Genomic DNA, 143,696 nt, shown 5'->3' on the forward strand with positions numbered 1-143,696 from the left:
ACAGACTCCTTTGGCAAGGTCAGATGCAATTGCAGTGAAGTCAGGATTTTCATTTTGTTCACATGTCATAAGGGAGAGTAAACTTTCCCCATGGTAGGATAGAGACTGCCTCAACAAGTCTCTGTCCATGGTCAACCAGCTTTCCCTGTGGCTGATCTAAACATATTCTGCGAGAGACATAAGCACCAAGTGACGATAACAGTTAACGTTAACACAATAAGCAACCAGGTGAAGGCACGAGCAGTGCATCGGACAGCGTGTAACGTTAACTGTAAACGTGTTTACTCTTGCTGCTGGTTAGTTCAACATAGCTTCTCTAAAGACTAGCTAACGTAGTTACTTCTCAGCTAAACTGCTTCTGTAATCATATACATATATATCAGTGGTATGAGATTAGTTATTAAAACACCTGGCCATATCAATCTACGTAATTAATGACGCTAGGTCTACGTCCCACAGAACTTCCCATATAGCTAGCCAACCTTGCTAGCTACCCTGCAAACGTTGCATACGTCGCTTGGTAGTATGCTCTTTATACAAAAAAGGTGACCACAAACATGAAATTAGATAAGTAAAATGCTAATTATTTGTGTTTCGAGCGTATTCGGTTTTGCTGAATTGCTTACAGGTTCAAATCCGTTCTTAATACACCTACGTTACAGATTTAGATCTTGGATTTTTGCCGTCGCGGTGTGGCGGAAGTAGTATGAAACCAGCGTTACAGTTTTTTGGGTTCTGAAGGAAACATGGAAAAACAATCCAAAAGGTCATTCAACCACCAATTTATTTTTTTGGAGTGAATGGCATTCCATGCAAGTTTAGGGAATTTACTGAATGATCTTTAATGGAACCAATGCTACTTCTCAGCTTTTGAAAGATTGTTGGCTTTTCCATCGACAGAGGTCTGTGTGACATATGAACGGATGAACTTGACATATCCGATACGCCTCAAATTTAAGCTAGCCAACTTGAAAGCTACTGCAGGTTCTGTAGTCAAAAGCCAAAATGGAAAGGGATATCTGAAGATGTTGAAAATAAAATGTTGAAACCATGGATGTGAAGGGCTGGAGCCAACAGTAAATATTATCTCTGATGTAATCATGCAGAATGATCGATTAGCATACCGTCTCATTACAATGAGGGTACTCTGGAGCCCTGGAAGTAGTAAAACTGGAAATTGTTGTCAAGTTCAAGTATTTAGTTGTCAGACGCACAGAAAAACAGAGTCAGACTGGGCACTGAAATTCTTAGGACAAGACACCGCACAACAAACTACCATAGCATAACATAAATAACATAACATAACATATAAGTACTGCGAACATAGATTACACATATAATAAACATATAATAAATCTACAAAATAAATATACATATGTCTTAACTTCATTGAGCGTTACAGGACATATTATTTCATAACACATAACAACAATAACCCATGCTGTCTATGAAATGTTCTATTTTGTCAGAAGAAATGCAGACCAACTTTTTCTAATAATGAATTCTTGAATATGGCCTGGAGGATACTGACCTTCTAAACACTGCCAACTAAGCAGACCTGTTTACCACAGTGGATATTGTGTTTTGACATTATTTCAGAAACTGGACTAAGACTGTAATGAGTGTAATCCATTTATGAATTATGGAAAGGACCGATAAAAGGCACTGGGAGCATGTCTAAGGGGGAAAACTATTATTTTGGCGTGTTTAAATATCTTAAACTTAAGTTTGTCTTAAAATTGTAATTTGTAATGGTGATTAAACCTGACTGGTACTATCAGCAACAATTAATAGTAACAAAAACCTTTGAGCCAATCAGAACGGACATTCCACTAACATGATAAATGTAAGAATGAATAGTTGATGCTGTCTATACTTTTCAAGATCAGTCTAAACACTTCACTTCCCTGTAGGAAGTCTTGTCAGGAGGTAAGAAGAGAGATAATAAGAATTAGTTGTGTTTGGATACAATTTCAGAGATCATGAATGAGGTGATTTGGACCAGAAGCACTGGGCTTGTTATCCTTCCCTTCACAATAGATCTCTTATAGTCACACAGACTTGTGTCTTTGGTTTTCTGTCTCATCTCATCCAGACCATTGTGTTGAATCTTGGGCTGCTGGAAATATGCTCCAGTCTCTACCATGTGATGAATTCCAACAATTCCAATAATTCCACACGTTATGCTTTTGTCAAGATAGCTTTTTAAAAAAAATGACCTTTAAGCTAATTTACAGGTGAATTAATCACTTCACTTGAAAGATATAGATCTGTCATATAACCTGCTCTGTAGCATTCTGTTGCATTTTATGTTTTAAAGCAGAATTCACCAACATTGTACTGTAACACCTCCTCACAAAGGCAGGTTATGAGTGTTTCGAGTACTGAGAACCAGGTATAAACATCAGCAGCAGAATGACTCATCTGATGTTTCTGGTCTACTTGTTCACATCAAGTGCTTCATTCTGTAAGTGATACAAACTAGAACTTTTTATGGTTATATAATTGCACTGTTTTACATTTAATAGATCTGTCATTATTGGGCAGCATTCAAACATTGTTTAGGACTACATTGTGTCTGTGTCTTGTATATGGTCGACATAGTGTCAGCTAATTAAGACATCTTCATTTTATTGATCAGCATTTGCTTGTAATTTTTTCATTAAGCTAGTTCATAGTTTTTTTTATACCTGAGCAAAAAGCATGTGTGTGTTATCTCAAGTGAATCTTGAAGAGGTATCTGAAAAATATTGGATTGTCTCAGTATCTTGGTATTATGAATTACTTTATTGCTGTTAATGTTCATCTTACAAAGTATCAAAATTCTGTATTGGCTTTAGCACAAAATAAAAACCAAGGTATGTTTGCATATTTCAAGGTATGTAGTGCATTAGGCCTATGTTTCTTCCTCAGTTGTTGAGGCACAATCCCTTGCTAACACATTCTAAAATTAGCCAGCTTGTTAAAACCCCCAGACCATCTAGTTACATGTTCATACCATAACAGCAATTATTTTGTGCAAATTACAAATGCTTACTCATGCAAAAGTTGCATGTGTTGTTGATCAAAAAGTATTAAATTGCTTCTTTGTTTAATAGTTTAATCCCATAACATAGGGATCTAGTCACTGTGACATGACATGTAAAATGGTTGAACCAGTCATGATAATTTGACAAACGTACTATATGTTTCAGTGACATGGTATTTTTTTTATGCTCTGCCAAATTGATAAACTACCAGGAGTACTCAATTAGAAACCCAAAAGGTTCACTCGCCAAATTTCCATACAGTCCAGGGTCCGGAACAGTGACGGTCAAAATCCAAAAACATAGCTCCAACAAAAATGTTCGAAATATGCACAAAAGGTGATGGTCTGGCCTTATTTGTGTGAAAGGTGACACCTTTTTTGTGCTTTAAACGACAGCAATTAAAATATTTTGTCCGAACCCCACCCGAGCCCCACTGAGTCAATGTCTCAACTGTTCATACTACTGACACATTTACGTACGTTTTTTATGAATAGCCTGCCTTTATTAAACTCGAGCATCAACAGATAAATGCACAGATAAATGCACTCGCTCACACAAACAAGCTCCGTTAAACGCACAAGCGCGCACAAGAGGGAGATAACCATATTGAAAATAAATTATTCACATTGCAAGAACGGAATAAAATAGCCTACACATTACACACGCTAGGCATCTGCTATGCCTAAATAAAACTCACGTTATATGCTTCACCAGAAGAGGCACAACAAACAAGTCTTACCATTGAAGATCATTTTTTTTCTTGAAAACTTTAAGTGCATGGCAACGTTCGTTATAAAACTATCTACATAGTCCAACCATCAATGTTTAATTCATGTTGTTGTGGAGAAAGAGGATGGCATCAATCATATTTCATTAAAGCTTCACTCTTCTTACATTGAACATATCAAACAGCCTCATTAGAATCCGCATCGACTATGATACCATCCAACAGAAATATCTCCATACAGTAAATATCCCCTCGTTAAGTATCGTTTTAAACTCTCCAGATGACAGTTTCTTTAAAAAAAAAAAAAAAACTTTAAGTGCACGGCAACGTTTGTTATAAAACTATCGAGGTTTAATCCATAGAATCCGCATTGACTACTAAGCAGAAATATCTCCATACAGATTTCCCCCTCGTTTCGTATTGTTTTAAACTCTCCAGATGACAGTTTCTTTTTAACTTCTTCCATGATGCCAGTTTTCCGCCTGTAATCGCGTTCTCACAGCTAGGACATAAACAAATTCCCGCACACAGGAAGAAGGCTGTTATCCTAAATGTTATTTATTTTATTCTCAAACACGAACTTCTGCATCATGTTAAGCAGACACGTTGACTTCACTACTTATTAAGATATTCAAATATGGAATGTTCAATTCCTTATCGCGCTGATGTGTCTGATCCCGACGCGAGCCCGAGTATAATTTCGAAATGTTTGGCCGAACCCGACTGGCAGCCAATGATGAGCTATTTGACCAGGCAAAACGTCTGTTCGACCACTACAACTGGGACATAGGAATAACGTTTGGTGCACAACTCCTATTTTCAGGGCCTGCTTTAGAGCAGAGATTGCTCAGGAGTCCGCAGTCTCTCAATTTTCCAAGATGCTGATTATGCTGATTAGCGACCCTTTTCCAAATTGAAACTCATTATGACCTTCCTGAGGAGCAGGAGAGGCTGAATGGTCTGGCTATCCTGTCCATTGAAAAAGCAAATCATGCATCACCACTTTTATGTTTGAAAGGCATCGTTTCGGCTTGCAGGTGTGCTGTGCTTTGCCTCTGGCTGTGCTCAGTCAGCTTGTCGGTCTTGACGTTCAGATGTTGTGCCTAAACTAGCTACATCATATTGTCTCGTCACATGATCAAATAGAGACTTGATATCGGACAACAACATACATATTACCCAGCAATCATCATTGTAAATAAGAACGTATTCATTTTATTGAATCGTTTTTTAATAGTTTCTATAGTTACATTTACATTTAGTCATTTAGCAGACGCTTTTATCCAAAGCGACTTACATATGTGCAACTTACAATGTATACCCATTTTACATTTACACTGATGGCACACTGCACATCAGGAGCAATTAGGGGTTCAGTGTCTTGCTCAAGGACGCTTCGACAGGGAATCGAACTAGCAACCTTCTGATTACTAAACGACTTCTCTACCTCCTGTACCACTGTACATAGTGTATGTAAGATAAGCATATCATTTTGTTCTAGATTGCTACTATTTTTCCCACAAATAATACCTACCATGATGGAGATAAGTTTGCATTTTCAAGTGCATATATAGCACTAGACACTCTCTATTATGTAATGCTACGTGCCTCTTAGACCCACAGGCCCAGGTGCGACTGCACCTCCTGCACCCCCTATAAGTACGTGTCTGGCTAGTGACAGCTGGGAGGAGGTAAATAAACAATTGACGACTTCTACACACAAAGATGTCGTGGGGTAGGTTTCTCTAAGCTTGTCTTCGACAAAAAAACGTTGCACCGCCTACTGTTCTGGCGGTGAATTGTTTTCAGCACCTTCAGAGAACCATAAACGAAAAAGAGTCTATCGTATCCGTCCGCCCGCCCAGTCCCCACAGGCAGCACAAATGCATACTTGTCAATCCACTCTTTCTTAAATTCTCGATTTTTGGAATCAACTTTTCGTTTAGAGCAAGCCATGATTTTTCGTTTGCTGAGAAACAGATACCGTTCACAAATCGATCTGCCCGCGTTGTTGCCATTGACACACACAACCTGCGTGACCCACAGAGCTCGCGGCAACATTGAGTGAGTGAGTTGTCATAGTGATGTTGTTATTACAGCTCCTGATTGGACCTCTGGATTGGACACGGAAGATAGAAACCACATCGAGTAGGAAAAAAATATATAACGCAAAATCACGCAGCAATGAAAACTTGTTTGGATCATGATTAAATTAGAATGTTGATTTTGACTTCGGTCCAAATTTGATTGCGTCTGGGTCCGGATCTGGACCGGAGTCCGCCTATTGAGTAGGCCCTACCCCTGAGCTAGACCATTGGATGCCTTTATGGACTCACAGCAGAATCTACTAAGTAATGAATATGACATGCTAGAGTTTCCATTGTGTATCCACAAGTTGTACATGCGGATCCCGTCCAGTGTCTTCTCTGTGATTTTCAGCATACTATCACACTGAGGGCCTCATTTACTAACATTGCGACCGGGAGAGAAACAATGTAAAAGCACAAAACAATCTGATCATACATGGACTGTTCTGAGAAATGCACTTACAGTTTTAAAAATGAGTCTCCACTTTCATCGATAAGAACACCTCAATACCAAACTGCTTGACCATCTCTGTGATGTAAGCTGTGAATTCTAAGAATTAATTCCACTACATGGAGTCGTCTCCTTGATAAATTCAAGTTCAAATAGTCATCTATGGCATTCCAATGCATGGTTACTCATAAATAATAGCATTAGAGTTTTTCCTGATAATTCTCCTCCTTATCAGAAGCACTCAGTGGCTACACACAATTAGTCAGAACGACTACTGATGAAAAGTCAATCCACAGGTTAGTGGTGTAATTTCACTCAGGAATGAAGATGAAATGTGGCCTTGGGGTTCAAATATTATTTTAGCTATATGTCAGCCTACTGGGAATGTATGGGGGAATGTAAGGGTGTGTTTCTGGGTTGCGGTGTTTAGCGTGCGGTGACATTTATTGATTGTGGTGGCATTTATGTGTTTGCTGTGATCTTGCATGTTCACTACATATTGCATGATCTTTTGTGCACCGTGTGAGTGGCATGGACTACCGTTTCCCACATAGACTTCCCATGAGCTGGCAAATCACCTAATCACTTCCACCTGGACTAATTACCTGGACTAATGATGAACTACCAATGAACGGGATCGAGGGGCAAGAGACGACTATAAAAGGAGGGAGCTGCAACCACACGGGGTGCCCGGCGGGGACCACGAGTCAACGGACGAACGGGTCAACGGACGAACGGGTCAACGGACGAACGGACGAACGGGTCAACAGACGAACGGGTCAACAACGAACCAACGAACGAACAAGCGAACAAGCTGCAACGTAGAAGCAGACGAGAGCACGCCATCATACCGGAGAACTCCGGTTGTTGGGTGATCCACGCTCATAAATCTCTGAGCGAAGGGACGTAAGCTTTTCTTTTATCTTGATACATATTCCATGGTTACTGTGTACGTGGCCTGCGGAGTGCTGATCCCTTGCCCTGGTTATCCGAGGTCTGCCGTTTGCCGTTTCCGGAACCGACGAAAACTACACTGCTGAACCATTGGAACCACGAGAAGCCAACGTTGTAGACAACTCAACGTTCACGATATCCGGCGCAAAGGAAAGTAAAACTTTCCCTCCCGATTCTATTACGTTGGATATTGTACTAATAGAGTTCTGATTACTTGTTGTACTGTGTTGTATGTGGAGGCCGCGACTGACGTCACTGGGGGAGTCCAGGGAATCCCGTCGGCTCGAGGGGGGCGTTGCCCACGACGATTACACCAAGCTATCCACATTGAACAGATCACGGCCCGGTTTTCTACAAAGGGTTCACGGTTTACGACAGCTCGCAACTGGACTATCTTGTGGAGATTGCTTGGATTTTAAGATGCTTTTAACACTTAAATTATAGTCAATGTTTTAATTCCAAATAAAGATATTTATATACGGCTCCCTTGTGGTACTTCTGTGTCCTGGGCATTCCGAAAAATCTAAAGAGGCGGCCATACGGCTGACATCTCCTTTTCTGGCGTAGTACGGCAGGATGCCCAGTGACATAGAAGACCACTCGGGCTAGCCCGATAGTTTTAATATTTTACCGAGCCGTGGGCCTCTTACTACGGCTTCACCCTTAACTAGGCCAGGGTTTTAAAGCACTCCCTGTAACAGCAAGAACGAGACAAGGCGCGTTATGGTCGGCGGGCCTGCGCACCTGACCTCCTTCCAGGTAAGCGGGTCCCATTAAGACATTCCCGACGACGATTACAAAGAACCTACGATGGCAGCGGAACCAGAACCACCACCAGGGCGAACCGCAAGCCAGAGTGGCACTGGTGCAAGCCAGAGGAGGACCTACTGGCCCCTGACCTTTTATGGATGTAGACTTGCACCTCCAAGAGAGCCCGAGCCCCCAGCAACCCCTGACGACCCTCTCTATGGGCCAGACAGCCCCGTCCAAGATGCGCCAGCCAGCGCCGATCCTGGGCTGTCCGGACCCCGGTTGCTGCCGCTCTCTAAGAGTATCAATGACTTACCACTCAGGTGATCGACCTGACCGGTATAGTCCATGCTAGTCGGGACGACTAGGTTTAAAGTGGGGGGGTAATTGTCAGCCTACTGGGAATGTATGGGGGAATGTAAGGGTGTGTTTCTGGGTTGCGGTGTTTAGCGTGCGGTGACATTTATTGATTGTGGTGGCATTTATGTGTTTGCTGTGATCTTGCATGTTCACTACATATTGCATGATCTTTTGTGCACCGTGTGAGTGGCATGGACTACCGTTTCCCACATAGACTTCCCATGAGCTGGCAAATCACCTAATCACTTCCACCTGGACTAATTACCTGGACTAATGATGAACTACCAATGAACGGGATCGAGGGGCAAGAGACGACTATAAAAGGAGGGAGCTGCAACCACACGGGGTGCCCGGCGGGGACCACGAGTCAACGGACGAACGGGTCAACGGACGAACGGGTCAACGGACGAACGGGTCAACAGACGAACGGGTCAACAACGAACCAACGAACGAACAAGCGAACAAGCTGCAACGTAGAAGCAGACGAGAGCACGCCATCATACCGGAGAACTCCGGTTGTTGGGTGATCCACGCTCATAAATCTCTGAGCGAAGGGACGTAAGCTTTTCTTTTATCTTGATACATATTCCATGGTTACTGTGTACGTGGCCTGCGGAGTGCTGATCCCTTGCCCTGGTTATCCGAGGTCTGCCGTTTGCCGTTTCCGGAACCGACGAAAACTACACTGCTGAACCATTGGAACCACGAGAAGCCAACGTTGTAGACAACTCAACGTTCACGATATCCGGCGCAAAGGAAAGTAAAACTTTCCCTCCCGATTCTATTACGTTGGATATTGTACTAATAGAGTTCTGATTACTTGTTGTACTGTGTTGTATGTGGAGGCCGCGACTGACGTCACTGGGGGAGTCCAGGGAATCCCGTCGGCTCGAGGGGGGCGTTGCCCACGACGATTACACCAAGCTATCCACATTGAACAGATCACGGCCCGGTTTTCTACAAAGGGTTCACGGTTTACGACAGCTCGCAACTGGACTATCTTGTGGAGATTGCTTGGATTTTAAGATGCTTTTAACACTTAAATTATAGTCAATGTTTTAATTCCAAATAAAGATATTTATATACGGCTCCCTTGTGGTACTTCTGTGTCCTGGGCATTCCGAAAAATCTAAAGAGGCGGCCATACGGCTGACATATACACAGAAAAAGATGTTAAATTCCTGGTGCTTTTAGTTGGGAACATCCCACAGTGGCCAAAGATCTCTCTGCCACATGCAAGTACTAAAAGTCAATAACCTACCCAAAGTAACATAATACAACACTGCAACCATCATGCCAATACTTAACAATATGTAATAACAACAGCAACGTCAAAGATAGACACTTCAAGATACACCTTGAGCATTACTGAGAGACTTCCCCAAAACAACCATGACCGAATGCCAGTCATAAAATGATACTTTAGGGTTACAATGCTTCCTGAACAACCAAAGTGGTTTTAGCAATCAGACAGTAATTCATTACCTCTTGGTTGCATTTACACCAGTTTACACTATGAGATACTGTAGCTATCCACTTTTACCTAGACCAGGACAGGACAAGTGTGAGTGAGTTTGGAGACAGCAGAGGGCATATCGGTATAACAGTAGAAATAAAAAGTTGCCTTCATCAACCATCCCAATGTTGAATCATAATAATAACCAAGAGGTCAGTTTAGCACTATTGGTACTATTATCAAATTGTTAAGCTGTCTTCCTTTGAAATACTGAGTTGCAGATATTTTAGCATCTTCCTGTTTTTCTATCTGATTTCTCATTTACTGTTTGAAAATGTTTCATCAAATATGTATGTCATGAATATTTTGATAAATAAACCTCAAAATCCAGTTGGCAAATGATATACATTTCATATTGCTGGAGTATAAAAATTCAAGACGGAGCTTTTGGCTTTGAATTTCTAACTTTATTGCTTGTCTGGTGTGCATAAATATAGATGAACACTGTTATCCCTGTTTGGTTTACTTTGTGTACTTATGTGTGAATTAAAAGAGTATTAGTTGATATTTGTTTAAAGGTAGGGACCTCTGTCATGCCCCCGTACATCAGAGTTTTCACATCTTTATCTCACAAACTACTTTTTGTTCACAGCATTCGCACAGTCAACCTCTATAACTTCTACAACCTCTATAACTTCTACGACTTCAAATATCTTTGCTATTGTTGAAGGGGAGGTTGGTTCAGGGGAGGTTGATTCAGGTGAACTTGTTGAGTCTCCAACAACTGCAAGTACACCTGAGTTAACTACTTCAACCACACGTTCAACAGCCACATCAAAAACGACTACACCAGTCACCCTTCCAGCATCAGCTGCATCAACCAGCACTGCCACCAGCATGCCTAAAACAGTTACACCAACAAATTCTCCAACAACTGGGATTACAAATGAAAGAACCACATCAACCTATCTTCCAACAAGCACAACTGAACATGCTACACCCTCAAGTATCCTTGAAACAAGTGCATCAACTCATGACCCAACCTTGAGTACAGCTATGACACCAACCAGCCCTCCTACAAGTTCAAGTACACCACATCATAGTACATCAACCAACCCCACCACCAGCGTAACTTCATTTGATCAAACCACATCAGAGCAATCTACACCAATCTACACCAGCATGCCTAAAACAGTTACACCAACACATTCTCCAACAACTGGGATTACAAATGAAAGAACCACATCAACCTATCTTCCAACAAGCACAACTGAACATGCTACAACCTCAAGTATCCTTGAAACAAGTACATCAACTTATGACCCAACCTTGAGTACAGCTATGAAACCAACCAGCCCTCCTACAAGTACACCACGTCATAGTACATCAACCAACCCCACCACCAGCGTAACTTCATTTGATCAAACCACATCAGAGCAATCTACACCAATCTACACCAGCATGCCTAAAACAGTTACACCAACACATTCTCCAACAACTGGGATTACAAATGAAAGAACCACATCAACCTATCTTCCAACAAGCACAACTGAACATGCTACAACCTCAAGTATCCTTGAAACAAGTACATCAACTTATGACCCAACCTCAAGTACAGCTATGAAACCAACAAGCCCTCCTACAAGTACACCTGAGACAACTATGTCATCAGCTGCATCAACCAGCACTGCCACCAGCATGCCTATAACAGTTACACCAACACATTCTCCAACAACTGGGATTACAAATGAAAGAACCACATCAACCTATCTTCCAACAAGCACAACTGAACATGCTACAACCTCAAGTATCCTTGAAACAAGTACATCAACTCATGACCCAACCTCAAGTACAGCTATGAAACCAACCAGCCCTCCTACAAGTACACCTGAGACAACTATGTCATCAGCTGCATCAACCAGCACTGCCACCAGCGGAACTTCATTTGATCAAACCACATCAGAGCAATCTACACCAAGAGGCCCATCCACTGCTGACCCAAATCCACCCCTTCTGAGTATGACTGCATATGCAAACAATTACTATACAGCTCATCATTTGATATAGTTCTGAAAAAGAAAAGTATTAATTTTTGTATTTTATTTCTGCTTTCAACAGATTTAACTACATTAGTCTATGGAAGTCTCATGTTGACATCTGAAGTTGAACTTAATGATGACACAGCTGTGATACTAATGAAAGAGGTGATGAATGAGCTTCAGTATTCAACTTCTATTCTATTTTTGAAGATATAATAGATTATAAATTAAAATTACTTTTGAGTTTTGTAAAATACCTGGAAATTAATGATTAAAACATTTTGATGTATACTTCTTTTTGGTATATGCCATTGGTGTAATGTGGTATGGGATCCATTTTGGAATATCTGTATAGTGTAGGCTAAGTTGTTATTGAGAGGAAAATGTTAATTTGGATAGTAAAAGTAATACATTTCTCTGTTTTTGTTTCAGTTTGAGAAGTACCTTCAAGCACAGGCGAACACCACTGTGAGGATTAAAGTGAATCGGGTGGAACAAGTTCCATGACGTACAAACTACAGCATAGCATCTTTTCTGCAACACATCTTTCTTTTACAGTGTTGAGGAGTAACTAGTTACATGTAATGTTTCGTAATTAAAGTACAGAGTAAATATAACTGTAATCTATTACATAAAATGGGTCATTAAATTACTAATCAGAATGTTGGTGTTGGTATTAAAATAGTAAATTGCTTATTACATTTTAACAGGGTAACTAGTAAACTATAACTTATTACATTTTAAAAGTAACCTTTCCAACTTTGACAGGCGGCTTAGTGAGGAAGTGTGAAGGCAAAGTGGAGCAGAGGGCTGAATGTTACCCAAGGCATATTAATTACTACATTACTGAAGTACCATGCAAACTGCCACTTCAAGTTTTAGTGTGAAATAGACACAGGATTAAATGTATTGACCACAAAGTCACTGTTTAATGTCATCATTACTAATGCTGCTTTGATGTTGCAGTTTGAAATCATATATATATTCCCAACTGTTAGCAGGGGTTTCTACATTGATTTTGTAAAATTTCTGTATCTCTTCGGTTAATACATGGGAAGAATTTTTTTTGCCTGAAAGTTAGTAACACACATCTGCCAGGCCTCTTTCTTTCACATACAATTGAGGTCTCACGCCAATTTACCTAGCTATAACAGTTAACTTAGCTTAACAGTTGGTAGTTGCTAGTGTGTGTAATATGATCTCATTTTAATATGAAGTGAATATAAACTTGTGTTAAAAGCTGCACAGGCACCCTGAGGGTTTTTACCGTTACCTTTTCCTATTATTATTTTGAGGTGACTGTAACATCAGCTACATCACTAACTATAATTTAATGCAAATTGAACCCTGCCATTTAAACAGTTTATGATTATTTAAATCTTTCCTTAGCTAGCATCGCAACTAGGCAGCCATAGCAACCAGGTGACACCATTTGCTGCCTAGCCTGAAGCAAAGTTTAATTTCTCAAAATTGGCTCACCAATAAAAGGCAGGTTAGGGTACAGAGTGATCACAACCACTTGCAGATTATGTTAAATGGCTTCACATAGACATTAAACAATACTGAGAGAAATGATAGGACATCAATGGAGCAAGGGCTTACTCTAATACCAATGCAATGAATGAAGAGGGTGAAGTCCCCTCTCTCCCTTGCCCTTCTAGAACACATTAATTCAGTGGTTGCTAGGGGATCTATTGACGATTCGACTGTAGCCTGTGTGTGTGTGCAAGGAGAGGGTGCAGCATCTTCACTTCTAATGCCCATACCTAATTCATACAACTTTTAAAAGGCTAGTAGTCCTCGCACCACAACTACAAGGCGTTTAGTTTTACACGAGAGGAAGATGTAATGTTGAATAAACTGCGGTTAATAAACTGGTGTGGCAAAAATTACATAAAATACTGTGATTCGGTATATATACAATTCAGTTAACAGTTGGGAAAATATGACACATGACAACTTTGAAGTTGAAGTCTGAAATCATATACTGTATGTAGGTTATCTTAAAAGTTAATTCAAATTACTTTAATAACAGGTTATGATGAAATATGCATTATATATTACATATACTATTTATTTTTTATTCACTGGATATTTTGTGTATAGGTTAACATAATGTCAGATTAATTTAGAGGGGGCCTTTGGAAACATGACCATGCAATTGTGTTGAGCACTGTTCGATTATTTTTTTTTAAACCAACACGTGTATAGTAATATTGCCAGAAGCGACGATCATCGGGGTTCAAGCAGAATCACAGCAAGAAATGTTTAAAAATCTAGTAATATAGACCACACAATCTGAATGCAGCCTATTTACAAAGATTTGCAGTATCACTTTAAGCACCACTTTGGTGAACATTCTATATGCCATTATGAATGAGACTTTTCAATTTCATGAAGATCAACCATTCACACTAGCCAATATGGACTGCTGAAATTTGATTGCCCATCGGCAGCCATTTTTGTTGAGTAAGTCAATTGGCACTTCAGGACATATTGTTAAATACAACCGCACAAAATTTCATATTTTTACAATGTTTCAGTTATAGCTTCCCCAATGGATGAAATTTCACAAAATTGTACGTGCTTCCAAGGAATGTGGTGGTGATTGAGTGCATCAAGTCATGACATTTTAACTTTTTCATCATAAGATATAGGGCCATGCCTATCGTGACAACTGGATGAAGTGCCTTGGATGAGTTTGTTTTCCCATCCTTTTCATTTAATTTAAATTGTGGGAAGTTTGGGGGTGGAAATTGGTGGTAATAGGCCCGTCTAATGAGCTTCGTTTTCACTGCCGTCTGTGCAAGTACGGCAATCTAGACTATTCTCATTCGTAGTTCCACGTTGGTGGAACGAGCTGCCTAGCACTACCAGAGCAAGGGCGTCTTGAAGACCCAACTCTTCAGAGAGCACCTCCCTTCCTAACTTGCACTTACATTAGTTTACATTCCTGCACTTCCTTCTATTTTTTATGTAAAATAGTATTCAGAGAGCACCTCCCTTCTACTAGTACTTAACTTGCACTTACATTAGTTACATTCCTGCACTTCCTTCTATTTCTTATGTAAAATAGTATTTATTGTTACAGTAGGTCTCTATTGCTCGTAGCTTGATCGTTCTCTCCCTTGTACGTCACTTTGGATAAAAGCGTCTGCTAAATGACTAAATGTAAATGTAAATGTAATTTGATTTGGGGAATTATAAGGACTCAGAAGAAAGAAGATGTTTTGTTCCCATGTGGTGGCCGAGATGTGAGCATTATTACAGTGCCCCCTTGTGGCTGATACACACCTGTAGCTTCTATGTGCCATTATGACTGAGCCTATAAAGTTTCGTGAAGATTGGCCATTCATACTGGCATATTGGTGAGTGTTATCCATTTATTTTTTATTGAAAGGTCCAAGAAAATGCACTGGGAGCATGAAGGGGAAAACTATTCTTTCGGGGTGTTGAAATGTCTTAAACTAATTTTTTTTAATTTATAATGATTAAACCTGACTGGTACTAGCAACAACATGTGCACAAAGCAATAGTAATACAAACCTTTGAGCAAATCAAAATGGACAATCCACAAACATGATAAAAGTAAGAATGAATAGTTGATGCTGTCTATACTTTTCAAGATCAGTCAGGAGGTAAGAAGAGAGATAATAAGAATTAGTTGTGTTTGGATACAATTTCAGAGATCATGAATGAGGTGATTTGGACCAGAAGCACTGGGCTTGTTATCCATCCCTTCACAATAGATCTCTTATAGTCACACAGACTTGTGTCTTTGGTTTTCTGTCTCATCTCATCCAGACCATTGTGTTGAATCTTGGGCTGCTGGAACTATGCTCCAGTCTCTACCATGTGATGAATTCCAACAACATACATTTCTTAGCAATGCTCAAGCTGAAAGCACTCTTTATGCTTGTGTCCAGAAAATTGTTTAAAAAAAATGACTAAAATTTCCTTTAAGATAATTTACTGCTGAATTAATCCCTTAACTTGAAAGTCTCAATCAATGGATTTTTCATTTTTCAAAAAATATGTCTTTGCTGTTTATCCTCTTGGTCTTCCACTCGAAATATTCATAAAAATCCTACCTTTTCATTGAGGTAAAATAATTGAAAGAATTTTTTTTTTTTGACATTAAATAAATATTATTCTCCAAAACATGTGTGCCACAATTATTGGCACCCCTTAATTTAATGTTTTGTGCAGCCTCCCTTTGCCAAGATAACAGCTCTGAGTCTTTTCCTATAATGCATGATGAGGTTGGTGAACACATGGCACGGGATCTGAGCCCATACATACAACTACATACAGTATCTCTCCAGATCCTTCAGATTCTGAGATCAACGCTTGTAGACTCGGCTTCAGCTCATGCCACAGATTTTCTATGGGGTTTAGGTCGGGGGACTGTGATGGCCATGGCAAAACCTTTATTATGTGTTCAGTGAACCATTTTTGTCTTGATTTTGAGGTATGCTTCGGATCATTGTCCTGCTGGAAGGTCCAACCACGGCCCATTTGAAGCTTACTGGAGGGGGCTGTTAGGTTTTCATTTAATATCTGCTGGTATTTGATGGAGTCCATGATACCATGTATCCTAACAAGATGTCGAGGGCCTTACTTCACCATACTTCACAGTGGGTATGAGGTGCTTTTCTGTATGGCTATCTTTCTGTCTACGCCAAACCCACCTTTGTTGTTTGTTGCCAAAAAGCTTTATTTTGGTCTCATCTGACCATATAACTCGGTCCCATTGAAAGTCTGACTTACATTTGGCAAACTTTAGGCGCTTTAGTTTGTTGTTGATTGACAGCAGAGGCTTTTTTCTGGCAAGCCTCCAAAACAACTGTATGTAGGTGGCGTCTGATGGTAGTTTTGGAGACTTTCTGACCCCAAGACTCAACTAATGTCTGCAATTCTCGAGCTGTGATCTCGAGTCGAACCATCCTCCTCACGGTGCGTGGGGTTAATGTACAAACACGTCCTCTTCCAGGCTGATTCTGTCGCTTTTAACTTCTTAATTATTTCCATGATAGTGAAAATGGGTATTTTCAACTGTTTAGAGATTTTCTTGTGTCCATTTCTTGATTTGTGCAGCTCAACAACTTTTCATCGCACATTGTCACTGTGTTCTTGGGTCTTTCCCATAGTGATGAATGACTAATGGAATTTGGCCTGCGTCACCTCATATTTGTACGCCAGTGGAACAGGAAGTCATGGTTGACCTCTTAAGAGTTCCTAATCAAACAGGTGAACTTAAAAATGTAAAACATGACTTGAAATATTCTTCAGTTTTTTTTCTTTCGATAATTTTACTTCAATGAAAAGGTAAGATTTTTGTGAATATTTTGAGTGAAAGACCAAGAGGATAAACAGCAAAAACAGACTTTTTCATAGCCTGTTTACTCATATTCACTGTATAACCAGTTCTTTATCATTCAATTGCACAGATCAGAACAGATAAGAAGTTTTGAGTAGAAGAAAATTCACCAACATTGAAACACTTCCTCACAAAGGCAGGTTATGAGTGTTTCGAGTAGAAGAAAACTGACTTATTCAGACGGAGACGGTGTGTGACATTAGCAGCAAAATGTTTCATCTCATGTTTCTGGTCTACTTGTTCACATCAAGTGGTTCACTCTGTAAGTGCTACAAACTGTAACTTTTTATTGTTTTAGAAGTTGCACTGTTTTACATTTAATCATTCAAGTATTGTAGAACAGCTTTGTCGGTATACAGTGTGCTCATAAGGTTACTGTTACAAGCGTAAGTTGAGTAATGGAAAACAGAAAACTATGTTGATGGTGGCAATTACGCACATTGCAGGAAATTGCTATCACAGAATATATGGTAGAATAAGTGTATGGCAGTGTGGTCGGGGTGGGTAGGGATAGGCAGAGGGTTTCTACAAGTACTGTAGATCAGGTGGAGAGACTACAGCAGCATCCCACAGAAAAGCTAGCGTAGACTATGAGGGGCATAAAGAGACAAAGTGAGTGGGTAGATTTTGGCTGCCAATACGCATATATGTACTTAATGGATATGGTGATGAAGTACAATGTTTCCACAGCCATCAGCATTTGTAGGCAGAGGTCGCGCTTTCAGAGAGAGAAAATGTGGTTAGTAAACATCAATTTGATGGATAAGGAGATACATTTAGGTAGGTAATACGGCCACTTTATCACTATCAGTATTAGCATTAGCAATAGGATACAGAAGGAGAGGGAGAGGCTGCCTAGCAAGGTGTATGGGAATTTTGTTCATGTTTGGTTTTTAAAACGTTCGGTTTAGTTATGGTTAACTGACATGGTGCTTGTGAAAACACAAGGGAATGGTGGCATGGTGGCATCAAAACAATGCTGATAATGTTCCTTCAATTCTATTCTTCATTGCTTTATCCAATTGAGAAGTCTGTGGTTATCAGTCTAAGGATTGGATGCCATTATGGACTCACAGCAGAATCGTCCAAGTAATGAATATGGCATGCTAGAGTTTCCATTGTGTATCTGTCGCCGAACTTGACGAGCCAACTCACTTTAAGCCAGGAATCCCAGGACACACCACAACAGAGACAGGGGTTTTTGGTCTAGAAAAATAATCACTTTTATTACAATTCATAAAACACCATTACTAATCAGGTTTAGCGGAGGCTACAGGCCAATAGTGGTCAGCCAATAAGGCTAGGGTCTTTGTAAGCAGGGTGAGAGGGCACACAGCCAAAAGGGCACACAGCAAAAGGCACACTGGGCATCAACGTCTAACCCACACACTAGTTTAGGAAAAGTATAGGCACTCCATAACACAAAATAGGCTACACACGAATAGCACACAGCACTTCAGTCTTCCCACGTGCACATAAGGACCACTGAGCCTGTACCAGTTACTCCTATCTGACCCGCCCCCAACGCTAACACCTGTCTAGGCAGGCAGGCACACAGACAGCATAAAAAGAATATCCGTTCGGTCGGGGTCCCTACTCACACTGCAATTGATTGTTTAAACCAACGTTCCTGTGGATACGTTTGAGAGCGCCGAACAATATATCTGTTTAGATGTCTCCCCACTTGCGCTCCCTCGGGACCCAGGCGTTGTAGTCAGTGTTGTACCAGTCTGCGGTGGCAATGGCAGTGGTGCAGGTAAAAGCCGCGGATCCTGCAGCCCGTCGCCTTGGCTCTGTCGTGGAATCCTCTATCCCGTCTCCCGCATCTCACCGCTGTAAGTCTTTTTATCCTCCTCTCAATTATCGTTCAGCCAATCTGTGCCGTGGCCAACAAACCCCACTGACTGCCTACAGCTGTGTCTTATTAGGCAATCAGCAGATCAGTCTGGCCAGGAGAGGGTAAAAGACAGGGCAGAAGAAAGCACGGACCCCGTGCTGGGTACTGTACAGTTCATAATACACAGTAAACATACAAAGCCACTCCCAACATTCCAGCACAAGTTCTGCATAAACTATAAACATATAAGACATCTTATGAAAACACAGGACCCACACGACATAATCCCCCCCTACTAAAATGGTGGTCGTCCCGAGCCACTTCACGGCTGATAACGCTGCGGACGTACCCCAAAATTAGGCCGCTGTGACCGCCTGACCAGAGGCACCGACTCCCCCTGTCTCTCCTCCCCTTCCTGGGCCTCAGTAGGAGGCTCAGGTATAGCGTCCTGGACTGGCACTGGGTCAAAAGGCGCAGCGTCCAGGTCAGGTATTGGCATCGGCACAGGAGGGTATACTCCCAGCACTGGCCATCGGGGTGGCGGGTCTCTCTCTTCCCTGGTTGGCCTGGGGGCATCACTGGGCGAGGAGGTGGGTGGCCCTTGGAGCCCAGCGGGGCAGGGACGCAGGTTGTTCCGATGGAGAGTGCGAACTGGACCCTCTTTCCCTTCGGGCCGGATACAGTAGACTGGTTGTCCAGGCCGCACCTGAGAAAGAATCACAAAAGGTGAAGGAACCCACCTGGGTTCAAGCTTTCCCCGGGCCCGTCGTCTGAATTTCCGTATGAGGACTCGCTCCCCTGGCAGCAATGGGGCAGCCCGAGCTCTCTTATTGTAGCGTGTCTGGTCCCAGGCCTGTCTCTGCTTGGTGCGTGCTTGGACCTGTTGGTAGGCTGTGGTCAGGGCCTGCTGGTGGTAAGAGACCCACCCATCTAGGGTGGCTCGCTTTTGGGGCGGCTGGGCCTCCACACACAAGTCCACGGGGAGCCTGGCGTGTCTGCCAAACACCACAAAATGAGGAGTCAGCCTGGTGGAGCTATGAATGGTGTTGTTATACACCTGCACTAGTGCAGGCATCTTAGCTGGCCACTGGGACTGCTCATCAGCATTCAGGGAGCTCAACAAGGACAACAAGGTCTGATTGAACCTTTCAACAGCCCCGTTTCCCTGCGGGTGGTACGGAGTCGTCCGGCTCTTGACACAGCCATACAGGGCACAAAACTGCTGCATGAGCTCTGACTCAAAAGCACCACCTCGATCTGACAGGATCCTCTCCTTAGTGAGGGCGGTCTGATCACGGGTCGGCACGGCTACTGCATAGCGAGAGAACAGGTCAGTAATGACCAGGATATAGGGATAAGTGTCAGCTGGTCTCCCTAACGATAAATAGTCCAATCCAACTATTTCAAAGGGATAGGTACACTGAATGGACTGTAGGGGGGCTCTCACCTCAGGGCCGGCCTTGCTGATGGCACACTCCACACAGTCCTTGGTCCAGGCGTTGCTGTCGGTGACCATGCCTGGCCAATAGAATCTCCTTCGTAGAAGGCTCAGGGTTCGCTCGCTGCTTGCATGCCCTGAGGCTCGGTGGTACTGGGCCCATAGCCCTTGGGCTTCGCCACCTGGAACCAGGACTTGATGAACATCCATCCCGGTACCTGGCTCTTTCTTCTGCCGCACCAGGACCCCATCTCGGATCTCGATCGGGGCCCAGTCGGAAAGCAGTCTCTGGACCGGTTGGGTAAGGGTAGAGCGTGCTTCCCTGGGTGGCAAGGAATTCAGCCTCTTCCAATCATACAACTGCCGCAGGTCAGGGTCGGCTTGTTGTGCATCCCTCCACTGACTAGGTGGAGTGGCAGCGAGCACGGCCTCGCTGGCCTCTGCTGCACCTAATGGGGTTTTGTCCCTGGGAGGCAGTGTTTCTGGGCCAGTCTGAACTGCAGCCACCCTGGCTTCCCCTGGGAGCCGGGAAAGGGCATCTGCATTCCCGTTCTTGGCACCTGGTCGATACTTGATAACATAGTTATAATTGGCGAGCTGGGCTACCCACCGCTGCTCTGTGGCCCCCGGGTTTGCCGTTGCCAAGTGCACCAGGGGGTTGTTGTCAGTGAATACTTCGATCTCCGCCCCCCAGAGGTAATCCTTGAACTTTTCGGTGATTGCCCACTTGAGCCCCAGTAGCTCCAGCTTGAACGAGCTATAGTTTTGGTCGTTACGCTCAGCTGGATGCAGGCTGCGGCTCGCGTAGGCAACCACCTGCTCCTGCCCATCTTGGACTTGAGACAGCACGGCACCCAACCCGCTCAGGCTTGCATCCACGTACACACGGAAGGGCAGGTTGAAGTCCGCATAGGCCAGGATTGGAGTCAGTGCAGTCAGTGCAGTCTTCAATCTGTCAAAAGCCAACTGACAGTCCCCTGTCCACTGGACGGCAGCAGACTTGGCTCCGGTAGTGCCTTCGAGCAGGCGGTGGAGAGGGATGGCTATCTTCGAAAAGCCAGGGATAAACCGCCGGTAATAGCCTGCGAAGCCCAGAAACGACCGCACCTGCTTCACCGTGCTGGGGACAGGCCATTCTTTCACTGCAGCTGTCTTCTCTGGGTCGGTGGCCACTCCACGTCCGCTGACCACGTGGCCCAGGTATCGGACCTCCCGACGGAAGAGATGGCACTTGTGGGGTTGGAGCTTAAGTCCATGAGCTTGAAGGCGCTCAAAGACCCGCTCGAGGTGGTCCAGATGACTGTCAAAACAGGAAGAGAACACAATGACATCATCCAGGTAAACCAATAAGAAGTCGTTTACCTGGTTGCCAAGGCAACGCTGCATCAGGCGCTGAAATGTGGCGGGGGCATTGCACAGGCCAAAGGGCATCCTCTCAAACTGGTACAAGCCCAAAGGCGTTGTGAACGCGGTCTTTTCTTGATCGAGAGGATCCACTTCGACCTGCCAATACCCGCTCGCCAGGTCCAGGGTGGAATACCATGCTGCCTGCTTCAGGGTCGTGAGGGACTCCTCAATCCGTGGCAGAGGATAGGCGTCCTTGTGCGTTAGTGCGTTCAATTTACGGTAATCGACGCAGAAGCGCCAAGAACCGTCTTTCTTACGCACTAGCACGACTGGGGCAGCCCAGGGACTAGCGCTCTCCCTTACGACCCCACTCTCCAGCATGCTCTGGAGGAGCGTACGCAGCTCAGAGTACAGTTTTGGGGGAATTGGACGATGCCGCTCCCGTACGGGTGGTGCACTGCCTGTCGGTATCTGGTGTAATACCGCATTGGTCCGCCCGAAATCCTCCTCATGGGCTGCAAACACCGGTGACCACTTCCGCAGCAAGGCAGTCAGTTGGTTCTGTTGTTCTTGGGTCAGGCCTTCCCCCTGTAAGGCCAGGACTGGGTGCTCATCCGTGGTCTCTGCCTGGACCGGTCGTACAGCCACTTCCACCACGGTCGGCTCTGGGTTGGTTAGCACCATTTTGCTCCGACCCTGCACATCTTCGGACGACACCTGGCTCACAGCAGCCAGTGGGCGGCCCAGAGGGAGTTGAACTGGGAAAGGGTTGGGGTTGCAAAGGCGCACAGCAACATGCCCCTGACGTAGCCAGCCGAGGGTCCTTGCCACCCGCCACTCCTGGTCGCCATCATCCAGATCTTCCACCATCACCAAGCAGTCCGGATGACCACTGCCTTGGGGGACCTTGGTCCACAGCATCACTTCCATCTCTGGAGGGAGGATGACTGGCGGCTGGGGTTCTAGTTTGGCAACCCCCTGGAGATAAGGCCCAGGCCCTGATACCAAGGCCCGCCGGCACGTAGCGAATGCGTGAGCCCAGGCTTTTCCGGCGGTTGGGTTACTGGTGGTTCGGAATGCTGCCTCTCCGGGATGGATTCCTTGGAATACCTGTTGCCAACAGTCAGAGATGACATTCCTAGTATCCCATAATCAGAACCAAGGCATGAATCCTTCACAATCACAACCCCCTTATCAAGCAGCTGGACCCCACCCACCTAAAAATCTAGAAGGATATATCCCACATAGGGGATAGTCAGACCATTTGCCGCCCTCAGAGTGAGCCAAGGGACTTCGCTAGCGTCATGAATTGTATCTGACCCAAAGTGTCTCTGAAAAAAATAATAATAAATAAGGTGACTTGTGATCCTGTGTCTAAGACACAGGGTATCTGTTTACCACGCACACTAACCTCTACTTGTGGGCAGTCTCCTACCAGCGAGGGCTTCTGATGAGCAGCAGTGGTCCCGCTTCCCTCGGTGGCTAGCCCCACCGCAACCGAGGGTTCTAAAAATCCGAGGGGTTGGGGCGCTGTCGCCGGGGACAGAATCGTTGAGTGTGGCCTGCTTCTCCGCAATCCCGGCAGATGGGCCGGCCTTGTGCATCCCACCGATATGGCTGGAATTCCCCTTGGGCTCCACGGTGCAAGTGGTTAAATTCCTGGTGCTTTTGGATGGGAACTTCCCACAGTGGCCAAAGAACTCTCTGCCACATGCAAGTACTCATAGTCAACAACCTAGCCAAAGTATCATAACACAACATTGCAACCATCATACAAATACTTAACAATATGTAATAACAACAGCAGCAACAAAGATGCCTTTATGAGCATTTCATTGGGGTTGTCAAGTGGGCACCCCCCTCAATACTCACAATAGGTTAGGACATGTGTCAATGCCAGACACAACAACAGATACACCTCATGATACACCTTGAGCATTACTGAGACACTTCCCCACAACAACCATGACCGAATGCCAGTCATAAAATGATACTTTAGGGTTACAATGCTTCCTGAACAACTGATGTGGTTTTAGCAATCAGACAGTAATTCATTACCTCTTGGTTGCATTTACACCAGTTTACACTATGAGATAATGTAGCTGTCCACTTTTACCTAGACCAGGACAGGACAAGTGTGAGTGAGTTTGGAGACACAGAGCATATCGGTATAAAAATAAATAATAAATAAAAAGGTGAGTTCATCAACCATCCCAATGTGGAAACATAATAATAACCAAGAGGTCAGTTCAGCACTATTAGTACTATTATCAAATTGTTAAGCTGTCTTCCTTTGAAACACTGAGTTGCAAATATTTTAGCATCTTCCTCGATTTTTCATCAAATATGTATGCCATGAATATTTTAATAAATAAACCTCAAACTCCAGTTGACAAATAATATTCATTTCATATTAATGGAGAATAAAAATTCAAGACGGAGCTTTTGGCTTGGAATTTGTAACTTCGTTGCTTGTCTGGTGTGCATAAATATAGGTGAACACTGTTATACCTGTTTGGTTTACCAAACCTCTTTGTGTACTTATGTGTGAATTAAAAGAGTATTGTTGATATTTGTTTAAAGGTAGGGACCTCTGTCATAACCCCTGCATCAGAGTTTCACATCTTTATCTCACAAACTACTTTTTGTTCACAGCATCCGCACAGATAACTTCTAACACTCCAGGAAGTACTGCATCTAGCATCCCATCCACACCTTCAACTATGCCAAGTATGCCAAGTGTGTCTACCACACCTGAGACAACCCTATCAAAAACGACTTCAGATATCTTTGCTATTGTTGAAGGGGAGGTTGGTTCAGGGGAGGTTGGTTCAGGTGAACTTGTTGAGTCTCCAACAACTGCAAGTACACCAGTCACCTTTTCAGCATATACATCCGAACTTACATCAACCTCCCCTTCAATAACTGAAAGTACATCTGAACAATCGACACGTTCTCCAACAACTGCAAGTACACCTGAGTTAACTACATCAACCACACCTTCAACAACCATATCAAAAACGACTACACCAGTCACCCTTCCAGCACATACAACTGAACTTACAACAACCCCCCCTTTAACAAATGTAAGTACTTCTGACCTATCAACTAGTTCTCCAAAAGATGCAACTACACCTGAGTCAACTACTTCAACCACACCTTCAACAACCACATCAAAAATGACTACACCAGTAACCTCTCCAGCACATACAACTGAACTTACAACAACCCCCCCTTCAACAACTGTAAGTACTTCTGACCATTCAACTAGTTCTCCAACAATTGCAACTACACTTGAGACAAGTGTGTCTAGCACACCTTCAACAACCCTATCAAAAACGACTTCAAATATCTTTGCTATTGTTGAAGGGGAGGTTGGTTCAGGGGATGTTGGTTCAGGTGAACTTGTTGAGTCTCCAACAACTGCAACTACATCAACCACACCTTCAACAACCATATCAACAACGACTACACCAGTCACCCTTCCAGCATCAGCTGTATCAACCAGCACTGCCACCAGCATGCCTAAAACAGTTACACCAACACATTCTCCAACAACTGGGATTACAAATGAAAGAACCACATCAACCTATCTTCCAACAAGCACAACTGAACATGCTACAACCTCAAGTATCCTGGAAACAAGTGCATCAACTCATGACCCAACCTCAAGTACAGCTATGAAACCAACCAGCCTTCCTACAAGTACAAGTACACCACGTCATAGTACATCAACCAACCGCACCACCAGCGGAACTTCATTTGATAAAACCACATCAAAGCAATCTACACCAAGAGGCCCATCCACTGCTGACCCAAATCCACCCCTTCTGAGTATGACTGCATATGCAAACAATTACTATACAGCTCATCATTTGATATAGTTCTGAAGAGAAATATTAAGTTTTTTATTTTGTTTCTGCTTTCAACAGATTTAACTACATTTCTCTATGGAAGTCTCAAGTTGGCATCTACAGTTCAAGTTAATAATGACACAGCTATGATACTAATTGAAAAGGTGATATTCAACTTTCAACAGTATTCAACTTATTTTATATTTTGTAAAATACCTGGAAATGAATGACCATTGACACACTAACAACATTTTGATTTTTTTTTGGTATATGCCATTGGTGTAATGTGGTATGGAATCCATTTTGGATTATCTGTGTAGGCTAAGTTGTCATTGAGAGGAAAATGTTCATTTGGATAGTAATAGTAATACGTTTCTCTTTTTTAATTTCAGTTTGAGAAGTATCTTCAAGCACAGGCGAACACCACTGTGAAGATTAAAGTGAAACGGGTGGAACAAGTTCCATGAAGTACAAACTACGGCATAGCATCTTTTCTGCAACACATCTATCATTTACAGTGTTGAGATGTATCTAGTTACATGTAATGTTTCGTAATTAAAGTACAGAGTAAATATAACTGTAATCTATTACAAAAAATGGGTGATTCAATTACTAATCAGAATGTTGGTGTTGGTATTAAAATAGGTAATTGCTTATTACATTTTAACAGGGTAACTAGTAAACTATAACTTATTACATTTTAAAAGTAACCTTTCCGACCTTGACAGGCGGCTTAGTGAGGAAGTGTGAAGGCAAAGTGGAGCAGAGGGCTGAATGTTACCCAAGGCATATTAATTACTACATTCCTGAAGTACCATGCAAACTGCCACTTCAAGTTTTAGTGTGAAATAGACACAGGATTAAATGTATTGACCACACTGTCACTGTTTAATGTATAAATGTATTGACCACACAGTCACTGTTTAATGTCATCACTATTAATGCTGCTTTGATGTTGCAGTTTGAAATCATATATGTATTCCCAACTGTTAGCCGTAGTTTCTACATTGATTCTGTAAAATGTATGTAGCCCTGCGGTTAATACTCGGGTGCGGTCTATACATGGGAATACATTGTTTTTGCCTGAAAGTTAGTAACACACATAGTAACTCTGCCAGGTATCTCCTTCTTTCACCAACACATTTTTATTCACACTAAGGGCCTCATTTACTAACAGGATTGCGCCCGTTTCAGGCGTAAAATAGCGGGTAAAAACCTAAAACCGTATTTACAAAGGTGGCGCACTTTAGATTACCGCTGCTGGGAGGGTATAAGGGAAAGGGGGTGTTCGTCGCAAAGAGATGGGAGGAGATGCGTAAAGTGCGCCTAATTATGTATTAGTAACGAAACAAGAGGTGTTTCAGGATGACATATCAGCTGCTAAATGAAAACTATGTGCCTGCGAGAAATTTGAAAAATACGAACATCAGAAATGTTATTTTTTTTAAATGTTTATATTTGATATATCATTTAATATAGGCATATACAAAATTGTCCCACCAGCTAGCTGTTCGGCCACGCTTTACCCAGAATCGCCGCTCATTGTATGGTTTACTTTAAACCGTATTTTCACCCATAGTTCAAGCAAACCGAACGTCTGAAAATTTCAGTTGCCCCTGCCCTGTCAACGCTACAACTCCAGTTTTCAAATGTATCTGCCTAGGGCAGCATTTTTGAAAAGCATGGTTTTCAGTGTTGGAATGCGCCGTTTTAAAGTAAGGGGTGTCGTGTATTCCTACCAGACTATTTAACGGGATGCTATGGAGCAGTTAACCTGGCTATTAACTATCCTAGCTATCTCTAGCTTAGGGAACCATATTAACAGTTTGCAGTTGCCTGTGTGTGATTAACTCATGTTAATATGCGTGTATATGAACTTGTGAACATAAACTCGTTAATATGAAGCTGCACAGGCACCCTGAAGGGTAACCATAGCAACCTAGAAACTCAATGTTCGCTGAAAAGTTTAATTTCCCAAAATCAGCTCACCAATAAAAGACAGTCTTGAATTCAAAGTGATCACAACTTTTAATGTGGACGGAAGGGCTAAACAGAGAAATATTTATGAGTTTCTATATTTACCTGGGTTAGTTTGCTGTAACCTCGTGAACCAAAAGCTCTAATTCTAATTTTAGCTCATCATCCATGGTGGAACACGCAGGCTCTTCCTTCCCTATTTCAGCAGAGCACTAAATATCACTGATGGGCGGTGTTAGGTGCAGATGATGCGACGAGGGTTCTTGTTTGATAAATAGGATGCAAAATACCGTGCGCTATATGCGGATTGGCAAAGGCGCTGATTGCGATACGGTCGCAATGTTAGTAAATGAGGCCCTAAGTCTTCAAAATGATACAGAAACAGGTGTTTGTATTCCCACCCAACTTTTGCCTACTTTAACGGATGCGACGGAGCTCAAACCTACGCGAGAGGTGTGTAAAACATGCAAGGTCTCACGCCAATTTACCTAGCTATAACAGTTAACCTAGCTTCACAGTTGGTGGATGCTAGTGTGTGTAATAAGATCTCATTTTAATATGAAGTGAATATTGTTACGACCCGGCTCTAGGGAAGCAACATAAGGAGAACGCAGACACAAAACCTTAAGTTAACCAGTATATATTTATTAAGTATAAGGGAAAAGGTAAGTGGAGAGCAAGGTGCTTGACCTGCCGCCAGGTAAGCAGTTGCAGTGTGAGAGAGAGAGTGAAAGAGGGGTGTGGCCAGTTCTTAAAGGGAGCCGACAGCTGCAGGCAATCACCCGTGATTGCAGGTGACAGCCAAGGCATCTGTAGGGAAGACAAACAGTGAACACACAACAACAACAACAACAACAACAACAACAACCACCAGGCCCGTAACAATATGAACTTGTGTTAAAAGCTGCACAGGCACCCTGAGGGTTTCTACCGTTACCTTTTCCTATTATCATTATTATTATTTTGAGGTGACTAACATCAGCTAGATCACTAGCTACAATTGAATGCAAATTAAACCCTGCCATTGAAACGGTTTATGGTTATTTAAACCTTTCCTTAGCTAGCATCGCAACTAGGCAACCATAGCAACCAGGTAACCCCATTTGCTGCCTAGCCTGAAGGTACGTTTATTTCTTAAAATCTGCTCACCAATAAAAGGCAGTCTTGGGTACAGAGTGATCACAACCACTTGCAGATAATGTTAAATGGCTTCACATAGACATTAAACAATACTGAGAGAAATGATAGGACATCAATGGAGCAAGGGCTTACTCTAATACCAATGCAGTGAATGAAGGGGGTGAAGTCCCCTCTCCTCCTTGCCCTTCTAGAACACATGAATTCAGTGGTTGCCAGGGGATCTATTAATGATTTGACTGAAACATTTAGCGTCCATTCCCATACGACACCATAACACTAAACAAACACTTAATAAATGCATGGTTTTTACTGTGAGTGGGAGCCTGTGTGTGTGTGCAAGGAGAGGGAAATGCCCATCCCTAATTCATACACTTTTAAAAGGCTAGTAGTGCTCGCACCACAACTACAAGGCGTTTAGTTTTACATGACAGGTAGATGTAATGTTGAATAAACTGTGGTTAATAAACTGGTGTGGTAAAAATTACACAAAATACTGTGATTCGGTATTTATACAATTCAGTTTACAGTTGGGAAAATATGACAGTCTGAAATCATATACTGTATGTAGGTTATGTTAATTCAAATTACTTTAATAACAGGTTATGATGATATATGCATTATATATTACTATTTAGGCTTTCTCTTATATAACATTAGTTTTTATTCACTGGATATTTTGTGTATAGGTTAACATCATTTCAGATTCATTTAGAGGGGCTATTGGAAACATGACCATGCAATTGTGCTGAGCACAGTTAGAAAAATATATCATTCATTCATCACAGATAATTAGTCTTTAAAAACTCCAAAATTATTTATAGTATTATTAGTAGGGGTGGGAATCTCTTGGCACCTCACGATTCGATTCGATTCCGATTTAGAGGTCAACGATTCGATTCTAAACCGATTCTCGATTCTAAACCGATTATCGATTATCAATTCTAAACCGATAAAACGATTATCGATGCATCTCAATTTTTAAAACATTTGAGTTTGCTACTTAGAGTCTCAAATCACTTCCTACTTTGTGTTTGATAAATCAACAGATCTATTTTTTTATTAGAGAAAAAGTTTTTCCTTGTCACAATTATGACTTTCTATGAACAATGCAATAATCGATGCAGCTTGCATTTCAACACAAAATGAATGTGTAAAAAAAAAAAATATATATTTTTTTTTAAATTTTTTTTTTATTAAAAAATCGATTATGAACTTTTCTGAATCGAGACAGAATCGTTCTAAAGAGAATCGAGAGAAATCGAAAAATCGATTTTTTCCCCCACCCCTAATTATTAGTATATGATGATATAGTATTGCCGCAAGCAACGATCATCGGGGTTCAAGCATTATCACAGCAAGACATTTTATTTACATGTAGTCATATAGACCAGTGTTTCTCAACCACTGGCCAATGGGCCGAGCAGCGCTTACTAGTGGGCGGAAATGTTTGAAGTTGAAGCTAACTCACCACGAAAAACTGATTTTTAGTTGAGAACAATATTAATGAAATGTATGATTGAAATTCGATGTTTTAAACACAATATAAAATGAATAAATAGGCATAACACAGATCATCAAATGAACAAGCTGGTGAGGAAGGCTGGCTCCGTGGTGGGAATAGAACTGGACAAACTGGAGGCAGTTGCGGAGGAGGGGACGAGGAGGAAGCTGGATGCTGGATGCTATCCCATCCCCTCTATGACGAGCTTCAGCAGATGGGGAGCACGTTCAGCCACAGACCGATCCCTCCTCGGCACACCTGGTGGTTGTTGTCACCAACAAATGGTCATCTTAAGAAGTTATTCTTTTATTCAGGGCAATGTCAAATTATATAAATTTGCACAGCTATGTGTTAGTAAAGTTAGTAATTGCAACAAAGGTACATATATATATGATATAGAGCATCGGTTCCCAAACTGGGTACGCAAAGTGGTTCCGGGGGTACGCAGGGAGAAAATTTGATTTGCGTTTTCAAAGTGAAAAAGCCCATTACATTTTCAAACGGAGCTATAAATAGACATGAAATCTTAAATAGTCCGAATAGCCAGGTCGCATTGCCAGAAATACTCATGTGTACCCATATTCAGCGAAATAATAACACTGCCAAAAATAGCTACAGGTAGGTTAGTGACCTACCCTGACAGTTTGAAGCCTGACAGTTATTGGCTGAATATGTGTGCGGGGGAGGGGGCGTGGCAGCTGCGGTTAGTGACTTACTTACCCTGACAATTTCACATTTCAAATGTGTTATATGATGAATATGTGCGTGGGGGGAGGGGGCGTGGCAGCGGTTACAAACATGGACAAAAACGGGGGGGGGGGGGGGGGGGGTACGTAGCTGGAGATTGAATGTCTGAAGGGAGTATAAAAAGTTTGGTAACCACTGATATAGAGGATCATAACATCAAATCACACTTTTTTCATGTTGCTGAATTCAGATGGTTACTCTAACATTAAGCTTACCAGAAAGTTTCCTTCTGTTTTTAGAACAACTGTCCAAACTATCATGGAAAAGCCAGCAATCGCCCTAACAGTAACAGAGGGCTGTGCAGTCTAAGGCAGCTTTTTTGCTCTTGCACTTCTTAAAGTGGCATTATGTAGGAATTGTACTTCAGGGTTAGGATTAGCAGTTTTACCTTAAAATAACAGCTTAAAAAAAATGGGGGCGCTACAATGACGCTTAATATGGAGAATCGCCTCTGTGCCATTGCCATACCAGTGTCCGTAGGCATATTACTGCGTTATGTAAGTTTGCCTGAAGCCGCCCGGTTACTACTGTCTGCCGAACTAGTAAGTAGCTTATTTGCCGTCTTGCTTTGTCTTGTGTTGCACTTGCTTGATGTTTGACTGTGTTAGGAAAGTTGTTGACTCACTAGTTTGTCATAGTGTCAAAGTAAGCACATTTCAAGAGGTTTTGTTAAGTTTAGCCGCTAGCATCTCGTTAGCGATTAGCAATTCCTCCATTGTGCTGCTTTAACACAGCCCTTCTTACATTTGCAGGAGACAAGTTCATAGCTGGACTGCCCTAAATCCTGTAGGCATGTCCAGAATGGTTCATAAGGACCCTCAGATGTGTTTGACCAGCCCCATTTACAGGGTAAAGGTAGCTCTGGTGTAGATACCAGCATCTGACCCCACAATTGGCCTCCCTGGTAGACTGCCCGCTTAACATGCTCCTTTAGGGCAGCCTTTGTTGGGGGGATTGACTGCATATTGTGCCGTTTCGCAAATAATTTCCTTTTCTCCATTTCTGTGTCCCTGAGAACTCTTTATAATTAAAGAATAAGGAAGAGTAGTTGGTTATCTTGTCCCCGAGATAAGGATCCAATTCGTTGGTGGCAAAAGCATGACTAAACCTTCCCAGCCCTTAGCAGACTTGCAGAGCTTGTGTTTCTTCCTGCTCTTCCTGTGTTTCATGCATTGACTGGCTGTGACACAGTATCAAGCTTTGCTGGGCATGGGAAAAAGACTGCATGGGCTGTGTGGGCTGTCTTTCCAGAGCTTACAAATGCCCTGTTAGAGCTATGTTCAGCCCCACATGACATTCCACAGGAGGTAATGGCCACAATAGAAAGGTTTATCATCCTGCTCTATGACTGAACCAGCACATCCACAGAAATAGACCATGCTAGAAAGAAATTATTTGCGAAACGGCACAATGTGCAGTCAATCCCCCCAACAAAGGCTGCCCTAAAGGAGCATGTTAAGCGGGCAGTCTACCAGGGAGGCCATGTGTGGGGTCAGATGCTGGTATCTACACCAGAGCTACCTTCAGCCTGCAAATGGGGCTGGTCAAACACATCTGAGGGTCCTTATGAACCATTCTGGACATACCAGATGCAGGGCAGTCCAGCTATGAACTTGTCTCCTGCAAATGTAAAAAAGGGCCGTGTTAAGAAGTGCAAGTGCAAAAAAGCTGCCTTAGACTGCACAGCCCTCTGTTACTGTGAGGGCGATTGCTGACTTTTACATGATAGACCACATTTTTGGACAGTTAATATTTTCACATATAGACCTAATTTCGTCTATATATTGCCTTATAAAACAGAAGGAAACTTTATAGTAGGCTTAATGTTAGAGTTACCATCTGAATTCAGCAACATGAAAAAAGTGTGATTTGATGTTATGATCCTCTATATCATATATATATATGTACCTTTGTTGCAATTACTAACTTTACTAACACATAGCTGTGCACATTTATATAATTTGACATTGCCCTGAATAAAAGAATAACTTCTTAAAATGACTATTTGTTGGTGACAACAACCACCAGGTTTCCACAGTAATCACAACTTCAAATGTACTAAACAAACAGAGATCATATTACCAAGCCACTGCAACTTGACATTGACTGTCCACATAGAACCAGTTCTGTAGGATTCAGTTGCACAGATCAGAACAGAACAATTCACCAACATTGTAACACCTCCTCACAAAGGCAGGTTATGAGTGTTTCGAGGAGAAGAAAACTGACTTATTCAGACGGATACGGTGTGTGAACATCAGCAGCAAAATGTTTCATCTGATGTTTCTGGTCTACTTGTTCACATCAAGTGCTTCACTCTGTAAGTGCTAACAACTAGAACTTTTTATTGTTTTAGAAGTTGCACTGTTTTACATTTAATAGATCTATAATTTTTGGGCAGCATTCCAACAATGTTTAGGAATATATTGTGTCTGTGTCTGATAAAATGTAGATGTCTTATATATCATATATATATATATATACAATCTGCTTCTAATTTTTTCAGTAAGCTAGTTTAGTGGTACAATGTCATATTTTTCTCAGTATCAAGAAATTAGCAAAAAGCATGTATGTGTTACCATAGGTGAATCTTGAAGAGGTATCTGCAAAATGGTGGATTGTCTCAGTATCAGGTTCAGGTTATGAATCGCTTAATTGTTCATGTTCATCTTACAAAATATCAAAATTCAGTATTGGCTTCAGCACAATGTAATACAGTGCATTAGGCCTATGTTTTTTTCTCAGCACAATTTCTTGCTAACACATTCTAAAATGAGTCAGCTTGTTAAAACCCCCAGACCATCATACAACAGCAATTATTTTGTGCAAATTACAAATGCTGAGAGGAACTCATGCAAAAGGGTATTCACAATTGTCTAGTTGCATGTGATGTTGATCAAAAAGTATTAAGTATTAAGTTGTTTAGTCACTGTCTCATGATGAACCAGTCATGATAATTTGACAAACGTACTGTATGTTTCAGTGACATGGTATTTTTTACAATAATCTGCCAAATTGATAAACTTCTCCATGGTTCACTTACGATGCTTCAGTCTAGTCAAATGCAGGAGATGTATCCACAATACCACAGGTCACCTCTGGTCATTAGGTCATTGTACATTTTTATCAGCCAAAAAGGGGAGAGAAGAATCAGGAACATGGCAGATGAAATCATACACGTATCAGGATGAAAATGCTAGCATACATATTGTAAATGTACACAGCATGGTAAATATACACAATACATACAAACATAAGATGGTATATACATGATACATACTAAAGTATTAAAGTAGCCTACAGTGTGCTCGTAAGGTTAACAGAAAACAGAAAACTATGTTGATGGTGGCAATTACTCACATTGCAGGAAATTGCTAGCACAGAATATGGGGTAGAATAAGTGTATGACAGTGTGGTGGTTTCTACAAGTAGATCAGGTGGAGAGACTACAGCAGCATCCCACAGAAAAGCTAGCGTAGACTAGGGGGGGCATAAAGAGACAAACTGAGTGGGTAGAATTTGGCTGCCAATACGCGTATATGTACTTAATGGATATGGTGATTAAGTACAATGTTTCCACAACCATCAGCATTTGCAGGCAGAGGTCACGCTTTCAGAGAGAGAACATTTGGTTAGTAGACATCAATTTGATGGATACATTTAAGTAGGTAATATGGCCACTTTATCAGTATCAGTATTAGCATTAGCAATACGATCCAGAAGGAGAGGGAGAGGCTGCCTGGCAAGGTGTATGGGAATTTTGTTCATGTTTAGTTTTGATAACGTTCTGTTTAGTTATGGTTGGCTGACATGGTGCTTGTGAAAACACAAGGGAATGGTGGCATGGTGGCATTTACATTTAGTCATTTAGCAGACGCTTTTGTCCAAAGCGACGTACAAGGGAGAGAACAGTCAAGCTACGAGCAATAGAAACCTGGTGTAACAATAAATACTACTTTACATAAGAATTAGAAAAAAACGAAATAGAAAAGAAGTGCAGGAATGTAACTGCAGTGCCAGTTAGGAAGGGAGTGCCAGCAACTCTGAAGAGTTGGGTCTTCAAAAGCTTCTTGAAGGTAGAGAGGGACGCCCCTGCTCTGGTAGTGCTAGGCAGTTCGTTCCACCAACGTGGAACTACAAATGAAAATAGTCTGGCTTGCCGTACTTGCACAGACTGCAGAGCCAGACGATGCTCACTAGACGAGCGCAGCATCCTGGGTGTAACATTTGCCCTTACAAGAGCATTTAGGTAGGTGGGAGCAGAACCAGCAATCACTCTATAGGCAAGCATAAGTGACTTAAACTTAATGCGAGCAGCTACAGGCAGCCAGTGAAGCTCAATGAGTAGCGGGGTGACGTGTGCCCTCTTCGGTTGGTTGAACACCAGACGCCCCGCCGCTTTCTGGATCATCTGTAGTGGTTTCACCATGCAAGCCGGCAGGCCCGTTAGGAGGGCGTTGCAGTAGTCAAGGCGGGAACTCACCAAGGTTTGCACCAGCAGCTGGGTGGCATACTGGGTTAGGTACGGCCTGATTTTGCGGATGTTGAATAGCGCAAAGCAGCATGGCCTGGAGACAGGGGCGATGTGGTCCGTGAAAGTCAATTGGTCATCAATAATGACCCAGAGGTTTCTTGCTGTTTTGGATGAACAAGAGATAAGGAGGCAATATTGATATGGATGTTGTGGTGGATGACCTGGGGGGTATTCGTCGTAGCTCGCTAAGCGGTTTAGCGAGCTAATTTCCAGGCTAAGATAAAAAACGCCCCTCTTTTTGGTTCGTGGAAGCAACTTTCGATAAATCACCATAGTAACATATCAATTAGCACTAACCTGCTCCAGCGCAGGCTAACTTAAGTGTAGCTGGATAAGCTTGCCACACCCCCGGAAAAAGGAGGGATCCCATTGACCAAGGACTGATATTAGATTAGCGTAGGGAGAGAGTTCTTTGCGATCCAAGATCCATTATTCCATCATGATGAGTTCTGGTATGAGTGCTACCGATTCAGCCGACAAGGAATAATTAATTTACAAGACCTTCTCGAGTCATTTATTGCAAACACCACAGTCGAACATTGACTGTCTTGCGCTTTTTTGCGAGTGGTACATTTTTGCAGTGTCGGTGATGCAGAGAACAAAGCACTCATAATTATATGAGTGTTATTAGTACACCATAGCATATCATTATTGTAGAAAATGATTAAGGTGGACTCATGATAAGAATAGAGAGAAATACAGACAATTTATTTTCACTGCTTCAATTTATTGCATTTGTTATTAATACATTTAGTCATTTAACAGACGCTTTTATTCGAAGCGAAAATATAAAACTACACCGAGGAAGGAGGTGAGGGGATTCAAACTAGAAAACCTGGCAGTTACTAACCGGTAACGGAATCCTCTGTACCAGTTCACACTTGCCGTCAGGTATTCATACATAGATATCACCCTATAAACATCCCAACACACCTTGTTCTCATAGCGGTGGCAGTGTTGAATTTTGCCATGATTATGGTCTTGTATTCTTCATTAGCGTTCAAGTTCATCTCCTGCTCGCCAGCGGAGAAAAAAGAGCCCCTTTCTTTGAGTTTAGAACCATTATACTGTTAGAAAATCATTGTTTTGTTGATCGACCTTTCCTGCCTTTTGAAGTAGGACGTGCACGCGCAATTGCCCTAATAAGTTTACCCTGGTTGAAATTAACCACATGATTTGGAGGCGGATGAGCCGTTGACAAACCGATATTTGCTGTTCTCAATCAGCTCGCAAATGTTAACGGGCTAAAAGGACAATTGATTAACTTAGCTTCAACCCTTACGACGAATGGGGCCCAGGACAGGACAAGTGTGAGTGAGTTTGGAGACAGCAGAGGGCATATCGGTATAACAGTAGTAATAAACTTCATCAACCATCCCAATGTGGAATCATAATAATAACCAAGAGGTCAGTTTAGCACTATTAGTACTATTATCAAATTGTTAAGCTGTCTTCCTTTGAAACACTGAGTAGCAGATGTTTTAGTATCTTCTTGTTTTTCTAGCTGATTACTCATTTACTACTTGAAGATTTTCGATTTTTTATCAAATATGTATGCCATGAATATTTTGATAAATAAACCTCAAAATCCAGTCGGCTAATAATATTCATTTCATATTGCTGGAGTATAAAAATTCAAGACGGAGCATTTGGCTTAGAATTTGTAACTTCGTTGCTTGTCTGGTGTGCATGAATATAGGTGAACACTGTTATACCTGTTTGGTTTACCAAACCTCTTTGTGTACTTATGTGTGAATTAAAGGAGTATAGTTGATATTTGTGTGAAGGTAGGGACCTCTGTCAACACCCCTGCATCAGAGTTTCACATCTTTATCTCACAAACTACTTTTTGTTCACAGCATCCGCACAGATAACTTCTAACACTCCAGGAAGTACTGCATCTAGCATCACATCCACACCTTCAACTACGCCATCCACACCTACAACTACGGCAAGCACACCTTCAACTACGCCATCCACACCTACGGCAAGCACACCTTCAACTACGCCATCCACACCTTCAACTACACCATCCACACCTTCAACTACGACAAGCACACCTTCAACTACGGCAAGCACACCTACAACTACACCATCCACACCTTCAACTACGCCATCCACACCTTCAACTACGCCATCCACACCTTCAACTACGGCAAGCACACCTTCAACTACGCCATCCACACCTTCAACTACGCCATCCACACCCACAACTACGCCATCCACACCTTCAACTACGCCATCCACACCTTCAACTACGCCATCCACACCTTCGACTACGCCATCCACACCTTCAACTACGGAAAGCACAACTACACCATCCACACCTACAACTACGGAAAGCACACCTACAACTACGCCATCCACACCTTCAACTACACCATCCACACCTTCAATTACGCCATCCACACCTTCAACTACGCCATCCACACCTTCAACTACGCCATCCACACCCACACCTTCAACTACGCCATCCACACCCACACCTTCAACTACGCCATCCACACCTACAACTACGCCATCCACACCTTCAACTACGAAAAGCACACCTTCAACTACGGCAAGCACACCTTCAACTACGGCAAAAACACCTACAACTACAGGAAGCACACCTTCAACTACGGAAAGCACACCTTTAACTACGCCATCCACACCTACAACTACGCCACCCACACCTACAACTACGGGAAGCACACCTTCAACTACGCCATCCACACCTACAACTACGCCATCCACACCTTCAACTACGGCAAGCACAACTACGCCATCCACACCTACAACTACGCCACCCACACCTACAACTACGCCATCCACACCTTCAACTACGCCATCCACACCTTCAACTACGCCATCCACACCTTCAACTACGCCATCCACACCTTCAACTACGCCATCCACACCTACAACTACGCCATCCACACCTTCAACTACGCCATCCACACCTACAACTACGGCAAGCACAACTACACCATCCACACCTTCAACTACACCATCCACACCTACAACTACACCATCCACACCTTCAACTACGGCAAGCACAACTACGCCATCCACACCTTCAACTACGCCATCCACACCCTCAACTACGCCATCCACACCTTCAACTACAACTATGCCATCCACACCTTCAACTACGCCATCCACACCTACAACTACGCCATCCACACCTTCAACTACAACTATGCCATCCACACCTACAACTACGCCATCCACACCTTCAACTACGCCATCCACACCTTCAACTACACCATCCACACCTTCAACTACCCAATCCACACCTTCAACTACGCCATCCACACCTTCAACTACGCCATCCACACCTTCAATTACGGCAAGCACAACTACACCATCCACACCTTCAACTACCCAATCCACACCTTCAACTACGCCATCCACACCTTCAACTACGGCAAGCACACCTTCAACTACGCCATCCACACCTACAACTACGCCATCCACACCTTCAACTTCAACTACGCCATCCACACCTTCAACTACGCCATCCACACCTTCAACTACGGGAAGCACACCTACAACTACGCCATCCACACCCACACCTTCAACTACGCCATCCACACCTTCAACTACGGCAAAAACACATTCAACTACACCATCCACACCTTCAACTACGCCATCCACACCTTCAACTACACCATCCACACCTTCAACTACGGCAAGCACACCTTCAACTACGGGATTCACACCTTCAACTACGCCATCCACACCTTCAACTACGCCAAGCACACCTACAACTACGCCATCCACACCTTCAACTACGCCATCCACACCTTCAACTACGCCATCCACACCTTCAACTACGGCAAGCACAACTACACCATCCACACCTTCAACTACGCCATCCACACCTTCAACTACGCCATCCACACCTTCAACTACGGCAAGCACACCTTCAACTACGGGAAGCACACCTACAACTACGCCATCCACACCTTCAACTACACCATCCACACCTACAACTACGCCATCCACACCTTCAACTACGCCATCCACACCTACAACTACACCATCCACACCTTCAACTACGCCATCCACACCTTCAACTACGGAAAGCACAACTACACCATCCACACCTTCAACTACGCCATCCACACCTTCAACCTCGGCAAGCACAACTACACCATCCACACCTTCAACTACACCATCCACACCTTCAACTACGCCATCCACACCTACAACTACACCATCCACACCTTCAACTACGCCATCCACACCTTCAACTACGCCATCCACACCTTCAACTACGCCATCCACACCTTCAACTACGGCAAGCACACCTTCAACTACGGGAAGCACACCTACAACTACGCCATCCACACCTTCAACTACACCATCCACACCTACAACTACGCCATCCACACCTTCAACTACGCCATCCACACCTACAACTACACCATCCACACCTACAACTACGCCATCCACACCTTCAACTTCAACTACGCCATCCACACCTTCAACTACACCATCCACACCTTCAACTACGCCATCCACACCTACAACTACACCATCCACACCTTCAACTACGCCATCCACACCTTCAACTACGCCATCCACACCTTCAACTACGCCATCCACACCTTCAACTACGGCAAGCACACCTTCAACTACGGGAAGCACACCTACAACTACGCCATCCACACCTTCAACTACACCATCCACACCTACAACTACGCCATCCACACCTTCAACTACGCCATCCACACCTACAACTACACCATCCACACCTACAACTACGCCATCCACACCTTCAACTACGCCATCCACACCTACAACTACACCATCCACACCTTCAACTACACCATCCACACCTTCAACTACGCCATCCACACCTACAACTACGTTAAGCACAGCTACACCATCCACACCTACAACTACGCCATCCACACCTACAACTACGCCATCCACACCTTCAACTACGGAAGGCACACCTACAACTACACCATCCACACCTTCAACTACGCCATCCACACCTTCAACTACGCCATCCACACCTTCAACTACGGCAAGCACAACTACACCATCCACACCTTCTGTGCCAACATCTGCTACATCACCTGGTAAGAAACCACCTCATTCAGAGTCTGCTCAGAATTGAGTCACAGCTCTCAGAGTTACTGAGTCACCACTTTCAGAGTTACAGAGTTTCAGCTCTCTGAATTACTGAGTCACAACTCTCCGAGTTAAAGAGTCACAGCTCTCAGACTAACAGAGTTACAGCTCACACAGGTACACCTCTCATGGTTACTGAGTAACAGCTCTAAAGATGATTGAATCACAGCTCCTGACATCACTTGATTCTTGCCCCAATGTGGTCCCAGTGCTGTTTTCATCTGAGTTAGCTTCACTCTCTGAATTTAGTTTTTGAAACTAATTGAAATGAATTGTGTGGAAGAATAGTCTACTCTCTTAGATAGTCATTCAGTTAAAGGGCTCCAAAGTGCTCTTCATCCGATGATAATGTAAAGTCGTTATGATGTTTATTTAATTTCAGACCCTTTATTGACCACCACTGGACCTAGTGCTGGTTCTGTGCCAACATCTGCTACATCACCTGGTAAGAAACCACCTCATTCAGAGTCTGCTCAGAATTGAGTCACATCTTTCAGAGTTACTGATTCACCACTCTCAGAGTTACAGCTCTCACAGATACACATCGCATAGTTACTTAGTGACAGCTCTAACGATTTGTGAAGAATAGTCTACTTTCTTAGATAGTCATTGATAGGTGAAAATTCACCCTAGTTACCTCAGGACTCCGGAGCTGCATATAAGTATATTTATTAGACAAACAACAATTGCAATCGGGCTAACTCCCAGCACAAGGCTGAAAGTGAAGCAATGATAAACACATCGCACAAGGTTTATATAGACAGAAGTTGAGCGTTCAGAAGAGATAACCACGTGGTGGATTTCTGACGTCTGAGGCAAGGATGGAAGTTTTGCAAGGTCGGAAGAAGCACAGTTCGACCCTTCTTATCACTTCTGGTCTAAACATGCTCTTGTACATATGCAGACTAAGTGGCACCTAATAATCTTAGTTACACACACGCAGAAACACAGAAAAGCCATGTTCCTGCTTACATAAGTACATGATTCATATAAGGTAATTAATAATACAAGGCACTTGATTATTATATTCTTAAGTCATTAACAGTGTTTGGAAATTATCTCCATCAGTCATTCAGTTATAGGGCTCCAAGGTGCTGCTCATCTGATAATAATATAAAGTCATAATTATGTTTATTTCATTTCAGGCCCTCTGTTGACCACCACTGCAACCAGTGCTGGTTCTGTGCCAACATCTGCTACATCACCTGGTAAGAAACCACCTCATTCAGAGTCTGCTCAGAATTGAGTCACAGCTTTCAGAGTTACAGAGTTTCAGCTCTCTGAATTACTGAGTCACAACTCTCCGAGTTAAAGAGTCACCGCTCTCAGACTAACAGAGTTACAGCTCACACAGGTACACCTCTCATGGTTACTGAGTAACAGCTCTAAAGATGATTGAATCACAGCTCCTGACATCACTTGACTCTTGCCCCAATGTGGTCCCAGTGCTGTTTTCATCTGAGTTAGCTTCACTCTCTGAATTTAGTTTTTGAAACTAATTGAAATGAATTGTGTGGAAGAATAGTCTACTCTCTTAGATAGTCATTCAGTTAAAGGGCTCCAAAGTGCTCTTCATCCGATGATAATGTAAAGTCGTTATGATGTTTATTTAATTTCAGACCCTTTATTGACCACCACTGGACCTAGTGCTGGTTCTGTGCCAACATCTGCTACATCACCTGGTAAGAAACCACCTCATTCAGAGTCTGCTCAGAATTGAGTCACATCTTTCAGAGTTACTGATTCACCACTCTCAGAGTTACAGCTCTCACAGATACACATCGCATAGTTACTTAGTGACAGCTCTAACGATTTGTGAAGAATAGTCTACTTTCTTAGATAGTCATTCAGTTATAGGGCTCCAAGGTGCTGCTCATCTGATAATAATATAAAGTCATAATTATGTTTATTTCATTTCAGCCCCTCTGTTGACCCCCACTGCAACCAGTGCTGGTTCTGTGCCAACATCTGCTACATCACCTGGTAAGAAACCACCTCATTCAGAGTCTGCTCAGAATTGAGTCACAGCTCTCAGAGTTACTGAGTCACCACTCCCAGAGTTACAGAGTTTCAGCTCTCTGAATTACTTAGTCACAAATCTCCAAGTTACAGAGTTATAGCTCTCAGAGTTACTGATTCACCCCTCCCAGAGTTACAGAGTTTCAGCTCTCAGAGTTACTGATTCACCACTCTCAGAGTTACAGCTCTGACAGGTACACCTCTCATAGTTACTTAGTGACAGCTCTAACGATTTTTGAATAATATTCTACTCTCGTAGATAGTCATTCAGTTCTAGAGCTCCAAAGTGCGGTTCATCTGATGATAATATAAAGTCATAATGATGTTTATTTAATTTCAGACCCATTGTTGATCACCACTGCAACCAGTGTTGGGCATATGTCAACAACTGCTACATCACCTGGTAAGAAATCACCTCAGTCAGAGTCTATCTGGAATTGAGACACAGCTCTCAGAGTTACTGAGTGACAGCTCTCAGAGTTAATGAGTCACAGCTCTCAGACTTACAGAGTTAAGTTACAGAGTTAAGAGTCAGAGTTACAGAGTGAAGGCCTACAGCTCACACAGGCAGGGTGCGATTTGTTGGGGGGAATGGGGAGGGATTTACTCCCCCTCTGGTTTTTACATCCCTACCTCAGCTGGATGAATTTCATCCACGGGGGGGACAACTCTCAATTATAAAAAAAAACAATAAAAAAACAGGCAGGTTGTGACAGAGTTTTCTTACACTTATAGCCTACGTCGCTGGCACTAACGTTCACCTGACTCAAACTGTCGGCAGTCTCGGAATTCGCGAACGTCCCCATGCACATAAATACATTATATACATAACAATATTACATTCACGGAAATTAGCATAGCCAGCTAAATACTGTAAAACAAGGGCAAAATATGAAACAAGTCCAGAGCAGCATAGTGTCCTTCTTAACAGGACCCGCGATCCGGGGTCCTGAAACTTAATTAGGCATCTCCCACATTGCAGGTGTGGCCGTTGCAGAAAATGTAATATCTATTGTATTTTATATATTTTAGTTTGCATTAAATGTTCAACTGTTCAAAATGTAACCTAATAGGGCCTACCGTTAACTTGAAAAGAATTAGGCCTATTTATTGCTTGTTTTTTCATGATAAAAATAAATAAATAAACACATTTAAAAAAAATCCCCCCCTCTGTTTTTTTGACAAATGGGTCAAAAAATGACCCTGGGTATAACAGTAGAAAGAAAAAGTTCACTTCATCAACCATCCCAATGTGGAATCATAATAAGGACCAAGAGGTCAGTTTAGTACTATTATCCAATTATTAAGCTTTGAAACACTGAGTTGCAGATATTTTAGCATCTTCCTGTTTTTCTAGATGATTTCTCATTTACTGCTTGAAGATTTTCTATTTTTCATCAAATATGTATTCCATGAATATTTCGATAAATCAACCTCAAAATCCAGTTGGCAAATATTGTACATTTCATATGGAGTATAAAATTTGAAGAGGGAGCTTTTGGCTTGGAATTTGTAACTTCATTGTTTGTCTGGTGTGCATAAATATAGGTAAGGATGAGAATTGATAAGATTTTAACGATTCCGATTCCATAACGATTCTTACTTATCGATTCGATTCTCTTATCAATTCTTTTTGGGCAAGGAAAAAAAAAGAGTACAAACAAGTTTATTTACATTCATTTTCTTTTATATAATATTCTCTGAATAGATGATGCACAGCATATACAGTATGTATGTATACATTTACATGTTTTAAATAACCAAAAACAAACCTAAGAATAGGTCAACAAACTCTCAAAGTAGGGTCCAGAGACCCATAGCCTAGGGATCATTTTCCTTTGATGGGGTGCCAGGGGGTCCCAACAAAGAAAAAAAATATTTGTTTTGACTATAATTCCAACCATAAGTAACAGAATGTATGACTGATTTGGTATTGGGTTTCATACAATTGTTGTAATAAAACATCTAAACTCATAGATCTCATCAGATGGGGGAGCCTGGAAAATAATCTTATCAAATAGGGATCCCTCCCTGGTCTAATTTGTGGCAGTTTAGTGGTCCTTGATATACCAGAGTTTAAGAACCGCTGTGCTAAATAATATTTGAACATGCTAATTGCAGTGCTTTTACTTGAATTCACCTTGAACTAAAAATAAAAATAAAATAAACAAATAGTGAAAGCTGGTTTACACAATGAAACCAATGGCACTAACACAATAGACTGTTAGAGTTTACCTTCGATGTTAACAGATGAAGCGCTAACGTTAGCTGCGCTGCTGTTGCTTGGTTGAGATTCATTAACGTTATCTTCACTCCGTAGCGCTCAAAAACGCGACATTCCTGCAAAGTTATTGCATGCAGTATGGACAAATGTTTCGGAGTAATGGTAGTTTCCCCCCCCTTTGACGAAAGAGACGTTTTGCAAGCATTGCAAGTGGCCCTGTGGTCATCTTTTTACGTCAAATATAACCACACTTTTGAACACCTAGACGCTATGTTGGCTGCAGTGTAAAACAAAAGCTGCATGCGTGTGACATACCTAAACGGCAGTTACATCGATACCGGAATAAAAAAAATTAAAAAAACTATCTAGGTATCTATAGCGGAATCAGAAAAAAATAAGTATTGATAGCGGAATCGAAAAGGACTTTGGCTAACGATTCCAAGGAATCGGCCCACTGGGAACCGGTTCTTAACAAGAACCGGTTCTCGATTCCCATCCCTAAATATAGGTGAACACTGTTATACCTGTTTGGTTTACCAAACCTCTTTGTGCACTTATGTGTGAATTAAAAGAGTATTGTTGATATTTGTTTAAAGGTAGGGATCTCTGTCATGCCTCAGAGTTTCACATCTTTATCTCACAAACAACTTTTTGTTCACAGCATCAACACAGACAACTTCTAATACTTCAGGAAGTACTGCATCTAGCATCCCATCCACACCTTCAACTACGTCAACCACACCTTCAACTACACCAGTCACCTCTCCAGCATATACATCTGAAATAACACCAACCTCCCCTTCAATAACTGTAAGTACTTCTGAACAATCGACACGTTCTCCAACAACTGCAAGCACATCGGAGTCAACTACCTTAACCACATCTTCAACAACCACATCAAAAACGACTACACCAGTCACCCTTCCAGTATCAGCTGCATCAAGTACCGCTAAGACATCAACCAGCCCTTCGATTAGTACACCTGAGACAACTGTGTCATCCACACCTTCAACAACCACATCAAAAACTCCAATCTCAGATTTCCCTGATCCTCCTTTTGAAGTGACCACTCATGACCCAACCTCAAGTACAGCTAAGACATCAACCAGCCCTTCTACCAGTACAAGTACACCACATCATATTACGTCAACCAACCTTCCAAGTACTACTGAACCAGCTACATCAACCAACCCCACCACCAGCGGAACTTCATTTGATCAAACCACATCAGAGCAATCTACACCAATCTACACCATCTCCACCAGCATGCCTATAACAGTTACTACAACAAATTCTCCAACAACTGGGATTACAAATGAAAGAACCACATCAACCTATCTTCCAACAAGCACAACTGAACATGCTACAACCTCAAGTATCCTTGAAACAAGTACATCAACTCATGAGCCAACCTCAAGTACAGCTATGAAACCAATCAGCCCTCCTACAAGTACACCTGAGACAACTATGTCAACCACACCTGAGACAACCACATCAAAAACTATAACCTCAGAGATTTTTCCTGAAATGATCACTCATGTCCCAACAGCTATGAAACCAACCAGCCCTCCTACAAGTACACCTGAGACAACTATGTCAACCACACCTGAGACAACCACAACAAAAACTATAACCTCAGGTTTCTTTGATATTTTTCCTCCTACAAGTACAAGTACACCACATCATAGTACATCAACCAACCCCACCACCAGCGGAACTTCATTTGATCAAACCACATCAGAGCAATCTACACCAAGAGACCCATCCACTGCTGACCCAAATCCACCCCTTCTGAGTATGACTGCATATACAAACAATTACTATACAGCTCATCATTTGATATAGTTCTGAAGAAGAAAAGTATTAAGTTTTGTATTTTGTTTCTGCTTTCAACAGATTTAACTGCATTGGTCTATGGAAGTCTCAAGTTGACATCTAAAGTTCAACTTAATGATGACATGGCTGTGATACTAATCGAAAAGGTGATAACTTCAGTATTCAACTTCTATTATATTTTTCAAAATATAATAGATAATAAATAAAAAGTACTTGTAAAATACCTGGAAATGAATGACCATTGATACACTAACAACATTTTGATGTATAGTTCTTTTTGGTATATGCCATTGGTGTAATGTGGTATGGGATCCATTTTGGATTATCTGTATACTGTAGGCTAAGTTGTCATTGAGAGGAAAATGTTCATTTGGATAGTAATAGTAATACGTTTCTCTGTTTTTGTTTCAGTTTGAGAAGTACCTTCAAGCACAGGTGAACACCACTGTGAGGATTAAAGTGAATCGGGTGGAACGAGTTCCATGACGTACAAACTACAGCATAGCATCTTTTCTGCAACACATCTTTCTTTTACAATGTAATTAGTTTCGTAATTAAATTACAAAGTAAATATAACTGTAATCTATTACATAAAATGGGTCATTAAATTACTAATCAGAATGTTGGTGTTGGTATTAAAATAAATAATGACTTATTACATTTTAACAGCGTAACTAGTAAACTATGACTTATTACATTTCAAAAGTAACCTTCCCAACCTTGACAGGCGGCTTAGTGAGGAAGTGTGAAGGCAAAGTGGAGCAGAGGGCTGAATGTTACCCAAGGCATATTAATTACTACATTACTGAAGTACCATGCAAACTGCCACTTCAAGTTTTAGTGTGAAATAGACACAGGATTAAATGTATTGACCACAAAGTCACTGTTTAATGTCATTATTTCTAATGCTGCTTTGATGTTGCAGTTTTAAATCATATATATTCCCAACTGTTAGCCGGGATTTCTACGTACATTGATTTTGTAAAATTTCTGTAGCCCTGCGGTTAATACTCGGCTGCGGTCAGGCCTGCAACACACTCAAAAAGAGTTGGGACAGGGGCAATTTAGGGGTAGTAATGAGGTAGAATAATTAAATATTGATGAAATTAAATATTGATAAAACTAGTGATGTCAACAGGTAATTGTTATCATGATTTGGTACAAAAGCAGCATCCAGGAAAGGCCTAGTCCTTTAGGAGCAAAGATGGGCAGAGGATCGCCAGTTTGCCAACAAATGCGTGAGAAAATGATTGAAATGTTTAAAAACAATGTTTCTCAAAGAAAGATAGGAAGGGATTTGGATATTTCACCCTCCACAGTGCATAACATAATTAAAAGATTCAAGGAATCTGGAGGAATTTCAGTGCGTAAAGGGCAAGGGCGCATGCCTAAGCTGAATAACCGTGATATCCGGTCCCTCAGACAGCACTGCATCAAGAACCGTCATTCATCTATAAGCGATATAACCACATGGGCTCAAGGATTACTTTGGAAAACCTTTGTCAAGCACTACAATACGTACTTACATCCACAAATGCCATTTAAAACTTTACTGTGCCAAAGGGAAGCCTTATGCTAACAATGTCCAGAAGCCCCGTTGACTTCTCTGGTCTCGGTGGCATCTGGGATGGACCATCACACAGTGGAAACGTGTATTGTGGTCAGACAAATCAGTATTTCAGGTATTTTTTTGGAAGAAATGGATGCTGTGTGCTCCGGACCATAGAAGAAAAGGACCATCCAGACTGTAACCAGCGACAAGTCCAAAAGCCAAGGTCTGTCATGGTATGGGGTTGTGTCAGTGCCCTTGGAAAAGGTAACTTACCCTTCTGCGATGGCACCATTAAACATTACACCTGAAATGCTTCATCACTTGGTGTTTTCAGTCCCTAAACATCTTTAGTGTTGTGAAAAGGAATGCAAACATTACAAAGTGGTAAATGCTTTACTGTCCCAACATTTTTATATTTTTACATTTATATTTTAAATATGTTGCAAGAATGGAAACGTGTTTATTTTGAAAAAACTCTCTAGTGCTACAAACTAGAACTTTTTATTGTTTTAGAAGCTGCACTGTTTTACATTTAATAGATCTGTCATTATTGGGCAGCATTCCAACATTGTGTGTCTTATATATGTATGTCTTAAATATCATATACAGTATATATATATATATATATAAGATGATATATAAGATTTTTTTCAGTAAGCTAGTTTAGTGGTAAGATGTCATATTTTTCTCAGTGTCAAGAAATGAGCAAAAAGCATGTATGTGTTACCTTAGGTGAACCTTGAAGAGGTATCTGCAAAATGGTGGATTGTCTCAGTTTCAGGTTCAGGTTGTTCATGTTCATCTTACAAAGTATCAAAATTCAGTATTGGCTTCAGCACAATGTAATACCAAGGTGTTTTTGCATATTTCACATTGCAGTGCATCCAGCTCACTGTGGATCACAAACTTCCTGATAGACAAGAAGCAGCAGGTGAGGCTGGGTGAAATAACATCCAGCGCCCGGTCAGTCAGCACCCGTGCACCTCAGGGATGCGTGCTTTCCCCACTGCTCTTCTCCCTCTACACAAATGACTGCACCTCAGGAGACCCATCTGTTAAACTCGTAAAATTTGCAGACGACACATCAGTCATCGGCCTCATCAGTGATGATGACGAGTCTGCATATAGACGGGAAGTTGAACAGCTGGCCCTGTGGTGCGGTCGCAACAATCTAGAGCTGAACACGCTTAAAACCGTGGAGATGACAGTGGACTTCAAGAGGAGCCCCCCAGCACTGCCCCCCCTCACCATACTCAACAGCACTGTGTTGGCTGTGGAATCCTTCAGGTTTCTGGGATTTTCAGGTTTCACAATCTCCCACAACCTGAAGTGGGAACCCAACATCAACACTATCGTCAAAAAGGCCCAGCAGAGGATGTACTTCCTGCGCCAGCTCAGATCCAGATCCAGTTCTACACTGCAGTCATCGAGTCTGTTCTCTGCACTTCAATAACTGTCTGGTTTGGATCGGCCACCAAACTGGATAGGAATAGACTCCAACGGACAGTCAGGTCTGCAGGAAAGATCATCTGTGCCAACCTACCCACCATCCAAGACCTGTACACGTCCAGAGTCAGGAAACGGGCAGGAAAAATCACTGCAGACCCACACACCCCGGACACAACCTATTCAAACTCCTCCCCTCTGGTAGGCGCTACAGATCACTGTTTGCCAAAACCTCCAGACACAAAAACAGTTTCTTCCCCATCGCCGTCTCTCTACTGAACAGCTAACCCACTGTAGCACTATGCAATAACCCTGGATCATGTTGAGAGTGGATAAGTGTATGAATGCATGAATGTCATTATATTTGATCAGGAGGAGGCGCTGTTGCGCCTCATATGGCATGGAGTCACGTGTGACTGATGACATCACTACCTTATAAAGGGGGATGTTCACCCTCTCTCTCTCTGTTACCTGACTCTCACGGAGAGCAGAGTTCTGCAATAAACAATGCCACGAGGTTGATGGCTGAAGAGACAAACGTCTGAATGTCCGTTCATTTCTTTATATTATTATTCCGCTGTGCAGGTAGGCAGAAGGTATAAGCCTACCTGCTAACAGGTTATGGGCCCAGCTAACGGAGAATGATTCTAAAGTTTGACGGGCACGTGCGTAGATAGCTAGCAAGACTGCGCTAGCATACAGAAGTAGGATTATCCAAAAGAGCTAGTTTAGCATCGGGAGTACCGGGAGGCTAAAGCTAGGCTGAAAAGGAGCTAAACTGAGCTACAAACAGAAAAAGCCATGGCGAACAGAAGCAAGTGGCCCATGTTTCACGGGAGAGCAGAGGAGTATGAGCTCTGGGAAGAAAGGATGCTGTGCTGCATGCACAGAGTGGGGCTGAAGCAGACGATCCTCACAGAGCCCACTGGACCACTGACGGTTGGAGAAAAGGCTAACGATGACAAGCTGAATGCTGATGCCTATTGTGCATTGGCGCCGCTACTTGACAATACGAGCTTGGGACTGATATTCAGAGACACAAAGGACAAGGGCCGAGAGAGCCTCAAAGTGTTAAAAGAACACTACATCGGAAAAGGTAGACCCCGGATTGTCTCCCTGTACATAACAATGACTGCGCTGAAGAAAGCTGACAACGAGACTGTAACCAAATACGTTATCCGAGCTGAGCAGATCATTACGGCACTCAGGGGTGCAGGTGAAGCACCGAGTGAGGGAAAGTTCACTCAAACGAGAAACAGAGATCCGGCTGATAAGGTAAAGACACCAATTGAGCTGGTGAACACAGACCTAGCTGGTCCAGTAAACAATGAGTCCATAGATGGTTTCAAGTACATGCAGTCTTTCACCGATGTGTGTACGGGGGCAGTGTTGGTTTACTTCCTGAAAGCAAAAAGTGATGCAGTTCAGGCCACTGAGAAGTACCCGGCAGATGTAGCGTAGCGCCTTATGGCACTGTAAAATGCATTAGATCAGATAATGGGACCGAGTTCATTAACAGAGAGTTTCAGACACTACTGAGAAAGAACAAAATCAGACACGAGACTTCCTGTCCTTACTCCCCGCACCAGAACGGGACAGCTGAAAGGGAAGGGCGCACTTTTTTTTGAGATGGCCAGATATAAGCTTATCGACAGTGACAGAGTCTTTGGCACTATGCCATCCAGGAAGCAGCCTATACCAGGAACCGGTGCTTTAACAAACACACAGGCACTACCCTATACACAGCACTGACAGGTAAAAGGTGCAATCTAGCCAGGATGCATAAATTCGGGTCAGTGTGCTATGCCTAGCAGCAAGACAGAGGAAAACTAGATTCTAGGTGGGAGAGAGGACTCTTTGTAGGGCATGACAAGGGCAGTCCCGCCTATCTAGTTTACTACCCCGGTAAAGGAAAAGTGCAGAAGCACAGACTGGTAAAGTTTGTCACCAAGACAACCTGTGAAAACGAGACTCAGACACAGGAGCTAGGACTGGACCCCAAAGTAGATTGTGACAAGAGCATGGAGACTCCACAGCCTAGTGTACTGAGCACAGATGTACTGAGCACAGATGTACAGACTGACGGTCCACAGTCAGCACCAGAGGATGATGGCGAGAAGCACCCTAGGTTGACGTCACATGCCTCAGACAGTGGGAGATATCCCACCAGAGAGCATAAACCCCCGGGTTATCTGAGAGATTATACTGTGGAAGATACTGATGATGACAGTACACTCACTAGTGTAGATTATTGCTACCGAGCAGTTTGTGGTGTACCTCTGACCTTTAAAGAGGCCATGACATCAACTGACTCAGGAAAGTGGAAGAAAGCGATGGACGAGGAGATGAGGTCCCTAGAGGACAACCAGACCTTTACCCTGACTAAGTTACCAGAGGCCAGGAAGACAGTGGGAGGAAGGTGGGTATACTCGATCAAGGGTGACATTGACGGACACGACCAGTACAAAGCTAGGTTTGTAGCGAAAGGATACAGTCAGAGAGCAGGGATAGATTATGGCGAGACATTCTCACCAACAGCCAATCTTACAAGTATGCGTGTAGTGATGCAGAAGGCAGCCCAAGACGATTTGATTTAGCATCAAATGGATGTGAAAACAGCCTATCTGCACGCCCCCATTGATCGTGATATCTACATGGAACAACCTGATGGTTACGAAAAAGAGGGAGAGAAGCTAGTGTGTAAACTAGAGAAGTCAATTTACGGCCTGAAGCAGTTGGGGCGTAATTGGAATGAGATGCTCCACACATGTCTAGTAGATGACAACTTCACTCAGAACCCAACAGACCACTGCGTCTACACAAAAGAGTCTAAAGAAGCAGGGAAGGTAATAGTAGTTATCTGGGTGGATGATCTTATCATTGCAGCCAGCAACAACGAGAGTCTCTAGAAAAAGTGAAAAACATGTGTTTTCTACCAGATTTAAGATGAAGGACCCAGGTAGGTTGAAGTATTTTCTGGGCATGGACTTCAGCCAGTCTGATGGCTGTGTAAAAGTGTCACAAAAGAGGTATGTTGAAAAGATACTGGAACGTTTCGACATGCAGGAGTGTAGAATTAGAGAAACACCACGTGTGACCCAAAGTTAGACTACTCTGAAGATGCGCCTAAAATGCCTGATGTGAAGAAGTACAGGGAGGCTGTCGGCAGTCTCATTTACTTGACAACCTGTACACGTCCTGACCTATGTTTCGTGGTGAGCAAGTTATCACAGCATTTTGCTGACCCTACAGATGAACTTTGGGTTACGGTGAAACATGTTTCGCGTTATATCAGGGGTACTGCAGACAAACAGGTCTTTTTCAGAAAGAGCAGAGAGAGTCTAGGCCTACAGGCATATAGTGACGCAGACTGGGCTGCGGACGCTAGTGACAGACGCAGTACCACGGGGTATTGTGTGAGTATGGGTAAAGACAGCTCCTTAGTCTCTTGGAAAGCCAAGAAGCAACCCACAGTAGCATTATCCACATGCAAAGCCGAGTACATGGCTCAAGCTCTAACAATACAGGAGTGTATTTATTTGGAGCAACTACCCATGTGTATAAGAAAACTGTTGTTTATGACGATAACCAGGGGACAATTGCGCCGGTTAGGAACCCTGTGTGTAGACAAAGATGTAAGCATGTGGACATTAAATATCACTTCATTAGGTCTACCGTAAGGGAAGATAAGATGTCACTCGTTTACTGTCCCACAGATGACATGGTCGCGGATGTTATGACAAAGCCCGCCTCCAGACTTAAGCTGAGGAAATTTGCAGGAGTCATGTTTGGTGTGTAAAATGTTGACATTTGACTACGCCATGTTTTTTTTGTTTTGTTTTGTTTATTTGATTATGTAAAAGTTGTACAGTATACACGTCATTCATAAGTGGGAGTGTTGAGAGTGGATAAGTGTATGAATGCATGTAATTATATTTGATCAGGAGGAGGCGCTATTGCGCCTCATATGGCATGGAGTCACGTGTGACTGATGACACCACTACCTTATACCTTATACCTACCACTACCGGATGTTCACCCTCTCTCTCTCTGTTACCTGACTCTCACGGAGAGCAGCATGTTGTGAGTTCTGCAATAAACAATGCCACGAGGTTGATGGCTGAAGAGACAAACGTCTGAACGTCCGTTCATTCCTTTATATTATTATTCCGCTGTGCAGGTAGGCAGAAGGTATAAGCCTACCTGCCAACAGATCAATATAATAACCACTCTACAATTATTCCCGCAATCTTATTTATTTATATTATCCTCAAATACAATACACATCCCACCCTTACTGTATAACCGTCATACTCATATCGTCTAATATTTATCACTGCACGTCTTGCACTCTCCACTTCTTGCACTCTCCACTTCTTCTTTGCACTGTTGTTGTGTTACAATTCACAGCTTCTGTATATAGCCATTCCTCCTTGTATATACTTTCTTAGACTTCTTAGACCGTTGCACTGTTTGTGTTGTATTGTGTAGTGATGTATATATTCTGTGTAAGCACACTGAGAGCCACTTTACCAAGTCAAGTTCCTTGTTTGTGCAAACTTACTTGGCCAATAAAACCTGATTCTGATGAAACCTGATTCTGATTAGGCCTATGGTGAATGAATCGCTTAACTGGAAAATCTGGACAGACAGAGATCTGTAGTAGAACCTGCTCTGTAGCATTCTGTTGCAGGTTCTACAGAACAGAACAGAAACCTACAATTCACCAACATCGTAACACCTCCTTACTAAGGCAGGTAATGAGTGTTTCGAGAACTGAGAAGCACGTATAAACATCAGCAGACTTTATATTTTAGACATCATTCAGACTGATACGGTGTGTGAACATCAGCAGCAGAATGACTCATCTGATGTTTCTGGTCTATTTGTTCGCATCAAGTGCTTCATTCTGTAAGTGATTTTGAACTTTTTATGTTTTAGAAGTTGCACTGTTTTACATTTAATAGATCTGTCATTATTGAGCAGTATTCCAACATTGTTAAGGAATTAATTGTGTCTGTGTCTGTATATGGTCGACATAGTGTCAGCTAATCAAGCAGATAAGACATCTACATTTTCATTTGCTTGTAATTTTTTTCCTTAAGCTAGTTCATATTTTTCTATACCTGAGCAAAAAGCATGTGTGTGTTATCTCAAGTGAATCTTGAAGAGGTATCTGAAAAATTGTATCTTGTATCTCAATCCCTTGCTAACACATTCTAAAATGAGCCAGCTTAGACCAGACCATCTAGTTACATCATAAAATAGCAATTCATGCAAAGGGTAGACACAATTATCTAGTAGTTGTTGATTGATAGTAATTTTTATACCATATATTTTATACCACTATACCATTTATACCATATGCCATTTTATACAATACCTTTCCAAGACTTCCTGACTTGGAAATAAATCATTGTTGTAAGATCAGAGTGAACTTGGCTTGAATTTGAGTGATTCAAGAAGATGTCATACTCTCACGAGGAAAGGCCAAACCTATGAGTAAATGGTCATGGTCACGTAGTTGCATCGAGGGACTCGTTTTCATGTATGGTTCTCCCACGGTTGTGAGTGTAGTAAATTACATCTGAGGGGATTTGCGAGGTGTCTGAGCCAGCTATCTAATGTTAGCATGCTACTACCCACAAGGTAAACAGCAATTTAAAAGTTGTTTGTTTGACTTTTTTCTCCTTAGATTTTTTCAAAGTTACCGAGAAATAGACACTGTGCAATGTAAAAAAAAAACTGTTTTTGTAACTGAAAAATAAGTCTGAGGAGATTTGCGAGGTGTCTGAGCCAGCTTTCTAATGTTAGCATGCCCACAAGGTAAAGATGGGTTTATAGTACCAATCAAAGCTTTGTCGGATAGTTGCAAAAATTGGGAGACGCATGCAAGCACGCAAGAGGGGGTACGTAACTACGCAAGGGGCTCTTGCGTGTCTTGCGTGCCTGCGTAAAAGCCGACCATAAACTTCCCTTAAGAATGAATAGTAACTACATGGAGTCGTCTCCTTGACAAATTCAAGTTCAAAACAGTCATCTATGGCAGTGTTTACCAAACTGGGGTACGCGTAGCCCCAGGGGTACGCAAAGGGAGGTAGGGGGTACGCGGGGGGGAAATGTGATTTGCAGTGAAACAGTGAAACAGGCCATTACATTTTCAAACGGACCTATAAATAGACATGACATCTTAAATAGTCTGAATAGCCCAGTCGGCCCAGGGGTTGAGCTGGAGATTGAATGTCTGAAGAAAACCTAAAAATTCAGTTGGTAAATAATACACTATTCATATTGCTGGAGTATAAAATTTGAAGACGGAGCTTTTGGCTTGGAATTTGTAACTTCATTGCTTGTCTGGTGTGCATAAATATAGGTGAACACTGTTATGTACCTGTTTGGTTTACCAAACCTCTTTGTGTACTTATGTGTGAATTAAAAGAGTATTAGTTGATATTTGTGTAAAGGTCATGCCCACTGCATCAGAGTTTCACATCTTTATCTCACAAACTACTTTTTGTTCACAGCATCCGCACAGACAATGTCTAGTCATTTTGAAAATCCGACGTAATTGAAAAAAAACTAGCTACAGATTTCTGCTGCCACGCTGAGAACTGGCAGACAAAGTATTTGATGGATTTAAGCCAGCATTACATAAGAGTCTCCACTTTCATCGATAAGAACACCTAAATACCAAACTGCTTGACCTTCTCTGTGATGTAAGCTGTGAATTCTAAGAATTAATATTAACTACACTGAGTCATCTCCTTGATAAATTCACGTTCAAAACAGTCATCTATGGCATTACATTACATGGTTACTCATAAATAATAGCATTAGAGTTTTTCCTGATAATCCTCCTCCTAATCAGGAGCACTCAGTGGCTAAACACAATAAGTCAGAATGACTACTGTTGAATAGTCAATCCACAGGTTAGTGGTGTAATTTCACTCACAGGAATGAAGATGACATGCGGCTTTAGGGTTCAAATGTTATTTTAGTTATACACAGAAAAATATGTTAAATTCCTGGTGCTTTTGGTTGGGGACATCCCACAGTGGCCAAAGATCTCTCTGCCACATGCAAGTACTCATAGTCAACAGCCTAGCCAAAGTATCATAACACAACACTGCAACCATCATACAAATACTTAACAATGTGTAATAACAACAGCAACAACAAAGATGCCTTTGTGAGCATTTCATTGGGGTTGTCAAGTGGGCACCCCCCTCAATACTCACAATAGGTTAGGGCACGTGTCAATACCAGAGACAACAAGAGATACACCTCAACATACACCTTGAGCATTACCGAGACACTTCCCCACAACAAACATGACCGAATGCCAGTCATAAAATGATACTCTAGGGTTACAATGCTTCCTGAACAACCGAAGTGGTTTTAGCAATCAGACAGTAATTCATTACCTCTTGGTTGTATTTACACCAGTTTGCACTATGAGATAATGTAGCTGTCCACTTTTACCTAGACCAGGACAGGACAAGTGTGAGTGAGTTTGGAGACAGAGAGCATATAAATATAAAAATAGAAATAGAAATAAAAAGGTGAGTTCATCAACCATCCCAATGTGGAATCATAATAATAACCAAGAGGTCAGTTCAGCACTATTAGTACTATTATCAAATTGTTAAGCTGTCTTCCTTTGAAACACTGAGTTGCAGATATTTTAGCATCTTCTTGTTTTTCTAGCTGATTTCTCATTTATTGTTTGAAGATTTTCGATTTTTCTTCAAATATGTGTCATGAATATTTTGATAAATGAACCTCAAAATCCACTAGGCAAATGATATACATTTCATATTGCTAGAGTATACAAATTAAAGATGGAGCTTTTGGCTGGGAATTTGTATTTTCATTGCTTGTCTGCATATATATAGGTGAACACTGTTATCCCTGTTTGGTTTACCAAACCTCTTTGTGTACTTATGTGTGAATTAAAAGAGTATAGTTGATATTTGTTAAAAATTAAGGAGCTCTGTCATAAACACTGCATCAGAATTTTTACATCTTTATCTCACAAACTACTTTTTGTCCACAGTATCCGCACAGATAACATCAGGAAGTACTATATCTAGCACTCCTCCAACGTCAACCAAACCTTTAACAACGTCAACCACACCTTCAACAACAACAACAAAAATAACTACACAAGTCACGTCTTCAGCATATACATCTGAAGGTACACCAACCTCCCCTTCAACAATTGTAAGTACTTCTGAACAATCGACACGTTCTCTATCAACTGCAATTTCACCTGAGTTAACTACGTCAACCACGCCTTCAACAACCACATCAAAAACGACTACACCAGTCACCTCTTCAGAATATACATCCGAACTTACAACAACCTCCCATTCAATAATTGAAAGTACTTCTGAGCAATCGACACGTTCTCCAACAATTGCAAGTTTGCCTTCAACAACCACATCAAAAACGACTACACCAGTCCCCTCTTCAGAATATACATCCGAACTTACAACAACCTCCCCTTCAATAATTGAAAGTACTTCTGAGCAATCGACACATTCTCCAACAATTGCAAGTTTGCCTTCAACAACCACATCAAAAACGACTACACCAGTCCCCTCTTCAGAATATACATCCGAACTTACAACAACCTCCCCTTCAATAATTGAAAGTACTTCTGAGCAATCGACACATTCTCCAACAATTGCAAGTTCGCCTTCAACAACCACATCAAAAACGACTTCACCAGTCCCCTCTTCAGAATATACATCCGAACTTACAACAACCTCCCCTTCAATAATTGAAAGTACTTCTGAGCAATCGACACGTTCTCCAACAATTGCAAGTTCGCCTTTAACAACCACATCAAAAACGACTACACCAGTCCCCTCTTCAGAATATACATCCGAACTTACAACAACCTCCCCTTCAATAATTGAAAGTACTTCTGAGCAATCGACACGTTCTCCAACAATCGCAAGTTTGCCTTTAACAACCACATCAAAAACGACTACACCAGTCCCCTCTTCAGAATATACATCCGAATTTACAACAACCTCCTCTTCAATAATTGTAAGTACTTCTGAACAATCGACACATTCTCCAACAATTGCAAGTTCACCTTCAACAACCACATCAAAAACGACTTCACCAGTCCCCTCTTCAGAATATACATCTGAACTTACAACAACCTCCCCTTCAATAATTGAAAGTACTTCTGAGCAATTGACACGTTCTCCAACAATTGGAAGTTTGCCTTCAACAACCACATCAAAAACGACTACACCAGTCCCCTCTTCAGAATATACATCCGAACTTACAACAACCTCCCCTTCAATAATTGAAAGTACTTCTGAGCAATCGACACGTTCTCCAACAATTGCAAGTTTGCCTTCAACAACCACATCAAAAACGACTACACCAGTCCCCTCTTCAGAATATACATCCGAACTTACAACAACCTCCGCTTCAATAATTGAAAGTACTTCTGAGCAATCGACACATTCTCCAACAATTGCAAGTTCGCCTTCAACAACCACATCAAAAACGACTTCACCAGTCCCCTCTTCAGAATATACATCCGAACTTACAACAACCTCCCCTTCAATAATTGAAAGTACTTCTGAGCAATCGACACATTCTCCAACAATTGCAAGTTCGCCTTCAACAACCACATCAAAAACGACTTCACCAGTCCCCTTCTCAGAATATACATCCGAACTTACAACAACCTCCCCTTCAATAATTGAAAGTACTTCTGAGCAATCGACACGTTCTCCAACAATTGCAAGTTCACCTTCAACAACCACATCAAAAACGACTACACCAGTCACCCTTCCAGCATCAGCTGCATCAACCAGCATGCCTAAAACAGTTACAACAACAAATTCTCCAACAACTGGGATTGCAATTGAAAGAACCACATCAACCTATCTTCCAACAAGCACAACTAAACCTTCTACAACCTCAAGTATCCTTGAAACAAGTACATCAACTCATGACCCAACCTCAAGTACAGCTATGAAACCAACCAGCCCTTTTACCAGTACACCTGAGACAACTATGTCAACCACACCTGAGACAACCACATCAAAAACTATAACCTCAGAGATTTTTCCTGAAATGATCACTCATGTCCCAACAGCTATGAAACCAACCAGCCCTCCTACAAGTACACCTGAGACAACTATGTCAACCACACCTGAGACAACCACAACAAAAACTATAACCTCAGGTTTCTTTGATATTTTTCCTCCTACAAGTACAAGTACACCACATCATAGTACATCAACCAACCCCACCACCAGCGGAACTTCATTTGATCAAACCACATCAGAGCAATCTACACCAAGAGGCCCATCCACTGCTGACCCAAATCCACCCCTTCTGAGTATGACTGCATATGCAAACAATTACTATACAGCTCATCATTTGATAAAGTTCTGAAGAAGAAAAGTATTAAGTTTTGTATTTTGTTTCTGCTTTCAACAGATTTAACTACATTGCTCTATGGAAGTCTCAAGTTGACAACTACAGTTCAAGTTAATAATGACACAGCTGTGATACTAATTGAAAAGGTGATAACTTCAGTATTCAACTTCTATTCTATTTTCTAAATATAATAGATAATAAATTAAAATTACTTTTGAGTTTTGTAAAATACCTGGAAATGAATGACCATTGACACACTAACAACATTTTGATGTATAATTCTCTTTGGTATATGCCATTGGTGTAATGTGGTATGAGACCTTGATCCATTTATGATTATCTTTATAGTGTAGGTTAAGTTATTATTGAGAGGAAAATGTTCATTTGGATAGTAATAGTAATACATTTCTCTGTTTTTGTTTCAGTTTGAGAAGTACCTTCAAGCACAGGCGAACACCACTGTGAGGATTAAAGTGAAACGGGTGGAACAAGTTCCATGACGTACAAACTACAGCATAGCATCTTTTCTGCAACACATCTTTCTTTTACAGTGTTGAGGAGTAACTAGTTACATGTAATGGAGTTTCATAATTAAATTACAAAGTAAATACAACTGTAATCTATTACATAAAATGTGTTATTAAAATACTAATCAGAATGTTGGTGTTGGTATTAAAATAGTTAATGACTTATTGCATTTTAACAGGGTAACTAGTGAACTATAACTTATTACATTTCAAAAGTAACCTTCCCAACCTTGACAGGCGGCTTAGTGAGGAAGTGTGAAGGCAAGGTGGAGCAGAGGGCTGAATGTTACCCAAGGCATATTAATTACTACATTACTGAAGTACCATGCAAACTGCCACTTCAAGTTTTGGTGTGAAATAGACACAGGATTAAATGTATTGACCACGAAGTCCCTGTTTTATGTCATCATTACTAATGCTGCTTTGATGTTGCAGTTTGAAATCATATATATTCCCAACTGTTAGCCGTGGTTTCTACATTGATTTTGTAAAATGTATGTAGCCGTGTGGTTAATACTCGGGTGCGGTCTATACATGGGAATACCAGTGGTGTATAAAGTACCCAAAAGCCATACTTGAGTAAAGGTACCTTTCTGGAAAATTACTCAAGTAAAAGTAAAAGTAACCTTTTAGAATACTACTTGAGTAAAAGTCTTAAAGTATCTGATCTTTACTGTACTTAAGTATCAAAAGTAATTTTCTGAAAATAAATGTACTTAAGTATTGAAAGTAAAAGTACAAGTAAATGCTGTTAATAAAAAAGCAAAGGGTCAGAATTTTGAGAATTATGAAGTTTATTCCGACTAGAATGAGCATACTTATAAACTGGGCCTTATTTGAACACAATTTTAACACAATAGGCAATACTAAAGCAGCACCGAAAGTAACAACCCAGTCATTACTTGAAACTGAAAACTGTTTTGTTCATCTTCAAACAAAACGTCCCAAAACGCCTCACGCCATTTTACCTAGCTATAACAGTTAACCTAGCTTAACAGTTAGTTGCTAGTGTGTATAATATGATCTCATTTTAGTATGAAGTGAATATGAGTTGCTAGTCTGTATAATATTACCTAATTTTAATATGAAGTGAATATGAACTTTAATATGAAGTGAATATGAATAAGAACACCTTGAGGGTTTCGACCTAATTATTATTATTTTGAGGCGACTATAACATCCGCTACAACACTAGCTACAATTGAATGCAAAAGGAACCCTGCCATTTAAACAGTTCATGGTCATTTAAACCTTTCCTTAGCTAGCATCGCAACTAGGCAACCATAGATAGATGATAGATAGATAGATATATACTTTATTAATCCCGTGGGGAAATTCAGGTATCTTGCAGCTCACATAGTGACAATAAGTACAGACAATACGTATAGACAATACGATAACAATACAATACAAAACCACCATAGCAACCATAGCAACCAGGTAACACCATTTGCTGCCTAGCCTGAAGCAGTTTAATTTCTCAAAATCGGCTCACCAATAAAAGGCAGTCTTGGGACCAGAGTGATCACAACCACTTGCAGATTATGTTAAATGGCTTCACATAGACATTAAACAATACTGAGAGAAATGATAGGACATCAATGGAGCAAGGGCTTACTCTAATACCAATGCAGTGAATGAAGGAGGTGAAGTCCCCTCTCTCCCTTGCCCTTCTAGAACACATTAATTCAGTGGTTGCCAGGGGATCTATTAATGATTTGACTGAAACATTTAGCGTCCATTTTCCACACGACACTAAACAAACACTTAATAAACACATGGTTTTCACTGTGAGTGGTTATGAGGTAGCCTGTGTGTGTGTGCAAGGAGAGGGTGTAGCATCTTTGCTTGAAATGCCCATCCCTAATTCATACAACTTTTAAAAGGCTAGTAGTGCTTGCACCACAACTACATGGCGTTTAGAGTTACATGACAGGAAGATGTAATGTTGAATAAACTGCGGTTAATAACCTGGTGTGGTAAACATTAAATAAAATGCAGTTTATGCAGTTTATAGAAAAATATGACACATGACAACTTTGAAGTTGAAGTCTGAAATCATATACTGTATGTAGGTTATGTTAAAAGTGAATTCAAATGACTTTAATAACATGTTATGATGAAATATGCATTTTATATTACATATACTATTTAGGCTTTCTCTTATATAACATTCGTTTTTATTCACTGGATATTTTGTGTATAGGTTAACATCATTTCAGATTAATTTAGAGGGGCTTTTGGAAGCATGACCATGCAATTGTGTTGAGCACAGTTATTAAAATATATCAATCATCACAGATGATTAGTTCAAGCAGAATCACAGCAAGAAATGTTTAAAAATGTAGTCATGTTGACCACACAATCTGAATGAACCCTATTTACAAAGTCGGATTTGGTTCATGGTTCCCAGCGAGCTTGTCTTTTTTTCGGATCAAAATAAATTTCCATTAATAAAGGACATGGCTTTTCCCTCCCCTGCCCAATCCAAAACAATTCATCTCTGCACTCTGGGTCAAACTACCCATAATTTGACAACCATAAGAGCCATGTTGGAGGTGCTGACAGTACTGTAATCTGCACATCTCTACCTTTCTGGAAAGCCCTCATTGGTGTGGCCACAGGTGGTGAGAATCGGTGACCTCATCCACAGTAATCACCAACACAGGCACCCCCCAGGGCTGTGTGCTCAGCCCCCTCCTGTTCTCCTTGTTCACACATGACTGTGCAGCTACGCACAGTTCCAACCTCATTGTTAAGTTTGCTGACGACACAACCATTGTGGGCCTCATCACTGACAATGACGAGTCAGCCTACAGAGAGGAGGTTGATACCCTGACTACATGATGTCAGGATAATAACCTCTCTCTCAACATCAGCAAGACAAAGGAGATGATTGTGGACTATAGGAGACGGCAGGTGGAGGAGCACGCACCCCTGTACATCAACGGTTCCACAGTGGAAAAGGTCAGCTGCTTCAGGTTCCTCAGGGTGAACATCAGCAATGACCTCACCTGGTCTGCTCACACAGACAAGGTGGTCAAAGCGGCCCGGAAGCGCCTCTTCTTCCTGAGGAGACTGAAGAAGTTTGGCATGGACTCAGTCATCCTCACCAACTTCTACAGATGTACAATAGAGAGCATCCTGACTGGTTGCATCACAGTGTGGTATGGGAGCTGTACAGCCAAGGACCGCAAGGTCCTACGTAGTGTGGTCAGGTCTGCGGAGTTCATCATCGGCAGGGAGCTCCCAGCCCTGCAGGACACCTACCACACACAATGCCTCAGGAAAGCTGTCAGGATCCTAAAAGACTGCTACCATCCAGCCTTCAGACTTTCTACCCCGCTGCCTTCTGGCAGGCCGTACTGTAGCATCCGGTCTCGTACCCGCAGACTGGAGAACAGTTTCTTCCCGAGGGCCATCAGGCTGCTAAATGGACATTGATACACTATCGCCACTTTCGCACTCGTCACTTTACATACACTGTCACTTTCAAATTATTGTTCGCACTACACTTACATATACTGTCACTTCCAACTTACTGTTTGCACTACCTGTAACTCCCACACTGGATTTGTCTGTAGGTTAGTATAGGTTTCATAGGTTAGCATAGTTTTTTAGATGTGTATTATATGTTATATGTATATATGTTAGTATTATATGTATAGGTTATTATAGGTTTAGCATACTGTATTGTATATGTATCTTGTATATTTAGTAAGGTTATTACATGTCATCATTATATGTTTAGGTTATTATATGTTTAATACGTGTAAATTATGTTCAGAGTACTTGTACAGAGTGTATGTCATGTTATGTTATACTGTGTTATGTTATGTTATGGTAGGTTGTTGTGCGGTGCCTTGTCCTAAGAATTTCAGTGCCCAGTCTGACCCTGTGTCATTCTGTGCATTAAGTCATGACATTTTGACTTTTATATCATAAGATATAGGGCCATGCCTTCTGTGTCAATTGAATGGGATGTTTTCCCATCCTTTTCATCTCATTTAAATTGTGGGAAATTTGGGGGTGGAAGTTGGTGGTTATAGGCCCATTTAATTTGGGAAATTGTAAGGAATCAGAAAAAAGAAGCTGTTTTGTTCCCATGTGGTTGCCGAGATATGAGCCGAAACGTAAATGTGCTAATTACAGTGCCCCCTTGTGGCCGATTTCTTTCATACTTGGTACATAGTATGTAGGCTCATTGTGATTGAGCCTATAAAGTTTCATGAAGATTGGCCAACAGATGAATTTGTATTCAATCGGCCATTTTGGTGAGACAACCAATTGGTACTTTATTAAATGTAGTGAAATGGGGCCAAGTATAAATATACCAAATTTCAGATTTTTTAGCTTGAGCAGTTCTTTAAATATTGATGTGTCAGTTGCTGTACCCACTATGAACGAACTTTCTCTTTTGTATTTTAACAACTTCGACGCAATTTCCATCTACTTTTGCGTTATCACATTTAGCCTCCGCTTCACTAAGCCTACTGCCTTTGATACACGAATCAAAACTGCCGGCTCGCCCACTAGTACGCCATTTAGCGTAACCTAGAGGTGGGGGCACCACTGTTCAGGGATATGGTGAAAATTCAATATCTGAGGCTAAATAACCACATTTTGAATAACTATTGTAGCCAAGAAAGAAAAAAACTGTTTGTTCAGTTGCACAATAATCAGCATAGGACCTCAACTTTAAATCCCTGTATTCCAAACTGAAAAATCAACTATTGTGAGGGCTTTCTTCCATGTTTCCCACGCATTTATTAAAAATTAACTATTTGCCCAAGGTTAAATTGTATGCGATGGTCATACGCCTATTAGATAAAGTGACCAATTGGAGGCTGTTCCTTACTTCCACCCTCCAAGTCCCACAGTCCATTGCAACATCAGTGGCAGACTTTAGCTTAGCGGGCTTAGTTACTAAATCTTACGCACGCTCTACGGATAACTCCTTGCCTGCATTGTCGAAAGAACAATGTCCCCGAAAGTGCATTATTTAATTTCGGTATGAAACGGGGACATATATAGCCAATGGTAATCTACGGCGCTATTTAAAGAAATCATTGGTTAGTCATGGCCGCACCGGGGGCTACACAAGGTGACGAGCAAGAAAAACATGAAGATGAATTTCAGCAAATGGTACGCCGTATAGGTGGCAGGGAGAAGATTTACGTGGTCGGAGAGGCTTGTAAAAGCGACGACGATCAACGCAATTCGTTGCAAACGTTCATTGATGAGATGTTCAGCAGCGACTGTAAACACAGTCCTGACTCTGTAAGCATGACTTTGAATGACAACATACGACCAAACACTGAACACCAGACTGAAAGTACCTTGAACGACGTGGCAGATATCAGAGACATTGTACTTGCTACACAAGACAAGACTGCTCCAACTATGGATGAACATGGACTTGGTCTTAATGGTGACGTTCACAGGACGATAAGGTCAAGCAGAAATGCTACCGGAGCTGACAGATTAATTGACTCTGCCATGATAATATTTATTTTCAAGTACGAATATATCAGCAGCAATTGTAACCATGTCTGCATCAAGGAAATTATGAAGGATGTGAGAGCCCGCACGAAACACTCTCCAGTATATCCTGCTGTGATTGGTTTGGTGCACTCCATAGACGAGACTAGTGGGTCACTTAAATCAGTTGAAGTTTTGGAACGTTTACTGCGCTCAGTGTTTCGAAAACATTCCAGTGAATCGATATGGGCTGGTCTTTTCATTCCAAACACTGGGGAAAAAATGTTGGCCATCAAGAAACATGCCAGCCACGCAGTTCACTCATCTCTTTCATCAGGTTGAGTAATCTTCTAGAATAAATACATTAGGTTTATCCAGTAAGAATGGGCTATTGTAAGTGTAAATTGAATTGTAGAACTGCAACTACTATTTTCTGGAATGTGTGGAATCTTTACATAGACGTCATGAAAGGAGGTAGCTGTGATGGAAAGATCAAATGATTGTCATGAGATGAGGAAGTCTTCAATGCATTAACAGCCCCCCCAGTGTTAGTAGAGGCCATATCAATAGAATGCATTCAGCCAGTAAGTAGGTTATGTATGGTGAAATTGTCTCATATTTTCCATTGGTGTTTCAGATAATGTGAGGAGAACAAATAACAGTCTCTGGTCACTGAAATGCTCATCTTGGTGGGCTCATCGAAGACGATCCAGAGGTCAACATAGCAGCACCTCTCGTAGTAAGCATGGACAAGCTATAAATGTATTCAGTGAACATGGATATAACAAACAAGGCTGACTGCTGTCAGTTTTTTTTTATTGCACAAACGACTCACTGCAACACACACGTGTTATATATGGAGATAACATGCAAATGGCCAGTGTTGCAGTGATACAGATTATTCTCTCTTCTTGTAGGTGCCATGGAAACTGTTGAAGGTATCCCACTAAAGTCGAGTCTTGCTGCAAGAGGACATCAAGGAGATTTTGCCAATGGAATTGGCTCATCAGGGATTTGAAACCATCTGATATGTAGTAGCCTATCTAATCTCACTTGGAACAATAATTTCAGTGGCAATTTTGGCACTTTATGATACAGAATGGATTGAACATGAATAAATTGTAACATCACAAATTCAATGGATGGGTACTGGAATCATTGTGAATGTAAAAAAATTCAGATTTGTGTTTCAGTTGACTGATCACAATTTGTTACTTCATTCATTTGTTTAATGTGGTGCTGTTGATGCCTTCAGACTAGTGAAATAATACATGTAGCCTACATCTTGTTAAGTGTGGTGGAGAAGCCTTAATGTGAAATAACTTTCAGTGTGAGATTTTAAAGCTCCATTTACTTTGCACTAATTTTAGTTAAACTGTATGTTGATTACTGATTGCTGTTTCTTTTTGATAATATTCTGCTCTTATTTTGGATAGCACCATTTCTTACTCTCACAAAAATAAAAAAAAACTTAATCCATATCAGATGAGATGTCTTTACCGAGTTAATTTGTGTTTTGTCAAACCATAAAAGTATGCTTGGCTGAAGAGCACAAAGATTCCACGACTCATTGGGATCAACTCAAAGTTAGGCTACCCAAAAAGAGAAGGGCCTGTGATCTTACTAACGTCTTCTGACCTAAATCAACGCATAAACGAACTTTGCCTTAATGGCCTCAGAAAATATCTATTCCAACATTTCGAGCCATAAGGCTCTTCGACAGAACCTCATAATGTCACTGGCAAATAAAGAATTTAACGAGGTATTTGGTGTGCAGATTTATCAATTGTTCAACACCCATCCGAGTGGACATTGTAATGTACGTGGATTTGCTCTCACTATCCGAAAGGAATGTTGACCACAAGGGAGCAGCTTATAGCATGAATAGAAGATCAAGGTGTCAAAATTATGCCACATGGTTAAAACATAATATTTAATTTTATATACAAATTATTCCCGGAACATTATGGAATTAGAAGCTATAGAACATTTTTAAATTAAACTGAAAGTCAAACTCAAATAAACATCGTTATTCTAGTCAGGCACGTTTTGGCCAGACAACTGAGATGGAAAGGGTCCTAGGAAAAAGAAAGCTCATTGTGAGAGACAAGTTGCTGTTTGGCAGCGAACGCTAACCCCATCTTTCGTTAAACGGGGTGTATTGTAATTGAAATATATTTTAGAGTCGTTGGTTGTTGACAGATACATCCAGTTTAGTAAGTGGAAATTTGGCAGGTGAATAAGGAGCACAAATATGATCACCTCTGCCGGTAAGTAAAAATCAGTTTTAGGTCAGAAATGCAGTTGATATAGCTGAGTCACATAGCCAGACATCAAAACTGGCTATGCTAGCTTTGATAGCTAGCACAGACAACTAACTGGAGCATTTAAATGATACATGAATTTGTTATGTGGTAGCGAAGTTCGTAAAAGTAGTTCTTCAGGTTGTAACGAATGTGAATATTCAGTCAATCGTCCCCCGCGTGTAGTTATCACTTCATCAGGCAAGCAAACTGTCTGCTTGGTAGCTAGCTAGCATAGTTAGCTAGATTAGCAAAAGCTATCTTTTGCCATAAAGAGCGAAGGTAGCTAGCCAGTGATAACTGACTTCCTACCGGTAGCTAACGTTAATGTTAGTTGACTGTTATCAACTACTACCATCAGCGTGCGGGTTAGTCAAAAAGGATCTAAATGATTATTACACGTTATGCAATGGTTGTTCAAATGTTTAAAGAAAGGAGGGATTTTGCCTTGTAACGTTGCTCATGTGCCAAAGCAACTAGCTAGGTCCTAGCTAGAGCATGATCTGTTGGGGCTTTGGCTATGTAACGTTAGATAGCTAACGCTACAGGCATTTTAAAGTTGTTTTTATGATCGGCTAGCTTCCTATCCACCTGGGAATCAGTTGACAGGTTAAATAACAAGTCCATTTTAGCTTTTTACGGTTAGACAGGTCAGCTACTTGCACTGTAGTAGACTAACGTGCTAGGATGAAGTTATAAGTTGCTCTATGCAAGTCATTGTAGCAACTTTGCTACATAGTTTACCTCTTGATAAACGTAATGATTACGCGCCTGATTTTTAGCATATTTGATCAGAACCCTTAATCACGTCTAGGCAATTATTACTTTAATTTTGCAAGCCGGTGAACGTCAAGAGTGTATTAGGGCTGTTGTCACTGTTTAGAGCTGCTTAGATCAGTAATTTGAGTCATGTTTTTCTTCAAAGCTGGAATCATATCCCTCCTGGATGAGGATGAGCCGAAGCTCAAGGTAAACAAGTGCGGCCTTAAACATTACACAATCTTCAGTTAGATGAACTGTGGCAGACTATTTGTTGAAGTAACGTGCAAAAATCTATATAATATAATTATGTCCACAGGAATTTGCTCTTCACAAACTGAATGCCATCGTCAACGATTTCTGGGCTGAGATCTCCGAATCGGTTGATAAGATGTAAGCGTTGACTGACTGACTGATTGATTGATATCTCTGTTGCTTGTTTGTTTTTCTTCAATTTAACCATTATTTTTTGTGGCAAATTCTGGTAACGCATCTTTCTCCTGTACAGCGAGGTTTTGTATGAAGATGAGACATTCCGGAGTAGGGAGTTTGCAGCTCTCGTTGCCTCCAAAGTTTTTTACCATCTTGGAGCATTTGAAGAGTCTCTGAACTACGCCCTTGGTGCCGGTGACCTTTTCAATGTAACTGATGACTCTGAATATGTGGAGACCATCATTGGTGAGCATTACAGGTGTTGCTTGAACCACTTTGTTGGACCAAACCTGCTCCATATTATTCTTGACTTTTTTTTTATTTTTAAATGTTGTCTTCAGCTAAATGCATTGACCACTACACCAAATTGCGTGTGGAGAACGCTGAGCTGCCAGAGGATGAGGAGAAGAAGACCATTGATCCCCGCCTGGAGGGAATCGTAAATAAAATGTTCCAGCGGTGCCTGGATGACCACAAGTACAAGCAGGCCATTGGCATCGCTCTGGAGACACGTCGCTTGGACATTTTCGAGAAAACCATCTTGGAATCGGTCTGTAGTTGAGAACATTAACGTTTTACTTAATCTTGTCTCTTAAATTGTTAACTAACTGAAATTTTCTCTCACTATTGCCTGCTTGTAATGTTGGTAAACCTGAGACCGTCAGGGAACCCTTTGAATGCTGTTGGTGGTTGCATAGACCTGCATATGATGTGTTTTGAAAATATTTTGATGCCATTAGTGCCTTAATGCTTTTTGTGATCAGAATGTTAATCTTCTTTCTCCCATGTCTTGCTTAGACTGATGTTGGAGGGCTCCTGGCCTACAGTCTGAAGATCTGCATGTCACTGATGCAGAATAAGAAATTCCGGAATGAGGTCCTTAGAGTTCTTGTGAAGCTCTACATGAACCTGGAGAAGCCTGACTTTATCAATGTCTGCCAGGTAACCACAGAAAGAATATTTTGTGTGGTGGTTCCAAGTGGTTCACTGAGAGCAATGAGGGAAAAGGCCATTTAGTTTGTCAGCGTTCATTCAGCTGTGTGCTTGAGGGTTTGCTTTTTTGTTTTGGACCAGACATATTTTATTTGCATTGTGCAACATTTTTCCTTTCCTAGATCCACTGTGTTTTTATACATGTGTGCGATGCCTGATCCCTTCCACCTTTGTGTAATGTGTTCTCTTTTTTTTTTTAAACCAGTGCCTGATTTTCCTGGATGACCCACAAGCAGTGAGTGACATCCTGGAGAAGCTGGTGAAGGAGGACAATCTGCTCATGGCCTACCAGATCTGCTTTGACCTGTACGAGAGCGCCAGCCAACAGTTCCTCTCGTCTGTCATCCAGAACCTACGCACCGTCGGCACGCCAATCCCAGCTGTGCCCGGCTCCACCAACACAGGCACTGTGCCCACACAAGACAAAGACAGGTGAGACTGGAGGAGCTGAGAACCTCAATGTGGGGAAACATGCAAGCATTTTAAAGAGAATTTGAGATGTATAGATTAGAACCATCACCATATTGAACCAGGATTATCATTAACCTCATGCAAAAGCAGAGAAATTATTAAACTTACTCGGATGTTTTTGGTCAAGCCGTTCAGCTTCTTGGAGGAGTGTATTTATCTTGCTTGTTTATTGCAAATTTTGTAGTGATGCCATGGAGACTGATGACAAAGTTGGAAGCTCACCGGCAGGAAAGGCTGACTTGGTAAGAAAAGCATTTCTGTTGCCTGATGGATTCATGAACAGGTATTTACTTAATAGACGTTTACTCAATGAAAAGTCAGGTTAAAAGCAACAGTTTGCCGAAATCTACCACTTTTTAAAGGATGTTTTTGTAGGCAAGTAGTTTTGGTATCCTCTTCAAATACATTTTGATGGAATGTGGTCAGATAAACAGATAAACATTCGTTCCCACTAGCCAACCAGGCTATGCACTCTGTTGTTCCGTGGGCCGGGTCGGAAACCCTGCAAAAATGTAAGGAAAGCTTTCATAGCAAGATGTTACCAAATGTATTGCCAAAAGACACCAATTGCTTACTAGCAAGCTTTTATCAGCGCTGCTGCTGTTGGTGCTTGCAAGGTTTTTGCGTGCCTTTTTAGGTAGTTAGTTTGCAGTTTTTAGATCAAAACCCCTTACTGCTGCTTTAAGAGAAATATGTAGAATTTCATTTTGGATGTTGTCACAAATTGCTTTTTTATTTTTGAGCAGAAAGATGAGCCAAAAGACCAGAACTCCAAAATGATCAAGATACTGAGTGGAGAAATGGCTATCGAATTGCATCTCCAGTTCCTCATCCGAAACAACAACACAGACTTGATGATTCTGAAAAACACAAAGGTAAGAAAGTTGAATGCAGGGGTGCAAAATTGTCCACCTTTCGACAAAATGTGCCATTTTTACCTCAAAATAGGACATCCATGTGAACTACAAAAAAAGTGTGTGTGTGTGGGGGGGGGGGTTCTAGTCTCATCCAAGTCGTCTATGAGTTGGCATAACACCTCTCCCTGTACCCAGAGGTGGACTGGTAATCTGACACACCGGGCATTTTCCTTCCTGGTGGTCCAACGCACCCTGGAGCAGATATGATTTAATTTATGACTTGGAATGAAACAAAATTGGCCCATTACTGGCCCCTAAAGCAGAGGCAGCGGCCCACTGGTTGGTTTTCTACCGACATTGAGCTGGCCCAATCACATCGCTTACTTGTGCTTCTACTTGAGTATGAAACTTGTTTACTCCGCGGCCACCTCTAATCACTAAGGACACAGGCAAGAGCGAGTGAGTCACCTTTTTCACCCCGGATGAGTTTGCACCCCTGTGAATGGGTCAGATGATTTTGTTCCTTTTTTTTTTTTTTCTTCGCCAAAGGGGTGCTCTTGAAAGTGGCACCTGAGAGGAATCACCTCCTTAAACTTGGAGGACTAGAACCGTATTAAATCCAATTCAGTTGCAGTGATATTTGATACTCTGAATCTAGGCTGCATAATGGTTTGTTTGAATTTGACCTGACCTCTTGGGCACTATAGGAGTACGAGTGGACAATGCATCTGTTTGGATAATGTAAAGACTTTACAGAGTAGAATTTGACTTCCAGGATACACAATTATTTATTCAACATTACCTCACAAATTCAGTTATTTCTTTCTTTCCTCTAGGAATTTCTGGCAAGCTTGATCTTTTTTTCAATCATTTAAATGACTTCTCACGTATCCTAGTTTTATTCAATCTCCCTGGACTGGTACATTAAACTCAGGCCATAACCTGCCCTGTAAATGCACATGCTGCCATAGTATTGTTTGATGCCCTGGATAGAACTATGATGCCCCCTGGACTGACTTGTGCTCTGTGTTTGTTTTGTGTGGCCGTCAGGATGCTGTTCGAAATTCAGTCTGTCACACGGCAACGGTCATAGCCAACTCCTTTATGCATACGGGAACCACAAGTGACCAGTTCTTAAGGTATGGACCTTTTTGAATTTGGGCTTAGGAAAGTAACATCACCAAGAGTAAGGTTACATTTTGTGCGCAGAAAGAGACCGGATATTTAACAGTTCTCGTTTGTTTGGACAGAGAGAATTTGGAGTGGCTCGCGAGAGCAACCAACTGGGCCAAATTCACAGCCACAGCCAGCCTTGGTGTTATCCACAAGGTAAACTTTTACCTTTTCTTCAAAGTTTTCCTAATTGCAGTGATGAGCGAGTGTTTGAAAATGTTAAATTGCATCATCTCCATTCCTGCACAGGGCCATGAAAAAGAAGCGTTGCAGTTGATGGCCACATACCTGCCCAAGGACACCTCGCCTGGCTCAGCCTATCAGGAAGGAGGTGGCTTGTATGCCCTGGGTCTCATCCATGCTAACCACGGAGGGGACATCATTGACTATCTCCTCAGTCAGCTCAAGAACGCCAGCAACGATGTAAGTGTCACAAAGCCACTATGCATATATGACGCAGCTCCGCTATAGACCTAATCAGAATGTTTGTAAACAAAGGTTGCCAAGGTACTTCCGGGTGGCTAACTGTCATCCTGTCAACAGTTGTTAGTATAGTAGCATAGCATAGTAGTTTATAGTTGTTCTGCCTCTAGGCATTTCATTTGAATTGTCGAATTTGTAAAAATTTCAGTTTAATCCAGACTTTGATTTTGACGTTGTAATTTTGAGCCGTGCAGGAAGTAGGCGGGTAAAATTGTTCAGAATAATGTAGAAACGGCAGGCTGACGGTCATTACACCGGAGAGATTCCTTATTACAGGTTGATTCCCCAGCAGAGGCATCGCTGTATCTTGTTATAACTAAGTTCATTTCATTGTTTAAAAACGTAGTTATAATGCTAAAAAAGGCAATGTTAAAACGTGGAAGCTATTAGGAAATGTTAACAGTTAGCTTAACATGTGCTTTCTTTACTTCATGGAACTAGGTGACTTGGCTAATTGCAACATTTAGCTTTTTGTGTTCTAGTTTACTCTTTCACCCTTTGATCACTTGAATTTATTGTCGTGGATTCAGTACAATTTGAAGAATAAATCTGCAAACAAGAATACAAGACATTCTTCATCTTTATGAATATAAGAGAGTTTAGCTCGCTGTCTAGTTGAAGTTATCACACCTCAACGAGGACAGTACAATAGTAGTTAATTTACGAATCGATTAACGTCATGCCGAAGACGTGTTGTGTTTGGGGTTGTAATACCAGATGTACCAAGGAATGTAAAGAATTAGGTTTAGGCTTTTTTTTCGTTTTCCCACGGTAAAATCTAAATCGACCCAACAGAAAATCTGGATACAGAGACTAAGACAGGTGGATAACGCTAGCACAGATCCAGCCTTAGTACGTTTACCGGGCGGTCTCGTTGCATCTAACGGTACCAAACTGTGGACAGGCTGGCAACCAACCACTCAGGACCGGATTTGCGGAAGACATTTTCTCACAGGTCATTTATAAAACGTTTTTGTTGGGTTGCTGTTGGGTAGCATAATGGTAGCATAACGTTGGGTAGCATATCGTGCAAGCTTGCTAGCGTGAGAATGCTAGTCCCGTTGTTGTAAATAAACAAACCACACACAGTGGCGTGATCTGGCTTGGCTATGATACGGTTACTTAATCTTTTTTTATAATGCAGGTCGGCCAAACCCTGCTGATCACACTGATTTTGCCCAATCACAACACCTGGGACCTGAGTTAGCTAACTCCAGTCCAACCACATCTGCTAAGAGAGCACAAACCCTCAAAACTGCTCATCTACAATACAATGACAAAGTTTTCAATACTGTCAATAAGATAGATAGATATGTACTTTATTAATATCTGTATGGAAACATTCTTGTGTCCAGACAGATAGCTGGAAAGCTACAAACAGTCCTGAAAATTGTTCATCGTTAAGTTGGATATTGTAGCGATCTCAGTCACTACGAGTTTGATACAATAAACCATTACAATATGACCGTTACTCGCTAACAAATATCAACAGCAACGACATCGGGAACGTCTCTTTTTTCAGTTCACAAGATCATACTCATAAAACGTGTTGTTATCATATTCACAATTATGAATAAACGTGTTTGTAGCCTGGTTAAATTACATGGAAAATCCTGTTGGTTTGTTAAGGTTTACTATGGGCAGGGGCGACGTTAGCCACCCGGAAGTAAGTTATCTGTTGTTGTGACGTCACGTTGAATTGTCGTATAGGCAAAAGGCATTGCGCACACAGTGCGCTTGACACACATTTCGTCATCAGCACAGTCTGTGCGACTTGTGCATGTTGACTAAAGCACTGGCTCTGGGTCAAGAGAAACACAATCTATTTAGGCTATTTATTCCTTGAGCAGTGTCACGACAGCCTGGCTCAAGGCAGCCCTGACATGAAATGGGTTGACCGTAGCGATTAGATAAAACGTTTTATTTACATAAGTATAAACAATCAGTATAATGTGTTAAAAGGAAAGTGTCGTGCAATGTGTCTAGGGGTAATCAAGTAAACAAACAATAGTGTAAAACGCGACGAGGAGGGAGGAAGTATCCAGTATGGAGTTGGTTAGTCGGACGTCTTTCCCCAGGCTCTCACCACTGGAACAATCCGCAGACTACGACGGCAACGCAGAAGTCAAGAGCAGAGAGAGGCCATCCATGGCAAACCCCAACCTCTTATAGGCCAGCCCATTACCTGCTAGGCACTCAGCACCCTGCAGGATAAACAGACAAGCCACAGACGTAGCACAAAAGGGGCGGAGCCCCAGGCCTGATCAGTACGGTCGTAACAAGAGCATTTGCACTTGCGGTACAGATGCACATTTTGATTAGGATGTTTGCTCCCTGGGAATAAAACTGATAAAATGAGAGTTTTGTTTATTTCATGCTTCAGCAAGTCATGGCTGGTGAGATCAGAAATGTTTGGATGACACTGCAGTTTTGGGGTATGACAGTGGTGGACATGAGTTTGAGTACGGGGAACTCCTGGAGCCCCTTGGGTTGATTGTCGAGAAAAGGATGTTGCACAAACTGCCCAGCATAATTGTCGACATACTCATCATTTTTCTACCTCAGTGTCTGTTTGTGTGTGTGGTAATGTATGTAATTTGCTGCCTCAATGTCGCAGTTTCCCTTTGGGGATAAATAAAGTAATTTATCTATTGGAAACTTCAGACAGGATTCCATTTTAACCTATTGGTTTATCTGTTGTTGTTTTGTTCACAGATTGTGCGCCATGGTGGGGCCCTGGGCCTTGGCTTAGCTGCCCTTGGCACTGCCCGACAGGATGTCTATGACTTGCTGAAGTCAAACCTGTATCAGGATGATGCGGTTACAGGTAGGATAATGGTATCAATGCTGCTGCTATAACCCACAGGGCAACCACCTTACTACGAATCACTGAAGAGCAGACTGCCGTAGAACCATGAATAGTCGTGGGTGGATAGAACGCTGAGTCTCATTAATCCTGAGTAGTTCCCCCCCCCCCCCCCCCTCGTTATCATCTCAAGTCGGATGTCATAAAATGTCTATTGGCGGCTCTGTATATAAACACCAACTAGCTGATGTTTAGAGAAGCATCTTCCTGAGGAGAGACTTGTAGTTAATTTGCTAACATAGTTAATCACTTCCACATGCCCGTCTCTGATGGCGTGCAGTGACTGATTCCTCAGTGATGGCCAGGGTTTATGTCCCCGCTGCCTACCAGTGCCCAGTAAAGACCAGCGTTTATCATGTGTCTGTCTGATCATGAACAGAGAACCGTGTCTGGAGATGGTGCCTGAAGGACACTGACCAGTAATTAGTGACTCAGCTTGTCCTCTTGTGTCTGCTCTGCTCTGCCGTGTCCCGAGAGGGGAGACAGTTGTCATAGCAAAGCCCCAACAATGCTGCACATCCTCACTCCTCACTTTGTATGCATTTGTTTCTCTCTCTCTCTCTCTTTCTTTCTTTCTTTCTTTCTTTCTTTCTTTCTCTCTCTCTCCCCATCTTTATCTTGCTGTCTCTCTCTCTTTCTCTGTATTTGTGTGTCTGTGAGTGTCTTTCCTCTTCACGTGTCCCTTTTATCTGTGTGTGTGTGTGTGTGTGTGTGTGTGTGTGTGTGTGTGTGTGTGTGTGTGTGTGTGCGCGTTGGTGCTCATCAACTGTTTCACCTTTGTGTCTGTACAGGAGAGGCTGCCGGTCTGGCTCTGGGCTTAGTGATGCTGGGCTCCAAGTCAGCCCAGGCCATCGAGGACATGGTGGGCTACGCCCAGGAGACCCAGCATGAGAAGATCCTTCGTGGGCTGGCCGTGGGCATTGCCATGGTCATGTACGGCAGGATGGAGGAGGCCGACGCGCTCATCGAAAGCCTCTGCAGGGACAAGGTACTGCAGGCCTAGCTGTTGACCAGGATTGGATGGTGCCCTGCTGTGCATCAGAACCACACATACCCCCAGCTTTTATGGTTTAGCCTGCTCTGTGGTACCACTATTTAGCCTTTTCTTTAAATTTCTCTGAGTAGGTCTGTTCACGTGCCTCATTTGTAGCCATTCTTTGTTAGGCATGGTCTTGGCTCTGTTTTCTTGACCTGTAGTTTACCTGTAATTTTATGATGCTGTAGATTCTGTTGGAGTACTGTATCCAGACCGGTGTATGGCAGACTCCTAAATCTGAAATATGGATGGCTTTAAGGGGCCATCCTCGCATGCAGACACAGACACATACAACGCTGAATTATTTGTTTGGCTGAACATCTCCTGTGCTGTTCTTTATGTAGGCAGGATGAATACACACACACACACACACACACACACACACACACACACACACACACACACACACAGAGAGAGAGAGAGCAGGCTAGGTGTGACTGGGTGTATAGGGCGTCCACACTTTGTGCAGACAGTGGCTTGACGATCTGTTTTGTGTCTCTGTGGCTCCAGGACCCCATCTTGCGTCGCTCAGGAATGTACACAGTGGCCATGGCCTACTGCGGCTCCGGGAACAACAAGGCCATCCGACGCCTGCTCCATGTGGCGGTAAGTCCCTGCTGTCCCACCTCCTTACTGTAGTCTGTGTCAGCCACTTGAGAGACTTGTAAGGCTTAACAGATATGGATAACAAACATCGCTATATTACCCATCACATGGCCAAATCTGAGCCATCTCTTGGGCTGTCTAATTTTAGTGCATTGAAGTAATTGCTCTTAGCTATCTTGATTTGGATTGATTGGTTATTACTAAGCATATCTTTCTTCAAGTTAAAAATGGTTTGCAAATAGATCACAGTTCAATCATACCCAATCTCCTATTGAATGTAGTCTACCGTAATTTCCGGACTATAAGCCGCTACTTTTTTCCCATGCTCTGAACCTCGCGGCTTAAACAATGACGCGGCTAATTTATGGATTATGATAACTGTGACTGTATACGGTTGCTTTGTGTTTACGGTGGCTTTGTGGAGCTAGGGTGCTAGCATGGATGCAGCCGCATGGATGCTTAGCTCCACGCGATTTCTCAGTATCTCTCAATAACTTAACTAATGTCAAAATAACCACAGTCTACCGGCGTAGACAGAACACAACTCAAAACACTTTAGAAAATAAAAGTTTACTACAATACAAATCCAGTCTTTTCAAGTTCTTTAGCTCAATGGTTTCAAACTAGCGTGCGTCTTCTATCTCTCTGTCTTCAATCTAACGTTCTAGCTTCTGATTGACTCTTGCAACTGTGCTCTCTTAAAGCAACAGTGCACTTATCGTAACTGGCATAACTAATAATATGCATCACTATTGTATTACTTTTGATATTCATTTTAGCCTGTGTAAAGTTAATTTCTTTCAATGTACCAGTAGGCACCTGCGGCTTATAGACATGTGCGGCTTATTTATGTTAAAAATAATTATTTTTGAAAAATTCAGTGGGTGAGGCTTATATTCAGGTGCGCTCAATAGTCCGGAAATTACGGTAGTTAGTTCTGACTGAATGAATGAATGGTTTACAGCATCCTTATGAGAAATGTGTTCCTTATACTATTTCTTTGACTGTTTCGCGTCCCCCAGGTCAGTGATGTGAATGATGATGTGAGGAGAGCAGCGGTGGAGTCCATTGGGTTCATCTTGTTTAGGTAAGCCTCTTTCGACCTCCCTGACTCCTTCTCGTGCACTCCTTCCTGTGGCCACTAGGTGTCATGTTTCGCGAGGCATCTTTCAATCTCATGCTGTGTGAAGTCTTTGCAAGTTTGTCTGAAAGTCTACGTGTGTACACAAAGAAGACATTCCTTCCATTCTTGGGGAATATTTTCCAAATGTGTTTATGAGGATCTTAGCACCTTTTTCCAAAAGACTGTTTCATTTCTATTCCACCGCTGTCTACAAACACCCCTTCATGTTGACAATATCCAAAACAAACATCCATTATTTGCAATGGATTTGGACATTAACTTGCCTCTACTGGTGCTGATGGCTAGTATTGCTGTGGCTGTTGTTGACATGCTATTTATAAACAGAGCGTGTTCTTTTAGATGGACTCTGTGCTTTCTCATCTGCCATGTGGAAGTTTATGTGCCAGATGTGTTGTTCTTTTGCCCTCGACAGTTTAAACCTCATAGCGTTGACCCAGCCCTCTGTGTTGAGTTAGTGATTGACCGGTGAATGGCCTCAATGGACCATGAGGGAGACTGGAAGAGATCTCTGTTTGTTTTCAATAGTCACAAAAGGAGTTGGGTTTAATTAAGTTTTTATCTGCATTAAGTGAATGACCCTTGTTTTAATTGTGCATCTATATTGGAGATATGTTTCACCGGGGTAAATGTAGGCTATTTCGGTTCTCATTAGTCGAAACACTGGTGATAAATGATTTCCTAATTGGTATTGTTTATGTTAGCGAGCGGAAATGGCTTCACACACACGAACTGAACATTTTTATTTTGATGTTGCTTGGAAATGCCCACAGCTTCTGTGTTTTTATGGATGACCACTTCAAAAAAAAAAATAGCCTAAATGCAAAAGTCAACATTTCATGAGAATGACTAAAATCTCTGTTTTGTTTTGACTGGGATGCCTTAAACTGCTGTCTTCGTCTTTCTAATGATGTGTTAAGTACATGGAACTGAAGAGCAGTGGCAAAGGTTGTTGTGACTCATTTACGAAGCAGCGTAATATGTCCTTCTCGCTCGTTTTTTTTCTCTCTCTTGCCCTATTAATTTTATCCGTTCACAAAGTCCCATCTTTCTCCTCCTGACGTGAAATTTACCCATCAGGCAGCTCTGCTCAGTGTAACGGTGCTTGGGGCCAAGCGGAGGAACTGGGTGGACTATTTTAAGCCCAAAAAAGGCTATGCGATATTCCCGTGATCAATTGGCTGTAAGATAAAGCTTGTGTAAATCCTTCCTGTGTTTAGAGAGCCTCCTGATCTGCCACAATTCAGAGGTGTTCTCCAGTCTCACTCGCCTCGCTTGCAGACAGATAAAGACCGTGCCCACTCCGAGCCTCAGGGGGGTGGCTACATGTCATGTGTTAAGGCTCCAAAGGGAGGACATGTTTCAGTGGTTTCTATCTCCCAAATGACCAATCTACTCCACTATAGCTTTACCGGTCTTCATTAACATTCATGTGGCCAAGATGGGATCTCTTAAATGTGCTCACAGTAGGAATGTATTGATTGAGGCATATGGTATTGCAGTTCGTCGACCCCTGAATGTTCTCTGTCACTTGTATCAGACACTGTAGGGACAGTACAATTCAGCTCTGTTTTTTACAACGCCTGTGAAGTGTGTGTGTGTGTGTGTGTGTGTGTGTGTGTGTGTGTGTGTGTGTCTTTCTGATTGATTCTCCTAGGGATGCAGGCATGAAAGGTGATTCATCACAGAAAGAGTGGTTGAGATTTTATTACTAGCCACACTTTTTTTTGTATCTGTCTTTGTAATAGACCTATGTTGTAGCCTAATAGGGTAGGGAGTGAAGGGTAGCAATGCTAGTATAACCCCAAAGACAGTGTCATTTGCTATCATTTTTCAATTACATTTTATGGAATACAAAAATTGGATACTTAATTAAGGGGAGATTTACCTTCCGATTTCTGGGTACAAGACTGAGTCACTTGTGTTACGATGGTCTACATGGACTTTGTAAGTCTTATGGTTATGGAATATTCAGATGCTGGCAGGCTTCTGCAGTGAAGTGTAGTGTCTCTCACTGTTGCATCCATGGCAGGTCATTATAAAAACCTTAAATAAACAGTCATTAATAATAGATACATCTGTGTTATGGCACACCCAGCTTTGCATATTTTTCAAGGTTCTCTCTGAATGCTGAAATGTTTCTGTCTGTAACCTTTATTTTATTTGGCAAGGACGCCAAAGTCTGCCCACAGACATATTTGTCTCACTTAGCATCTACAATCATTGGTTGGCTATTTTTCTCCGAACAGACACTTTTCTTTTTTCATTAAAGGCAAAGTATAAATCTTTTGCTTATTGGCACAAAAGAAAGCATACTCTTTCAGCTCTTCAGTAAAACCAGGTGACATTCATAAACAGTAATTCATGTGTACATAGGAGGCTCAAAATATAATCCATGCTGTGTAAAAGATTATTTTTTTCATGCCTGTCTCCTGATTGTCAAAATACTACATCTCCCTTACGTCCTTAGAGCAAACATGTTGGATCAGATGTTACAGGATGAACAGAAGAGTGTCCACACTTACTTTAATTCCACTGACTGCTATCTACTGGCATCCATTACACCTCCACTGTGTTGATCCTGATGCAGCCCCTACAGCTCATTAGGCTTTATATCATCGGATCAATGCTTCCACCTAATAGTAGCACTTTTTAGTGTCTGCCAGACCACATTGTTAAAAAAAAAACCACAACATTTACCGATTATCCCTTGTTGTGTCTAGTGACATCCTTGGCGATCAGTTCAAAATGTCACACGTAACTAACGTTTTCATCCGGCTTACAGTCCTCGTTCTCCGTGAGCAGCAAAGTGTCCAGCAACACGCTGGTGGAGGACTGGATGGGTGCCGACCTCCTTCGCAGAGGGCTCTGATAGTTCACCGGGCTGATGCCGTTCTTCATGCCGTGCTTCATGAAGAGCTTTGAGTTCTCGGCCACGGAGGAGCGGAAGGAGATGCGAGTCAGGGTCTTGCGTTGCGCCCTGGGAGGCCTGGGGCCGCCGCTGTAGTTACAGGTGATGTAGCGGGCGAACGCATCGCGAAAGGTCTTGTTGAAGAGCGTGTAAACCAGCGGGTTGACGCCAGACGAAACATAGCCAATCCACTCGAAGATGCCCATGAGCCGACCCACCACCGTTATGTCACAGCTCTTGCAGAGTACCGCTGTCACATTTGTGATGAAGAATGGACACCACATGACCACAAACAGCAGAAAGACTATACCTAGCACCTTTGAGGCCCGCTGCTCATTGCTGATGTTCTGCATGGACCTTTTACCCATAGTTGACATTCTACGCATAGGGATGTCCTGCCCCGTCAAGGGGTTGGGGGGACTGCCAGTTCGGTCTCTCTTGTCTAGAGTGCCTATTTTTTCCTTCAGCGAAGGGTTGAGTTGTTCTCGCTGGCTCACGGTGGAGATGGTGGGCCTGAAGTAGCGTTGTGACACCCGTGACCTGAGCAAGGTGGCCTTTTTGCGCAGAGCCTGGATGGTCAGGAGGTATATGACCATCATTACGGTGAGCGGGATGAAGAAAGCTGCCAGCGAGCCGAACATGATGAAGTCTTTGAAACTGTCCTGTTTGAGCAGACATGTGTGGTTTTGGTTGAAGGTGATGTTGTTTGCTGGATGAAAGTTTCTCAGGCCCTTAATGGGAATCGGAATGGCAATTCCTGTAGAGGGAAGAAGAGAGGTAGTCATATAATGAAGCTCTAAGCAATTTTTTTTTTAAGTTTAAGTTTGTATATCTTTGGCTCAGAGATTTGAGTTTTGCCAGAAACTAATGGCAGAACGGCAAATAGTACACAGATGAAGTTCAAATAGGTCCTCTCTTTCTATGTCAGATATTCAAAGGTGTTTTTGAAAGACCAAAGGGAAATGGTGGAACAGTAGCTCCCAGACTCCCCCTGATTTACTAGCTCTCAAGTCAGCACAGGATCCATTAGTCATTTACAGACCAAGAGACTTTTTCAATTCCCATTGCTCTGAGTAGCGATCATTACTTTTAATATACTGTCGTCTACTATTTGGCTCGGCAAAACCAAAAAGAGCAGGGACACGTTGTGCCGAAGCGGTCTGTGTCTCAGGGCAGTGGGCCTGCCTTTGGAGGTGTGTAGTCTGCATTCGCCAGGACATCTAAGCCAAGGCGTTGCACCACTGCTGACACCAAACAGCTCAGCCAAGGGGAATTGTCTGGACTAGATGTTAACGAGGATGGCTTGCGAGGTGTTTAATTTCGTTTTTCCTCTCTAAAAGCCACTGTGTAACCGAGACGAGAATCATTAAAAGGAAATCATTGCGCTTATGTAAACATGGGTTCACTGGTCAGTCAGCTGCAGTCCAGTTTTGAAGACAAGGGGATGTTGAAGAATGCTTCATGTAGACAGTTTTGGTGAGAAATAATGGGATGGCTCATTAATCAGAACGGAGTAAACAAACACTGGACAGATTTGATATGCGTCATGAACTCCAGCAAATGATGCCTAGAAGTATTGGTTTACATGTATTCGTATCTGGAATAAATTGATACTGGTCTGAGATTATTTATGTACTCTCAACTCTTTGAGGCCTCCCAAGTATGACTGTTGAATGTCTCCCTGTTTACGGTCCCTGAGCTGTGAGGGAACATGGCAAACATTCCCAGGCTGTTCCCAGCTTTCCCTCCGCAGCGTCTCCTGCTGCACAGCCCCAGGGCACTGGCTCCTGTTCCATTGGTGTGGCATGTGTCCTGTTGCTTCTTTAAATGTCAAGTTTTAATGCGTTACGCATGGTTTCGCAAATGTGTTCGTATAAAACGGTAGCCCGTGTGCCTGAACTTTTTTAAAGATTCAGGGGTTATAAAGAAGGCTTTTGAGGGTAAATGTCCTAGCCGTTACCAAACACGACGCCCCGAGGAGAAGTTGCGTCGTAAACAGGTCATAGACGGGGGCTGAGCGCAGACGTTACTCAGTTCTACAGACATTAGTCACCTGAAGAGGCCATTACCCCCTTTCTTCCCATCACAACATGCTTACCGATCGATATGAACCACACAAGTGCAATCTTTGCCATGGCATTGGAGCGGGACTTGTACTGGCTGTGCTGGATGGGCTTCTTGATGGCTATGTACCGGTCCAGGGAGATGGCGCAGAGGTGCATGATGGAGGCGGTGGAGAACAGCACGTCCAGAAAGAGCCAAATGGGGCACAGGAACTCAGGAAGTGGCCAGTCCGAGTCTGAAGCAAAGAAGAGAGACATTTATATAATCAAATGTTAATTCATCTGGTGTGAAGGCAACTGAGAAATTGGGGATTAGTTGATCTACAAGCTGAGCTTGTCTTGGAAGGACTTGAATTGTTAATGTGAAACATTACTGTCCTATCACAAAACGTATTCTACTATGATGCATTTTGGGACCGTTAAACAAAGTTTTATTTTATGTTTTAAGTTCACTACATTGTCTAGTTAAGGAGTTGACCCAGATGTGTAGTTGAGCGTCTGATGTTGGACGGCAAAACAAAAATGTTATTTGCTGCTGTTTTTCCAGGTTTTTGAAGGTGTTGAAAAGCACAGAAATGAGCAGTACAGTCATCCGTACCACAGTGTTGAAAGGATTAGAGATGTCTCTGAATATTTCTAGGGTGCTTATTTTGGTCATTTGCCATCGTTTGCCCTCTTCACTGAGAATTGGAGCAGCTCATGCCATTAGCTGATGGAGATTATCTTGAATAGTGAAAGATTGAAATAGTTCTGATTTGATGTTTAGGTATCCACAAGGATCGTTACGGCAACTCTGATTGGGATTTGTTATTGTAGCAAGTAAAAGATTATGTCTTGGTTTAAATATAGTGTTTGTGGGGTTCAATCCCATGAAATATCATAGATATGAATGTTTGCTTAGACCATAGTAACATTGCCCACAGAGGTTTGTATTTAATAGGGCTATATAACCTAACTAGGTTGGTTTAACATTTAAACCAGTAAGTAATTACATTTGTCTGTCCTGGTTGAAATCCTACTCTGATGCTAGAGAAGCTTTGGAGCGTTCAGCTTTTACCTGTGTAGGGTATGAGAGTTTCCTATAGATGTTTAATCCCAGAGGAACAAATACTCAACACCTTCAAAGTTTCTTTAGTCATCTTTGTGTGCTTGAAACAAATTAGCCTTTTTTGATTAATAATAATAATAATCATAATAATAATTATGATTATTATTATTATTATTGTTGGGCCATGGTAGAGATCCTTTGGTTTGTAAGAATTCAGATAGTAGAAGATCTGAGGTATCAGTCTGCAAACGGCATGTTTTATGGGCGCTTGCACTTGGGTTATTTATTTGTTTTAAATATTTATTAAAATTTCTCTGGCAAGCAGTTTGGTGGGTTTGGCAAAGCTTTATTTATGCATGATTACAGTAATACAGTGCAAACTAAGTGACGCTCAAATTACATTCTTGTAAAAATGACAGTAGTTCTGTTGTTGTTTCCATTGTTGTTGTAGCTATTCTAGATCCTAGCCGAGCTGAGATGTTCCTTGACCTGAGTCACAGTGAGAGTCTCTTGACTGTATATGGGAATTATGTAGTCAGACTTGGAATATTTATAAGCGCGTTGTCATCCGGAGCAAATTTAATTACTTTCCCAGGTTCCTTTATAGGCATGCTGTTTTGTTTTGACATGTGACTAGAGGCTTCAATTTCTCTAATGGGGTTCTTCAAGTGCTCACAATAGTTTCATCTCTCATCTCCTTTTGTTTATCTTGTGATTTTGAATTTAAGCCCGTTTAACTCCAGCAAATGAAGTGATCTGTCGTTGTGTCTTCTGCCTGTGAAAGTGCAGACTGCTTGAACATATGCATATGTGAGAGTGCTGTTCTGGAGCTCTGTCTGCCTCTCACAAGAGCACTCTCAGTGCCAAAACGGCTAGTCTCGTTTCTGTCTCTGACACCTCTCTGCTTTTTCACAATCCCTAGTTTTTCCCTGAAATAAAGAATTGGAAAGGATGTTTGCTGCCAAGGCGGAAATACTAGCGTAAATATTTCTCGCCACTTAAAAGATAAACACCCATGTGGTCTGCGTCTGTAAGCCAGCTCCCCGGTTTCCACCCACCGCCTGTTCTCCTCTATGGAAAACATAGACTTAAGAGGGGGGCCAGGCTTCGAAAACATTGTCTAGTTTTGCACTGTAATCGGGGATCCATTTTGTCTTGATGGCAGCACCATTGAAAATCGCTCAAGGTGTTTAACATCAAACCTCTGCTCACCTGTGCCACAGATGTGAAGCTGCTCCCCACTTGACCCCCAGCTTTACATCAGGCCTAGAAGTAGTATTCCAGATATTACCGTCATGAAGTTTAATTGAACAAGATTTATTTTGTGTGCTGCCGGAGAGCAATAGTTTAAATGTAGAGCTAGGTGACCTTATAACAGAGTCCAATTTACTATGGTTGTTTTGCTAATGGACTGGCAAACTTGACTCAGTGAACACACTGTGTAAGCCACATACTTGCGATATGTATTGTTACGAACACGGTTTTAATTTCACGACCGCATTGTTTAGCATGCAGTGTGCTCGTTGACTTCGCTTGCGGGTGACTGACTGTTCTTTACCCTCCGACTTGACACTAGTGTACTTATCTTCGTCGACTGCTGAAGTGATTTAAAGCACACGCTACCCCTGTCTTGCTGTAAGCTTCTCCAGTTGCAGATGTTTGCGTGCACCCACCCCACAAACCGCACTTGTAGTAGTCTCTCAACCTGCACACACTTTTGCCTGGTGACCCGCGTGAAGCACTTTAGTTTTGTTTGCGTCTGTTTAGGCTCCTTTGACCATCCCCCACCCCCCCACGGTCCCTTCTGTCTAAGATCTCAGTACAGTGTACAGTGACCTACAGTCCCCCCCCCCACCACCACCCCATCCTGAAGCCATTCTGAGGGCCTCTCGTGTGCTCAGCTAGTTTTCATGTAGCCCCTTTTCATCCCAGCGTAGCACGAACATCTTTGTGAGTTCAGACGTCGATGTCTTGCCAGATAAGGACATATGCCTTATATTTGTTGTTTCTGCCGTCTCCCTTCCTTCTTTCAACAGCGGCTGGCTTTAAAGTGAGATGGATTGATTTGTGGCTTTGCTGCCACCCTCCCCCCTCTCTCAGCGTTTCCCTACCCTGCGTGTCCACTTGAGTAGCAGCACATGGTTGCTATGCCGATAGAGCACTTGGTTTTGGATAAGTCTGCCCATCTATCTGATTCCCTCCCGTGCCTGATCGAGGTGAAGCACATGGTGTGCCACTGAAGCCTGACTACTCTATCTGATGAGGAGTAATGGACCTGGACAAAGGCACAGCAGTGGCATCGGCAGAGATGCTTTTTGTTGAACCACAGCTGCCTGCCCTGCACACATGGCTTTGCTTTTTGTAACGTTTCGGAGGCAGTGTTTTAGAGTCTTCAGTCTGATCTGATCTCCGTCTCACTGTAAGAATGCGTGAGCTCCTCGGCTGGATGGAGCGATTGTTTATGTGAGGATTTAAGTTGTGGATGGGTCTGCAAGTTGTGGATTCGGTGAACCAGTTTAATCACACTCCTGGTTAGGAAGTAGTTTATTTATTTTTTTTGTCTAGCGATATTTTATTTATTTATTCTTTGGTTAGCATTGCTGTTTGAATTTTTTTTTTAAACCCATGGTGGTTTGGTTTATTATTTATAAAATATTTTCTTTCCTAAATTCTATAATCTTCATTTATTTTAGACACAGACAGGGCATATCTAAATGTTGGCAATGTAATTATTTGAGGGCCTTGTGAGCCCGTCAGCTAAAAGGCAGTCCACTAGACAAAGAATCTCAGTGCAACTAGCGTGTTGGAATTGATATCACAGCTTTGCTCACAAACACAACAGCACCAACAGCCCCAGCAAATGGCAATGATGGCACCTTTCAAGAACAATAGAGCAGGGATTGCCTGAAGGAAAAAGCAACAGTGTAGCTAGCAGCAGGCGGAGTGAGGCCACTCAGAGCTGGATGATTACTAATTCTGATGGCAGACAGCTGTCACCCAAAGAGTGATGAGATGTTGGGAGTCACTTACTGAAGAGCACGCTCATCAGGGCCATCGGCATCACCAGGAGGCCCACCAGCAGGTCTGCCACAGCGAGCGACATCAGGAAGTAATTAGTGGCGTTCTGCAGCTTCCTCTCCAATGACACGGCTATGATGACCAGGATGTTGCCCCCGATGGTGGGGATAATGACCAGCAGGATGAGCAGCGAGGCCCAGCGGAGAGGGAGAGTCTCCTCACCTTCAACGCTCTCCTCCAGGGCGGCAGCAGAGTCCACGGGGTCCGAGGTGTTGGGCTGCAGCAGCAGCAGCAGGGACACCTGATCTCTCTGGGACATGGTGCAGGGGAAAGGGCTCGGGCTGGCTGGTCGGGGTGTGAGTGGAAGAGGAAGAGGAGGCGCTCTGCTCTGGAGGTCTCCGCGGGCTTGGCCAGCATGTTCACAGGGCTCCTCACAATAGGGAGGGGGTGGGGGCCGGGCACAGGAGAGAGGTGTGTGGTGGCAGCAACAGCTCACAAGTGAACCCCCCCCTTCCCATCAGCTGTATAACGTCACCCCCGTTTGGGGAAGAAAGCAAAAATACAATGCCCTCCCCAAGAAAACGATTGCTTTTGCCTGTGCACTTGTCCTGCTAATTTAAATTGTTGCAGTAATCCATTAGTCCCGTCTTGTGTCTTCAGAATTAGGATGGTTGTTAGCCGGTAAGTTCTGCGTCATGCTGTTTGGTGAGGCGCAGGCCCCATCCGTTTTGCATTAAGCCAGGAATTAGCGGTTCTCCTGAGGGGTGTAGAGAGGAATATAAACATGATTATTTTTTCTGTTGTCGCTATGGTTGTTACCTTCCCTTCTCCCACATGTAACGACACATTTTCCTCAACTGCCATGTCTATAAGGAGGAGTGACATTTATTGTAACAAACGATATCAGACTTTCCTGTTTGCTCATTAGTATGAGTTCCAGACCATAGAGAAGCAATTAACCAAGGAAGTGACCATGAGCTGTTATCAGCGCTGGCTGAGGGTTGTGTGCTGTAAAAAAATTTTTTTATGGTGGATTTGCATTAACCTGGCATATGAAATGATGTAATGGTAAGTGTGCTCTCCTAAAAGTTAGCATAGTTTTTCATGAAGTAATTACCTTCGGAGTTAAGCCTTTGGTTGTATTATTATGAAATCCAAGCTCAAGTTATTGGATTTCAAAATATGTAGGTATTTGAAAATGTATATCCTTTCCTCAAATTGATTGACTCATAATTGTCTCTCTTTTTTTTGTTTGTTTATTTATTTTAATTAATTAACTTTCAATGGCAGAAGTTCAATTTCACAAATATGTTTTAACTCTTAAGATTGTCAAGACGTGGAGATTGTCGTGTATCTAATAGAATGATTTGCTCTGAAGCAGTTTAGCCTATAAAAGTATATAACTGAGACATTGAAAGATTTATTTTCAGTGGCATCCCTAAATGCGAACTTGTCTGCAGATTAAAGTAATTTGATTTAAAGCCGAAATTAATCTAGCTGTCATTCTTTGCTTTTGTCGGCAGTTGATTTGTTAGTTTCTTCAACCCCATTAAATTGTCCAAGCTGTTCTAAATTACTCTGAAGGTGTTGGTCTTTTGACCCCCTTCTCAATCTAATTTTAGGCTGCTTGAATAGCAATTTATTATTTAGTTTGTTCTTACCTGCTATCATATCCAGTCCTTTCACCCTTCCAGCCTGTTGTTCCATGTGTCGGATATGTTCATGGCCATGGTTCTACGGCGATGCGTGTGGAAGGTCTTCATGTGTCAGACATTTATACGTGCCGACCCACTATCCATTAGTTCGATGTCCGTTCCCCTTGCTTGAGATTATTGAAAGGATCTTAATTCTGTGTCCCCTGTTAAGTTTCTCGCAAAAAAAATAGACAGGAGGGGAAAAAAAAAAAAGAAAAAAAAATATCTCCGTAGTCGTCTGGCTGTGAGGTGTAAAACATAAAATCCCAAATATATCTCTTCACACTTCACTGTTTTCCTTGCTGAAGAATTTCCTTTGTCCCGGCAAACTGGAAGAATCCCCAGTCCCGCTCCGCATCACCTAGCGTGATCACAGGTTTCAAACTTTCAGGCGCTCTCTCTCTCTCTCTCTCCTCGTCTCCCCGTCTCCCTCATGTTCCTCTCATATTCTCTCTCTCTCTCGTGCTCACTGGCTCTTTGCTCACGCTTGGCCCTCATTCGCTCCCGGCTTGACTCGTCGCTGGCGCACTGGTGCTGTGTCTTCCTCCCTCTCTCCCTCCCTCCCCCTTGTGCTGGTGAGCTGCAGTGAGAGTCCGGCCGGAGGAAAACAGATGAATGTGTCTGTGCTGGATGTGTGCCAGTGGTTCTGGGAGGTAATTTCCTCCACAGCACAGCGACCCTTACTGTTTATGTTTGTCTCTCTGGAGTCTAGGGGCTGTTCTCTGCATGGGGGCGGGGGTGGGAGATGGACGCTGCTGTCCCACGGGGGAAGGTTGAGGAGAATCTCGGTGCTCGGCTCAATAGCTACACTCTGCGAACTTTGGGACATTTACTTCAGTCTGCCACCACCCTTTAAGGCACTTCAGCAAGGTTCATCCAAAATGAAATAATCTGTCTTGGTTTCTCAGGATTGCAAATATTTATGCTGCAAGAAATACTAATGAAAGTTTGAAATGACACATCATTGGATGTGCAGGGAGCCAGATGCCGTTTGGACCATAACTCATTTGGGGTGTTCTCAGGCAACACCCATTTTTGCATAATATCGGCAGGGATCGCTTCCTCCTCTGTCTGGATTTTGAGTCGTCAAAACAACATGATGTGTTCCCTATGGTTTGTTTGGTAGTTGGTGGTCCCTAATGATCCTTAAAGCTAAACAGAGCTCCCCTGAAAGAACTTCAGACGACCCCCCCCCCCCCCCCCTCCTTAAAGGTAGCCCAGGACCGGCAGCTAGTCTTATATGACCTCTCCTCTATGAAAGGAGCTCTCGCACCAAAGACTCTTAAGCGCATGCTTAATTCAGCACAGGTGTCCACCCCTTCTGTCTCCCAACACTGGGAGTATGGGCCCTCAGCAGCAGGATGGTCTGGTCTGTCCATCAAAATCCAGAGAACGCAGCATCCTTCACGCTCCTACAGCTGCTCGACATAGAAGGCACCAGCATTTTCTCTTCGCTCACGACATCTTTTTTAAATGAACCTGCAACCACCCACCCACCCACCCTCCCACTGTAGTCCCCGCTGTGCCAAGAGTGAAGGATTGCCTTTTAATTATCCCGAGACTAAAAGGTTGCTGGCCGGCTCTGTGTGCTCGTGGGTCTCAGATGTGAGTGTTTGCTAGCAGCCCCCCCCCCCATGTGTGTTGGCACAGTATGTTCTGTCTGTGTTAAGGCCACGACACATCTGTTCTCCACCCCTCTGCTCTGCGCTGCACCCAGCCTCCTGCCTGCTACTTCAAAACATCGGTTCAAATACATTCAAATTCGGGTCAAGCGCTGACTCAGTTTTTCCAGCTGAACTGACTAATATTTTGCAACCCCACTCGTGCTGAGCTGAAGCCGAGCAGCACTCTGCTGGATCCTCACAGCTTACCCCAAGGTCCATGAATGCCCCTAATGTCTGTTGGCAGTTAAATTGGTGTGTAGAACTGGGTGTCTGCATAATATTTCCAACATTTAGTCGATCTTTTTCACTAGCTCCATCTTTGGATGACTGGCTCTCACTCCCCCCCCCCCCCCCCCCCCTCTTTCGTTTAGGATTCCATTGAGAATTTGACTCCCTAGATATAGTTTGTCTTTCATAGAAATGATCTTTTGTCCCTTATGTCACTCTTTATGTCAGTGCTCCATTTCATTCCTGTTTGGTATGCAAATCCTACCTGGCTGCTCACGGTTTGGTTTCATTTCCAACGTCGTGTCCAGCAACACCTGGCACAGACGATCACTTTGGTCCCCGACACTCGCCACTCTGTTGTGTGTCAGCTTTCTTCTTTTGTTTATGGAAGTTTAGCAGCGGGGGAAAACAGTGTAGACCATAACAGTGTCAGTTTTTTTTTTTTTTTTCTCCTTCATTTCGATTTTTCTTTTTTGCCTCTCACTGAGATGTACCAGATATGCATCTGCTTGGAGGGAGATGCCATTTGCGGAGCATTGCAAAGTAGTTCATCTGAAGAGTTTGCTCATCTTGTTGACTGCTAGAGGGTGGCTCCTAAAAAAAGCTGCATATGCCTTTTGAAATGGGGGGAGGTTGACGAGTTTCTCTGAATACGGCAACCTTAAATGTCAAAATGAGGCAGACTCATTCTGCAGACCCTGAAATTCAGTTACTGGAATGACTAGTCGACTTTAATTTATAGTCTCACCATTCATAGTCTATTTTTCCGTTCAGTGTGCACGTTTGTAATATTTGTTGACGCTGTCTGTGTATGACTGGTGGAAGGAGTAAATGTGTTTTAATCAAGAACTTCACACTTCTCAAATTCAACATGCAGTCAAAAGTAATCAGTTCCTTTTCCTCACTTTCTAATCTAAAGTTTGACTGGTCTTGCTCAGAAAGGAAGGGGAAAGGGTGACCTCCAACACTGGCGTACAGAAATAGCACCTGCATTTTGGGTAGAACCCTATAAAACACAATAGAGTCTGCTGTAAAAGCAGCATATCGAGCTGGAGAGCAAAGAAAGCTAGTCAAATCCAAATAGTGTTTCTGTCCTGTGGGCTTTAGATAGATTCATTGCCAATATAGTCTCAGTACCGTAATTTCCGGACTATAAGCCGCTACTTTTTTCCCATGCTTTGAACCTCGCGGCTTAAACAATGACGCGGCTAATTTATGGATTATGATACCTGTTACGGTGGCTTTGTGGAGCTAGGATGCTAGCATGGATGCAGCCGCATGGATGCTTAGCTCCACGCGATTTCTCAGTATCTCTCAATAACTTAACTAATGTCAAAATAACCACAGTCTACCGGCATAGACAGAACACAACTCAAAACACTTTAGAAAATAAAAGTTTACTACAATACAAATCCAGTCTTCAATTTCTTTAGCTCACTGGTTTCAAACTAGCGTCTTTCTTCTATCTCTCTGTCTTCAATCTAACGTTCTAGCTTCTGATTGACTCTTGCAACTGTGCTCTCTTAAAGCAACAGCGCACTTATCGTAACTGGCAAAACTAATAATATGCATCACTATTGTATTACTTTTGATATTCATTTTAGCCTGTGTAAAGTTCATTTGTTTCAATGTACCGGTAGGCACCTGCGGCTTATAGACATGTGCGGCTTATTTATGTTAAAAATAATTATTTTTGAAAAATTCAGTGGGTGAGGCTTATATTCAGGTGCGCTCAATAGTCCGGAAATTACGGTATACAGTCTCTGGCATTATCTGGAGTCTTACATTTGCATTACGGATATAGTACTTCACTCTCTAATTCTCCTTACTGCTTGTTTTTTCCTGTCCATATCATTAGTAAGTAGTGGGTGAGGAGGGGCAGTGATGATTTTAAAAGGGGGTCTGGTTGGGCTCCATGGAGCTGTTCATCCTCAGGAGCTGCTTTCCGCTGCACTTTTTGCTTCATAAAAATGGATTATCATCCGTATCCTCTCTTGATGGACCCTGGTTAAATGAAGTAATTTGTTCTCTTCTTGAGCTGAATCAACCATGTGGTTTAAATGGTGTCTTGGCCAGATTGAGTGGAACGCTTCTTATGACAAATAGGAAGGAACGTTCTGTAGCCATAGAAACTGGAACTTGTCTGTAACATTTGGTCTTGATAGATTTCTAATGTGTGGTTTCATATTAAGGCAAGCACAAAACATAACAAAGATCCTCATCAAAATGTTGGTAATGCCCTGCTAACAGTACGTATACAAATGCTGTTTTGCTTAATTAGGCTCTTTCATTTTTGGCCATTTGACTTTGTTGGCAAATTTAGGATATGACTGTTCCCATGGAAATCATATTTAGAGGCCCCAATAGTTGAGTGGGTTCAGCTGCCCACAGTAAACTGTGGTTCTTTATAAAATGAAGGTTTCAGGGTTTCAAGAAGTGTCACTTGTACATCTGTTTCAGTACATCTTGAGTCCTCATTGGCAGTTTTATGTTGTGCTTAACGTTTCAAGTTTCAAACGTGTGAAGGTTTGGAGACCTGTAAAGCTGTGGCCTTTCTTTCTTAAAGGAAAATAATATTTTTGAAATGTTCAATACCAAATTGAGCTGTTCAGAGTTTTTAGAACTAAATTGCCCTCTTTGGCAGAACTGAATGAACTTGCTGATGACTGCTTAAATATATATATATTTTTTTTAACCTAACTTTCTCAATATCCTACCTTTTTTTTTATATCTGTTTTACACCCTTGGATGGCTAACCAGTGCTATTTGCCAGCAGTGACACTAAAGCGCTGTAATATTAGTTTTAAGCAGTGGTGTCTTCTAACACAGAGCCTTTGCATGTTTTGTCACATTTTGGATCAGCAACTGTTCTAGTCTCCCAACCAGACGATATGTCACCCCTCTTTTGAGAGTCTTCAAACTGCCCTTCCATTCCTTTCCAAAATACTCACGTTAAAAGTCCTGGCACAGCAAAAAGTCTCGTCATATATTTGACTCCGGGCTCCGTCTTTGCCCTTTCATAATTTGGTAGGTCAGACTAAAAGTATTGTAGTGGTCATCATGATCAGAATAGCAGCCTTAATCCCCTGCAGGGTCGGTTGAAAGGTGATCCTAATCTCTCTGTGATTGCCTTTTCTGATCACTAATTAACGCTCCAGCCTAGTGTTGAGAGGAGCCCCTAAACCCCCGGCGGCTGGTCTGCATTAAACTCACATGAACGGGGCCCCTACCAAAAGGCAGCAAGCCCGAATCACCAAACTCCAAAATATGGCCGTGGTTTTTATTTGGATGAGGCGCTCTCGCTTGTTCGTCTATTGGCACTGGTACTGTATGCAAGGTCTTGAGGTTAGTGCCGTATCTCCGCGGTATCCGAGGTATCACTGTCGTGACCCTACCCAAGTTCTCTCAAATCCCTCTTATTCGGACAGGCTGTGTTTGCACTGGCGAAGTTTACGGGAGACTTTAATTGGGTGTTAAACTGTGGATGAGCTGCTCACAAATATGGATAAAAAATTAATGTTAGGTCCATACATCTATGTAGGCTGTACAAATATATATATTTTTTTATATGCCTGTGTGTAAGGGCATCTGCATTTCTGGAGTATGTACTTTAGCACCTTAGAGGATTTCTGGCATGTAGCGATTTCACCGTTTAATCCAGTTGGTCTACTACTGTCTCTCTCAACAAAAGGTTCTCAGGGGAGCATTGTAATCTGAATTAACAGAACTGTTATTGCCTTTCAAAGATGTGTCTCTTACTAGTAGTGTCTCTTTAATAGCAGTTGAATCCAAACCAATCCGAAAGGTCTAAACTAGTCTGAAGATCGCTATCTGGAGTTGGTGTTATCAGGCCTGTGGATCGCAGACGTAATAGAATGAGTGCATCTCAGTCACAGGCGTCTCTTGTGCGTATCTGATTTACTTGAAAGCCCACATTAGTCTCATTCCCAGTGGGGGGGTTTCACCTCAACAAGTGAGGCCAGAAACTAGCAGCACTGATATCAGTTCCTAAGGGAATGCAAATAGAGTAAGTGGGTAACCCTGAACTTTTGGACTGAAATGGTTTTGGCTAGAGGCAGAATCGATGTATTACTTACTACTACTTTCAAGTGGCAGTCCAACTTCATTCGGCTATCACTCATTAAATGTTTAGAGCAGTGAGAACTTTCATCCTTTTTTTTGTCGCTCCGATGCGTTCTGCATTTCCTGATCACCACCATCAGCAGAAATCCAATGTGTGTTTGAAAAGGTGTTTGCATGGGAGGAAGTGAGAACGTTTGTTCCTCCTCTGGCCCTGTGTAAATGCTGACCCCTTTTGATCTGGGAGAAAGTCTCTCTTCTCAAATCCGCTTCCATATTGGTGGGCTGTCCGCTTTCAGTCAGGCTCCCAGTTCCACCTGTGGTGTCCACCCAGAGCTCACTGTGCTAATGGAGAAGAGGAGAGGAGAGGAGGAGAAAAGAGGAGAGGAGATGAGGGCATCGGCGGGCCAGATTGCCTTCACTGACACTAATGTAACTGTGAACCCCATCAGGGCCTCCTTTCACAAGTGCCTGATCCTCAAGTGCTCTTATCCCTTGAAGCCCTTGAAGCAGGCTATTATACATCTAAGATTGGATGGTTGCGAAAGGGCCCAACGTGACCTCTTCTCAAAACACACACTCGCACACAATCACTTGTGCATAGTCCCACACACACTTTAACCACACAGGACACACACATTCTGAATTTTTCATACAAAAGCATATGATCACACACTCCAGACATACATACGATCACACTGCCTAAATACATACTGACATGCACTCTCTCACACACACACACACACACACACACACACACACACACACACACACACACCACTCCCCTTAATCCCCACCACACCCGTTCCTCAGACACCAATCCCACCCTCGACCAGAGAGCCCTACTGAGGCCTGGTGAGCTGTAATCACCTTGTGTAAATTGTTTAAAGAAAACCTTCCTGACACAGCTGCCTTGACTTTGGGTTTGTTCAAACGAAGGAGGAGGGCGAAAGAGGAGGTTTAAGAGTGGGGAGTTCAAAAGAACCACGTGAAGAGGCTCTCCTGGAGCTTCTGTTGAAGTCCTACAGCAGGGCAGAGCCAGGAAAAAGTGAGGACCTCGCTGGCATCAGCACGTGATCCCTCTCTCTAAACACGGGGCTACACCTTTCACAGCAAGGGTCTGAGGGAACATTAGTACCAGCAAGAGATGGAGAGGTTGGATAGGGGAAGATGGGGTTTGCCAGCGTGCCTCTTTTAACTGCCGTGGGGCTCCAATGTTCCAGAGAGCCCTGCTAGTACCCCCCCCTTACTCTCATGTGTCGAAGCCCTCTACCGTATAACAATGCGTAATGTTCTGCTTTGGGTGCCAGCCGACGATGATAAATTGCATGTTTCCAGTCGTCAGTGTTGGGCCTGGGTTGCCTGGTTTCAGAGATCATGTCCTCGTCTCTTCTGCTCCCACCGCTCGCATCCCCCCCACCCGACCCCCCACCCCTACTCTAAGGGGGTGAAAGACACGCCAAACCAAATCTCCCCTCCCCACCCTCATGCTCCGAGGGCAGCAGATCAGGCTGCAGGCGGCGGCGGCTCTGTGGAATGAAAAGCGCCCCTGCATGTTCATTTCTCTGGCACGGCCCCTCATTTAGTCTACGCAAGAAATGACAATTTAGATTTAACACAGAAAGCGCCCCATTCAGTCCCCGCCAGACCCCGTGCAATTACAGTGGCAGCCAAAGAGCTCGTCTTGCTAAATAGGAAGGCAAGTTTCGCTTTCAGCCCCTTCACCACCTCCAGCACCTCGGCCCACCCCTCCACTTCACCCCCTCCTCCATCTTTTAATGGATGAAATCCTGGAAAAGTGTCAAGTCCATTAATCACTGTCTGACTTTTTTTAAACACGTGGCAGTGGGCTACCCCACCCCCCCCCCCCCTACTAAACACAATTTAAAAGACAGAAAAAAGGGCGCACACTCTTACACTCTCAAACCAAACCAAAACTCAATAGCACAGCAGTTTAGCTGGTATGACCTAAACATCCCGTGTGTACCACCCATTTGTCGTGGCCTTCAGCTAAATCAGGACACCCACTGCCCTCGTTCGAAATGCACTTTCAGCATCGCTCCATAGCTTCAGCTCTTAGACTCACTATGCAGATTTGTATGTACAAGAGCTGCCATGAAACGCCGCCATTCTTGCTAATGTTAAGTGAAAGTCTTTGCTTTATAAAGAAGAAAGACATGTGTTTCTTAGGACCAATGGGTCCATCAGTAGGGTACGGTCAAAATATGGCTTTTTGGAACCGTTTCAGTGTGAGAGTCTGAATATCAAGTTATGTTTCTCTATGTGAGTGTGTCATGTTCCAGTTTCACTAAAAGCACCTGTGTGTGTGTGTGTGTGTGTGTGTGTGTGTGTGTGTGTGTGTGTGTGTGTGTGTGTGTGTGTGTGTGTGTGTGTGTGTGTGTGTGTGTGTGTGTGTGTGTGTGTGTGTGTGTCCACAGGACTCCAGAACAGTGCCCCAGTGTGGTGTCCTTGCTGTCGGAGAGCTACAACCCTCACGTGCGTTGCGGAGCGGCCATGGCCCTGGGGATCTGCTGTGCCGGCACAGGACACAAGGTGAGTCCACCTCTCCTCTTTCCTCTCCCCCGTCTCTCACCCCTCAACTTCCTCCCCTTCACCTTTTCATCCACTTCCTGTCGGCATCCATTTGACCCCTCTTCCTACACTACATTTCCTGTCTCTTCCCTGGTAGCCCACTCCCATGCCATCTCCTCACTTTCCACTTTCTCTCTCTCTTTCTTTCTTTCTTTCTTTCTTTCTTTCTTTCTCTCTCTCCTTCCGATCAGCTCTCATGTCTTTCTTGGACAGTTATGATTCATTGCAGCCTCCCCAGACTGTCCCCTCCAGCTCCTCCCCATCAGTTCCAATGACTGGACAGAGATCAATGGGAAGCAGGACCCAAACAGGAAGTGGGATATCTCTGAGAGAGAGAGTGTGTGTGTGTGTGTGTGTGTGTGTGTGTGTGTTCATCGCTCAGCTTATTTGAATGTGACAGCTGTTGCATGGCTTGATTAGCAGGCCAGCAGTGGCTGGCTGACAGAGTTATGCGGGCCAACTCCCGACAGGTCACAAAGGCAGATAATCCAATTTCACGGCAAATAGTCAGAACTATCGAAAATACCTCTCAGAGGTTCCCCTGAAAGTCATAGACAGTTCTTCTGCCTAATGGAGCAGAAGTTAACACACCGTGCTCTGAGAACAAGTCGAAAGATGTCTCTAAGCAAGTACATTCATTCCTCAAAAAGGATTCAAGCTGTGCACATATTGATGTTAAGAGAAGTTTTTTTTTTTGAATGGTTTGATATCTCTGTGTAGCAATCCATTCAGATGTAGTTATAGCAAAGGGTATGCTGAATACATAAGACTTCTCAGCACTAGTTTCCCAGTCCACTACAGCAGCGACAGGAAGTTAGTCTTTGGGCAGGGTGCGTCTATGGAGGGGTTTGTCCAAGAGGCAGTTCATACCAGGTATACGTCCACTCCAGGGATGTGTCCACACCAGTGTCTCTGGCTTCACTGAGCAGACGCAGTGTCTCTGCCTGTGTGCCTCACTGGAGATGAACACACACACACACACACACACACACACTCACACTCTCACTCACTCAGAGGAAGCGCCTGTCTCCTTGCCTGGATGGCTTAATGAAGCGCTTCACTCAAGCCCGCAGGCCCATGCTGAGCCACGGCCCATTTCACCTGGAGTCAGTCCTGTGAGCCCGTGCCCACTCGTCTCCACAAACTGGACCGGTCTGGTGCTTCAGTGTGTGTGTGTGTGTGTGTGTGTGTGTGTGTGTGTGTGTGTATGAAAGAGAATCTGAGGGAGGGAGTACTGCCACTTCGGCTGTGGATCCTTATGTGGGTCACGCGCAGCCTAACACGCCAGGTTCCGTAATTTATACACCTGGGGCTTTGGTTATTTTTATTGCAGGCATATTACATTTGCCCGTGCTGTGCTTGTGAGAGAAAGTGCAGAGCCAAGCTGTTTGGAAACACCCCCCATCCCCCGTCCATTTTTTTTTTTATCTGGTGTTCCAGTCATTTTGCAAGTGTAAACACCATTTGCCATTGGTTGATTCTCTCTTGCAATTTGTCAGGTAAATGGGTCGCCTATCCAAATGAGTGCAAAAGTATGATGCAGAGAGGATAAGCTGTCCATTTTCTCTTTCAAAAGTCGCTCTCCCACCTTCTAAACCTTGGGTTTTGGCTGACATCTTGCCGTGCTGGAGGGCGTGTTCCATGTCAGTGGGCTCTACGGAGTAAGCTGGAGGCCAGCGGAGAAAGGAGCATGGCATTCTTCAGGGCCCTCCGCAGATTAGTCCTGACGCTCAATCTCCTCAGTTTAAGCAGGCTCTCCAATCAAGCACAGGATGTGGTCACGGCTCCCCTGGCCGACTGAAGACTCGCATCACCTCCGTGCTGGCAAGCACAGCACAGCACAGCACAGCACAGCCGTTCCAGATCGTTTTCATTCTTTTATTTCGCTAATTCTTGCTTCCATATTATTCATTAGTGCAGTGGACTGTTTCATTTCATGCCAGAGGGAAGGGAAGGAGATACGGAGAGGGCTTATTTTCATGCTTGCTTGCTGGATGGCAGGCTCAGCCTTGGGCCGTTGTGGGCTGTGCCCAGGAAACCCAATGAAGGGGAACAAATTGGCGTTGTGGTGTGAGCCGTGTTGTAAATTATTGGGTGAGACCAGTTTGGGTTTCGGTTTTTCACGGTTTGTGTCTGAGCAGGGAGTTGGTGCTGATGGGTGGTGTGGTTGTTTGTGCCACCCATTTCTCGGGCACCGGTGCCAGGCCTCTTGGCGAAGCCCTTGTTGTTGGGCCTCTTGGTGGTGAGTCCCCAGTCAATCTGGTCACAGAGGATTGCTCCAAGATCTCGGAGGTTCATCCAGACAGACAGACGGCCTTCTGCAGTCAGAAAGTCAACAACTTCATCTCTCCAGTCTTGCTAATACAGCAGCAGTTATTTCCACTTTTCTCTTTTTCTTTCTTTCCTTCTCTCCCCCCCCCCCCTCCCCTCGTCTGTCTTTGTGTCGGTCTCCATGACGAGCCCCTCTCACTGACCAGCCTGCAGGTTTGTTTGGAGCTCCGGCACGTGAAATGGGTCACAGGTGTTGCTGTGTTGAATGTGAACGGGCGTGCACTGCGCATAATGATAAGTGTGTGGTTTTCAGTCCAAACACCACAAGGAATGTGTGCTGACGAACCTGCCTGCACAATCAGCCACCACAATAGCGTCTTGGTGGAGCAGCAGAGGGCTCGACTTCATTCTACTGCGCAAAACAGTCGTGACGTAGCCTGGGCGCATTATATTCAGCCATAATGTGGCCAGAGACTGCTAATGGTTATGTGTCTGCACTCTCCGATGTTACTCTTGGAATTGGCTCTCCGCAAACATTATGATTGTCAGCCATTGTCAGCACAGTTTCTCCACAGAAGCGGACCTGAAGGAGACCAGGCAGACCAGAGTTGGTTATGAGCACATTTCTATCCACTCTCTTGGTCATAAGAAACTGGTATAAAATAACAGTAAGATTCACTTGTAGGACATTGCAGTGCAACCCACTGAAAATAAATCACACAATCTCAGCTGCTCTTTGTGGGCACTGAGCAGAAGACCAACTCCAATCCCATGCCTTCACCCACCCCCTGCACATGCACACATGCACACATGCACCATGGCACCAATCACGGGTGATGGGACACACCATCACTTTACCTTTTTAGATGGTTCTGAAATTAATGTATGACGTTTGTTTTGTTTTTCCTCTCACAGGAAGCCATAAACCTTTTGGAGCCCATGACCAACGACCCCGTCAACTACGTCAGACAGGGAGCGCTCATCGCCTCTGCCCTCATCATGGTCCAGCAAACAGAGGTCACCTGTCCAAAGGTGAGCAAAACAGATCCAAACATTAGCCTTCTGTCGCCTTACAGCAGGCAGGGGGACTGCTCACGCAGGCACACACACACACACTAGCAGATAGGTGGCGCTCTCATTAGTTGGAGGGCTTCAGAACGGCTCTTCTACTCTAAAGTGATGGTGACAGGTGTGGTGAAAGGAGAGGGGAGTGAGATGATTCTCTCTGCTCCCACAACATCTGCCATCCTTACGAGGACCGCTCACAACCAGCAGAGGTACCCTGTTCTGAAGTGACCGCGGATCGAAGACGGGGATGGATTGCTGTGGAGTGATGACGGCAGGTCAGGTCAGAGACAGTAATCAGCACCGGGACCTTCACATCACCTCTGATTACCACGAGAGCGGCCTGTTTGTCATCAGTTAGTCCAAACAGGCCGTGTGTCACCTCAGAGATCCACTTCTCATTCGCCGTTTGATTAGAGAATAATGACATGAAGGCATGTCTGGGGTGATCCTTCACTCCACTTGGCTGCAGGGATAGAGCTGTTTTCATCCCAGATGGACTGTTAAACCCTCTTCTATTATCCAGATATCCAGTGCGTCACCTTGGCAAATTAGGTGAATGAATTGTTATTCTTTGTGTCGAACGGCACGCTCCCAGTTTAATCCCATGTACCGATACGGTAAGGGGCGGTGGTGGCTGCAGTGGTGGCTGCGGTTCTCCCTTTGCCGTCCTACGCTGCACCGCATTCTGTATGCATGGGCGTGTTGGCGTGCTGATGAAAGCCATTACGCTCCCAGACAGGGAGGTCAGGCGCGATCAGCGGAACAATGAAATGCATTAGGGCCCTGATTGCTCCTCAAATGGCTCGGCAGTGGCGCAGTGTTTGGGGGACCTGAACCTCGTCCCTGAGTCACCCCCAATTTAAACTCCTCTGCAAATGTATTTGAGAGAGTGGGAGAGGGAAGATGATGGATGGGGATTGTGTGTGTGTGTGTGTGTGTGTGTGTGTGTGTGTGTGTGTGTGTGTGTGTGTGTGTGTGTGTGTGTGTGTGTGTGTGTGTGTGTGTGTGTGTGTGTGTGTGTGTGTGTGTGTGTGTAAGAGAGAGGCGGAGAGGGTTATATTTGTGTGTGTGTGTGAGATGGATAAGGGAGAGAGAGACTGTGGAAGGGAGTTGAATGCGGCTGACAGAATGCGCCTGATGAAGTTGCGACCGGTAGAACAGGAGGGAGGGAAAAGGAGCAGGAGAGTTAGACTAAGTTGAGATGGAGAGGATGGTGTAGTGCTCACTAAGGGAGAGGCAGTTAGAGCGGTCATTTACTCTGGATGCATTGGGCTGCATGGAGAGGCCGTTAGAGCGGCCATTTACTCTGGATGCGTTGGGCTGCATGGTTGTTGTGTGAAACGTTCTAAATCCCTGAAAACGGCTCTTCAGGGAGCTGGCCAGTTTTGAAGGTCAGTCCAAAAAGCCTGTGTTTGGTGCACAGCAGCTTCCATCTGCCTGATGTACAGTGCATTCAGAAAGTATTCAGACCCCCTTCCCCCTTTTCACATTTTGTAATGTTGCAGCCTAATGCTAAAATACTCCGAATTCCTTTTTCTCATCAGTCTACACTCAATACCCCATATTGACAATGTGGAAATAAAACATGCACCATAAGAGTGTGGAAAAAGTGAAGGGTTCTGAATATTTTCAGAATGCCCCAGAGCTGATGTAACAAACAACAGACCTCTCCTTTTTTCTCCTATTTTGTTCTTGTTGTCTTAGTTTTTGTTGAAAACCGAAAGAAATATCTTAAATAGATATCGACGCCATTCCAGGTTTTTTTTTCTATTCAGAATAATATTGATCATGCCATGGCCATACCGATTTCAGCACCATGCATGCATGGATCCTCATGGACTTTGTCTGATCAGGCTTCGATCCCTTTCTCCCTCCAGGTCACCACGTTCAGACAGCTGTACTCAAAGGTCATCAACGACAAACACGACGACGTGATGGCCAAGTTCGGCGCCATCTTGGCCCAGGGTATTCTGGATGCAGGTGAGGGTTCCTCCTTTAGTCTCTCCCTTGTTAGTTCCTCCTGCTTTAGTTCCTGCTTCCAGCTGATGTGGAGTAAGCCCCAAAGGTGTCAGGCTGCATTAGCTGCTCTGACGATAGCCATGCCAACCGCCCCTCCCCCCCTCCCCTCCCCCTCACTTTGTATGTTTGCATGTGTATATACAATGTGCATGTGTGTGTTTATGCTTGCTGTGTGTGTGTATGTGTGTGTGTGTGTGTGTGTGTGAGTGTGAGAGAGAGAGTGAGTGTGTACACACGTGTGTGTGTGTGTGTGAGGTCCCGCTGCGAGCTGCGAATCGTCACTTTGAGAGCTCGATGCGAGCGCAGATGTGTGTACACATACCCCGAATGCAAGCGTGTGGCGGGACACGCTCTCTAATGCTAACAGTGGGCTTTGTGTTCCGCAGAGAAAGAGCAGGGCTCAGGAGACTCCTAAAGGGCTCTGTGTAGGAGCCTGTCCAAATATACTGCCAGGTGCCGCCCGCGCACCTCTCAACCGCTTCAGGGTAGGGGAGAGGTTTGGGGAGCTGGGTTTCACCAGTGAAATAGTTACTTTGGTGCGCTGATTCATTTGGTTAAGCTCAAACTATATCTCTTATTTATTTCTCTGTGTGTGAATATTTTTTGCAATGAGCTCTGCCTGTAGTGACATAGGAGTTAAACCTGATCCTGAGTTTGAGAATAAAAGATGGGGGTGTGTGTGTGTGTGTGTGTGTGTGAGCAAGCAAGCAAGAGAGAGAGAGAGAGTGTCTCTGAGTGTGTGTGTACTGATCTCAGAGATCTCATCTCACACACACACACACACTCCTGGAGTCCAGTCAACAGCGTTATTGAAAACCATCTCCAGAGCCTGGCCCCAGCACTACAGTCATCCCCTCACATGTATGCACACACACACACATCCACCTCTCATTCAGGTGATTCAGGGAAGCGGGTCAAGTGATTGTTTTGTTTCCCGAGTCGCCCGGCGTCTGGTTATTTGCCCCTGGTCACAGGTGACAGCCTCTCCCCCTCTTCCTCCTCTCTTCCTCCACATCTCCAGCGTCTGCTGCCCTTCATCCATGGGCCAAACGATGAAGAGCCAGTTGCTCCCCTCGTCTCCCACTAACCAGCTGGCAGCTGCCCTTTTACCTCTCTTAACACTTCCAGCACCAAGGCTGTTTTTTTACTCTGTTAGGTAATCTGCCATGCCTGATACTTTTGTATATTTCACCTAACTAAAAACCATGAGGCAAAAGTGTCATTTAATATTATATTCTAGAACACCCCAGCAATAGTCAAATGAGAGTAAAAGGAATGTAGTAAAAAAAGTTTTTTATTAAAATTGAATCTAAAGACACTAAAATTAAATCTAGTTTTAGAGGTGGTTCAGACTCAGTACAAAAACACATTGTAAATATTTTGGAAGTTTTCTTTTTTACTCTGAACCTTGTAAACGTAGGTGTTTTCTCCACAAAGGTGAGTTTAGCATTCAGAAAATGTGTGTGGTTTGAATAGTAATTATAAGTAAATTAAGAAGTGACACTTTTCTTCACCTTGACTACAATGCATATTGATGAGAGAGGTGTGAACCGCCCTGTTAGTGCCCCTCCCCATTATGGCCCACCTGTCAATGGTCCAGCTGTCAATGGCCCTGGAATGTCATTGTAGCTCTCTCCCCCACAACCATCAGTTTTGAAAGTGCATACAAGAAAGTGCAAACAAGCCAGGTGCATAGAAGTAGGTGCATTTAATTAGGTGCATAAAAGTAGGTGCATATTAAATAATGAGTAGAAAAAAGTATAAAAATAGTATAAAAAAGTATAGTATGAAAAAGGCACTATAAGTACTACACATAACATAAAAACACACATGAGAGAAGTACTTCAGATAAAACACAGTATATAGGATACAATATATATAAAAAAATGTATATAAGAAGTATGTCAGAGGTAAATGGCAAAAAGCAGGGCAGGAGTGCAAAAGTGAATGTGCAATGTGCATTGTGCAATGTTATGAAATGAGTGCAGGGTACAAAAATATGGCCTATGGATGCCAAGCATCATAACAATTTCTCTCAGGGAAGAACGCAAAGGTAGACATCGCATACTTTGCACATCCACGGGTTTTGACCTTCTTTCCCTGAGTCTTGCAATATACACATACCTTGCGGTAAGCACGAGGCCCACAAAATGGCTTGTGAATGGGAAACATTGCTAACATTTTTTACAGGAGTCTTTTCTGTTTTCACTGTCACAGAACACAAGCTGAGCAGTGAGCTCCTCAAGGAAAGTCTTGTGGGTCATGCTGTTCCGTTCTGCATGTTCTGCATGAGTTCTCTGTGCAGAAGGTAGGCATTGTGGCCAGCAATGTCCAGGAAGTGAAGAAAGAGTTTCCTGTACCACTTCACAGTTCTGTGCTGTGTGGTGTAGTACTGGATTAACTGGTCTGAATAAATCCACACCTCCCATTGAACTTGTTGTACTCTACATACAGGTGTGGGGCATGGAAAGGATTGTGAGGACCAGACACCCTGTTTGGATTTCACCCTGTCTCTTGGCTGTATCCCCAGTGTGGGCTGGATGGATGGTGGAACAGACAGACCACCTCTCGTGAATCCATCCATTTCACAAACACAAGATAGCCATCCCTGAATCCAGCGGAACGTTCCCCTAGGGGGACTCTTGCTCAGTGCATTGACTGCGGTGCGTGGGCACTCCTTTCGGAAGTCTCTGTATGTCCCAACAAGCACCAAACTTATCAGCATACAAGTCATTGAAAAGCTTTGGCTTGGTGTAAAAATTGTCCATGTACACGTGGTATCCAGACCCCAAATAAGCTCTGTCAATCAGTGACATGACAGAGTTATAAGAGAGGCTTGTCCTGTGGAGAAGTGGTTCTTTCCAGTGTATATAGAAAGCCCCAAAGTGTACCCATTGCTGGAGTCTACAAGCACAAACAACTTGAACCCCCACTTGGTTGGTTTGTCCTTCATGTACTGCCTCATAGTATGTCCTTTAGAAGCCACCATACGCTCATCCACCGCAATGGCCCTGCGGGGATGATAGAATGCCTTGCAGGCATTCTGTATGGTGTACATGAGGGGTTTGAGTCTGAACAGTTTGTCATGTGCTGAGGTTCCCCTCTTGGCATCATTCACCCTGTCCTCGCTTGGGTCACTCATGTGCACATTCCATGATATTGTTTGGTATCTGTTTCTTGCCATCACCTCTGCCACGAAAGGGATGGAGAAGATGGTGTTTCTCCTCCAGTAGTCAGATATATGATCCAGCTTGATCATGCACATGTAGAATACCAGTCCAATGTATCGGTAGAATTCATCCACTCCAACATCCACCCATCTGTACTTTGCACCTCTGGCTATGTTCCTAGCAGCTTGCTTGTTAGTGTTCTGGCAGAGGGTTTTCACAGCATCCTCTGAAAAGAAGAGTTTGAAGAGGTCCAGAGAGTGTGTTGTCTGCTGCATTCAGCTGCACACCCAGGCTCCCTTGCAGGAAAAAAACCTCAGTGCTGACGGCGTGCAATCATGTCACCCTCTGACTTCCATGACAACAGATCTGGTTTAGGCTGACACCGTGCTCTTTTCCTTGGCGGTGTAGGTGCAATGTTCTCCAAGTTTCTGTAATAGAGTAAATTAAAAATTAACAGTTGCTCTTTCATTTTATGTTCAGCTCATTGTAACACATATGATTTTAGCTCTGTAATTACACCCAGTTTCGATCACTAACACCTGCCTAGTTCGATTCACACCTACCATAAGCGTCATAAATAACACTAACGACTAACGACAACAATCGTTGATATGTGTACGCCTAATTCATTTAACGCAAGCTCTGGAGAATTAAAATATGTATTCTACTATACAATAGTTCTTAGCGGCATAAAAGTTGATTGGAATTGTTATGCAAGATCTAGTATAGCACTAATAACACATATGAACACTGAACGACTAACGACAACAATCGTTGATATGTGTAGCCTAATATCATTAACGCACCCTGAGAATTAAATATGTATTTCTACTACACAATAGTTTTAGCGGCATAAAGTTATTGAATCGCTATGCAAACAGTATAGCACTAATAACACATAATAACACTAACGACTAACGAACTACAACATATCGTTGATATGTGTAGCCTAATATCAGTAACGCAAACTCTGAGAATAAATATGTATTCTACTATACAATAGTTTTAGGCGGCATAAAGTTATTGAATCGCTATGCAAACAGTAGCACACTAAAATATTTCCATTCAACTCAGAGCATAATGACATGCGTTTTACTCCTATAAGTTAATCAACAGCATTCTTTACAAGAGCTAGTCAAACGAATACAACTTACTCAACACGAATATCCTCAGCGGGGTCAAGACGAAGCTTCAAAGTGCATGTGTTCATCTTCCATATCGCCACCACTTTCATCCGAGGACGTGGTTTCCTCCTCACTGACCAGGTCTCGCTGGATTTGGCGCAGAGGCTTTTCGGCAGCAGAGATCCGTTTCGCCATGTGATCTCCTCAGTCCCGTACGTAAACAATCTTTACAATCTGCTTGTTTTAGGAAGAACGGGGCGCTTTCTCAACGTTTTCCCTGGTTCGTCCATTACCCTATAGCGATCGCGATTTGACCATGATCTATCAGTATGAAATGAATGCCCTAATTTGTAATGGGAGGCCATCACCGGTTGCTTTCACGCACTCAGAGAGAGGAAGATAATGCAACGGCTCTTTAAGCTCCAATTCTCTTTACAAAGGCTCCATTATTTTGTTCCAAGACTGCTATATTTGAAAAAGAGAGATTCAGGGTTTCTCAGGGTGTTGGTTTTTATGTTTGTAGGACAAAACTCGCAGGAGATTTTAATTAATTATAAATAAAACCAAAAAAAGTTCCCCACGGGGCACCTTGGGGCTTGAAGAGTTAAGTCGTCAACACCTTAATCTGCGTGTCTGTCTGTCTGTCTGTCTGTCTGTCTGGGCATGTGTGCCACTCTGTCCGGTGCCCTGATGAATGGGCGGTTTTTAAATAAACTCGGTTGGAGTCTCCTCACAGGGTCTGGCGTAAGTCAGTCTCCCTACTCGGAAGGGGGGGGGGGGGGCGCTGTTGGAAAAGTGCCTGTCTTTGTTGTTGTTATGTTTATAGGGTCGTCCATTAGGTCAAGAAATTAGGGAGTTGGTGCGGCAGTCAAAGCAAGGGGTTGAATGGCCTGCCTTTTGCCGTGACGATAAGCAGCATCAGAAACAATATCGGGAAAGCGATCAGAAGCAGGAGAATGTGAGAAATGTGATTTGTGTTTGAAGCCAAAGAGGGAGTCGGTGTGCTATTGTCCATGCTGAGATCACCCTTCATCAAAGGCACGGTGGCCTCCTGCCTCCCCTCCAGCCGCCTGTAACCTATCCTCCCAATCTACTCCAAAAGAAGAAGAAGAGGAGATGAGATGAGCACATGCTCTGCCCTTCCTCTACCCTCCCCCACCCCACCCTTCCACCTCTTTCCTTCCTCTTCTCATTACCTTCCTTTCCTCGCTCTTTCTCTCTGTTCCTCTGCTCTTCATCTTTCTCTCTGTCTCTCTCTCTCCCTCCCCCTCTCTCTCCACCTCCCCAAGGGAGAGGAAGGTCTATTATTCCAGCTCTCCACCCTGTCTCTGCGCCATGACCCCCACGTCGCAGTTTAATTATGGCCGGACTCTGCACTGTGTCCTCTGCTCCCCTCCCCTCCCCTCCCCTCCCCTCCCCTCCGCACTCGTGTCAGCTCTGCATTGTTTTAATCAAGACCTAGCCTTCAGTAATTGACTTTAATGCCATTAATATCAGAGATGACTAATAGGACATTCCTGAAGCCCTTTGTGTGCGCTAGTCACCCTTCCTCGAGCTGTCTGTTTGCATAAGATGATGAACTGGCCTGAAAAAAACAAGTGAAGGTGGTGTCTTTTCTAATGGTGGTTGTCCTCTCTCTCTCTCTCCTGTTCTTCGTCCTCTCTCTGTGTCTCTCTCTCCCCCCCCCTCCCTCTTCCGTAGGTGGCCGGAACATGTCCATCTCGCTGCAGTCCCGCACGGGTCACACACACATGCCCTCTGTGGTGGGCCTGCTGGTCTTCACTCAGTTCTGGTTCTGGTTCCCGCTCTCCCACTTCCTGTCTCTGGCCTTCACCCCCACCGCCATCATCGGCCTCAACAAGGACCTGAAGGTAAACAGCAGCGCCGCAACTCGCCAAACCTGCTGAAAACACACCAGGCAGTAGTTCTTAAGCCATTATTTATTTTTATTTACGGGTGAAAGAAGTAGTGACTCTATTGCCACCTGTTATAAAAACCACTCCAGGTAGCTAGGTAGCTATCACAAGGTCAAACGGGCAATCCTGAGTGACTCTTGTCTGTCTTTAAGCGTATGAATTAATAAAGGAAAGTAAACCAATATCGACTTCAATAATAACTGTTATTGTGTTGATAAAATCTTATTCCAGCAGTAGATTGTCTTTTTATAGCTTGTGTGTGTGTGTGTGTGTGTGCTACAATCACACTGCAACCTTGCTGGCTCAGTAATCATCTTGCCTGTCAGCTTCTGTTGTGTGAGGGAGGTGACATTGGAAATCAGTCATGCGGCCAGCTCTATCAAAAGGCTCTTGAAGCACACAGGCGCTGGGCAGTTGCGTGAGCAGAATTGTCATTGTCCGAGGTTCAGCTGGGCTGTGATGGACCAGCGCTGATCCAGGCCAACCCGGCGAGGAGCCGCCACAGTAATCCAGGCTCCCTCACCCCCACCTCTCCACCTGCCCGCCCGACTCCCAGGCGGAGCGCCAGAGCGTCCGTCACAGCCACGGTCGGGGGGGGAGATCAATGTCTCACACCCTCAACCTAATGAAATGGGTTCCTCTCTTCGACATTCGCAAACAATGAACGTGCCCCCCCCCCCCCCCCCCACCCCCACCCCCCACTGAACACCTGCTGCGGCCCCCAGCGAGCGCCGGCTGAGGTATTTCAGCGCTGGTGTTTCAGCGCACGGCCAGCCTTGTCCGGTGCCAGAGCGCTCTTCCGCGGGCCGGGTCAGACAGATGGTTTGGACCACTGCATTGTGTCCATCCTTTCTTCTTTTCTTTTTTTTCCCCCTCTTCTGTCTCCTTTGGTCGTCTGCCATTGGTGTCCTCCATGACATTTGCTGACATTGCTCTCTCCACATCTTTAGACGTGACAAACAAATCTGGGCCAAGTGTCATAGCCTCACAGGGTTATGATAGGTTTGCATAGGTTTACAAGATGTCATAATAAAAGTTTAGCTTTTTTTTTTTGTATTGTAGTAAATATATTTTTTTCAACATGAACTTGATATGGAAAAGATAAGTTTATTAAGGGTTGAGTGTTTTAATTCTAATCTGAAACGTCCATCTTGTGTGTCCCTCTCATTCAGATGCCCAAGGTGCAGTACAGGTCCAACTGCAAGCCGTCCACCTTCGCCTACCCGCCCGCCCTGGAGGTGCCCAAGGAGAAGGAGAAGGAGAAGGTGAGGAGACCCTGACCACTAGGCTCCGTCGTGGCCTCACATCACACATCATCTCCAGTTAGGACACACCTGATCCGGGAAGCCATTTATTCCACCCCCTGGAATGTTGTTTTCTTTCAGGAGATGCTGGCTAAAACATTCCCACCACAAAAATAGGCTGATCTAATTCAAATAAACAGTAGATTTATTGTGAATTAGGCTGACGGGCATGACTCACCTGTTTACAAGGCCGTGTGCTTTCGACTTGTTGTGAGAGCAGCTGTTTAAAAGCCCCCTCGCAGGTGGAAACCCACCGTAAACACAGTCCTGTGACTCAGAGATCAAACGGCTCTCGGGCTCAAATATCCACCGTTGCCCAATCCCACAGCGGGAGTTGACCACTGAATGGTGTTGTTTCTAAATTTGAAATTCTTTAATGGTGTAGTTTCTAAATTTGAAATTCTTTAATGGTGTTTTTAGTAACTGCAGCTTCTTGTCAGACACACACACACACACACACACACACACACACCCACGAGCACATAAAAAAAAGGATCTGTTCCTTTGTGATCAGCAAATAGCATGGCGCTTATTTCCAGCAGGTGTTTGGCAGATAGAGGTTCTCGGGCGCACTGTCAGCCCACCTTGATGAGCGCGGGGGGGTAGTTTTGCCCAGGCCAGCTGCTAGGACTGTGGCGCCAGCGTTGCCCAGGGGCAGCCATTTACTGAGTCTCCCGCTGGCACTGCGTGCCCTGAGACGCCATTATATACACGCCGCCATTACCTCCCCAGCATGGGAGACTGCTGCACGTTAGAGGGCTTCACAAGGAGGATTTATGTCAGCTCCGCTCCCTCCTGACGTCTCTCCCCTAACTCTCTCCATCTGCCAGGTCTCCACCGCTGTTCTCTCCATCACCGCCAAGGCCAAGAAGAAGGCCACGGAAAAGGAGAAGAAGGAGAAGGAGGAGGAGAAGATGGAAGTGGTGAGTGTGTGTGTGTGTGTCCAGGCTCTGCCCATAACCACAGACTGCCGCAGGAGTCCTGCTGTATGACATGCAGAGTGTGCTAATGAGTCCTTTGTGAAGTGGAGAGCCCAAACATTCGTCCCGTAAGATGATATGACGTGTGTGTGTGTGTGTGTGTGTGTGTGTGTTGTGTCAGGGGGCAGCAGACTCATTCCTGTGTGCTGTGGTGGGGTGGTGGGCACAGGCTGGGCTCTGAGGAAGGGGTGTGGAAAAGAGTTGAATGTGTTAATAGTTTGCAGGCTCTTCTGCTCCCTCTCAGCCCCAGTTACAAGACTGCTGGGAGCACTGCAGCAGGAGCTTCAGCTTCCCCTCTTTCTCTCACCCTCACCCCCTCTTTCTCTCTCCCTCTCACCCCCTCTTTCTCTCTCCCTCTCACCCCCTCTCTCTCTCCCTCTCACCCACTCTTTCTCTCTCCCTCTTACCCACTCTTTCTCTCTCCCTCCCTCTCTCTCTCTCTCTCCCTCTCACCCACTCTTTCTCTCTCACTCTCATCCCCTCTTTCTCTCTCCCTCTCTCTCTATCCCCCTCCCTTTCTGGTCACTCTCCCTCCTCTCACCCCTCTCTTCCTCTCTTTATCAGCCCCTCCATCTCTGTCTTCTATCAGCAGTTCACCCATGAAGCACACAGCTAGAGAGAAGGGATCAGCACACCACAGCCCCCGCCCCCAGTGCTGTCAACTCTATTACATTTACATTTTAATTTGGGCTTTCATTGCCTTGGTCCTCACTAAAGGCGAGAGTTCCCAGAATCTTTCCTCTGAGAGGTGTGTGTGTGTGTGTGTGTGTGTGTGTGTGTGTGTGTGTGTGTGTGTGTGTGTGTGTGTGTGTGTGTGTGTGTGTGTGTGTGTGTGTGTGTGTGTGTGTGTGTGTGTGTGTGTGTGTGTGTGTGTGTGTGTGTGTGTGTGATGGAACGGAGCTGAGGCGTTGAGGCAGAAGTGATGTCAGTGGATGAAACTGAACCCTAACCCCCCCTCCCAGTCCCCCTGCGTTGCACACTTGGCCAGGGCTTATCGCCAGGCCAGAGATTTATAGCAGAGGTTCCACGCTGGGCCTGCACGTACCTGCTCACAAAGACAGCCCTAATCCACTGGACAAATAGATATTTACTCAACCTTTTTACTCGACACACACACACACACACACACACACACACACACACACACACACACACACACACGTGTTGCTCTCCCCTATGGCATGGCACTTCACTAGCTCTAGATCCTCTGGGCATTGAGGAGCTAGAGACAGCAGAAAAGCAAAGGATGAAGATGTGTCTTTGAAAGAGGGTTTTTGGATGCTGCCAAATAAAAACATACATGCTTCATTAAAACCATATGTGAAGGCTAATGATGCTCTGTACGGTCCATAAAAGAAAGCTGAAGTTGATTGCTTGCCTAGTTACTGAAATCTGTAACGTTCTCTTTGAAGGCCGAGGGATGGATGGTTGTGTCCCCTCATCATGTTTACATTCTTGTCTTCACAGGAGGCGGATGGAGAAAAAGAAAAGAAGGATGAGGAGAAGGAGAAGGAGAAGGAAAAAGAAAAGGAGAAGGAGAAGGAAAAAGAAAAGGAGAAGGAGAAAGAAAAGGAGAAGGAGAAGGAGAAAGACAAGAAGAAGGAGGTAGAGCCCAACTTCCAGCTCCTGGAGAATCCAGCCCGCGTGATGCCCGCCCAGCTCAAAGTGCTCGCCATGCCCGAAACCTGCCGCTACCAGCCCTTCAAGCCTGTGAGTGCCCGCTCTTTCTACCCGCCATTGACATTTCAAACTGCTGTAATCCATGTTAACGCTAACTTGCCTTGCTGATGTCCACAAAACTGAATCATCAATCATTGGATGGTTCTTTCCCAATTTCATTATCGGTTAATAAAGCCACTGTCATTACATTTCAGTTGATAATTACATTCTTGGTCCCAAAGACTATTCTGGTTAGAACATTGATTAGTGATGGCTATCAACATGAAAGAGGTTCGGGGGATATCACAGAAGCTTTTATCAGTTGGCATATTTTATTGTTTTTTTTCTCCTGGAAACAGTGTGTTTTTTTTGGTCCCCTGTAAAACTCAGCGAAGGCAAACCCTTAGTTCTACTGAAGGGCCTTATAATGAGCTACTCTTATTTAAAGGCACCCATTTTATAATCATCGCGTACGTAGTAAAGGCATTGATGCTGATGATGGCCTTGGCCTTTCTGCAAGCAGAAGAAGCAGCCTTAATAGTAGCAGAACAGTAGTAGTAGAAGCCGTATTGCTCGAGCCACGGTCTAGCGGTGGCAGATTGCCCAAGGTTGTCCCAAGGGGCCCTCCTCTCTGCTCATGATTGCTCCTTTTTCTCCCTTCCCTAGTCTGCCTGTCAGCGAGACGACCCAGCATGAGCTCAGCCCCCTCCTCACGTAATGTGATTAGTAGCTATGCAAATAGCATATCTGGCTTATGAAGCTCTCGGGCCTCGTGCCCGTGCTTAATGTTGACCATTTCCCTGCAGTAAACAAATTGAGTTTTAGCCTTGCCCACGCCCTGGTACATAACCCAGACCCCTCATGGCGAGGACGACCGTCCACTCAAACGTCCAAATAAACAAAGCCGAGAGTGTAGCCGTATAGCCACGCAGTCACTTTGTGTGAGGTCAAGGGTGTGTCACTGGACCCCATTAGCTTAGCGCAGTCTTCAGAGCACTTTCCCGACGACTCATCCCAAAACTGTCCAGATTGCGTATCAGCATTGGCAGACGACAACTTCCCCTACATAACTTGACCTCCGTGTTTACCACTGCGGATAACTGTCCACACTGATGCGGCCGTTAGCCGTTACCGTCGATCTTAACAGTGCGAGTGTTGGCTTGAGCTCGGTGTTCCTCCGTGCTTTATGGGAGTGCGTGGTCTCTTGGCCGGAGAGCGGTGTTCATCTAAACAGTGGAAGGTGTGTGCTGATCCGCTGCCACGGGGTGGAGGAGTGATGGATGACGTGACGTGGCTTTGAAAGCGAGTGTTTGATGAAAGCCGCGGGGGCTGGTGTGTGTGTGTGTGTGTGTGTGTGTGTGTGTGTGTGTGTGTGTGTGTGTGTGTGTGTGTGTGCCAGGGCACGGCCTCATCCTGCCTCTCCCGCGGCTCCACAGCAGAGCCAGCTCTCAGCCCTGGGCGTCTCCTGTGCAGCAGGTCAAGGACAGAGCGGCGGCTGTCATTTGCTGCTGGATCACTTCAGAGCGGCGCTTCCGCACACACACACACACACACACACACACACACACACACGGGTCCCCATGGGCTGTGCTTCCGTCTGTCTGCTCATGATGAACGATGACTCAAATAAAGCACATAAAGCAGGGTCAGCGGAGCTTAGGAGCTGGTCAGAGCGCTACCAAGTGTGAGGTGGTTTTTAATTGAAGTGAAAAGGTTCTCACAAACACATTGGCGTCTGGGACGGACTATAGGTATAGCAGGGTTCCCTACGCCACGCTTGGCTGATTGCGCAAGGGATTAAAGGGTCCTAGTTTATCACATAGCGACCGCTTTCCTATAGTAGTCTATTAGCTTATGTAGATATGATCCCGGAGTCATGGTGTTTTTAAATCACTTTTGCGTGTTTCGTTAAAGTTGAAACTAGCGACGTGTCTTGGGAGGAGGTGTTTACGGCAGGGTTGGGGACCCAGAAAGTGGGGGGTGTCTGTGCACTGTATGTGCTGTCCAGTGGACTGAATGTCCCATCCAGTCTGAGCCCCCGCCTTCAACAACACCCCTGTTCTTCCTCCTCAGTTGAACTCGGGCGGCATCATCATCATGAGAGACACCAGCGAGGAAGAGGAGGAGCTGGTGGAGGCTGTCTCTGCCCATGGCCCCAAGATCGAGGAGGAAGAGCAGGAGCCCGAGGCCCCGGAGCCTTTCGAGTACATCGATGAATGAGCAAACACTCCACACAGGTACGCCCACCCTCCCTCTCCCACAGCCCCATATAACACACTGTTTGGGGAATACACGGTTTCATTTGGGAACTCCATGTCCCATAATTCATCTGAAACCCCTTATTCAACCAGCCAAAATGTCTTGTTTTAATGTAAGTGCTGGCTCCCAGAGCTGGAGCTGTCAGACACCCACCTCAAAGTATACTGTGTTTAGGCCTCAGTTATGGAAAACAAAGCTTGAAGTATGATACATTTTCTGTCTTTCCCCTCCATATTCTTTTTCTAGTCCCCCCCCCCCCCCCCCCTCTCTGTCTTGCCACTTAAGGCAGTGACTCCCTCCCAACTGCCTGTGCCCTTAGATGGTGAATAGATAGCTTTAGCGGAAGCTAGCGCTCCTTTGTGCTCCTGCATAACGAGGCCAAACCCCTCAATGCCAGTGGAATGTAAGCAATGTCAGGCAATGCTAATCGCTCTGAACTTTCCATGTAGCATCATAGACCCTCATTAGCCCAGTGGCTCTCCTCAGGACATAATATAGGACTCGGCAGTGCCAGGCGACTGGGAGGAATCCCTGTAGACTGTGACGATCTCTTTGAAGAGAGATCTAGTAGTACGGATCTGTATGGTGTGGGAGTTGTTTGATTTAAAGGCATGTATTGGGGACACAGGACAGACAGACAGACAGACAGACAGGGGCTGTATAGTGTATTAGGAACAGAAGCTTGGGAATGCGGAGAAGAGGTCCCATTCCATGTCCCCCACCAGACTTTCAGTCTCTCCTCTGTCTGCCAAGTCTTTAGCAAGACGTCTAAAACAGGGCCAGCGGGTGATGGGTGAAGTTAAATATCTGGAATAGTTTCTGACGTGTATGAAAAACTGTTGCCGTAACTTCCCCCTAGAATAGCTCCTTAAAATTCCTGTCTGTGTACTTCTAAAAGCAAATGTGTCATCTCTCTCTCTCCCTGTCTGTCTCTCGGTGTGTGTGGTGTAACAAAGCTGTTGTGGTTGTGAGCATGACTGTTGGCACGGCCAGTAATGGAGATTTCTCTGCTTTCCCACAGGTGGCGTTATGATATGAATTCACGGCGACCCCAGCATGAACCTTTCAAAGCAACTCCAGGCCCCTCCCCCCCTCTTTTACATGTTCTTTGCTCTACCTGGTTTAGGCTAAATGGGGAGGTTTTATGTTCTCTTGTTTAATGGGATCTTTTTCTGTCAGTACAATAAATAAGATATATCTTACACAAATCAAGGCTGTGTGTGTGTGTGCTTCTTTGCAAATATTGGGTTGAACTTGAAATTGAGGCTGTACTTTCAACAGTGTCCAAAGTTTCATGACCTCTCCTTATGAAAGTGTCAGCTGATCGTTCTGTCTTCACCGGGTCTCCTAGTAAATCAGTGGCTTGTCATATGTGTGTTCATTAAAAAATACAGTAGTTATGATTACTTGCAAATAAAATTACATGATGAATTGAAGTCACAATTGGCAGCCATGTTTGTTTAGACACAATGGACCAATGTCTGGCAGCCCTACAGTGCCCTGTGCGTGTGGAGAGAGCCGTGTGTTTGTAATTAGCTGTCCCTGGTGTTAATTTAATCCAAACGCAGCCTTTGTCTAATTAGCATCGGCCTCTTTATGGTTCCTAGAATGCTCACGGAACAACGCAAATGACAAAATTCGTGCCATGCAGCGGTACTAATCACATTTTAAAACCAGCTTTTATTAAGCAGGCAAGCTATTCATTAGCCTGTTGTTTCCTCTGTAATAGAGTAGAAACTCTGATTTAAGTTGATTTACCCTGAGGAATGAGGCATGCCTGTGAAGAACGGTGCATGTCCAGGAACAAGCAGGAGGTCATGGGGCTCGTCCCTCTGTTTCCAACATGGTGAGGTGAAACAATGTGTAAGCCAGTCTGACTACCCTATGACAATGCACAAGTGAGTGTGTATAATAATAACTAAAGATGGTGTCTCTTGTATTTTTGGGGGCTTTACTCAAAATCCTGTGTTCTTAGGAAAGAGCCAAAATACCAAGAGAGCCCTTTTGTGACGACATGAAAGCTTTTCCACTGGATCTAGTGCGATTCGGTTCTTCGGAGAACATCTTTTTTTTCATGTGCGCGATATAAGAACCAGCTGCTGCTGCCTGCTAAATGAGGAGACTCAACCACTTTGTTGTTCAGCCTGTCATAATAACGTAAGGATGAAAACTGGGTTTATGTAATAGATAAGGAGAATGCCCAAAGTTATTGAAGCGCTTCAAATGCGCATGATTTGTTCTCTCTGTTCAGTACACAACAGAAGGTTGGATAATGGAGAATAATGGGCTCTGGCCTTTTGGAGGTGTTGATGTTGGATATTATTAGGGACTGGGAAACGTGCAGATTTAGTTAATGCCATACATCTCTCCCCACCTCCTCCCCCCTCCTGGTTGAGTTGAGCTACAGTGCTGAAACTCACAGCATGAAATCCCCATAAGTCACAAGCCATGCAGCGGCACCATTCCTCGCTGTTTACAGTGGTGACCATTTCTACCCTACTGGGGTTTTGGGGATTTCTGAAACCATCCAACACAACTATAGAGGACTAAGAGGAGAATAGACTACTCAAGCTCACACCTCTTTGCCTGCCTCTCTCTCTCTCCCTCCTCTCTCTCTCTTTCTCCCTCTTCTCTCTCTCTCTCTCTCCTTTCTTTCTCCTATGGCTGAAGAGGTGGTTCTGTGATGCTCTACATTCCCCAACTGACAGGAGGAAGCTTTTAGTCACACATATTGAGTCTTTCCTGCCGTCTTTCCCATAAAAGGGAAGGGTCTCGCCAAAGCGTTAATTTCCCGTATGCCTTGACCGTGTGGGTGGGATACTGTGATCCTTTGGGTCTTCCAAAAAATCTCTCCCGATTCCTGGAGCAACCTCATACATCATAAATATTTCCGTTTGAATTCTTTCTTTGGCATTGCCGACTGGCATGGCTTCAAGAAAGATTATCTCAAATTAGGACTATATTAAATCATCAGCTAAGTACATTCAGTGTGAATAGACCAGCATATATTAACAATATACGGACGGTTTCCACATAAGAGCTATGCACCTTGTGTTGGTGAACTGTCACTCCTCACGCCAATTAAACACAAAAAACCCTGACATATTACACCTGGATAAAAGTATTAGACATGTTGGGGGTTTAGTATTACATGTTCTGTATTCCTCAGTTGTAACCTGGTGAGTGATTAATCTATCTGTTCTCTTAAAGGGAGCGAACGCATACCCCTGTCACTTTCTCAATGCTGTGACCCCTTCGGTCACCCGTCATAATCTTTTGATGCAAGACACTAGTGGTGAGGTCTTTTAAACTGCCTTTCATTCCATGAAGTTACCTCAACTGAGTGTGATAAAATGGTAATAACAAATTAGGCCTAAAATGGGATGAAATGGAGAGCGTGGCACTGAAATCTGCTCAGTTTTGCTGACAATTTGACGAAGACATGATGCAATCCGCTCGGTCAGTCTAGTAAACCTGGCTGTATAAAGTCTCCGTATACTGAGTGAAACTTAATGGTCAGTGGGATTGCGCTGGTCAGCGTTGACGTGATGGCCGTGAGGTAAGGGTACACACACAGGGCTCGTGTTCCTCAGCTTTTAGGAGCTGTGGACAAGTCCTTGGGCCCCCACTCCCTCTCCCGATAAGGTCAACACTGAACACCATAGAAGGTAAAAAGCTGGTGTTTCTGGGTGAGGGAGGAAGATGAAAGGGGGGGCTGATGATGAAGAGGGGCATGGCCCAGCCACACCGGCGTGACCGAAGAGAGCCGTGGAGGGCAGCTGGGCTCCAGTCCTGCCCGGGGTCTGGTCTGGCCTGCCTGTCTGTCTGTCAGTGGCTGCCTGTCTGTCAGTGGGTGCCTGTGTGGAGACATACCTCGGGCGTTCTCTCCCGTGGAGTCACAGTCTGTTGGAGCGCTGGTGACTAAGCGCCGATGACAGGCCGGACGGCGCGAGGGCGGACCTTTCGCATTCGGTCAATCCGCGCATGCACCAAAACATGCCGGGTCGGTAGGAGTTCGGCTAGGCGACGGAGGTGGTCAAGACCCCCCCCCCCCCTCCTGTTTGTTTGACTTAAGGGGGGGGTAAGTGAGTGACACACAGACATAGACATGGAACAGGAGGGACTATTCGGGCCGTCCGCTATTTGGGTGAAGGGTTTATTGTGTGGATCTTGGCCTGCGCTGCATTCACAGTTCAGTGGAAAAGACCCCGATATCTCAGAACAAAGACACGCTTAAGAGTTTGCTCCCTTGGGGAGTTACACTTACCAGGGAGTGTGACATCATCAAGAGATGACATGATGACTCTTAGCTTTTGGCAAAGCTTCCATCTCTGGCTTTTCATCCGCGGGGGCTGTTTCATTGGACCACCCAGCGTCCTCCTCCTCAGTCACGCCACATTCTCACCACACAGAAAACGACCACAGGCCCTGCGCCTTGGTGGCACCCTGATTTGCACGCTTGTATTATTTTAGCAACGGTTCACTTCACTACACGAAATGCAGCTCGGCATTGCATAAGTGGCAGGGAGAGGAAACTGTGTGGCGTTTATGTTATGGGGATTAGGTGTGTCGATGAAAGCGTCTCGGTGGGACAGGCTGACGGATCCACTCCGTGTTGGCAGGTGGTGGAGGGCACACCTTCCTTCCCTCTCTCGTGGCCATTGGTCATTAGACACACGCGTGCATTATGGGGGGCATCGCAGGTACGTGAGGGAACAGGACCTCTGTCTTGCCTAAGTGGTGTTGCTCAGAGAGAGGGTGTGCCCACACCCTGTTACGCAACGCTGGTGTCGGAAGGCGGAGAGTGAGCAGGAATGTGTTCTGTTGAGGAAGACCAGAGCCAGTGACCTGGGAGCTCTCACTTTCATTAGCCGGGGCACGGCAGGCTGGCAGACGGACGGACCGGAGGGCCGTGATGGATGCACTGTTTGTCTACGAGGCACCTGTTTGTTCTGCCGTGGGACAGGAAGAGAGCAGTGGCATGAAGACCGACAGCAGTTTGGTCTATTTCTGCTCCTGTTGTCTGGAGTTTATATTTGTTATACTCTGAGGCAGCCCCACAAGTTAGGGTTTCTGTGTGACGCTCCCTCTCTGAAGTTCTAATTTTCATATTTGGAAAAAAATCCGCTGTCCACCATAGATGTCTTGTTAAATACAAATTACATTGAACTTTGAACCCTCTATTGCTGTGTTTGGCGACTTCTCACAAGAGCCTAACGATTTGAAAGGTAACCCCTGAGTGTTTTCCCCTGACATTTAAGCCCTCCTATCTGTTGAGCCAAGAGAGCTGGCCACTCTTCCTGGCCACCTCCCACACAGTATGTGAGGTACCGTAGGGCTGGTCATCCGGCCGGCCGCACGTCTCATTCGTTCGTTCGGAGGAATCACAGTGATCCTTGGGCTCTCTCCAGTCAAACAGTGATCCTTGGGCTCTCTCCAGTCAAACAGCTGGAGGCCAGACTCCCAAGTTCTGTTATGAAGAACAACCCCCCCCGGCCGACCGCCACGTCCGCGTCCCTTCGGAAAAGCCTGACCAACCACTGGCTAGGCGCTGGGGTGTAGAGGACGAGCCCCCAGGGACCTCCAGCTCTTAAAAGTGTCTCCTCCTGTTAGCACAGGGGCCACGAGGGCCAGCCCATTTCGGGAAAGCCGGGGCTAGACAAATAAACGTTTAGACCATAGCAGACGAGAGAGAGAGAGAGAGACAGAGGGAGGGAGGGAGGGAGGGAAAGCGGAGGTGAGTAGAGGAACACTACAGTATGGGTATGATACATGTCAACGTTATTTTCTTCCACCCTTCTCCACCAAGATGGAGAGTTGTGGTATGAAAGAATGCTGGCAACACTGTTTCTATTCATCCTCGTGTTCATTCATCATCATCATCGTTTAGAAAACTACGGCAGGACTGTTTGGATTCCCTGTGGCCTACACACACACAAAACACAAAACGCCAGCCATTCTTTTCTCTTTACACCACAAATCTGCCGGTCAGTCCAGTTGGCTGTGTTGAAGAGTCGGAAAGGTGAGGAGGAGCACAGGCTATTTCGCTAATGGAGGATGGCTGCCATTAACCACAGTGGCTTCAGCATGTGAGACGGTGGGCCAGTATCTGAACTCAATGCCATTGTGGTGTTAAGGCGTGTCACATTTATGGCTCTCCACTCCACGGAAAGTTCTAGCTAGCAGTTTGTTTTAGGAAGCTTTGGCACATTGTGAAGCTTCAGTATTTAAGACAACAAATTGTCCCATGACACGAGGCTGAAGCGAAACGAAGTTCTGCTTTTAGATTACTGGGAAGATTGTTTATGTGGATTCATTAAAGCAAGCAATTGCAGTGAAGATGGCAGAGAAAAAAAACTTTCATAAACACACTCGACTCCATTAAGGTATATTGAGCAAACCTGACAGCCGCAGTGGGGATGATGGTTAATATGCTCCTGATCTAACTAGCAGAGCACCGCATCCAGCACTGGCCCAGATGAAGACTGACTTGGCCCGGCCTATGGCAGACGTGGAGCTGCACAGCCATGTGGAGGTTGGCTTGTGTGACATTAATGGAGCTTGGCCTCTTGCTTTTGTTCACATAGCTCTTTTACGAAGGGGAAAGGTCTCCTGCCGCGGCCCTCCGCTTCACAGCAGGGAGCAGACCGCAGACTTCCCCGAGTCGAGTCGAGTCATCCCGCCCTGGCTGGCCTCAGCTCCGGTACAGACAGGAGCAAGAGAAGATATACAGCTCAGGTCTGCTTAGCTGTGACTGAAAGTGCTTTTTAGGAATGTAGGAAATTCATTAATTTTATAGGCTAATGTGCAGTGATTCTTTGTTTTCATATCAGTTCAATGTAAGTTTTCAATGTAACACTCAGTTCACAGGGAAATAATGTTCATTCTCCCTTTCAAATCCTCCCGGTTATCATTTTTAATGACATTTAGGCACTATCATTAAAAATGATAACCGGGACGATTTGAAAGGGAGACTGAACATTATTTCTGCATTTTTGCAGTTGTTCTCTTCAACAAAGCACTGATCCCGACACCTTCTGGTCCTATTCCTTTAGTTGAACTAGAGGAACATACTAACTAGGGTCTGAACTGGAGGAACATATTAACTAGAGGAACATACTAACTAGAGGAACATACTAACGAGAGGAACATACTAACTAGGGTCTGAACGAGAGGAACATACTAACTAGAGGAACATACTAACGAGAGGAACATACTAACTAGGGTCTGAACGAGAGAAACATTCTAATTAGGGTCTAGGCTACTGACTGCACACATGTGAGTTACAATATTATAATGAGCAGTGGTGTGCCGGGTGTGTGAATGATGAAAAAATGTCACCGTGATCACTGTGTCGTGCTGCATTATCACTGAAAAGACACTCTCTTGACATAGGTTGACTCATGATTTTGGCATAATTTCAAACCGCGATCTGGAGGCTTAATGCACATCCTTATGATTGGTCGCTCGTGCATCAAGCGAGCGGCGATGTGACAATATACGATGGTGAGTAATGCGGGTAGCTTTCATATGACATAACGGTCAAGCGCGACGTCTGGAGAAGCTCGCAGACGCCGAAGCACTGTTTACGAAACACCGTCTGCCTGACAGAAGATTCCATATGCTTCACATTACGGCCAGCTCTAAGAAAGGAAATCAAGCCCTCCGAAAACGAGTCCAAATTCTCAGGAGGGTTTGATAATATTCTGGTATTGTTGAAAGGTTGGAATAAGGACAGTGGGGCTCTGAGATCATAATTCAATTTGGGATAAGAGGAGCTCTTAACCCGCAACCAGAACGACAAAAACAGACCACCTCATGAATAAAACTCTCAACCATGGAGATTAATGCCAACGGAAAAAATGCTTTTATAAAATCATACAGAAAATACAAGTCCAACATTCTGGGAGAAATTGTTTAGACCTAGATTTGCTAAATATAATATTCGTCTTAAAAATGCCATGAATCATATACATAATTATGGAGTATAGGGGGGCTTCAGTACAAAACAAGATAAACAGACAACAAAAAATAAAATAAAAATGAACAAAAAACAACATAAAGACAAACAAGCTTATTTAAATGATTCAAGTACCACTATGTCTTCATTAAAAACAAAGCTATCTAAGGCATATCGTTTATATGCTTCTGTACAACTGTACATGGCTCACATCCCATAGAGCGTGAGGATTCCTGTTTGCATACGTTCACATATTGGAGGACGTCCTCGAATAGCACAGGACTTCACAGGAGAGAGAAAGAGGCAGAGACTGACAGAGAAGAATAGGGAAGGATACATTTTCTGCCCATTTCATATCATGAGCTGTGGCTCAACTCAAGTGGGCATTATAGAGGGTTGTTGCTCTAGATATCTGGTTGAACAGTCAGTTATGCTATGAATACAGACAGACTGCACAGAATATTAAAAATGGTTTAAAAGGACACCCCAGTGCCACTGCAGGGTGATGGGGTATATGTTTGGCCTTGTGGTTCAGGCGACATCTCATTATATGGATTAAATGCTTTATTCCTTACTAATAAACCAATAAACCAATGAACCACCAGTAGAGTTTTTGCATAGAGGCTGGCTGTTGTGCATCACCCCAGGTCCACCCTCTCTCTCCCTCTCTGGGGTGCTGAATGACAGAACGTGTTGTAGAATGGGACCCAATACAAATGTCCACCTGATTTATGTGGTGGTTGGCAGCTCGAGGTCATGATGTCTCTATAAGATTTGGACCCTTCAGGTATAATTGATTTTCGTGAGAAATACTGAATATCCTAATGTCTCCACCATTTCAAAGATAGAGGTGGCAAAACTCTATATTTGAACACAAATCCATCACTCAAGCTAAATTAAGAGTTCTGACAGAGATCTTAAGAAACCTTTGATTCACTTCTCAACTCCTTTTGATTGATGGAACAGAACTACTATTTGTAAAGATTCCATTTCCTCACTTAATATTATGAGAACCACACAATTTGCAGATAAAATGTCCTCCTAAAAAAGAAAAGCTATGGTCTATGTCATAAAGAATATGGACATAATATACTGAAATGTGTGATATGGAATAAAAAGACACTAAACTATGCTGGTCTCACTGAAATGTACGCTTTTAAGACGGTCTTCTCAGAGAAAACATCCTGAAGTCCTTGAAAAACAGATACAAAATAATTTATTAAGTGTGTCCAGGTACATCGGCAGTCCTCCCAGGGTTCAGTCGATGGGTACCCCAATAGCCAGGAGCACAGCTCTCTGAAGATTCCAGAAGTTTCTAGAAGACGGGGCACCTGTCCTGTCTCCCCAACTCCTTCTGTTCTCGCCACTCTCCCCCTCTCACTGCCGAGGAGAGTCATATGGTTGGGATCGGTTCAACATGTCGGGGTGGTTTGATGCCATCTGGGTGTAGTCTTGGAAAATGTCCTGATAAGTTTCATCTCCTGTGAACAGAGGGGCGAGAGGTGGATTAACTCTGACAAACAACAGGAGGCACAGAGAGAATCAACCCATTCTACACAAGATGCCTCTACACATGCACGTTTTAACTTCAGGTAGATGCATGGAACGGGGAAAACGAACATTTCCTCTGAAAAACAAACACTAAACCACTTGGCACACGCAGCTGTTTCTTTTCTCCTCCTCAAACAGCTCTAGAAGCCAGTGCCTCTCATCAACAACACACCTACACACTCAGGGTCCTATTCACTCAAGTATCGTCACACAAACACACACACAAAACACACACACACATACACACACACACACACACACACACACAAACATACAAACTACAAGCAGGTGAAAGGCATGCCACAGATGGAAGAAAAAGGGAATTCAGAGCCATACCTTTTCTTTTCTTTTTTTTTTTTTTTTTTAAAGTGCAGCTCAAAAGAGAATAGCAGCATAAGGCAGGAAAGAGAGGAGAGAAGAGAAGAGGAGAGAAGAGAAGAGAAGAGAAGTGACAGGTGTTTACGCAGAAACCACACTCCTGCCAGAGCCATGGAAATGTTGGCCAGTGTGCTGTACTACTGCCCAACACGTGACCTCCATGACTCCAAACCAAACTCTCCGCCAGGTCACCCCAACCCAACTGCCATCTGAACACCCCCCCCCCCCTCCCCATCACAACTATATAAACAGTGTAGAGCATTTCAGTCAAATGAAACAACTGATCTAACAGAGTTTTTAAAGTGCAGACAGAAATGAAATTGTGGTAGTTGTAGCAAACTGTTAGAAAAGTTCAAATTAATAAAAAAGAAAACGGTCTGTATCCAAGGCCAATTTCTATCAGGAAAAAAAAACACGCTAAACTAACATAATTATCTTGGTATTCTAAAATATGCTGATATATTTCCAAGCTTTTTTTTATTGTTATGACCAGTTAACTAAAGTTAACTGGTTTTATTGTTGTGTCCAGATAATGGTAACAATACAAAAATGTAATATCCTAACCTGCTTAACATCATTAAAACTGTACCTATATACGTTCTCTACCATATAGTCCATCTTTGGACATTACAGTGTCTTTGCTGAAACACTAACATTTTGGTTGTCATTGGACAGCACTGCACACAGCTTACACTAATCAAGTGCTTTCATGTTCTCCACTCTGCTACAACAGTTCTGGAAAAAAAAAGTGACTTCAAAGACAAATCTGAAATCCAAATCAACCAAAGCAGAAAGCAAGAAAAGAAAGAAATAAAGTAAATAAATTCAGAATAAAAGAATTCAAACATGCAAAGAAAGCCCCTAATTAGCCGATGAAACCTGGCCGGACACCACTTCAAACAGAATACAGAAGGGCCGACTCTCCTTCCTCTACCACCTCCTACTGGTCAGTACGTGCATCACAGCAGACATTCTTTCAAAAAAGCTAGTAACTCCACAAAACAGGACACCCCGACTGTACCTCATAATTCACTGGCCGCTCTTGTTTCTCAGCACAAACCTGAGCGAGCCCCACTGCCCACATGTGGTCCAGATTCAGAACCCTGACCAATGATCCTCACCTAAACTGAAGTAGTCTTTTCTCTTTAGTGTCTAAGCCTCTTCAAACAACATCCATGATACTGGACTAATGCTTTTCTATTTTGCACACAGATGAAATCATTTGAAGTATTCTAAAGGTAAGGCACAGTGCGCACACACAATATATATATAAAATATTTGAGATAACAGAGATTAGTTTACAGTCAATTCTAACTACTTCCTAACATGTAAGCCAGAGTTTCCCCTATAAAATCATTTCAGTTGAAGTCACTGGGCCACACACTGACTAGGCCAAGGGGTTAGTGCTGTTATATAATGCATAGATATACGCTTCTACCTACATATATGTACGGAGTATATATGCATACTGTATATGGAATGCCATTTGTGGGTGCCTGAATACACTGGCACCCAGTCTTGTGCAAAGTGTGTTTCATGAACACATTGGCTAACACAGGCACAGACACCTAGCCTGTTCAGTAATGTAGATATAGATGGTTATAAATACTCAATAATGCGATCACAGATGGCTATTATAGTCATAAAGTTCCAGTTGTGCATAAAAAATGAATACCGGTACCAGTTTTTAAAAATGACTTCCTCCAATAAAATGATCTGTGCAAAAACCAGTAAGACGTGGCTACAACTGACAGAACAGGAAAGTAAAAACCACAATGCAGGTAAGAAACAGATGCGCTTCAGGCTCACGATGTTGCCAGCACAAACATGTACAACATGATGCACATTATACTAATTAGGAATGTACAAAACTACCCTCCCTCCCTACACATCACCAAATCACAGACATTTAGCCAAAATAATTACACCAAAAGCTTGAGCTAATACCAGGACAACAGAAGTCAAGCTAAAATGACCAGTAAACAAATCTGCTTGCATCTATATTCGTTAAGCTCGCACAGTCTTTAGAAAAATAAATGAATTCATAAATAAACCTTCGGGCTATTGCACACATATCTCGGCCTGAAGCGTGCTGGCGGCTTGGTGGCTGGTTTGTGTGATTGTGTGTGTGTCTGTGTGTGTGTGTGGTGTGTGTGTTTGTATATGTGGCTTTGTGTAATGTGGGACCACTACTACAGGGGGCGCTATAACTCCCCCAGCTGCAGGCTTATGAACTCCTGCATGCACTTCCTGTACTGCATCTCAGTGGGGCTGTCGCTGGCATATTGACCTGAGTGACTGTAGGGGCCCTCCGCCTCCCGCATCTCATCGTTCATCTTGGCCAGACGCAACCTGGACGAGGAGAAAGGGGAAAGACAGTCACAGAGAGAGAGGGACATTGGGAGGAGTGACAGACAAAAGGAGAGGGAGGGAAGGATGGAAAAGAAAGAGAGAGAGAAATTCATTAGTTCAGCTGCATCAAGCATTCATACCTTACTTTTCTTTTATTCACACACTTTTGTATTGGAGCTCAGTTCCAACAGAAGGAGCGACACTCCTGCTCCAGTAGAAGTTAGCCATTCTGTCAAAGTTATTTACTAGACAAAATGGAAACATTTCACACCTGACCACAAAAATGTGTTTAAGGCCTTTAAGATGTGTCTCTTCTCTCTCTGAGCTTGGTTTAATAATTCAAACAATTCTGTTAAATGAGAGTCTGGTCTGTGAGAGTCTGGTCTGTGAGAGTCTGGTCTGTGCCCATTGGGACCCTGACCAAAAGCTGATATCTACAGTGGGTTTTCAGACTCCAGTCAGCACAATGAGATCTATGAATGGCCATGGCAGGCCACTCTTATTGCACTGGGGGAATGTGAGGTCTGTGTGTTAGGGCTGTGCAGACTCACAGTGTCACAATGTCAGCGTTAGCGGCCTCCACGGCGATGGACAAGGGCGTTTTGTCATCTATGGCTGTCGCATTCTGATTGGCTCCTCTTTTCAGGAATAAACACACTTGTCTGGGGGCAGTGGAAAAGAAGTCTCACATTACACATATAAAATGCGCTCTGTCATCAGCTTCAATGCAACACAAACACTTCTCACAGACACTAATACAGTAACATTACACAGTATTCAAAGATGTCAACTCACATGGGTGTGTACTTGGTTTATACCAAGGACAAAGATTTCATTCATTTATTTATTTTATTTTTTATATAAACAATGACTGAAATGGTGACAAATGGTGGTATGGTGACTAATTGTTTTAAACACTTCTGTCCCCACTAACACCATGGGGGAGTCCTGTCTCTCTCCCGGGGCCAGTGTGGGGACGCTCTTACCCAGTGTGTCCCTGTATGGTGGCGTGGTGTAGGGGTCCTCTCCCGTGCACGTCCTGCTGGTTCACGCTAGCCCCGTTCTGGAGCAAGAACTCACACGTCACCAGAGAGCCCTGTGGCAGAGATAGTGAACATTTAGATTAAACCTACAGGAACACCTAAAACATTTACCTACCCAACACCTTAAAGATTAAATCCACCTGGTCCTTATCTGCGACATCTCTCAGTATACTGCTGATCACCACATACAATGATCTGACATGTACAGTACTGCTCACTTGAAGATACTTTTTTACTGGGTGTGTTTTGAGTGTGACAACTTTTTTGGAAGTACACATCATAATTAATATACTCATTATGTCAGGCATGTCAGACACACACACACACACACACAGGCGTCTTGCACGCTCACCCCCTGCACGGCCATGATGAGTGGCGTCCTCTTGTCATCCTCGGCGTTGATCCAGTTGACCTCTGCCCCGTGGGCGAGGGCCTGGGCCATGTCGGGCAGGCTGCGGGCACAGGAGGCCCAGTAGAGCTGCAGGCCAGTGGAGTACTCCTTGGGCTCCGAGAACACCACCTGCTCCTTACACGGCGACGCCACGCACACCGGCGCCTCGGCCTCCGGCTCCGTTTCCACTGCTTCTGACGACGGCATGGAAAATATGACTTCATTCAAAAGGTCATGGGGGTCAAACATGAGAGGACAGCTACACAGCTAGAAATGCTCTCCCATGCCATACCGCTGTGTGCTTAATTAAAATGGCAAGGAAGGAATTGCTACAATAAATCTCAGAAGGCATGATGTCACGATGCTGATGGAGTTGGGAACCCAAGATTTTCACTCTGCCACATCTGTGTTAGTGATGTGGCAATTAACTTTAATTGAATTGAATTGAATTGAATTGAGAAGTTGCTAGCTTAAAACTGCTATGAGTGGTATTGAAAACAAAATGCCTCTACACAAGAAATTCTAAACAATGACAAAGAGCATGGCAACTCTATTCTAAACATACAGTAAAAAATGAAAAAGGGGTTTTGTCATGATAATCCCTTTGGTGAGCATGATTTATGGGCAGCTATGCAGAGAGCATCACAGATGCAGCTTCTAGCTTACACAATATGGACAAAAGTATTCGGACGCCTGACCATTACACCAACAGGGACTGTAATGACATTGTACTCAAATACAAATACTTTAATATGGAGTTGGTCCCACTTTTGCAGCTATAACAGCTTCTACTCTTCTTGGAAGGCTTTCCACAAGTGTGTCTGTGGGAATTGGCTGACCTCAGAAATGCTCTACAGAATAAATGGGCACCAATTCCCACAGAAACACTCCTTACTCTTGTGGAAAGCCTGTTGGTTGGTGTAATGGTCAGGCGTCCATGAAGTGTATGTCCTTGTGTGTGGGGTGGGGGTGGGGGAGAGGGAGGCACCTGTGTCATTCAGGCAGTTGCTTGAGGCAGTGTTGGCCAGCATCTCTCTGCTCCCGTCAGCACTGTTCTGGATGCCACTGTCCTCGCTCTTTTCTGCAAAACACACACACAAACACACCCTGCTTCATTACTGTCTGCTATGCACTCACACACACACACACACGCACGCACGCAGGCACGCATGCACACACACACACACACACATACACATACACACACACACACACACACACACACACACACACACACACACACACACACACACACACACTACCCAGACACACACACCTTTCTGGCCAGCCAAGGCAGCGCCAGCTGTTTGGAGCAGAAAAACTGAAAATTAGAAGCAGACTTTTTTCCTTTCCACCCTCAGGATGTGACTGAATGAATAATATGACAGTAACAGGAGAAACACACAGGGGAACAGATGGACCTGACCCAGCTAAGAAGGAGCAGAGCAGAGCAGAGCAGAGCAGCAACCACCAACACCTGAGGACAGCACAGTGCATGACCCCCACATGTGAAGAGGATATGGTACAACCCACTGAGATGATGCAAACACTGGATGCTCAAAGATATTCAAACTGTGGAAGAAGGTTGGGACTCCCAGAACTGAACACACACACACACACACACACACACACACACACACACACACTTCCCACTTTCTTACACAGACACAGACACACACCCTAGTCCCTCACACAAAAACTCACAGGCACACTCGTACACAAAAGATCATCCCTCTCCCACACACACACACACACACACACACACACACACACACACACACACACACACACACACACACACACACACACACACACACACACACACACCCACCCACGGCCCACGACGGATGAGATGAGATGGGGTGTGCGCTGACAATGGGAGCAGACAGGTCAAGCCTCTACTTACTACTGCGCCGTTTTGAGGAGGTATCAAAGTAGGAGAAGAGCGAGTCTAACTCGTCTGCACCAAAGAGCGACTCACGACGCACCTCCTCATTGCCGGCCGCTGCTACGCAAAGGTCAAGAGGGCAAAGGGCAGAGAGCAAGGGAGCGGGGAGGAGTGGGAGGCAGGGCAAGGAGGAGGGGGGTTAATCCAGAAACAGAGCAGGACAACGGTGAAGCAACGACAGTGAGAAAAAAAACAAGGGGTTGGAAGCCAGAGGAGACAAGAAAAAAAAACAGACAGAAAGCCTGCTGCAGAATTAGACCTGTTAGAAGAGAAACTGGTGACTGGAGAGCCAGTAGCTAATTAACCAAGCTGAAACAGAGACAGGAGAGATGGAGAGATGGAGAGAAAGAGAGAAAGAGAGAAAGAGAGAAAGCAGAAAGAGAGTCTGAGTGCCAACAGCGCCCCAAACACTTCCCTGGTGCTCTATCCAACACAGCATCCTCTTCCAGTGTGACCAAGTAACACAATCAAAGTAGAGAGTGGAGAGAGGGAGGGAGAGTGGAGGAGAGAGTGAGAGTGGAGAGAGATAGAGAGTGAGGAGAGAGAGAGAGTGAGGAGAGAGAGAGTGGAGGAGAGAGAGAGAGTGGAGGAGAGAGAGTAGAGGAGAGAGAGAGAGGAGGAGAGAGAGAGAGTGGAGGAGAGAGTGGAGGAGAGAGAGTGGAGGAGAAAGAGAGAGTGGAGGAGAGAGTGAGAGTGGAGGAGAGAGTGAGAGTGGAGAGAGAGAGAGAGAGAGTGAGAGAGCGGAAGAGTGAGCGCTCACCTGATGCCCCGGACCCTGGCCTCAGTTTGGGGGTGGGGGGCGGTGCTCGCGGGGGGAGGAGCTCAGAGCTGCTGGTGCTCAGGCGCTTCTCCTGCTTGCTGAGGCTCACCACCTTCAGCTTCAGGTCATCGTCCGACGGCCGCCGCACAAACCGCCGGTCCACGTACTTGGCCTTGATGTACGCCTCCACCTCATGCCTGTAGGGGGCGCCAGAGGAGTGGGTCAGGTCTGAGAGCAAGTCTAACAGACGGGGGTGTCTGGCCTCGTACCCGAGTTAATACAAGTGAACAGCATTCTCAAACATGAGCCAGAGCACATCAAAGGAAACTCTGAGAGGACTATGATCACATCACAAATCTCCTTCCACTAATCAAGCAAATGAGGAAGATGATCTCCCCAGAGTTTAATCATCTCTTAATGACCGTCTGGACTGTCAGTGTTCATGAAGCGCTCTCGTGTAGAATGTTCATGTTAGTGACTAGTGATAGTGGTGTTGTGTGTGACTGAGACGCTCCTGTGGGTCTGTTGTGTGTGACTGAGTGAGACGCTCCTGTGGGTCTGTTGTGTGTGACTGTGAGTGAGACGCTCCTGTGGGTCTAGAGGGTGATAGTGGTGTTGTGTGTGACTGTGAGTGAGACAGTCTAAAGGGGCTGTACTCTACCTGGGGTCTCCATGGTGATAGTGGTGTTGTGCGTGACTGTGAGTGAGACGCTCCTGTGGGTCTGTTGTGTGTGACTGTGAGTGAGACGCTCCTGTGGGTCTGTTGTGTGTGACTGTGAGTGAGACAGTCTAGAGGGGCAGTACTGTACCTGGGGTCTCCAGGGTGATAGTGGTGTTGTGTGTGACTGTGAGTGAGACGCTACTGTGGGTCTAAAGGGGCTGTACTGTACCTGGGGTTGCCAGGGTGATAGTGGTGATAGTGGTGTTGTGTGTGACTGTGAGTGAGACGCTCCTGTGGGTCTAGAGGGGCTGTACTGTACCTGGGGTTGCCAGGGTGATAGTGGTGTTGTGTGTGACTGTGAGTGAGACGCTCCTGTGGGTCTAAAGGGGCTGTACTGTACCTGGGGTCTCCAGGGTGGGGTTTCCTGGCACCCAGCTCCCCTCGCCGAGCCTCATAGATCTGATTGATGACTCCGTTCCCCAATTCACACATTAACTGCTCCACACACACACAGACACACACAGACACACACAGACACACACAGACACACACACACACACACACACACACACACGCACACACACGCAGACACACTGATTAATATCAGTCATCTAAAAGCTGTAGCTAAAAACATACAGTAGCAGTAGAGTGGTGGTGATGAACAGTACCATAGTTCAAAGTTCATAGTTCAGTAGTTCAAAAAGTAGTTACATAACCATGATAACTTTCAAGGGCTCACAAAGAAACCTGTGATCTTGAAATACATTTGAAAGGACAAATCAGAATAGCCACGGATAATGAAATGGGAATATTAATGACAATCAGACACAAGGGACAGAATCCTCCTAAGCATCACCAACTGCCCTTGTGCATAGGACAGCTTTGAGGAAATTATAATGAGCTACTTGTGTGTGTGTGTCTGTGTCTGTGTGTGTGTGTGTGTGTGTGTGTGTGTGTGTGTGTGTGTGTGTGTGTGTGTCTGTGTGTGTGTGTGTGTGTGTCTGTGTGTCTGTGTGTGCGCGCGCGTGTGTGCGTGTGTGTGTGTCTGTGGAGAGAGCCATGTGACTTGGAAGGCCCTCCGAGAGATTGGGCTGACTGGATAGAGAGTGGTAACGATTCTCTCTGCCTCCTCCAACCCATCTGTCATTCCTACACTGATCTTCCCTACTCCCTCCCTCCCTCCCTCCCTCCACCTCCTCCCCTCCCTCCTTCCCTCCCTACACCTCCCTCCTCCTCCCTCCCTGTCTCCCTACACCTCCCTCCTCCTCCCTCCCTCCCTCCCTCCACCTCCCTCCCTCCTCCTCCTCCCCAGCTCTTTCTCTCCTCTCCTCAGACCATTGTCCTCACCTTCAGTAGCTCAGGCTCCCAAGAGTCCAGAGTGAGGGATCTGACCTTGGAGAAGTGAACTCCCAGACTCCTGCAGGGGAGAGAGAGAAAGAAAGAGAGAGAAAGAGGGAGAGGGAGAGGGAGGGAGATATATATATATATATATATATATATATATATATAGAGAGAGAGAGAGAGAGAGAGAGAGATAGAGAGAGAGGGAGAGAGAGAGAGAGAGAGAGAGGGAGGGAGAAGGAGAGAGGGAGGGAGAGAGAGAGAGGGAGAGAGAGAGGGAGAGAAAGAGAGAAAGATAGACAAAGATGAGGAAAGAAAGACAGGCCATCAGAGGTGTATTCACATAGACAGTGCAGTCTTCTCAAGGTTCCCATCACTAGATGATGAGTAGAAATATGTGGATAAGACCGTTCAGAAGGCAAAGGTGGCCAATCGTATCTACAATGGTACAATTCTCCTTCCAACGAAGAGGAAACACACCTTCACCAGTTAAATCAATGTTCAGTAAATCACCTTCTCCAGTTCAATCAGTGTTCAGTAAATCACCTTCACCAGTTCAATCAGTGTTCAGTAAATCACCTTCACCAGTTCAATCAGTGTTCAGTAAATCATCTTCACCAGTTCAATCAGTGTTCAGTAAATCATCTTCACCAGTTCAATCAGTGTTCAGCTGAATTCACTAAATGGATCAGTGGTGCTGCTTGGCAGCCACAGCAGCCTTGGGACAGGCTTAGTTTCAGACTTTGAGATCAAAATGGCTTAAGACACAGCAGGAGGCAGTTGGATATATTACTAGGCTCCAACTCCTTACTTGTGAATAGGATATACACTCACACACTCACACAGACAGACAGACAGACAGACAGACAGACAGAGACAAACAGACAGAGACAAACAGACAGACAGACAGACACACACAGAAACAGACACAGACACAGAGACGCACACACACAAAAACACAGACAGAGACAGAGACAGAGACAGAGACAGAGACAGAGACAGAGACAGAGACAGACAGACAGACAGACAGACAGACAGACAGACAGACAGACACACACACACACACAGGCACACACACACACACACACACACACACACACACACACACACACACACACACACACAGACACACACACACACACACACACACACACACACACACACACCTGTGTATGCCGGAGCACTGTATGCAGAGTGTGATGCCCAGGTTGATGCTGGCCCAGCGGGGGTCTGGCTGGCCGCAGTCGCAGCAGGCGGTGTTCCCGGCGACGGCCATGACCTTCTGCAGAGCGCTGTCCCCCTTCAAGACCTTCTCCCGCGGCTCGCCACTCGAGTCCAGGCTGCCCGTTGACGTGGACGACTTCCTGTCCAGCTTCTGACACAGGCCAACAGAGAGGACAATGACCCAATCTACCACCTCTCAACGCCAGCAGATCAGCTGTACCGGGATGCCTCAGCCATTCCTCACACTATGAGCATAGTGTACCAAATGCCATTATTCATTCCCATTTATAAATGATGACCAAGTGATCATGACTAATAGTTTCTCTCTCTCTCTCTCTCTCTCTCTCTCTGTCACTCTCTCACCTCTCCTTCATCTCCCTTCTCCCTGAAGGCTGTGGCGATGCTATTCTGGACGGCTTTGATCCAGGCTTGCCGCAGTTTCTCAGAGTCCGCCTGCATCATGCAGCTCCTGGGAGAGAGACAGTTTAAATCAGTCAGCCATCTTGGTCAGGGCCTACAGAGCCTTTGTCTGTCCACCTCTTTAGCGTCCCACCATGCCACAGTAACTCTATTGGAGCCAATGAGTCTCCGCAGTGACCTCATTAGATGACTTCAAGCAGAAAGGCCCATTCAGCAACCCTCATCAGGATCATTAGCGCCAACATAAAAAGACTTCTGTTTCAGGAATATAAAACATTAACCAACTGACATTGTTTATCGTTTGTCCTTGAATTCTGCTCAATCCCTCCAGTCTATAAAGGCATAGGTCATGCTTCCCTGCTAGCTCAGTGGAGGGCCTAAGCAACTGAGCTAAAGCTAACGGTGTGAGTAAGTGGTACTCCTGCTGTGGCTGCAGGGGCAGGTGTGGTAATTGCCGCGGTGGTTAACGGCGGTTGCCGACACAGCAAGGCTCTTTTAAACCGTGACTCACTTAGTGGGCGACACCACCTCGAAGCAGAAGCGGCGCTCGATGTCCTCGCAGTGCTTCACCGTGCACAGCCTCAGGTCCTCCACCACCACCGTGGGGTTGTCCTGGCAAACGCAAGCCAAACGTTCAACATTAGAGAGCGTGTCAAATGTGTCAAGTGGCGTGACAGTAAGTTAGAGCAATTTGAGGTTTGAGTGCAAGATCTGACATGGTATCCAAATACACAGTACCCTTAGCCAAGGTTTTCAACAAAAATAAGGCAAAACATTGAGAGGCTGTTGAGGAATGTGTTTTCTGCAGTTATACTTCATGAAATATAAATAGACTAAATATATTTAGATTCTTGGCTATGATTAATCTGAATAGTAATTTCTCTGCAGTATACTAAAGTCATAAGGGAACATGACATCAAATACATATTTTTAGTACTCATTTATTTTCATTTGGGAGAATTTAACACACATCCTCAACAGAACAACCACCCTTCCCCACGCCCAATTCTCTTCTTGTGTTGGAGCTCAGTGGGACACCATCCTTGTGCCGTTTTTCATGGAACGTTAACTTCACTGTTAACTGTTGTTCCCCAAAAAAACTGCAAAACTACTCCTGGGTGTCTCCTGCCATTAAATATGCAGGGGGAATATTTTAGTTGGATCTGCACATGTATATTTTACTCTGGACTGCAAATAACAAGTCTGACCTACCTTAAATTTCTTCTGGTACACTAGCTGATTGTTTTGAATCGAGAACCATCTCCTGAAAGAGAGGAACAGAAACATTGAATAGTCAGTGATATCATAAGCTGTCAACATCTGGTTTGGCCGTTCACCAACATTCTTCTATTAGCACATACAATTAAAGCTGATCGGCCTTTCAACTAAATTAATTTGCATTAAATGGGGTGGTCAATTACAGAAGTTCAGAACAGGAAGGCTGCCCACCACAACATGACACCTATGAGGAGCATTACTGGACTGATTCTACATCTGTTATGAATTGGGAGCTACTTTTTCAATTTGCTGTTGTGCACAAAGCTTCAACTGACCGTTACATCTGAATTTACCACGGCAAATGCTATGACTCGAGGTCAATTCAACAACTGTTTAGTTATTTTTTTCAGTCCTTTCAGTCTCAGCTTGCACACACTAAAATCATAACACACATCTTTGCTAGCATCTATGTGATATATGACCTTGTAAGCCTTTGTTGCTCACCTGTTCCATGTTTTGAAGGCATTACTGGCCCTCTTGAACAGGTAACCCTCCATGGCGATTCCATTCTCGGCATCCACATTGTACTCCAGCTTGGTGTCGTCATTCGAAAAGTCCTAGAGGCAGGGGAGGCAGAGGGTAAGAGATAGGCCACCCGCACAGCAGCTCAGCAGAACCAAGTCTCTGAAGCTCAACCACAACAGCACGGAGCTCGCAATGACAAGGCCACAGGATCCAATACCAGACAGCCCAAGATGAACTAAACATATACTTTCTCTGTACTGTGTACAATGTATTGCATGTCAATTTGTACCCAGTAAATTATATAAATGCGAGGGGAAGACAAAAAACAAAAACAAAGCATTCCACGGATCTTGTATATATATTTCCATCGGATATAGAATTAATTCTGGTATGATTCTTTCCTTTGGTAAAGGACCCCACATATCACAAACATCCCCGTAAAACCATCACAGCCCAATGGTGAAAATGTAATCCTATTCCTAATTGTAGTCCAGTCCTTAATCCCCAAATTGTGGCCAGGAAGAGGGTAGTGAGTGAGGCTAGGTCCCCTTATAGCTTGTCTGGAACCAATCTTGACCGCAAGTAAACAAATAAAACCGCTCCAAACCAAAGTCTGAATGGCACAGGATGTGTGTTGTACCAGTATAAACTATTAGTGTACAGCTTTTATAGATGGTGGTGCCAGGCGCTCATTTAGAATCATGAATTATACTTTGCGTAAACATAAAGAGTGAGCAGGACCGAGGGGGCAGAGAGATGAAGATGTAAGGTAGCTGGATGGAGACCTTTCTACACCATGGGAGATTTCTGCCTGTGCCAGGCGTGCGTGGGCAGCCCAGTGCCATGCGTGGGCAGCCCAGCAGTGACTTGGGCCAGTACATGAAATGGAAGCCCAGGCCCTGGTGGATGTCTGGGCATACACAAGACTTCCCTCCCCGCATTACTTCCTGCGGACGTAAGCTGAAGCTGGCAGTCCTTCACATGGCACCAAGGTGGACTGGGTGGATCTAGAACCCCCACTCAGGTGCTGCTTCGCGGCACGTGTGGGCTGCCATGGCAACTCAACCACCTGATCCTGTGGCTTGAGTGAGGTCATTCTTTCCCTCGACATGTTTCCACACACCTCTCTGCCTCTTCTTTGACTGACATGAGACACCGGCTTGCTTCAGAGGCTCAACTTACACCCCCCACCCCCAGAAGCGTGCGATGGTGGTGTCAGGTCCCCTGGTGCCCAGCACTGTTTCCGGCTGGTCAGTTCACTGAGGGGAAACTGAACACACATATTCTTTGGGCTGGAGTCGGGCAACATTTCCAGCACAGACTACGCTGCTGGGCGGTCATAGAGTGCCCTCCAGAAATCCTGGCCCCCTTATTCAATATGAGTGAATATTCCCCTTACTGTTTATCAAATGTTGTCTTTACTTAAATAAAGAAAATATACCATGTCCATTACCACAAGAAAAGAGTCATAGGTGATCACAAAATAAATTGCATTCCCAAAAAATGTGTGTCGTAATTACTGGCACTCCCTTATTTAGTATTTTGTGCAACCCCCCCGTTTGCCAACTGAACAGTACTGAGTCTTCTCCTGTAATGTCTTGAGAACACAATGCAGAATCTCTCCAGATCTTGCAGAGTCCTGGGTCTTCTCTTATGTTCTCCCTTCTTGAGCTTAGCCCACATGTTTTCAATTGGATTTAGGTCAGGGCACTGGGATGGCCGTGCCAAAAGATAAGATTTTTGATGTGTGCGTTGGATCGTTGTCCAGCTATAAGATCCAACCATGACCAAGTTTTAGCTTCTTGGCAGAAGCAGCCAGATTCTGATTTAAAATGACCAGGTACTTCCTGGAATCCATAATGCCATGTATGCAAGCGATACTGACAGGGTCTTTAGAAGACAAACAGCCCCACAGCATAACAGATCCTCCACCATAGGTGCTTTTCTCCGTAGCCATCTTTTTTTTCTATGCCAAACCCACCTTGAGTGTGCGGCTCAATTATTGTTTTGTCAGCCCACAGCACCCTGTCCCTGTTGAAGTTCCAGAGGTATCTGGCAAACTCCAAGCGCTTTTGGTTTGGAAAGGCTTCTCTCTGGCATACTTTCCAAACAGTTTGCTGGCATGGAAGTGACTCCAAACTCTGTAATTCAGAAACTATATAGTCTTTGGGGACACTCTAGTCTTTTTTAACTTCTCTGACTATCATCCTCACTGTGACTGCAGACAAAATAGACTTCCTCTTCCAGGTTGGTTCATGATAGTTTTGATAGCTTCTTAATGATTGGCAACTGTTGATTGGCATTTTAAGTCGAGCCGCTATTTTCTTGTATCCATTCCCTGACGTCAAAACGTCCTTTTGCCTCATTGCAATGGAATGCTCTTGAGTATTTCCCATGGTGATGCATGACTAAGGAATTTGGGCCTTGTGTCACCTGACCTTTACCCCAGTGAAACAGAAAATCCTTGATGCCAACTTAAAATTAGTTAATATACGTAGGATCATACTTTCCTTAACTGAAATGTATCGGGGTGCCAATAACTGTGACTTGTTTTAAAATTGTATTTTTCAAGAATTGTTGCTTTATTCTCAGAGTAAACCTACCTCAAATAAAGGTAAGGTTTTAATTAACATTAATGACTGTTAAAGTGATTTTTTCATAAGCCTTTTCAGTCATCTTCAGCAAGGGTTCTTAATTCGAGAGGGCACTGTATGACAACAGTGACCCATCAGGCAGAGCCCATCACAGAACTATGGCATTGTGTTCGCTTAATGAAACATCAATAAGGCTTACACACATGAAAGAGACCATGACAACGACCATGACAGAAAAGAGGTTTCGCTTCCTACATCTGCTGTTTCAATTCAACTACTGTACAATGCTTTGTGTGTCTATCAATGGACCACAATGCCACATCAGTCAGTCAGGTTGCAGAAAAGAGGCCAATAACATCCACTATCTAATACTTAACAACAATAATGAAACAATGCACTGTCACAGGCACCTGTTAGACAACTAGATGTACATGCAATGCATTTGGAAGGTGCAAATCTTGACGGACAATTTTTGGAAAATGTGAACACTTGCATGGAGAACAGCGTGCCTTGGTCAGATGGCCTGTGTTTGTGTTGTGTTTCTCCTTGGTCAGATGGCCTGTGTTTGTGTTGTGTTTCTGCTACGCATCTCATCCTTGGTCAGATGGCCTGTGTTTGTGTTGTGTTTCTGCTACGCATCTCATCCCCGCACTAAGCCTCTGCTTACAGCGATGGCAGGGACAGGGTTGGAGGGCGACGAGGCGATTGGGTTTCTGGCTTCCTGTAACCGGAGCGTGTGCCTGTGCCTGGATCACCAGGGTCTCACCAGCTCTATTCCACCATGACACATCTCCCTGGTCGCCCGGAACCCAGTTTATTTTGGGGGGTGACAGAATGTGAGCTATGGGGTATGGCCAAGCAAGAGCTGCTGATGGCAGTGGTTGAGGCGGCTGCGGCCTAGGATTTTCCCATAAAGCCAGGCGACCGCCGTGTCCTAAAACCCCTGTTCTTGCTTGGTTTCGCCCCAACCACACTGGATGGGATTAGCTAAGGTCAGAAGGGATCAAACATGGAATCAAAGTGCATGATGTTCTTGTCCCTCAGCGTTCTTGTCCCATGGTGAAGTGGTTGAAAAAGCTATTCTTTTGGTAAGAGCTGCCCACAAGACACATCCGCCGCTAGACGTGGTGTTGACAGCAGAAGGATCACATCCAAGCGCTACGCAACAGAGAGGGAAACTCAACCCCAGTGTGTTCGGTTACACACACAGCCCAAGAATGAGGTGTGCATGAGGAGTGACAAAACATAACAAGCAAATACAAGCTCACAAAACTCACTTTGCAAGCCATGATACACGCCAACCTGTTCAAAGCACTCATCGCATCATGGGTTACCACAGCACAGTTACATGAGGTGGCAATAATGGAAGTTGATGCGCTTAGACCAGACACTAATGGAAATGCTGCTAAACAAACAGCACTGGTATGCCACAGCCAGACATAGCCATGTCAGGCAGGGAGAGAGAGAGAGATGGAGGGAGAGCGAGAGAGAGAGAGAGATGGAGGGAGAGAGAGATGGAGGGAGAGCGAGAGAGAGAGAGAGATGGAGAAAGAGAGAGATGGAGGGAGAGCGAGAGAGAGAGAGAGAGAGAGATGGAGGGAGAGCGAGAGAGAGAGAGAGAAAGAGAGAGATGGACGGAGAAAGGGTGGATGAGTGTTTCACTACTGCTGTACGTACGGCAGTGGACATCCACGCGCGAAAGAAGCGGCCGTCAACCAAGGAGTCATCCTCTGACACATCCTGTGGGTCACAGCACAAGACGGGCAGCCTTCAGTCAGGCGCCGACACAGACACACATTCTCCCTCCTGCATACTAATGCAGACAATAAAAACACTCCCTCCGTCCACTACACACAGGACAGAACCCTCTCTGCCTGGTACACACATACAATCCCTCTCTGTCTGTCTGTCTGTCTACACATTCAATCCTCGTGCTGTATTGTAAAAAGACCTCTATGCCATGACATGGAACTCAATGCATAAAACACATAGATAACACAACTGTCTGTCTGTCTGTCTTACCATCCCCCATATCGCTGCCTATATGGAAACCCTGTCTGGAGCGAGTGCACATCACCATGCCAGCCTCCGTCCAAAATACATACAGACATAAAATCCCACGTGCCTCGGTGACCACTGAAATACTCATTAGTGCATAAAGGATGTTAGTCTACAGCTGTAGAGGCTATAAATACACACAGGACAGGCCTGCATCTCTCGCACTCACCAGATACCATACATAGTGGAACCGGCTGAAGATCTTCATGCCAGCAAAACGTCTCTGTGTGTGTGTGTGTGTGTGTGTGTGTGTGTGTGTGTGTGTGTGTGTGTGAGCGTCTGATCTGGGGTGACGCTCCTATCCCCAGGCTACCTCAGAGCATCTTACTGACCACTCCGACACTGATAAAGCACTGTTGCTCTCCTCTTGACAAGCCTGCCTTCCCCTCTAGGTGTGTGTGTGTGTGTGTGTGTGTGTGTGTTTGTGTGTGTGTGTGTCTGTAACTAAGCTGCGTCACCACCACTGGGCGGGCGTGACTCCTCCCCCTCAGCTGAAGCCCCAGAACTCCACGAAGGTCAAAGATGCATCTCTATGCGCATGTGTGTGTGTGTGTGTGTGTGTGTGTGTGTGTGTGTGTGTGTGTGTGCGTGTCAGAGAGAAAGAGCGTGTGTGTGTTTGTGCACATGCCTGAGAGTGTAGTGTTGTGCTGTTGTTGTGCATCTGTGTGTTTAAGTGTGTGCGTTAGCCTGTGTGTGTGTGTGTGTGTGTGTGTGCCAGTTGAATAGCTGGCTGTGGCTGCAGAAGCCTGTGTGTGTGTGTGTGTGTGTGTGTGTGTGTGTGTGTGTGTGTGTGTGTGTGCCTGAGTGAAGCTCAGGGGACGGCTCACACATTAAACATTCATGCGGGC

General features: G+C 44.0%; 8 protein-coding genes across 18 annotated transcripts in view; 5 read left to right on the top strand and 3 right to left on the bottom strand.

Moving 5' to 3' along the window:
* ttc14 (tetratricopeptide repeat domain 14) overlaps window positions 1–746 on the bottom strand; it is a 5,642-nt gene extending 4,896 nt beyond the window's left edge. Inside the window, exons 1-2 of one of the 2 annotated variants that reach the window (XM_012842248.3) lie at window positions 656–746; window positions 1–167 (exon numbers count right to left, since the gene is read on the bottom strand). The exon at window positions 1–167 is cut by the window's left edge and continues 5 nt beyond it. In XM_012842248.3, coding sequence (XP_012697702.2) covers window positions 1–129 — 129 coding nt within the window. In that variant the 5' untranslated portion in view covers window positions 130–167; window positions 656–746. Of the gene's footprint in view, window positions 168–626 lie in introns of both variants that reach the window. The other variant, XM_012842247.3, reaches the window with a different exon arrangement.
* Window positions 747–2,401: 1,655 nt separating this feature from the next.
* LOC116222131 (mucin-5AC-like) lies at window positions 2,402–12,766 on the top strand. The gene is made up of 4 exons (XM_031575094.2): window positions 2,402–2,467; window positions 10,467–11,831; window positions 11,933–12,018; window positions 12,286–12,766. The coding sequence occupies exons 1-4, from the start codon at window positions 2,416–2,418 to the stop codon at window positions 12,358–12,360; spliced, it is 1,578 nt and encodes a 525-aa protein (XP_031430954.1). The 5' UTR covers window positions 2,402–2,415; the 3' UTR covers window positions 12,361–12,766.
* Window positions 12,767–36,895: 24,129 nt separating this feature from the next.
* On the top strand, window positions 36,896–40,415 carry LOC116222077 (DNA-directed RNA polymerase II subunit RPB1-like; the record flags this gene model as incomplete). Its single annotated transcript, XM_042708948.1, has 6 exons — window positions 36,896–36,916; window positions 37,514–37,615; window positions 38,153–38,314; window positions 38,567–38,653; window positions 39,512–39,731; window positions 39,850–40,415. Coding segments are annotated over exons 1-6 (1,158 nt in total), but the record flags the coding sequence as incomplete, so codon positions are not given.
* A 14,252-nt stretch (window positions 40,416–54,667) lies between these two features.
* LOC122133227 (cell wall protein DAN4-like) lies at window positions 54,668–59,666 on the top strand. Its single transcript, XM_042708950.1, has 3 exons — window positions 54,668–54,723; window positions 57,869–59,278; window positions 59,560–59,666. Exons 1-3 carry the CDS (start codon window positions 54,672–54,674, stop codon window positions 59,664–59,666), a joined length of 1,569 nt encoding a protein of 522 aa, XP_042564884.1. The 5' UTR covers window positions 54,668–54,671.
* Window positions 59,667–65,628: 5,962 nt separating this feature from the next.
* On the top strand, window positions 65,629–67,720 carry LOC105913211. The gene is made up of 3 exons (XM_012842253.3): window positions 65,629–66,573; window positions 66,874–66,975; window positions 67,154–67,720. The coding sequence occupies exons 1-3, from the start codon at window positions 65,835–65,837 to the stop codon at window positions 67,252–67,254; spliced, it is 942 nt and encodes a 313-aa protein (XP_012697707.2). The 5' UTR covers window positions 65,629–65,834; the 3' UTR covers window positions 67,255–67,720.
* A 599-nt stretch (window positions 67,721–68,319) lies between these two features.
* Window positions 68,320–117,632, top strand: psmd1 (proteasome 26S subunit, non-ATPase 1). Of its 2 annotated transcripts, XM_031575070.2 has the most exons (26): window positions 68,320–68,506; window positions 69,465–69,508; window positions 69,618–69,691; window positions 69,807–69,976; window positions 70,072–70,280; window positions 70,529–70,672; window positions 70,929–71,155; window positions 71,379–71,436; window positions 71,650–71,706; window positions 71,941–72,069; window positions 73,102–73,190; window positions 73,302–73,380; window positions 73,474–73,647; window positions 76,423–76,534; window positions 77,365–77,561; window positions 78,120–78,215; window positions 79,238–79,302; window positions 98,501–98,615; window positions 101,841–101,957; window positions 103,871–103,973; window positions 110,008–110,177; window positions 111,395–111,487; window positions 112,357–112,449; window positions 113,974–114,216; window positions 116,239–116,402; window positions 117,446–117,632. In XM_031575070.2, exons 1-25 carry the CDS (start codon window positions 68,491–68,493, stop codon window positions 116,383–116,385), a joined length of 3,021 nt encoding a protein of 1,006 aa, XP_031430930.1. In that variant the 5' UTR covers window positions 68,320–68,490; the 3' UTR covers window positions 116,386–116,402; window positions 117,446–117,632. The 2 variants fall into 2 exon arrangements, with proteins under 2 accessions (XP_031430930.1, XP_031430931.1); XM_031575071.2 differs by lacking the exon at window positions 71,650–71,706 and having other exon boundaries at window positions 68,321–68,506.
* htr2b (5-hydroxytryptamine (serotonin) receptor 2B, G protein-coupled) lies at window positions 81,049–90,755 on the bottom strand. Its single transcript, XM_031575095.2, has 4 exons — window positions 90,058–90,755; window positions 88,409–89,153; window positions 84,366–84,566; window positions 81,049–83,024 (listed from the first exon to the last, which is right to left on the bottom strand). Exons 2-4 carry the CDS (start codon window positions 88,713–88,715, stop codon window positions 82,108–82,110), a joined length of 1,425 nt encoding a protein of 474 aa, XP_031430955.1. The 5' UTR covers window positions 88,716–89,153; window positions 90,058–90,755; the 3' UTR covers window positions 81,049–82,107.
* A 6,636-nt stretch (window positions 117,633–124,268) lies between the features above and the next one.
* Window positions 124,269–143,696, bottom strand: part of LOC105913182 (arf-GAP with coiled-coil, ANK repeat and PH domain-containing protein 2) — a 46,862-nt gene continuing 27,434 nt past the window's right edge. For 4 of the 9 annotated variants that reach the window (XM_031575082.2, XM_031575081.2, XM_031575079.2 and 1 more), the window contains 16 exons: window positions 138,176–138,288; window positions 137,666–137,717; window positions 136,965–137,065; window positions 136,397–136,502; window positions 135,976–136,184; window positions 134,816–134,885; window positions 133,869–133,963; window positions 132,808–133,004; window positions 132,006–132,107; window positions 131,376–131,402; window positions 131,088–131,180; window positions 130,061–130,293; window positions 129,652–129,761; window positions 129,217–129,327; window positions 128,604–128,665; window positions 124,269–125,865 (listed from right to left, as the gene is read on the bottom strand). In XM_031575082.2, coding sequence (XP_031430942.1) covers window positions 125,762–125,865; window positions 128,604–128,665; window positions 129,217–129,327; window positions 129,652–129,761; window positions 130,061–130,293; window positions 131,088–131,180; window positions 131,376–131,402; window positions 132,006–132,107; window positions 132,808–133,004; window positions 133,869–133,963; window positions 134,816–134,885; window positions 135,976–136,184; window positions 136,397–136,502; window positions 136,965–137,065; window positions 137,666–137,717; window positions 138,176–138,288 — 1,785 coding nt within the window. In that variant the 3' untranslated portion in view covers window positions 124,269–125,761. The remainder of the gene's footprint in view (window positions 125,866–128,603; window positions 128,666–129,216; window positions 129,328–129,651; window positions 129,762–130,060; window positions 130,294–131,087; window positions 131,181–131,375; window positions 131,403–132,005; window positions 132,108–132,807; window positions 133,005–133,868; window positions 133,964–134,815; window positions 134,886–135,975; window positions 136,185–136,396; window positions 136,503–136,964; window positions 137,066–137,665; window positions 137,718–138,175; window positions 138,289–143,696) is intronic. The other 5 variants (XM_031575078.2, XM_031575077.2, XM_031575080.2 and 2 more) reach the window with 5 other exon arrangements.

The sequence above is a fragment of the Clupea harengus genome, chromosome 10 (genome assembly GCF_900700415.2).
Source record: "Clupea harengus chromosome 10, Ch_v2.0.2, whole genome shotgun sequence".
NCBI lineage: Eukaryota > Metazoa > Chordata > Actinopteri > Clupeiformes > Clupeidae > Clupea > Clupea harengus.

Coding starts and splice junctions, on each gene's coding strand:
- LOC105913211 (XM_012842253.3), top strand. CDS start 65,835: ATGGCCGCACCGGGGGCTACACAAGGTGACGAGCAAGAAAAACATGAA. Junction 66,574..66,873: donor TCACTCATCTCTTTCATCAG/GTTGAGTAATCT, acceptor TTGGTGTTTCAG/ATAATGTGAGGAGAACAAAT. Junction 66,976..67,153: donor ACATAGCAGCACCTCTCGTA/GTAAGCATGGAC, acceptor CTCTTCTTGTAG/GTGCCATGGAAACTGTTGAA.
- psmd1 (XM_031575070.2), top strand. Junction 98,616..101,840: donor GTGCCGGCACAGGACACAAG/GTGAGTCCACCT, acceptor TTCCTCTCACAG/GAAGCCATAAACCTTTTGGA. Junction 101,958..103,870: donor CAGAGGTCACCTGTCCAAAG/GTGAGCAAAACA, acceptor TTCTCCCTCCAG/GTCACCACGTTCAGACAGCT.
- htr2b (XM_031575095.2), bottom strand. CDS start 88,715: ATGTCCCAGAGAGATCAGGTGTCCCTGCTGCTGCTGCTGCAGCCCAAC. Junction 84,567..88,408: donor CCTGATGAGCGTGCTCTTCA/GTAAGTGACTCC, acceptor TCTTTGCTTCAG/ACTCGGACTGGCCACTTCCT. Junction 83,025..84,365: donor TGTGTGGTTCATATCGATCG/GTAAGCATGTTG, acceptor TTCCCTCTACAG/GAATTGCCATTCCGATTCCC.
- LOC116222131 (XM_031575094.2), top strand. CDS start 2,416: ATGACTCATCTGATGTTTCTGGTCTACTTGTTCACATCAAGTGCTTCA. Junction 2,468..10,466: donor CACATCAAGTGCTTCATTCT/GTAAGTGATACA, acceptor TTTTGTTCACAG/CATTCGCACAGTCAACCTCT. Junction 12,019..12,285: donor CTGTGATACTAATGAAAGAG/GTGATGAATGAG, acceptor TTTTTGTTTCAG/TTTGAGAAGTACCTTCAAGC.
- LOC122133227 (XM_042708950.1), top strand. CDS start 54,672: ATGACTCATCTGATGTTTCTGGTCTATTTGTTCGCATCAAGTGCTTCA. Junction 54,724..57,868: donor CGCATCAAGTGCTTCATTCT/GTAAGTGATTTT, acceptor TTTTGTCCACAG/TATCCGCACAGATAACATCA. Junction 59,279..59,559: donor CTCCGCTTCAATAATTGAAA/GTACTTCTGAGC, acceptor AGTACTTCTGAG/CAATCGACACGTTCTCCAAC.